The sequence below is a fragment of the Eupeodes corollae genome, chromosome 2 (genome assembly GCF_945859685.1).
Source record: "Eupeodes corollae chromosome 2, idEupCoro1.1, whole genome shotgun sequence".
Taxonomy (NCBI): Eukaryota; Metazoa; Arthropoda; class Insecta; order Diptera; family Syrphidae; genus Eupeodes; species Eupeodes corollae.
Window position 1 is genome coordinate 6,771,275 of NC_079148.1, and position 144,179 is coordinate 6,915,453.

Sequence of the window (144,179 nt, forward strand, 5' to 3'; positions counted from 1 at the left end):
GTGAAAACATTTTTTTCATTCTTTTAAATATTTTTTGTTTGTTAATCATAGAAAATTGTCGCCTCTTTTATATATAAGACAGTTTTTTTATGTACACTTTTTAATTTTCAAATAAAAACGACTCAAAGTGGCAGTATTTTCAAAGCAAAACAAAAATGGAATTTTAAAGCATTCTTGTAATTTGTTTTTCTCAGGCGCTTTTTATGTTTTACTATCGAAATAAATTTTGTAGGTATGATATTGGTTTACTTAAGCTTAAACATAACGAAAATTCTAGAAAAAAAATTGTTTTCAATTTTAAAAAATCACTTTTTGTAACTAATTAAAAAAAATCTTAATTTCTTGTTTGAAGATGTTTTTAAAAAAATGCTCAAACATGCTCGGGTTTTGGGTAGTCTTAAATGAATTTTGTACTTATTTAGAGTCATATTTTCAAAAAATTGGATCCGACCGCATCCGACCCCGCTTTCTGGAGGGCTTTTAAAAGTGTCCCTTAGAGCTATATAAGAACTCTTAAATAAAATAAGTTTTTTGATTGGAGAAGAAGGTAGGGGTACTTTTGCATTAAAAATAATTATAACTAACATAAAGACATCAAAAATTATGAAACACTAACATGCATAAATGAAAGAAGGAGGAGGGGGGGTATTATTCTCCTTTTTTTCAATTAAATCTTATTTGCTCTGGTTAGAGATTTTTTGTATATGCTATCATTATTTATATTAGACTAGATGGCAAAAAAAAGTATGGCTCTCATGCTAACGGTTATATTTTCTCTCTTTATTTAACAAAAAATAATCATGTGATGTTATATTTATTGATGCCATTTTTGTTTAGTTACTTTAACTAAGCGGTCGGTTTAGTGGACAGATAATTTTGAAGCCTTCTTCTAAGTTAAAATGGGTGTGTTTACCTACGAAGATTTTTTCAACATTTTAAAGGCTAACGGGCGTGACTTAAGTGACTATAAGTACTTAGTTCAGTGGCGAGGCGTCATATTGTTCAAGTCGTGCATGAACGACTAGCTTACAGGCGACATTATTTTAATTTCTATCTAATTAACCCACACCTCATAATCATACTGTTCCTTCATTCCTTATAGTTATATCTAGTGTATACGTGAAAGAAACTAAAAAAAGAAAGGGCAACAAGTCTGCGGCGCACGCTCACGTCTGGCATCTAGCTCTCGATTCATTCGACTGAGCCTAGAAAGCTCTCGCAGATCTGTTTGTTGTCGACGATACCAATACTTAGGCAATAGACACTCCCTTGCAACTCAAAAAGGAATCGGATTGAACTCACACTTCAACAATCATTCCTTTGCAGCGCAAAAGGAGTTCGCATTCCAAGATGCTTACGCTCTAACACGGCCATCCTGCACCTTTTCATCGCTCTCGATGAAACAAGAAGTTTTGTATTACTTTGATTTAAAAAAATAAGTTTATTTTTAATACAAAAGATTTTTTTTTTTTTTTTCAAAACAAAAAAAAAACTACAAATTCACTTTGACCAACTTAATAGCTAAAACAATAATGACAAACATAATAACTTAACGGCATCCCCCGTCTTTTAAGAAAAGTGTGCATTGGAACTGGATATGATTGGATCCGACATTTCTGTAATAGTTTAAAATTTTATACAGCGGAAACATTACAAGAAAAAAAGGAAAAGAAAACAAACTAAGATCGCGTTATTGTGCCAGTGAAAAAAAATCAAATCTGATTTTATACTAATAGCTGTATAGCAGGTACATTATCAGAGGCAATATCTTAAGCTTGAAAGTGATAGAACTAATTTTACTGTTTTAAAAAAAGGTACACAGTTCAGAGGCAATCTTAAGCTTAACTATGATTAACAAAACTTCTCTCTTAAAAAAAAAACAAAACAGGTACATAGCTCAGAGGCAATCTTAAGCTTGTCTATGACCGACATTTTTTTTTTTTTTTTTTTTTTTTTTTTATACTAGACAATTTTATAGCTCAGAGGCAATCTTAAGCTTAACTATGATAAACAAAACTTCGCTCTTTAAAAAAAACAAAACAGCTACATAGCTCAGAGGCAATCTTAAGCTTGTCTATGACCAACATTTTTCCTTTTTTTTTTTTCTTATACTAAACAGGTTCATAGCTCAGAGGCAATCTTAAGCTTAACTATGATAAACAAAACTTCGCTCTTTTAAAAAAACAAAACAGGTACATAGCTCAGAGGCAATCTTAAGCTTGTCTATGACCAACAGTTTTCCTTTTTTTTATACTAAACATGTTCATAGCTCAGAGGCAATCTTAAGCTTAACTATGATAAACAAAACTTCGCTCTTTTAAAAAAACAAAACAGGTACATAGCTCAGAGGCAATCTTAAGCTTGTCTATGACCAACATTTTTCCTTTTTTTTTTATACTAAACATGTTCATAGCTCAGAGGCAATCTTAAGCTTAACTATGATAAACAAAACTTCGCTCTTTTTAAAAAAACAAAACAGGTACATAGCGCAGAGGCAATCTTAAGCTTGTCTATGACCAAAATTATTCTCAACTCCAAAGAAGTTCATACCCGAAATCCTAAACCTGCGTCATACTACTGGCACAACAAAGCGAACTACATTAATTGATTAAACCTAGACAACATACCATTTCAATTATCATAGTTGCCCATGTGCAAAGGACGGATAATTTCTCTTGCAGCAACAAGAATAGTGTTGGAATTCGCTTTCTTTAACTTATAGCGGTCATTTGGCAGGACACCAACTACTTCATATGGACCGCGATAGTGAACATCGAGTTTAGATCTACGGATTTGGTTACTTCGATAAACTACCAATGTTCCAATAGACAAACGGGTCGGCCTGCATTTACTTTTATCGAATCTGATTTTCATTTGTTGCGCATTTTTCTGCAACCGCTCGTCGGCTAACTTTCGTATAGCTTGAACGTCATCATATTGAGGTTCTATACCAAGTTCCAATAACAGAGCTCCAACTTTTGGAGTTCGCTCATTAACTCCGGTTAATATTTTCAAAGGTGATAAGCCGGTTGTTTTGTTGACGTTTGTATTTAAGGCTAGTTGTATGCGATTGACGTATGTGGTCCATTCGAGATTAGTGTTCAGATTGGTTCGCATTAAATTAGCTACAGTATCTACGTACCTCTCAACTTGCCCATTAGCCCTACTAGCACCTGGAGCTATCAAGTGGTGTTCAATACCAAAGGAAACACAAAGTTTTGAAAACTTTTTAATTATCTCATTTAGTTTTCCCGCAGTTTCCGATGCAAGTTTTGGGTTACTAACGTTAACTTGGGTTTGCGTGACAAGACAGTGAATTGGTTCGCGTCGTCGTCTAAGAGTCGACCCATAGGCATCCACTGCAATTTCTAATGACGAGTCTTTGAGAATGTCCCTTCCGATAATCAAATCATTTTTCATAAATCTGTGGTCCATAATGTGGAAAGTTACGTCAACAGTTATTTCTTCGAATTCAACTCTCGTTTTTAGTTTCTCGGTGAGGTTTATCGAATTGTTTCCGATTCCTTGAACGACTAGAAAATGAGCCTCTCTCTTCGATGATACCCTGTCAGCAACATCTGACCGAATAAGCGAGCAGTCTGAACCAGAGTCCAACAAGCAGTGAAAAACTTTACCGTTCATCACTACCACGGTCGTTCCTTCAGACGACGTTATATTTTCGCACAGATTTACCTTTTTCCGCTCTGCACTCTGTTTTGCCCAACAGGTACTCTCGTCATGGCCTGATTTGCGGCAGAAAGAGCACTTTCTAACATTTGTTGTAGATGTTTCAATTGAAGCGGTTGCTGACAAAGCTTTTCTTGGACATCTAGCCTTTAAGTGTCCAACCTGGCCACACTCAAAACAGCGTCGATCAGAATCTAACCGAAGGCGTTCAGCTAAGGAACCTACGGGGGTAGGCTCATTAATTTTCCGTGAAAATTGACGAGAGGCTGGCGTATCAGGTTTTTGGTTGGGAGTTTCTCGAATAGAAGACAAATGGTCAATCAAATTTTGTACTGTTCTTGGCATTACAAATGTCAGGGAGTTTCGAAGACTAACTTCGGAAATATTTCCAACTACTATCCGAACAATCATGTGTTCAGGGACCTCGAAGGGTAGCCGGTTTATTTGAGAAACTTTCTCCATTACAAAATCCGTATATGTTGTAAATTCTTTGCTTTCCGTATTTGCAACAGTTCTAAGTTGTTGCACAACATCCGCACCACTTGAGAATATGTGAATTATGGAAGCCCTAAGATCTTCCCAGTTATAGTGCTGGTACCCAAATTCCCTATACCAAGTTTTTGCCCTCCCCAGTAAAGCATTTTCGACTCGGGGTATGATGTCATAGCTCTGCAGCTGATCACGAGCCACCCTAGCATCAACATCAGAACACCATTTTCTTACGTCGACGCGGGAATGGTCCGGATCAAAGCCAGGAAACCCAACGGTGCCAATTCGTTCACGCTGCTGCACAACCGAGCTCAAAATTTGTTGTATAGCATCTGTTGTAATGATGTGTGTATTTCCCGCCCCGTCCCCATTCACATCTTCCAAAGTCGCATCGACCTCCGTCAAGTCTTTGCTTCGCCTTGTTCCCGTTCGTTTCTCCTTTGGCATTTTAAACTTAGTATAAAAAGCACTTACCAATCTCCAAGACGTCAAAACAAATAATTACTCTATACCTATAAAAACAGAGCGCACGGCGACGGCGCACAGATGTTTTTCTGTTTTCTTTTAATTTTCTTTTTCGTTTTTGCTACCCTGCTCTCTTTTTTCTTTTTAGTTACATGGAATAGACACACGGTCAAAGGGGAAAAATACACGAGCACAGGCAACACAGCCAAGAATAGTATAAACTGACTGTTACACAGTTTCGGTTGTTTAACCGTTTTGTCTTCAGTTGTAGGGGTAAGCCACACTATAGGAGTAAAAACACACTAATACAAGCAACACAACCAAGAATAATAAACTGACTGTTACACAGTGACGCTTGTTTAACCGTTTTGTCTTCAGTTGTAGGGATAAGACACACTATCTATAGGGGTAAAAACACACGAATACGAGCAACGCAACACAACCAAGATTAATAGTCAACAGGGTGGGACACAACCACACAGTCCCATTTAGTCGTTTGGCTATTTTTTTTGGTTTTTATTTATTATTATTAGTTTGTTTTAACTATAACAATTTTTTTTTTTAATTAAGCAAATAATACGCGAGGGAGGGATCTATCCCACTTCTGATGAAAGAAACTAAAAAAAGAAAGGGCAACAAGTCTGCGGCGCACGCTCACGTCTGGCATCTAGCTCTCGATTCATTCGACTGAGCCTAGAAAGCTCTCGCAGATCTGTTTGTTGTCGACGATACCAATACTTAGGCAATAGACACTCCCTTGCAACTCAAAAAGGAATCGGATTGAACTCACACTTCAACAATCATTCCTTTGCAGCGCAAAAGGAGTTCGCATTCCAAGATGCTTACGCTCTAACATACGTACATATTTTCCATTTTCCAACTCGCGCGTTCCTTCTGTGAACTACCCAAATAAAAAAAACGAACTAGCTACCTGCTACTGTTTTGTTTTACTCAACCGATCTGTACAGTGTATCTACCCAAGTCGTTCATACGATTTGGCAACGAAAGGAGCCCATAGAAAGCATAAAAGAAAAGAAAAAAACAATTCGCTCGTTGTAGGGAGCATTTCGTGCAAATCTGTTTTGAACGAGTAGAGCTTTTTTTAATATATTGAATGATGGAAATAAGGAAAACGGATAGCTAGGGCGTAGGTAAGTAGTTTATTTATTTATTTGGGTACATATTCCAACATTTTATTTTTTCGAATATGAGAAATGAGACACGCGTCGTTCCTAGGGACGATTTCGTTCAGATCAGTTTTGAACGAGGAAAGCTTCTTTTTACTGTGGAATGAAGGAAATGAGGAAAACGGCTAGCTGGGGCATAGACGATCTGGTTTCAGTTTTCCCTGAGATATACAAATTATGTGAACTTGTGCTTACATTCCCTTTAACAACCTCGTCTGTTGAATGGTCGTCTTCAACCCTTAAAAGAATAAAAACCTATTCTGCAACAACTATGGGCCAAAATAGGTTATCAAATCTTTCAATGCTTGCAATTGAACAATAAACAGCTTAAAGTACTAACGTAAAATGTCTATTGTTATTTACCTTAAAAAAAAAACTTAACTTTCAAATATATTTAATCATCACATATGTACATTGTACCTATTTATTATTAACATAAAAATTAAACCACATTATTATGTACTTTTATATAAAAAAAGACTTGTTTGACTTCTTGGCATCGCAAATAAGAATTTTGAAACTGAACGACTACATTTTTTAGGCACGCGTCGCCGCTGACTTAGTTAAATATTGTTATCCAAACAACGACAATAAATTCAAGGGAAAAAAATTGGACTTGTTTGAATTTTTTCGAAAGTTTTGTGTGAAACTAAAGAACAGATTGGTTGAATGCAGCTACAATAAAGTGCGAATGTTAAAACGGTATAAAACGTGGCTTGAAACGGAATTCAACACACTTACTTTTTTAAAAGAACCACCCCCCTCAACCGCTAACAACTCAAGTGAACAATCCCCATCAACCGCGAATAACTCGAGAGAACTCTTTATAAACTTAAGTGAGCGACAAAAAAGGCGTAAAACCCAAACTATGCGTCAAAGTGCAGGAAGTACTACGCTTCTTTTTGCAGCAAAAATGAAGCTGAAAAGTGAAGGTAAGCTTGATGCTTCAAAAGTTATTGATTTCTTAATAAAATACCCTGAAAAATCAAAAGAAATATATAAATTTTACAACATTAGGTCTTAGCAAAGCACAGTATAGAGAGATAAAAAAAATAGTGGTGGACCATGGTGTTGATTTATTTCCGTCATATTTTCAGCTTCAAAACACTAAAAAAGATTACTTGCCTCCAAAGTCAAGCATTTTGATTGACGAAACAAGTGCTTTAATAGACCTTCAGGCTTTGTTGAACCGACAACAAAAAGTATCTTAAAATGTCTTGACAATTCAAATATAAAAAACAATGATCAATTGACCCGCTACTTAAATCACTTACTGCTTACGTTAGATATTCCAGTCAGAATTATGGATAGTTTTACGAGTCTTTGAAGAACCGATATTAAATGGAATGATTTATTTTTTAATAAAAAAGATTTGTTTTAGAAACTTAAACACTTTTATTTAACTTCAAATAATCCCTTACACAAAACACCATTTTAATTACAACTCGCATCGTCATCATCAATCTAAAATACCCAATTCGTCAAATCGTTTCATCGTATACTTCAAAGTGTCCTCCACTCTCTTCGATGAGAACATTATTTCGATTTTCTTCTTAGCAAAATCTTCATCCATAAAATTATCAATTGAATTATCACCCGATTGCTCCTTATCCATTGAAATAGTTGGAAAAACTCCAAAACTAGCAAAGAATCCATAACTTTCCCTTCGTCGAACTTCAGTTAAAATATTTTCAAAACTTGGTATTTCCTTAAAATCGTTAGCTTCCAATGTCTCACACAATGATCGATGATAGGTCTTGAGTAGTTCATCACGTTTTTCCTTAAGAACATCCAAACGAAGTGAAGTGTGAAGGAAATAATTCAAATCAATTCCAGGACTTCCGTAGAGACTCATTTGAAAATCAACATAAATCACATCCTCGACTTGTTTTCGATCGCCATTCTTGTATTTGAAGAGAAAATTATTTACCCAAAGATCACCATGGTTGAGGACCCGTATTTCTCCGGGAATCGGTTTCTGGGCTTTTATGAGATTGTCCTTTAAGTTCTTGGCATACTTTTTCACCTTTTCCGTAATCGATTCGTATCCCTTCCATTTGCTCATGTTTCGGATAAGACCGTCGATGTTGTTCCCAAAGAACGTTTGATAAACATCAGAAGCATTGACAGCTTCTTCGGCAAGCATGCCAAATCGGAAGGAGCTCATAGACGCAGGGTCCTATAGAAATCAAATTCATCATAAAGTGAGTTTATGTTTTTGTGTGTATACAAACCTTTTTCTGCATGACCATCGAAATTCCATGAAACTGTCCCAGTTTCTTCAGCACCATCTCACAATGACTCAGATCGAGGCCTTCCTCCCTGTCGGCCATAACATAACCCAAAGCCGATAGATCTTCAAAGACCAAAGTGTTAATTGGCTCACTCAAACTATGGTAAATTTTTGGTCCGAACTTAACATTATTTAGTAGAATCTCCATTCTTGGAAGCATATTATTGTAGAAGATCTTCTCCTTAAGAAACACTCTTAGATGCTCCAGGAATTGTGTATGATCCGTTAGGGGAATACTTTTGACAATCACCGAAATACTCTCCATTGGTTCCTTTCCTCGCTGGAATGTCAGCCGGACTCTGTAGATTTGACTGCAATAATTATCACCTCCACTGCTGCCCATTTCAAAGAAGACCTTCTTGATCGTAACATAAGTTTCCAGCAGACCATTCTCAAGAACTTCTTGGAAAAAATGTGTATTAAGTGATTCTGGGGCACTGACCAAGTTTGAAAATTCAACTGTCATGGTTATGGTTGTTATTCAATTAATCAAGTTCTTAAACTAAAAGTTCAAGTGCGTTGATTCAACTATAAATATGCAATTTTTTTCTCAAGTCCAACTGAAGCCTATGAAGCGAGAGACTGTGTATTTTATCAAGATCAAGAATAGACTAAACTACTTGGCTGATTTTAATTGAATGCACGCTATGTAATGTCAGGAAAAACAGCGAGTATACTAATGATAGTAATATAAAATGAAATTCCAAGTTGATCATTAACTTTCCACCTTGCTTTTTGAAACAAGCTTTTCATTGTTGGGTTTGAGAGTCAAAAGATGCGACTGATTTACTTTTGTGTGATGTGAATTTCTATATAGGCAGGTACAGAATAGAATGCATGGCATAACATTAGTCATATTAGGCTTCGGAACTAAACTACGATCGGAGCAGATCAACAACGTGTAAACTACAGGTAAAATAAGAAATAACAATTTTGTCCGGCTATTTGACATTATCCGGATATCCGAATATTGTAATATGAGTAAAATAGGAAATAACACATTTTCTGGTTTTATGAGATTATCCGGATATCCGAATATGTAATTATGAGTATTCGGATGCTAGTGAGAGTGAGAAACTTGACAAGAGAGCCACTATACCGATAGTTCATATGTCAACTGTCTCATTTACCTACCCGGATATCCATCTTTATTCGGATGGTTTTGATGTCTGACAGCTGGATAGATGTTATCCGGAGACATTGTGTTTAAGATTGATATAATGACAGTAAAAAAGTAATTAAAATTACACTTATCCGAACCCTATTTACACTAATTGTCATACAAAAACTATGCAAATGGGAACAACAATTATTTTGAGAAAGCAATAAGTGTGCGGAATGAACGATTAGATTTCATACAATTGAATTTTATATTTTTATTGCAATTGTAAATTATATTTTTGTAGGTGTGGACTAATTGTTAGTTTGGTGTGGTCGCTTTATTGAACTAATTTGATTTATGTTTTATTATTTTTACTGTGGCAAGTAATGTAGTGTAGATAATTTTAACGCATGTTGAACATACATATGAATAGTTACATAATTTTTGTTGATAACATTGAAAATATATTATCTATAAATGTAAACAATCTTTTATGAGAGCAGACAATTTAGTATACACTGAGAAAAACTACCTGTCAAAAGAGATTAACAGGATTAAAACAAAAAGTTAGTCAGCATGGCTTATTAACACACGCCATTCACAACTCCTTTTAATTTTGAAAGAAATAGAAAACGATAAAACTGTCAGATTGTCGAAAGCGTCAAAGGACCAATTAAATGATATGAACTTCATCAATAAACACCGTAAAATGAGCAGTGAAATGCTTTATAAAGTTCGAAAGGATTTTTTTTCCAAAGTAAATTTACACCATTTGGCAGGTTTTTTCTGACGTTAAGAGATTCATAATGGCTGCGTTTAATATCGTGTTGGATAGGGTATCTTGCATTGACATACTATTCATGGACCGCTAGTGGTGTGAATTTTCCATACACATTTTGAATAAAACTGGTTCCACTTTAAATTAGCTACACTAGCCCTTCCAGGCGCAGTGGCAAAAAAAGTTATGAAATATTTAGCGACATCTTTTTGTATTTAGTTGAGATAAGCTTTTTCGGATATAGAAAGTATTGACATCTTGTATATTTTGTTGAAGACAAACGATGCCATGTTTTTTTTTGTATGTAATTGAAAAATTTTGACAGTTCGTGTAAAATGAAGCAGAAGCAGGCTGTGAGCAGTGCTGTCGTTTTAAAAATTTCAAGAGTAGTATTTTTCTATCATTTTGGTTAGTATTTTCTAAAATTGAGGAGTAAAACAAAAACACAACAAACACATGCTTGCATAGTATGTCAATGGTATTTTGGATATGTGGATTTTTAGATATCTTGTTGAACGAGTTGGATAGCTGTATTGAGATATCTGTCAAAAAATAAAATCAACTTTCAGCTGTTCACAAAAAGCAGAGAAACATTTAAGCTTCGAAGTGAAAATTGTTGTAAGATAAAACATTTGATGGATAATTCAACTGATTCGTCGGACGATGATGAATTGATATGTAGTTGTTTAACAATTTAATAAATAAGATATAACCTTAATCTATAATCTATGTTAAATTTCCTCTTAGCACAATTGGAATTCTATACGATTAATAATTTACTTACGAAATCTCCGGTTTTAAACAATTTACGTTTAATTTAAACGAGGACTATTATGAATAGATCATAATAACCTTCTACAATTCGGAGGCAAATAGCTTCTTCATCGTCTATTATGAACAGAACATCCTCAAATACAGCTTCAACTAAGATTTGTATCTTTTTGCTTACCAACAAATACAAAAAGCTGAAATCAATTTTTAAGTTTCTTGAAATTCAACCATGTGTTGAATCAGCTGTTCTGTCAGATACCGAAATTTTTTGGATACCTTTGGATTCCTTTTTTGACATCTCAGCTGGTATTTTACACGTAAAACACGAACAAAAGGGTATCTGCATACAATATCTGTCTGGGATTGAACGCAGCCAATGAATTTTCAACAATGTTTTAGATTCCCAATTGTCAACGCAGTTGACATTTGACAGATAAATGAAACATTAGGGTCTTCCTTTTTTAGTAAAGTAAATTCAGACCAATACAAGCAGTTAATTTTTGAAACGTTCATTGTCATTAATTTCAAACTTTGAACCTTCATCAATTTTTATCTTAAGTTGCCCGAGTCGAATGCATATATACATATTGCTTGTTTTTAATTTGGCAAAGAAAAGGTTGATTTACTAATTTAAAGAAAAATAATATAAACAAATCAGTAAAATAAAAATAGCGAACAGTTGATATTATGAAAAAAGTATGTACACTTGACTCGAAAGTAAGGGGTCAGTTATACCTATCATCATTAAAACCAATCATTGTAATTTTTTTGACAGGTTGGCTATAGGATTCATTAAAAAATGGTGTCATTAGACGCTAATTTCCTGATTTGAATCCAGCATTTCTTCATTGAAATCAAGCATTTGAAGTTAGTGTTGATGAAAGGAAAACTGACAGATGGAATAAATAAATATGGAACGCTTTCAGTGAAACGATTCTATTCCGAATTGTGGAATTTAAAACTAGCTGTCAATTAAAAGAAAAGTTCTGGGTTGAATAAATTAATTTTTTAGTAGTTTAATACCAAACATTACAAATTTTATTCTCTTAATAGCTTTTAGATCTAGAAACGAAATGTTCAATGATTAAAACCAATGACAGCTGTAACTGACCCCTAAGGGAGATTTTTTTTAGACTAATGGCTAAATTATTTCTATTCTTGGTTTTCATCATTCAACCAATCGTTTGAATTTTTGACAGGTCATTTATTGCGACAGTTGCACAATTCAGTCAATGAAAAAAATATCTGATGGAATCTGAATCAATCAAAATATTTTCTCACAGAAATCTGTCATTGGAACTGTGTGAAATTAAAACACAATCAATGTCACATTTAAACATGAAAGTATCAGCTGTACATACATTTTTGTTACCATTTTTCTTTGTGGGATCTTCGACCGATCTGTATGTAATTTTCATTTCTACTCAAACGGAAATACAGTCCAACGTCCATTTTAAGGCATTTTTTTGGCAGCTAGCCAATCAGATACTAGAAACCTGCCTTGCCTACAAGTCCCTTATGTCGACTGAAGCTTCCGATGCAAAACTGTCAAACAAAAGACAGAACAACAATTTTCGAAACTTCAGCAAAAAAATGATGAATAAGTAGATTATGTTTAACATATTGAATAGGTTCAGATGAGCTTTTTTTAAAGTCTTTTTCCACTGTGTAGGCTTTTAAACTGCCTTTGCGTGTCAAAACTGAGAACAATGATCTCAGTTAGCTAAATTAGTACATAAAATTGTACCTACTTGTATGAATGACATAGATAATGACAGTTTCGACAGCTGGCAATTTGTTTTTAACTTATAATTTGCATGCTAGTTAAAAAAAAAATCTATTAATGTGTCCAACCTCTTTGATTATTTACGGTAGGTTTGATAGATACTTCATTATGAGAATTTAATTTATTCATGCATAATAAGTATTGTTTTTTAGTTGTTTTAAACTAGCACATCAAAGTTTGTTTTTTGTTGCTTGATGACATAATGAGGGAACAAAACAAGTAAACAGTTGGACAAACATGAAACTTGAAAAATTGAAGAATTTCACTTAAGGGTAAACTAATAAAATTAGCTTGTCAAGTTGACAGTTGAGAAACAGATCTTACCTAAAGTCAATACAAAGTTTGACATTTGGTACTCTCTATTTTTGAGCTGCTTAAATACGCCCAAAAAAATTGATTGATAAATTGATCTACAGCTTAAAAGAGTTGTGCGTAAATTTGACAGACGTGTGCAGACTGCCTTGATTGATACAATGGTGGCTTGAGTGAATAACATTTTCTTCGACTTTCCATTGCATTTAATGATAGCTACTTACAATATTAAATCTCACAGACTAAGCTTCAAGATTTTTAGCTGTCATATCAATTAGATATGGTATAAACACGGCCTTATGGATAATGACAATTATTAGCTTTTGTAATTATCCTAGCCTTTAAAGAGATTTCAAAAATAAATATCGTTCCTTTGTTTTATGTTTTCGAAGTATTTAATTTTTCAGGAAAAATAATGAATACAAAAAATAGTAAATCAAGGTAACTAAAAAGCTCCCATTTTATCAAGTTCCAACAATGAATACTTCAAACATTCAATGTATCTTTTACACTTAGAAATACCTTCGTTATTACAAACGGATACAACTAATTTTTCAAAACTAATTCCTTCCATATACATAATAGTTAATGGTCCGATTAGAGTGAAAAGTCCATAAGCTGATTTTCTTTTGAATTCTTTTTCAATCTCAGCATAAGTCGGTATGTCACTATAAGAAAGCTCTGTCAGAGTATCTCTTAACGAAGCATGATAAACTTCCAGTAAGTTCTTCCATCTTTCCAATACTTCCAATTGAACACTTGCGAATAGAAAATAATTCAAATCAAATCCCAGACTAGCATAAATACTCATTTGAAAATCTAAAAACATCAAATCCACCGGATTATTTCGTGGATCATATTTGAAGAGTAAATTGTTCACCCAGAAGTCACCGTGATTAAGAACTTTGATGTCTCCAGGGCTGTGCTGTTGACAAGCCAAAATACGTGATTCGAAATTTTTGTGGAATTCTTCTAGTTTTTTTGTGATGTCTTCAAAACCTTCCCAATCTAATGTCAACATTATAACATAGCCAAGATGTTTACGAAGCATTTTGTAGAAACTTGTTGATTTATTAATAACTTTTGGGTCAAGTAGACCTTTATTGTAATCGGCCATCATTGCGGGTCTCTAAAATTAAAAATTCCTTGATTAGGTATGAAAAACCATGTCATTTATTATGATAATACCTTTTTAGCAAAAACCATTGACACAGCATGGAATTGAGCCAGTTTCTTCAATGCAAACTTTGTATGGCGCTCATCAAGACCAGATTCCATGTTTCCCATTTGAAATCCAAAACGGTCCATGTCTTCAAGGACCAAAGCTTGTAACGGGCTGTTTGTAGCATAATAGCATCTATCTCAAAAAAATAGGAGTGACAGCTCTTATATGGTTAGAAAGTAAGTAAATATCTGTTACCTTGGGGCAAATTTAATATCATTTAACAGAATTTCGAAATGTGGTATTATGTCCATTAGAAGCCATTTTTCTTTATTAAAAACATGAATCGCATCGAGTAAATCTAAACCTTCTTGGATCGGTGTCACTTTAACCATCACAGAAATCACGTCAGGATCAAGTTGTTCATTTTTAGCATAAACTAAAAAGACACGATAAATTTGACTGCAACTTTGTTTTTCTCCATCACCACTTTCCCATGAGAATTTTATTCGCCTCACTTCAATGTGATGTTCGTGTAAACCATTTTGCAGAGCATTCGCAAAGAAAGCTTTGTCAAGTTCTTTTGGAGCACTAATTTCTTTCTTTTTGTCCATATTGCATCTACGCAATTGAAATGCCAAAGGTCAAATGACTCAGTTTCTTCTTATGTACGATCACTTCAGCACTTTACAATGAAATCAATATTCTAAAAACTCTTTTAAGGAAATGTTTCTAAAAATACCAAACCGCATTTAAAAAATGGTTTCGGTTTCCTTAAAACTGTATAATTTAAACAAAAGATAGAAAATAATGCATCAAAAATGATAACACTTTAGCACCTACTCGAACTGATAAATTTGTTTTTAAAAGCTCAAACGAAAACAATAAATCCAAAAAGCTAAATGGAAAGCTTATTTCATTTCGATTGAAGTGTTTAAGTACAATTGTAGCATTTTGCTCCTTTAGTAGGTAAAATGTGCTTTCAAGCTTTTCTTTTAGAATCAACCAAATTATAATTTTTTTTAAATACATTTCAAAAAATGAAGCATGATTAAACCAAAATTTACTTATTTAACTTAAACTACTATACTATACGCCATGTTCATATTTAATTACATTTTTCTTTTTTAAACATTATTTTAATATGCATCATTACAGTGACGTTTAAATTAGCTAAAGTTTCAATAGTCCATCTTTATGGTTTGACAGTTGGTAATATTAAACTGTTTTGACATTGGCTGCGTTCAATCTCAGACAGATATTGTATGCCGAAACCTTTTTGTTAGCGTTTTACTTGTAAAATAACAGCTGAGATGCCAAAAACCGAATCCAAAGGTATCCAAGAATTTCTGGGTTATGTAGGAATCTGACAGAACAACTGATTCAACACATGGTTGAATTTCAAGAAACTTGAAAATTGATTTCAGCTTTTTGTATTTGCTGGGAAACAACTACATCTGTTAGGATAGTTTCTGTTAAACGTAAATCGTTTAAAACCGCTGTTTTTACGTTGGATGAATCGCTTGGGCTTTAAGAACGGGAGCAATAAAGACAGTTTGGATGTTGATGCGACTAGCTTTTTAGCCGAATATTAAAGCTATGAAAATAAATAAAACGCGATAAATTTGCAAGTAATATAATTTATTTTTTATTAAATAAACGTGGAGATGGTGTGTCGAAAAATACTAATAATGGACTGTGTCCTGTGCCCACAAAGAATAGGCTTTTATACTTCTATCTATGCACCTGCATAACACTTGTTGTTGGTTGTTGTTGCTGCTTCAGCTTAGTTAAATTAAACTAAGTCATCGATGTCGGTCGCAACTACCGCTATTTGGGAGCGACAATCGAGGATGGACAATGTGGTGTATATGTCAAGGGCAGCCGATGCTGTTGATGCTCTGTGCTTATGTTATGATTTGTATTTTTCGGTCGCAACAACAGTTACTTGGGAGCGACGATGCTTGTATTTTCAGGATCGAGTTCGATTGGTACTGGACACAATTTGGATATCGCACGTTTATAGATACCTGTGGCTGTTTTGACGTTAGCCACACGTATGTTCCCATCGTCTCCTGTGTAGATTTCAACGATTCGTCCCATTGGCCATTTGAGAGGTGGTGTGTAATCTTCCTTTAAAAGAATTAGCTCGTTAATGTGAATGTTAGGTTGTGCAGAATTCCATTGTTTTCGAAGTTGAAGTTGTTGAAGGTAGTCATGTGACCATCGTCGCCAGAAGTTTTGTTTGATCCATTGAAGAAATTTGTATCGTTTCAGGTTGCTAATGTTGCAAGCTTCAATGCGAGGTTCTGCAATACTGGTAAGTGGTGACCCAACTAGAAAATGTCCTGGCGTGAGGGCTGTCAAGTCGTTAGGATTACTGGACATTGGAGTGAGAGGCCTGCTGCTCATAACTGCCTCAATTTGGCAGCAAACTGTTGTCATCTCTTCAAATGACAGCACCGCTTGACCAATAATTCGTCGAAGATGGTGCTTGGCGACCTTCACAGCTGCCTCCCAGAGGCCTCCAAAGTTGGGGGAGCGTGGTGAAATAAAACTCCATTCAATTCCATCTTGAAGACACTTTTGACGAATGATTTCGTTGTGCTGCTCAGACATGAACAATGTATGCAACTCTCTAAGTTCCCGATGTGCTCCTGTAAAATTAGTAGCATTGTCTGAATATATCTTCATGCACTTACCCCTGCGCCAAAATGAACGATGATGATGAAAGGTCAGATACTAATTCCAAATGGACGGCTTTAGTACTGAAGCACACGAAAATTGCCAAATAGGTTTTGTAGGGTACACGTCCTCGAATGCGATGTGAAACATAAAGTGGTCCACAGTAATCAAGTCCTGTTATGCTAAAAGGTCGAGAAGGTGTTACTCTTTCACACGGGAGGTTGCCCATTATTTGTTGCGCTAGAACAGGCTTATTGCGATAGCATATGTAACATCGGTGAACTACTCCTCGTACGGTGCTTTTTACATCCAAAATCCAAAATCTTTGTCTCAAGATATTATGCAATGTTTGAGGCCCAGCATGTTTGTGTTGATATATAGTGATGGTGACGAATGAGGGTGTAAATGAATGGATGCGATTTTGGCAGCAAAATTGGGTGCATTGCATCATATGGTAGTGTTGAGTTTGATATTCGTCCTCCAACTCGGACAAGTCCATTTTTGATGAATGGTGAAAGTTGTTGTATACTTGATTTAAGAGGCTTTCTTTTTTAAGATTATTGATTTCCTCGGCGAAAGTGTTGTGTTGAATCGTGCCGAGTAGGCACCTGAGAGTTTCGTCAAATTCTAATGCTGTTATGGGTCCACTGATTTTGGGCTTGGTTTTTTTGAAGACACGGTTGTTAATGTGCCTGCGAACATAACAAAATATACGAATTAATTTGGAAAAATTGTTATAATATTTGCAATTTAAAATTATGTCAAAGGTGCGATGTGCAACAAGAACTATATTTTGTTTCCGCTGTTCAGTAATCTCTTCTTCCTCGGGTTTGTTGTGAAGTTTGTTGGAAGTTTGTGGGAATACTCTTCAAGAAACCAGATCCGCAGGATTGTCCGAAGTTGGAATGTAATTCCATGTGAAGTGTGGAAAATTTTGAATTTTTGCGACTCGAATGCTCACGAAGGTGGTCCATCGAAATGGTTCAGATGCTAGCCAAGCCAGAACGATCGTTGAATCAGTCCAGCAGTTGGTCTGTATGTGCTGTCCAAGAATGCTTATGACTCTGTCCAGAAGTTCCACCAGCAGCAGTGCTGCACAAAGTTCGAGTCTGGGAATTGTTGTCTCTGCAATCGGTGCCACTCTTGATTTTGCACAAACCAAGTTCGACGATACAACTCCATCTTCGTCTATTGTTCTGAGGTACACGCAAGCTCCATAGGCCTTGGTACTAGCATCTGAAAAGCCATGAATTTGTGTGTTTATATTGCAAGTTGATACATACCGAGGAATTTTTATTTGATTTATGTCATTGAGGTGATTCCGATATTCCAACCATTGAGTGTGAAGATCTTCTGGGAGACTTTCATCCCAATGTAGTTTGAGCTTCCAAAGTGTTTGCATAAAGATCTTTGCTTTCACGATGAAGGGATTCATATGGCCAAGTGGATCATAGAACTGTGAAATTTGCGACAAAATACTACGCTTGTTAGATTTGTGACTTGGAGACTCGATGTAGCTGAAACGAAAAGTGTCTTCCTTTGGATCCCATCCCATTCCAAGAGCTTTGATGACTTCACTGTCTCCTAGAACAATGAATGATTCCTTGTCTTCTTCCGGAACGTTTGCTATGATGGTGGGATCATTAGATGCCTATTTGCGAAGGTGAAAGCCTGCACTCAAAAGCAAGTTGGTCGTCTCTTCTTTGATATGGATGACATCACTTCGATCATTGGCACCTGACATCAAATTGTCCACGTAGAAGTCACGCAATGTGATGGCCGAACCGATTGGAAACTGTTGTGCACCTTCTGCTGCCAGTAATCGAAGACATCTCACTGCTAAGTATGGGGCACAACTTGTACCATAGGTAACTGTTTTCAGCATATAGCTTTCGATTACCTTCGTTTTGTAGTTGCGCCACAAAATGCATTGTGTGTTAGTATCCTTGGGACTTACCAGAATTTGTCGATACATTTGTGTTATGTCTGCCATTAATACAAAACGATGGGTGCGAAAACGAACGAGGATGGTGAAGATGTCATCTTGAAGAGTTGGACCGACCTTCAGAATGTCATTCAATGATTGATGTTTTGCATGATGCGTCGAAGACAACGCGCAATTTGGTTGTTGAACTATCAGGCTTCAAGACACAATGATGAGGAATGTAGTTGACGTTATCTTGAATAGCCTTTGCTGCATCTAATTTGCACATGTGATCTAATCGTGCTTACTCGTCAATTAAGTGGCAATAATCTCTCTGTAATGGTAAAGAACGATATATTTTGTGTTCAATTGATACTAACCGCTTCTTTGCTATTTCATATGAACTCCCGAGCGATGTGCGATCCTCACGAAATGGTAATTGAACGATGAACTTGTTGGTCAATGGGCAGCGAGTGGTTGTTGATTTGAAGAATGTCTCACATTCCTCTTCTTCTATTGAGAGTTTCTTTGTTGATGTGTGATTGTTTTCGATGGTCCAAAGCTGACTTCTAAGCTTTGTATTTTTCGGTCGCAAGTACCGCTAGGTGGGAACGACCGATGTCGATGGTGCGAAGACAGTGCAAGTGCACTGGATGGCCTTGGCATTGGCCTAGTTGTGATGATTACTTCGGTGTTAGGGCAAGTGCGATTGACAACAACAGCTATTCTTGACAGGTTGATGATGAAGGCGTGCTAATAAATTGCAAAGGTTCTATAGTTGGTCATGGCCTACGTTTGGCATTGGCATTGACATTGAAATTGCTATTTGTTGCTAGAAGAAAACTAGAAAAATTATAGGGTGATGTTTTGGGTGTTTGGCAACAACCAAAGTTAATTTTTTGCGAACAGCAACAGATGTAATAAAATACGTCATGGGGGAGATTCCTCATTCGTTACTATATCTCTAATATATACAAAATTCCTGTCACAGTGTTAGTTTCCATACTCCTACGAAACGGTTTAACCAAATTCAATGAAATTTTGCATATACATATATTCTGTAGATCTGAGAATACGTTTTTATCTATTTTTATATTCCTAAGTGCTATGGTTTAATTGCATCAACATCGTACACGGTGCAACGATCTTACGCTATGACGCTATGTAGAATGAAGCATCGATTGCTATTGAGGATCTTTGCATTGTCATTGCCGATTTAACACTCAGAATGCAGAACAAAGAACCATTTATGACCACATCATGCTCGCAGTTTCGGCAGAAGAAGATGGATTCTTTTTTTGGATGCAAAAGTTGGAACTGGCAAAACATTCCTTGTTTCGCTAATTCATGCTAAAATACGATCAAATAATGGTTTCGCATTGGCTGTTGCATCTTCTGGGATTGCGGGAACTTTATTGGATGGAGGCAGAACATTCAGTACTTAAACTCCTACTAAATATTTAAAACAACTCAGACGTGGTGTGCAATATAAATAGCAGTCATCAATCAATTCAAAAGTGATGAATGCACTATGGCACACAAGCATTCGCTTGAGGCAGCACTCTTTTTAGGTGATTTCAGATAAATACTTCCCGTTATTCCGCGTCCAACGTACGCTGATAACATCAACGCGTGCTTAAAATCATCGCCACTGTGGCGTTATGTTGAAAAAGTACTACTGAATGTAAGTATGAGTGTTCAAGTGCTTCAAGATCCATCCGCTAAAACATTCTCAAAACAACTGTTTGAAATAGGAGACTTAAAAGTTACTACAGATTAAAACTGGATGCAACTATCTGTCGATTTCTGCAAGGTTATTGATTCACAAGATGCCCTTATTCACCACATATTTTCCGATGTACACAGACAATATACAAATCGTGAGTGGCTGGCAGAAAGAGCAATTTTATCAGCAAAAATGTAGATGTCAACGAATTAAATCCCAAGATACAACATTTGTTACTAGGAGACTTGGTGTCATACAAATATTGATACAGTTTGTGAAGCTGTAAATTATGCAACTGAGTTTTTGAACTTATAGGATTTACCAGGCATGCCACCGCATAATATACAACTGCTGGTTGGATCTCCGGTCATTTTGCTTCGTAATTTGAACTCACCACGGTTGTGCAACGGCACGTGAATAGTAATTAAAAATTAATGAAAAATGTTATCGAAGCCATAATTCTAAATGGCAAATTCCGAAGTGAAAATATATTATTACCGCGAATTCTTTTTACACCCACAGATGTGCCAATTCAATTCAAAAGCCTTCAATTTCCAATTAGATTGGCATTTGCAATGATTATCAAGTCCAAACGATGTCTGTCGGCGGCTTAAATTTGAGCCCTTCATGTTTTTCACATGGACAACTAAACGTGGAGTGGTATCAAGTGGGCAAACCATCCAGTTAGTTTGTATTAACGAAAAATGGGATCAACAAAAATATTGTTCACTCTGTTGCATTAAAGGATTGATATTATATGATATTTAGCGATATGTATACAATTTTAAAGAATTAATATTATTAATTAAAAAAAAATTGTTTGGTGATTTGTTATTTTAATATTTTGTCACCGTTTACAGTGTTCTATATCTCTCCCACTTATATACCACATCCTTACATACTTAAAATATATTATTTATTGCTAGGAAAAGATTCTTCAGAAATTTTGTATATGACAAAGCAACGTTTGTCGGGTCAGCTAGTTATTAAATAAATTGCAATCTGAAAATATAAACAACAATAATGAAGTGCCAATGTCAACCACTGATAGAAACGTCAAACTGCAAAATGCAAGAGGTGCAACCACAATGGAACCTAGAACCGCTGTACAAATTGTGAGTGGATGTTCACGCAGTACTTCATCTAACTGAGAAGAATCCGTCTTTCAGGCGAACTTTAATGTTTCAGCACTTAAAATCATGAGCTATAATGTCACCGGGCTTAAAAACAAAAGTTTATTTAGTGAGATTCTTAATTATATTAAGCAAATTTGATGTATTTATATAATTAGAAACCCATATTATTGATTTTGATGAAACTAGTTTTAAGAATATTTTTATGAGCTACGAAATTGAATTCATACCAGCTGTTAAAAGTAACATATTTGGTAGAGGAATAGGTGGTGAATTGTTCGGGTATACAAAGGGACTTAAAGAGGGTGCAATCAATTTTAAAAATATTGAGTAATTCCGATTTTTTTAAATCAAAATAGAAGAGAGTATTCTTTACGATTTTGACAAATTACGAGACCTTGTAAATGTGCTGGAACTAGCAAGTCTCATGTTAATTGGTGATTTTAACGGAAGAATAGGCATATCGCAAAATAATTTTAAAAGTGGAGTAGACAGAACCCATGCTCATTGCGAACGTAATCAAAGGACGAGGTGTGGATTCAAAAGGGCCAAAATTCTTGAGCTGGCAGATGGTGTGGACCGTCGAGTTCTAAATGGCTGTGAAGGTGATCGCAATGGTGAACTCACTTTTATCCGCGGAACCGCTGGTTCAGTGATCGATTATTGTTTTCTATCTGGAGATTGGTTCCTCTTTTTTGATGATTTTAGAGTAGGAGTAAAGACATTTTCGGATCACATGCCGCTAGAGGTATTCTTTAAAATGAAAACATCTCGGATGGAGACAATTGAACCTGCACTTGACAGCTATGGAGCTATTCCAAAGAAACCTGAACAGACGGCTCAAGAATGCAGCGCCACAAAAAACATCGGCAAAAAAGGAGGTATTGGCAAAGAAGCAAAAATGGTTTGACAGTGATTGCATGAGAGCTGGGAACCTATCATATGCGTACTTCAAATTATTCAGAACGACCAGTAACCTCAATTTTAGAATCCTTTATGCAGTGATGCTAAGAACTTAGCACACAGCCGAAGCTACACTCAATGTTTTTATAAGCCGATCGGATTTGGCTTAAAGCTGTATGTAGGTCTCATTCCTCCTTCACAACATTACCTATCACAACACAAAGCTGGAGAGGTTTTGAAAGAATGTGTCGGTAAAAATTGATTTTGAATTTGTAAATATTGAAAATGACAAAGAAAGTCAGAGTGTGCTAAGCCATCTCTACAATTTACAGTACGAATATAGTTGGAAGAATGCAACTTAATTAAATTAATAACGGTAAGGAAGTATGATACAAAAAACTTTACTACGGAGTTCAAGTGAAGTGAATGAATTAACCATCCTATATCATTACCAATTAATTCGAATGCTTTTCGCTCAATAGTGTTCAAGAGGCAGAGTCTAGGTCAGAACTTAATTAGCTTATACTACATTTCCGTTGAAGATGCACATCCAAAGAGCAGGGCTGTGAGTTTATAAACGAATATGAAAAACTGGGGGCAGGTAAGTGGATTAGAAGTTTTAGATACGAGATCATTAATAACGATACGAAAGAGTATCGGGGACCAAACAGTGCCCTGAGGCATATCAGCATTTATTTTGTGGCTTATAGATTTGAGCCCATGTAATTCTTTGTGTATTGAACGGTCCTTAAGGTCATTTCGAATACAACGAAGGAAGAATTCTTCAAAACCGAAGTCATGTATTTTCGATAAGGGTCTCATATGCCAAATTCTATCAAATATTTAACAAAAAATTGTGTTCCACTGCTCGGTAAGGTAAACCATGAAATCATCACTGGACCAATGAATGTGAAACCCGCTCTCCTGGTCATGAAGAAGTCTTCGGAATTCGAGATATTTCTTAAAATAATAATTAATCGGCGGCGTTTTCATGTCCGTGGCGTATCGGTCAATAAATAGAAGGAACACGAATTCAGCTTTTTTGGATATGGACTGGACTAAAGCTGTTTTAATTTTAGTCGGGCCTTGAACTGAAGAGTAGTTTTGCCAACGTTGAGTGTGAAATAGATGTATGCTATAAATTCATGTACAATATCAATTACAGGGAGAGTCATAACACTCTGACAGCATTAAATTGGTGTCTTACTATAGAGCTTAGTCAGTCAATGACGATAAGCGTAGGAACCTAGAAAAGAAAGAAATCCCTTTGTTTTTTACGAATGACCTTAAATGTTAATAATCAATGAACTATCATGTAGCAGATCAGATGAACAAACACAAATTAATTTCAGCTAGTGTCATTTTTATTTTATACCCAATTCAAATGAGATTCTCAAAACACTTCCGTAACTGCAATAATAAAAATGTGCATCAAGGCATCAAGTGAATAATCTTAATTGATTTATGAATATTCAACTCGTTTAAAAATTAACGCTGTTGCGGTCGGTCCGGCTGTTCAGAAGCACTTACAATCTATTTTGATTAAATGCAAATTACACAATTTCATAGTATATGATATACTTCAAATAGAACGATAAACCATTTCTCAAGACATTCAGCGATCTTCCTCTTGCTTCCTTATCTTAATTTCTTAACGCACTTATAAAATATATTTGCTTTTATTAATAAATAGATATACAACATGCAAAATGACTTGAAAGATTGAAAAACTAAACATCTAAAGCTCCCATCTTATCAAGCTCCAACAAAGAATACTGCAATCGTTCAATCAATTTGTTTGAGCTGAAAATTATCTCGGTCTTCTCATCCGATTCAGCTAAGCTCTCGAAACTATTTCCTTTGCTTAAATTCTTGTCCATTGTCATCACTGGCAATGGTCCGATTAGAGTAAAAATCGCATAGGCTGATTTTTTCTTGAATTCATTTTCAATATCGTCATAAGTCGGAATGTCACTGTAGGAAAGTTCTGTCAGAGTATCCCTCAACGAATCATGGTAGACTTCCAATAACTTCTTCCATTGTTTCAGCAATTCAAATTGAACACTTGCGAATATAAAATAATTCAAGTCAAATCCCAGACTACCATAAATGCTTAATTGGAAGTCTATGAACACTAAATCCACAGGATTTCTTTGTGGATCGTATTTGAAGAGTATATTATTCACCCAGAAGTCACCGTGATTTAGGACCTTGATGTCTCCATCGCTGTGCTTTTGACAGGCCATCAGTCGTGGTTCGAAATCATCGTAGAAGTCTTGTAGTTTCTTGGTGATTTCTTCATAACCCTTCCACTTCGAGACCATTTTTATCTCATAACCAAGGTGTTTATAGAGGATCTTATAAAAACTTGTTGATGGGTTGATTGCTTGTGGGTCGAGGAGGCCTCTATTATAATAGGTCATCAAAGAGGGTCTCTGAAGAAAAGTTCAAATACGATTGAAAATAGGAATTTATTGTAAAAATCAAAATTGTATACCTTTTTTGCAAAGACCATCGACACAGCATGAAATTGGCCAAGTCTCCTCAATGTTAACATAGTATGGTCTTCATCAAGACCAATCACCCTGTTCTCCATTTGAAAGCCCAATCTGTTCATATCTTCGAGGACATACGTTTTCAAAGGGCTATTTGAGACATAGTAGCATCTATGAAGACGGTATTATTGTCTACACCTTCGTAGGATTTTATAATTTTCGAAAACTTACCCTGGTCCAAATTGAACATCATTCAGCAGAATTTCAAACTGTGGTAAGATTTCCATGAGAAGCCATTTTTCCTTATTGAAAACATTCATTTCCTCCAAAAAATCTAATCCTTCATCCGAGGGCAAAACTTTGACAATCACAGAAGTTTCATCTTCAAAATTTTGTGGTCCTTTCTTCGTGTAAACTATTGAAACACGATAAATTTGACTACAATAGTTTTCACCATCACCACTTCCTGATGAGAATTTAATTTGCTTCACAACAACACTTTGTTCGCGTAATCCATTCTGAAGGGCAATCTCGAAGAAGGCCTTGTCTAGATGCTCAGGTGCACTGATACCGATACCATTATTTGCTGTTTGCATCTTTAAAACGAATGAAAACTAGAAGCTTGAAGCTTTTGATTTTAAATAAAATTTCCAGCATTGTTTAGTTTGGTATTATAGTTTTCTTTATCTTTTCGAAGCTTGTTGTAAATAGAAAAGCAAATAGAGTTACCATATGGTTGATATTTCTGAAAAATTGTTAAACATTTTTAAGGAACAAAACTTATAACTCTCTCCAATATCCCGAAATGTTGTTCATTCTAAAACTTAGAGTTAATATTTGGGACTGGGATGTAAACACTATAAAATTTGCACAATCGAGCAAACCCTCCTCCTTAAATAATGGGAAAATCAATTTTAATTAGATAATATGGTTCGGGTGTTAAAGTTAATCAATAAATGTCAATGTTTCGCTTATCAATAAGATAGCTGTAGGATACTGATATAAATTTGAATCAATTTTTTGTTGACTAGCATGAATAAGCTTTATTAAATATTGAGTCGGATATACAGCGTTATCGGTCAATGTTAGTTCCGACAAGTCACATGTTTTGAAATCGTTGTTTGTAGGTAGGTAGGTAGAAATGGCGATCTGAAGGCAACCTAGCCTAAGATCCAATTAGCGCTGTAGTGCGCCGTTTTGATACCAAAAACTCGTTTGACCTGTGACTGCAAGGGACAGATTTATAAAGAAGCTTCATAGCGATTATGTTAGAGCCATTTTGTCGCATTGAGAAAAAATATTAGGTCTCTAATCTTTGTCTCAGATAGCTCATGAAGTTCGTGAAAGAATGCTTTTCCAAAGTATTTCATTCTAGTGTTAGCCAAAGCAGGACATTTGCAGAGGAAATGGATTATCGTTTCACTTTATTTTTGGTCACTACAACTGCGGCAAAAGGTGTTGTAGGAGATACCCAACTTCTCCACATGAACTCCTATAGACCAATGTCCGGTACAAGCCGCAACAATCCTGGCTATGTCTTGCCTTGGCCTGCATAGAAGATCGTTTGTACGGGTTTTATTAAAGGTGGGCCATATCAAACTAGATATAATGCAGTTGGGTAAATTGCTCCACCTTCGGTTTGATTCAGTTTGGTAGATAGAAAAGATTTTACGCCAAGAGAAATGTTAACCATTTCCGCAAGTGAGCTATGAAGGGCCGATCCTTGCCTGGCTAGCTCGTCAACCCGTTAATTTCCCACGATACCACTATGGCCCGGAACCCAGATCAGGGTGACACCGAGTTTAATATTCAGGCTCGCAAGCTCATCGCGACATTGCTGGACCAATTTAGAGTTTATGGCTTTGACAGCTGCCTGACTGTTGGTGATCAAGAATGCAGTTTTAAGCACAAAAGATGTTAAGCTCATTGGTCTGAAATCCTTCGCGGATTTGTGACCTCGCCTACCCACTTTCAGGATAAAAACTACTTTGACATGTCTCCACAACATGGACACATGTTTGAGAAGGAGGCACCCTTTGAAAATTTGTTCCAGCCATGGAGGTGCCACATCATGCAACTTTTGAAGCATAACTAGCAGTATTCCATCCATGCCTGGGGATTTATATGGAGAAAAAGTGTTGATGGCCCACAAAATATTTTCTCTAGTTATAACGGAATTGACTTGCTCCACATGAGCTACGTTTAGCTCTGTGGTTTCAAGCTGTTCGGGGTTATCACTCTCGCAACCCGGATAGTGCGTCTTCATCAGTAGCTCAAGAGATTCGGCTGGAGAGGCTGTCCAGGTTCCATCAGGCTTTTCTAGAAATGAAGGATTACAATGTTCCTTCGATAAAACTTTGCTGAGCCTTGCGGAGTTCTTTATGTCTTCGATTGATTGACAGTATTCTCTCCAGCCTTGTCTTTTGGCTGATGACAGGGCTTGTTTGTAAATTTTAAGAGAGTCCTTATACGGTTGGTAAAACTTATGTTTTCGGCAGACATTGAAAATTGTCCTCGTCATTTTCCTAAGACTGGACAGTTTTTCATTCCACCAAGAAGGAAGGGTTTTACGGCTTTATTTAACTGGGCAAGAGACTCTAAAAGCTTTACTTATAGAAGTTTTAAAGGTTTTCACCTTTGATTCAAGGTCTCCTATCGATTCAGTGAGATTCGGTAAGTTGCTTAGTTTGGAATTCGCAATTTGACTGAATTTTGTCCAGTCAGTTCTTTTGGGATTTCTGTAAGGCGGAGAGTTTTTCGACTCGAAATTAATTTGAAAAAAAATCCACTTCTCCACTAATAAATTACGGTTGTTTATTAAAGTAACATCAAGCACATCCTCCCATCCATCATAATTTTCCGAGCTCGGAAAGACGAAAGTAGAAGTATTGCCTCTGTTACAAATGGTCATATTATTTTCAATAATAAAATCAAAAAGTGACTCACCTCGTTCGTTGATCTCAGAACTTCCCCAAAGGGTATGCCGAGAATTTGCGTCGCCTCCGATCAGAAGGTTTGCCTTTTTGATTTTAGCTTCGGTTATGATTTTGCACCTGATCCGCGGTCTTCCTCTACTGCGCTGTCCTGTGGGTGTGGATTTGAAGACTTTCCGGGTCGGAGCATTGGTTTCCATGCGCTCTACGTGACCCAGCCATCTAAGTCGTTGGACTTTTACCCTTCTGGCTAAGTCTACGTCGCTGTACAGCCCGTACAGCTCGTCGTTCCATCTTCTCCTCCAATCACCTTCGATGCATACGGGACCGTAGATCGTACGAAGAACTTTTCTCTCGAAGCGACCCAAGGTGCTTTCATCCGCTTTTGTAATAGTTCATGCTTCTGCACCATATAGCAGGACGGAGATGATAACGGTCTTATATAGCAACACTTTGGTCCCTCGAGAGAGGACTTTACTACTCAATTGCTTTCTTAGTCCAAAGAAACAGCAGCTAGTTATTCTGCGTTTGATCTCAGCGCTGGTGTTGTTTTTTGCGTTTACAGCGGAGCCTAGGTAGACGAAGTCCTTGACTACCTCAAAGTTACGTCTGTCGATGGTGACGTTTTGACAAAGACGTCGGTGTTGTATGTCCTTTCTTGCCGACAGCATGTACTTTATTTTGCACTCATTAACCGTTAAACCCATTTTTGCCGCCTCTGCCTCAATACTCACAAAAGCCCCATTGACATCACGCTGAGTTCTTCCGATTTTGTCAATGTCCTCAGCATATACCAGTAATTTTACAGACTTTTGAAAGATAGTGCCTCTAGTGTTGACGTGTGAGCTCTGCACTATTCTTTCAAGCACGATGTTAAAAAAATCACATGACAGGCCATCACCTTGTCTAAAACCTTTTTTGACATCGAAAGGTTCTGTTAAGTTGTTTCCAACCTTTATGGAGCAGCGTGAATTCTCCATGGTCATCCAGCACAAACTAACGAGTTTGGCAGGGATGCCAAAACTAGACATGGCTCTATACAGCTCGTCCCTGTATATGCTGTCATACGCGGCCTTGAAAGTTGGTGTTCTTGGGTTTTTTTCGATAACCTAGCTGATTTAAATTGTTTTCATAGTTTTTGGGAATTCAAAAATCCAATATGATAATTGGTAATCCGAAAAAAAAAACATTAAATTGAAAACTTAAAGTCGAACAAGGAGTTTCTTGCTTTCGAACAATGAAATCAAAAATTTTTTTTTATACAAAATGTTAGTACTTTAAACGTATTTTGGGTTCTTTTTAAATAAGGCACACCCCCTGAATAAGTGTTTTACCGCAGACAAACGATTAGTGCTTATCAAAACAATTATTAAAAGATGACAACATGCGTTACATTCGGTGTAGGAAACGCAAATTTATCTGTTTATTTGAGCCGCTTTCGATTGTTCCGATTTGCAACAATATGATATCATCACATCGTTCCCAATCCTATTTTTCAAGTGTCAAATAGAAACAATTTGTAGCTGTCAAAGCGAAAGATTGGTTTGCAAACAAGTAATTGGTCACATTCACAAAGCTAGTGGCTACGTAGTCAAAATTCAACTAGCTTTGTGAATGCAAAACTACACTACAAAGCTAGTCAATCTGGAACTGTCAAATTATTGACAAATACAAATATATAAAATAAGAAACATTGTTGATTTGATAACTTTAACTTATCTTTTGTATTTTTAAATTCAATAAAATCAAATTTAAGACACAATTTGAATGATTTATATTTGTATTTAAATACTGAACGATTTATTTCATTTTGAATTCGCGCGTCTTTACCGAGCAGCTGATTGTGAAACGTCAAAATCTTTCTCCACTTACTTTGTAGCCGAAATTTTTACACTACATCTGAGGGGAAATGTCAACTACTTTTGTATCTAGATTTAGCCAATCAGAATCGATTGACTACGTAGCCACTAGCTTTGTGAATGCGACCGTTGTAATTTTTTGGTTTAGAAGAAAAAACAATGAATTTAAAAGCAATTTGCTATCTTATTCAAAACACAAATTATACAATAAACCATAATATTTTTCGATGATTCTTCTCTTTACTTTATACCCTTTTTTAGAAAAGCTGAACATTTAATTCACAAAATCTTTTATTATTTATTTCATCAAGGTTTTCAAGCAAGTTAAGAGGATTTTCAATTTTACCTTCGTTGTTTATTTTGCAATTTAAAGTTATAAAAATACTTTTTTTTGTGGATTGACATATGTATTAACAATTTCTAACAATTACCATGCCTTAATGATTCTAACTTATTTCAAAAATTCGTAAAAATGACACTTAAACAGTTTTTTGACATAACAAAAATAGTCAACAATTTTTTCGAAAAAGAACAGACCATTGAAAATTACAAGTACCTACTGACATTTCCAGATTAAGGTGCTCCGCTGAATGAAGTTTCGTCTTCGATAAAAATTCCTGTAGAATCATCAAAAAGCTCTCGAAAATTTTCATCTTAATTGTGTCTTCAGTTGTTTAAATTAATTTCCCGGGGGTTCGGAAACTCAATAAATCATTATGTTGCTTCAATAAATTGCATATTTTAAAAAGAGTCATCTGTCTATTGCCCTTTAAAATTTCTTTGGACAACATTTAGTTTAAAACCACATTCATAAGTGTTTGTAAGCCATTCCAAATTCTTAACTCGTCAGTTTTAGTTAATACGCTTGCTGGGCCAAGTTTTATAACCATTGAATTATGTACTTTGTAGCTCTCATAAGGCATGGGATAAGGAATGTTTTGAGGTTGCATTTTTTGTATTTGTACTACTGAGCCATTTAACACTTAATCTTCCCCTGAGACCCTCACAGCGAGAGGCATCGAAACACCCCTCAGAACATTTTTTACGATTGTTTTTATGTCGAAAATGGTAATTTCTTAGGTTATCTCGAAGTTTTTTCTATAGAGATTACGTGTGCCAAATGTCATAAGAATCGGTTAATAGATCTTTGAGTTATCAGTCCCCTCAACATAGAGGAAATTATATTATCTGAAACACCCTCACTACTACTGCTACGACGATATAGAAGAGGCACAATATAGAACCTTCTAAGTTACGGAAGTAGGAAATCATTGGTAAGCCTTCTTAAAAAATAAATTGAATACAAAATAATCTCTTATCAGTTTTGTATGTACTATTTTAGAATTCCCTGCAATTTTTATAAACTTAAAGACTAACAAAATAGAAGCTGAATTGCATGAATTCATAATGTCTTTTGAATCATTCTCTTTAGAACTAACTGGAATCGCCACAAGAATACCCCTACAAACTGTCCTAATGATGTTCCAAGAGTCGTGAGCCGGCAACCTTCACGTAATGAAAATGTCAGATTTGGATTTTAGAATTTGCCTCGTAAAAGAATGACAACCAAAACGACTTAAGACTCCATCAACTTACGAGCCCTATTCCGGGAATGCTTTAATTAATTATAACCTAATCAATTTCATTGTGCGTTAGTTGAACAGAAGGCTCATGATGGCAAAATTACTTCAAAGTAAGTTTTACATAATGTAAAAACTTTGAAAGCACTAATTAATGTTTTTTTAGCACTTAAACAAAACGAAGCGGTATTGCAAAAAATTCTGCAACGAGGATCGATTTGACTTTGCCGTTCATTTGATCCGACAACATGCTAAAAATATCATCAACTGATAACCTACGTTCATCGTGGCAGCTAATTTTAAAACAAAGTTGTAATGCATTTCAAAATTTTATCTAACTTAGTAAAAATTTAGTTTTCAAAATTATATGCTATTATTTATTTAAACAAAAAACATTAAAAATTTGAAAAACAAAATTAAATATTTAAAAGAAAAATACTTCTTTTTGGTTTTCCTAGATTTTATCTACTCAAGTCAAATATTAAATTAGTGAATTATATTAGTATATTTTTCTTTATTGAGGCATTAAAAACATAATATTTGTAATCCTTATTCTTCTTATATTTTGGTTCATCACGTTCGTGTGTCTTCATTTCACTCTACCTAAAGTTTTGAAAACCTTCATAGTAATCCTTTTCCTTTTATGGTTTAAAATAGTTCGTTTAAGAGTTAATTTTTGCTGCTGATTAGGATTACTAATACGAAATTCGATTTTAGCTACAGTACTGTTTTTTAACATTATTTTTGTATATTTTTAATATACTACAGGAACTTGATGATTGAACCTAGGATTACAAATTCGTAATAAAAAAAAAAGGAACCAAATTTAAACGGAATATTGAGGAAAGATTTTGTAGGTTTGGAAAAACATCACACATTTTTTTTTTTTGAAAAAGTCATTTCATGAATTTAGGTAGCCTCGAAAAGCCTTATATGCATTATAAGGTTGGGTGCCGAATAGAATTTAAAAACATATTTGTATTAATTCTTATTTCAATCAAGAAGACTTTATGTTTAATGATTTAAATAATTCCTTACTACAAAAAAAGATTACAATATTATGGTTAAGGACTTTTAACTAATGTGAAATTTAATGTGGATATAACCTAAACAAATTGTTTTTATTCATATATCCTTGCCAACGAAAAGGAGACATTTTACATTTTGAAAGGATCGATTCCAAATCGATATGTATCCTTTATTGAGGCCACATAAGGCATTCGAACACTATGAACAAAAGAAAACAAGAAATTAACAAATCATAAGAAATTAGAAAATCATAATAGTAAACTTACTTCTTAGCACGACGTTAAGCTATTATGTATTTCTTTTTAGCTCAAAATAAGAAAAACCCAGTTTTAACATTATTTTTGTATTTTTTTTCAATATATTACAAGAACTTGGTGTTATAATCTTAAGACTACAAATTCGTAACAGGAAATAGTAAACAATTGTAAACGGAATATTGAAGAAAGGTATTGTAGATTTGGAACATCTTCACTACTTTATGAGTTTAGAGAGCTAAGAAAAGCCTTATATGTATATGAGTGCCTTCTATTTAAAAAAAAATATCTCAAGAAACTAAATTGATGAAGTAATTCCTGGAGTAGGGTTTGAAATGAATTGAATATGTTGACGGCATCGACAGCAATATATCATTGATGAATTGGAAGGCATTTAAGTTAAATTCGAAGACCTACAATTTAAATAAAATAGAGAGACAAAATTAAGATAGTTCCTATTTTATTATTTATAAAAATATTCTTACCAGCTACTTTCCTTAAGATTCACTTCATCATACTTTTGATTATAGTGAAACAGAGCAATTGGCCAATTCTCAGTGGATTGTATTTGTAATTAACTATTAAATCAACGATTGCCGACATCATGACGAAGGGCTTGTGTAGACTGCAATCCTTCGCCTGTCGGTCGCTGGCTTAAAAAAGTACTTTGCATTGCACAGATGGTGACACATTATGTGCGTGTGCTATAAAACTTTCTAAAAACTTGTTTGTATTTTTTTTTCTACAAGACCTGGGGCAGCCGAGTCCACTGAAACCCATCTCCTATTTGAAAAATGTTGTTGTTAAATGTATTTGCATTGGTGAGGTACTTAACCTTAGCCCAAAAAAAATATACTCACATATATCTGTAAAGTTTTAAAAGGAAAAAAGTGTTCAGTAACTGCAACAGGTGCCACTGCAATAAAGCAAAGACAGTGGCAGCAAATGTCATCCCCTCAAACTGGCTGTTAAGTCTTATACGTTTTCAACCCTTCAATTAAAACCTGCCCAATTTGATTCCAGGCAGAAGTAATGGCGATTAAAGAAGCACTATCCTGGCTCAAATAAAACGTTATATCTTGTAAGGATATACGAATCTTCTGAGACAGCCAAGCCGCTCTTAAATCCATCGCGTCTGTCTCCACAAACTCTCAAACAATTCACGATTGTCGATCATCTCTGAATGAGATGACGGAACTGTTTAACATTCACCTCATTTGGGTGCCGGGCCACAGAGACATTCCCGGAAATTGCAAAGCCGATGAGCTCGCGGAACACTTCTGCCTCATGTTAGACAAAAACATAGCATAAGAACACCACTTGCTACATGCAAATATCTTCTCAAGCAATATGCTCTAGAAACAACAAATGCTAGATGGTCACAGAGTACCACCTGCCTAGCAACCAAGCAAATATGACCAAATATTGACTTAAAACGGTCAAAAGGCTTGATATCACTTAGCAGACAAAATATAAGCTCTACAATTGGAGTAATAACGGGACACTGCCTCATAGGAAGACATGCTCTGAGGCTAGGTGTCTACACAAATGACTTCTGTAGAAGCTGCATGGAATTTTCTCGGTAATCCCTTCTTCGATAACACCAGTGAACTGGCAACGATTGACACAAAACGTCTCTCTAACTTTATTAAAAGTACGAAATGGTTTGTTTAAGTTCATTACTCTCCCATGAGTAACCTCATTAGCGGTATCACAATGGACCCTTGAAGTCTACGTGCGTCAATGACATCTGGACAGCCACTCCAACCTAACCTAACCTGATCCAATTTTAAAAGACAAAGCAAACAGCTTTACAAAAAATTTAAAAATCAGACTCCACTTTGTAAATATTTAGAAACTAATGAGGGTGTTTAGAAATTAACCTTAGAGGTAATCAATTTTTCTTCATTTGAAGAAATATTAAAATTCCATTTAAGTGAAATCAATTATCTCAAGCATTGTTTTATATTTAGTTTTTGGTTTAAAAAATAGCGGTTATTTGCAGGCCTCAGTGATATTAGACACATGTTTAAAAACTACTTAATCAAGCATGAGAGAGTACGATATTTTCCTCTTTACCACAAGTAACCAAATCTAAAATTTTATTTTACACTGGTTGTGTTTGGGTTCCTCATGCTTGGACCAACAGATTGTCGAAAATTCATAAATGCATTTCAATAAAACGTAGTCATATTCTTGCAATTCATGTTAGGCTCTAAAAGTATAAATTTTATGGACAAAATCAACTTAATCAAAAGATAACTCAATCTATCATAATCCTTACGCCCCTTTTAAAACGTACAATAAAATAAACGAATTATCATTCTCATTGTTTGGATATTTAAATCTTATTCAAATTTAATTAATCTGTTATAAAACTGCTCGAGACCTTGTTTAAGGTTTTTTATAATTTTATCTAAATTTCAGATTGAAATTTATATCGTTTATTTGTTTGAAGAATAAAATAAACAAACACTTAATAGAAACTGATCTCTCTACAGACAGAATACAAATTAATTTATACTATTTAAGAAGTCTTGACGTGTTTACAAATAAAGCTTATTTATTAACTTATGAATTGATTAAACTTTTGATTATCTCATCATCGTTGTCACCTGCTGTAAAACAAAAACTTGCTACATCATTTTGCATTGGACAGAAATAAACTATTTTGGGGTCGTAATTATTTTTCATATTTTGTATTTAAATGTATTTATTTTATATGTATAAGTAAATAATTCTATAAAAATTATAAATATCAACTAAATTCTAACAGTTTTTAATTATCTAACAAATGTTCATGTTCCAATAAATGATCATAGTACAATTTCTGCGAATCAAAATGCTCATTACAATGTGGACAATTCTGATCGATAGCATCGTGTTCGTTTGCTATGTGCTCGCTGAGATCGGCAACTGACACAAACGGGGCATCGCAATACTCGCAATTATTCAAGTCACAAACTATATCTTTGTGATCGCGTAGACGATGTAATTTGAGTCTACGTTTTGTGTCAAATCCAATGCCACAATCAGTGCACTCGTGTAATTCCAGAGTGCTCACATCATGGTTGCGCAAGTGACGAAGGAGGTTTCTCCTGGGAATACAATGAAAGTAGTTTAGTTTCTTTTGGATTACATTACAAAATAAATGAATCTTACTTTATCTTGAATGATTTGAAACACTTTCCACATTGAAACTGTTTCATTCGGACTCCAGCTCCGGCATGGTTAATTGGCTTTGGTTCGATATCTTCAACTGATTCTAAGACTTGGGTAGAAATGGGTTCTGTTGTGGATGTTGATGAATATTCCTGGCCTTCGGATTTCATTTGATGCAACGAAGACCCTTCTAACTTAACATTGGTGCCCTCAAAACATCTAGCCATTATCTCTGACTCTTGTTCTACTGTTTTGGTTTGATGTTTCTTCATGTGCGTTGCCAGGGCATACTTTGACGAAAGTACTCTTTCGCACACCGGACAAACGTGAGCCTCTCGTCCTTCTCCGTGGTACTTCTGAATGTGATGCTACAATCAAACAGTTTAAAACACCACTATCAACAACATTTCAAATCTTATGGGGCTTACCTTCAATCCATCCTTCTGTCTGAAATTTATCCCACACTCCTCACAGTTAAAAGGTTTTTCGCCTGTATGCCGACGCATGTGGAATATGAGGCTCTTGCTTTGCGTGAATCCTCTCTGACAAACGTGACAGACATGCGGCTTTTCGCCTGTGTGGATGAAAATATGTTGTTTTAGTGATCCATTTTGGGTAAATCCCTTGCCACAAGTTTGACACCTGAAGGGCTTCAAACCGGCATGTGAGATCATGTGCCGCATGAGATTGGTTTTTGTGCTGAAATCTTTGTTGCATTTAATGCAAATAATCGATTTGCCTTCGATTTTCGATGCCGCTGTTTCACCCCTTGACCGCTTCGAAGTGCGAGTTGTTTTTTTGTGCTTTGTCTTTTTTTGTTCTTGATGCGGATATAATTTAACTAATTCTTCTCCGCCATCGATTCCGGAATATTCATCGATGTGGTCGGCAATAATTTCTCCTTCTCCATCACCTTCTCCAAGATGATCTGTTGGATAATCTTAATTTCAAAAATAAATTTGTCAAAAAATTGTAAACACTGGACTTAAAAGAAATAATTATTAAAACGTTCATTGAAACTGTTCGTTCAAGTTGTAAGCTTTATTTTTACGCTAAAAAAATTAAAAGTGTTGCGAACAATTCTGAAAACTGTAGCAGACCTACAAATTGTGTCTATATAAATTATTTAAAGCTTTAAGTTTCTAGATCTAGACTTGTCAATCTCTAAGAGACCCGATGTCCGTTATCACTTCTACTTTGACGACCCTAAGCGTCGAATACTCCATATCTGAGTTGATTAATCTGATGCTAAATAGCAAGATCATCAACTCTAAGATGGGGGATTTTTGTACTAAAATGTCTGTCTGTAGAGGCACTCCGCAAGGTGGTGTTCTGTCCCCTCTCCTGTGAAACATAGTGGTTAACGAACTACTAATATCCCTTGAGAGTGGTTGCGTATGTTGATGACGTTGCTATCGGCGTCACAGGAGAACATCCTAATACACTGAGAGACCTCCTCCAAAACGCACTCAATATGCTCACTAGATGGACTGATCACTGCGGACTTAGTATTAATCCTCAAAAAACAAAACTATCAATTTTGGAAAAAAACTTCCAGGTATCCATTCCATCCAGAGATGAATGAGTATACAAAAAACTCCTGAATGATAAAAGCATTCATTTTTATTCAGATGGATCCAGGACAAATGAGGGAGTTGGTAGTGGTGTGTACTCAGAAAAGCTTAATCTAAGCATCTCATTCCGCCTCCCTTATCATTGTAGCGTCTTCCAAGCGGAAATTTTAACGGTCAAAGAGGTTCTCTCCATCTTCTCTGACAGCCAGGCTGCTATTAAATCTCTTGACGGTGTCTCAATCTCAACCAAATCTCAAACGGCTCTCGATTGTCGATCGTCTCTTATGGAGATGGCGCAGCAATTTAACATTCACCTCTGTTGGGTGCCGGGCCACAGAGACATCACAGGAAACTGTAGAGCCGATAAACTCGAAAGGGAGAAGATAGGTATACCGATAGCTGCAGCTTTTGCGATAGCAATATCTAGGTGGCATAATTTACCAACATGAGCAGCCACAAAAATTAATATGGCCTTAACTGGACCTAAAGCGCTTTAAAGAATTGTTATCTCAAAGCAGACTACATATTAGCTCACTAATAGGTGTCCTTACGGGACACTGTCTTATAGGCAGGCACGCAAAACGATTTGGTGTAGCCTCAAATGACTTGTGCGGGAGCTGTATAGACGAGGAAGAAGAGGAAACAATCTCTCACTTCTCTGCACTTGCCCTGCTCTTTCACTAAGACGCAAACTTCATCTGGGAGACTACTTTTTTAATAACCCCAGTAAACTAGCTAAAAAGGATATAAAATATCTTCTTCGCTTTATAAAAAGCTCAAAATGGTTCGACTAGTAAGAAGTAATTCTCTAGATTCGTGTGGTATCACAATGGGCCTCCTTTGGCCTAAGTGCATAGATTCTGAATCTGCAGAAACTTTTAAACTAACCTAACCTAACAACGTAAGCTTCAGTTGCGCTATCTCCTTACCTTTTCCTGCTACCTCTGGCATACCCCAAGGTTGCCATTTAGGTCCCCTCCTATCTATCCTAACCATTTATTTATGAAAATGATTACAAAATATTCCCATACTTTACTTAACACTGACGACACCAAATGTTTTAAGACCATTACATTCGTGCCTATTGACTAGGCCTCGAAGATTCACACTTTGATGTAAAAAGAATTTTTGTTGATCTAAATATATGTATATTGTTAGATATGTGGTTTTGAAGAAGGGCAAAGAATTTGACTTCGTTATAAAGATTAGATTTTTCAATTATGTATCAAAAATGAGTTCGGGAAATTGTATGCCATGGCTTGCTCAAATAAATTCCAGCTGACTCAAAATTTGTGTTACTTTTGTCAGCAATAACGAGCTCTTCCAAGGCGTCAATTGTCAAGCGACTTCACATCACCCCACAAAAAAAAGTAAAGTGGTGTTAAATCGCACGATTTAAGATGCCACTCCACAGGCCCACGATGCGAGATAATGCGCTCACATTTAATGCTAAATTTAAAAACGTTGTTCAGAAGAACTTTTATGTATTATAAAATGGCAAACCAAATTTAGCATAAATCAATTGAAAGATGTCAAAAGACCAACTCTGAAAATCACCTATTTCATCTGTTTATATTCTTGACATTGGGCACTCATGTGATCGAAAGCTGCATTTTCTGGTTCATGTAAACGATGCAATCAAATAAACTTTCAACTCTTATGTAACTCTACATCACTTTTTCACATCATCACCTATTTTTAAATACTCTTCCTAACTATGGCCCCGTATCAACCATATATATTTCAAAAATTGAGAGTGTTCAAAGACGTTTCCTTCGATTTGCCCATCGAAGGCTACCGTGGCATTATGCCCTGACCATTGCTCGTTATAAAGACTACCTTAAATTAATTAATTTTAAGATTGCATTAATTAGTAATTGCATTTTTTCAACTACAATTACAAGTGATTGAAATGATTTTTTTTTTCAATTACAATTACAAGTAATTGAAAAATTAAAATTAATTGAACAATTACAAGTAATTAAAACGTAATTAAAAATATAATGGAAAAAAGGTAAATTACTAATTACTTGCGATTGGAATAAATTTGAAATTAATTACGAAAAGTAATTATCATTTCTCGATTCTACTATTTAGCTCGAACTTAGGCGAATAAAAATCAAATCGATCACTTCCAGAAATGGAGGAAGTCACTGTGCGATGTTCGTAACGAAAGAAAGGCTGATGCAGGTAGTGACCATCGCATGCTACTGGGTTTGCTTCGCTTACGAACAGCTGCTGTACAGCGTCGCTCATAGTTTATAGCAAGGAGACCAAGATTCAACACAAGCGTTCTGAATGACCGTAATGTACATCGTAATTTCGTCACCAAACTCGGCGACAAAGCATCGAACATACAAAATGCTGGCTTATCGGTAGATATTTTGTGGGGCCAAATTAACAACGCTTACATGGAAGCTGTAACTGAAACTATAGCCAGACAGACAAGGGCTAGAGATTCCCGGATATCTCAAGACACCTGGGACAAAATCACATATCGAAAAACACTTAAAATTAGAATCAATTCAGAAAGTGATGCTCAGTGGAAATTGATACTACGAAACGAGTATAAAGCATCTCATAAAACAGTGCAGCTGTGTGTGAGACGTGACAAGAGGGCAAGGTTGGCCAAACTTGCGGAAAATGCGGAACATGCTGCAGGAAGAGGGGACGCAAGGGAGCTGCATAAAATCACTAAGGACATTGTCGGACAGCGTAGTAGCACTAACACTAACCATCCCGTGTTAGATTTGAACGGCAACCTTTTAGTGATGATAGAAAATCAGCTACAAAGATGGGAGGAGCACTTTTGTGGGCTGCTAAATGATGACCACAATGAAGAATTAAATCCACAATTGAAAAACAAAACAGCTGGACTTGATGGTATTCCCGCACAATTCCTAAAAGCAGACCCTGAGGCAGCTGCCCGTATTTTGTTTTGCTTAAACTCGTGCAGGCTGTCTGGGAGAGTAAAACTTACCCAAGGGACTGGAAGGATGGAGTTGTTGTTAAGTTACCAAAGAAAGGAAACTATTATTGTCGAGAGGATTAAGTCCAGGATCGAGTCTACACTCAATAGGCACCAAGCGGGATTTCGCAGTGGCCCTTTAGTGCGTCGACCACATCAACAATGTGAATGCATCTACAAGCTTTCGTTAACCGTTGTTTGCGCTCTATTCAGAAGATCCGGTGGCCGCAAACCATTTCTAACGTTGAGCTGTGGAATAGGACCGGACAGACAAAATTGGTATTACCATCACCAACGAGATAAGCTTTAAGTGTCTAATTAAAAAACCTATTACTCAGCTATTTTTGTGACATCATTTTGATCTGATGCAAAGTTTTCTAAAAAGATTCTTGCTTGCTTGAAGTACCTTTCTACTTTATAACAGATTTGTAGTAGATTTCAAGTAGGTAAAAGTCTACGTCCAACATAAAATGTAGTAAATATAACTAACTTAATTAAGGACTTATCCGCCGATATAATCAATGAAGCAAACTCTAAAAAAATAAGTATTTTATACCTTCTTATTCAATGCGTTTAACCCAGGAACGACAATTTCGCTCTTCAATTATCTCAACTTACTCAGCTAATTATCTACTTACCTTCTTCATCAACTTGTTGATGGTCGTAGATTTCACCGTCTTCATTCTCGTACAATTGCAGCTCCTCATAAGTGTTCTCATCTAAATATAGATTCGTATCGCATTGATCATCTTGAATTATCTCGTGAAATTCTTCCATTTCGATTTCCGATCCAAGAGCTTCTTGCTTTCCAATCGTAATACTATCCTGATGTGGCTCCTCTACCATAAGCTCAATTTCCTCATGTTCCATTTCGGTGACTTCAATTTTAAGATTTCTCTTTTGAATTATCGACTCCTCGACTACAATAGATGGTTCTGGTGCTGCCGGTTGTGGTGGTGGTGGTGGCAGCGGTGGTGGTGTTTGATGTTGCACAGGTAACGATTGGGGAATAATTTCTTCAGGTTCCTCAAGCAAAGCTGGATTCATTCCATCGAATTCTTCCATTACCACGTAGTCCTCGTCATTGTCGTCTTTTGGTAAGGTCTTCGTCACTTCCCGGAAGTCAAAGCTTATTTTGCTAATGAACTTTCGCAATTGCTTCTCCGATATATTGGCCGTACGACAAAAGTCGTAGGCGACTTTAAGACGATCAGTGCATTTGTCACACAAAATGGCTGGCATACCATCCGCTTTGACCTGCAACACAAAAATCTCGGATGTTTGAAAACTTCTTTCACTTTTTTTTAAACTAAATTACAATTTTAACGAACTACAATTTATTTCAATAAATAAAAATATAAAATTCTATGCTTTTGTTTTGAAAAGGCTAAAAAATCTATTATAATAGAATGAGACCTTTAGACCTACTTTAAGTTTGGTGGTGTAAACAAATTTCTCGAGGAGTGCGGAGTCTTTTAAAAGTGAAATACCGTTTTCGGATTCCATACACACCCGGCACACACATATGTCGACTTTAAAATTCATTTTCTTTTTAAATAAAAAGTAAAATTTTCTTCCCAAATTGAAAACTAAATGTTTCTTTTTTTTACAAGCAAGCCAAAAAAACCTGGATGACATTATTAAATAATGAGAAATGTCAAATTAATTGAATGTGTACTATTGTGAATTGGTGAGGGTTTGTGTATGAGATAAAAATAATTTTTGAATTTTAAAGTTGACAAGCAAAGAGCTAATCTTGAGTTTAACGGTTGAATATTAAGAAAGACTCTTAAGGCTAGGCGCGCACATGCAACTTTTAGTTTCGAAACTGTTTGGTTTCTAATCTGAGCACTATAGACTTATACGAGAGTCCGCGCACATGCAGAAAACAACGTGACTGCGCGCACATGCAACTAAATAGTTTCTTTGGTATGCATGTATTAGTGCATTTCAGTCGAATGATTCTTTAAAGTGTGACGAGGCTAGTAGGATACTTCCATACGCGCAGAATAATATATCCTTCTCGTACGTTTGTTTTCATAATTTAATTTGCTACTTTTTAAACGTCAAATGTATTTATGCACTGAAAGGAGGTGGTTATTATTATTTGTAATTCAAAACAAAAAAACATTTTTTAATTTTTTTTATTTTCAGATTATTATGTACTTCAATCAAGTGCGCCATCGTTTAAAAAATGGAATAAAGCACAATTATTTCAAATGAAGTTTCGCGTCTCACAAATGTGAATGTCAAGAGTAAAACAACGCTGTAGCCATCGAATGCTATCAACCAGACTGCAAATGGAAATGTATACAATAAAGAGTAACATAAACAACACTGAAACGGAAAAGCACCCACAGGAGCATCAGTATCAGAAAGAGGAGGAATCTATGATGATCCTGATCGGAGCAAATCTTCATTCGAAAAGGTTCCTCTACACACAGCCTTCCTAGTATATCTTGGCTTTTACCTTGGGCTTTTATATTGGGCTACATAAATCAATTAATGTGTGCCCCAAAAGTAGCTAAAGAAAATAATCGAGAGGTAAGATGACGATTTGAATCGATTTGAAAATCACGAACTGACAGACTGAGTCTGAAATTCCATTTTTTTTCCAAGGCTATGTTACGCTATACGATGCCTTCGATGGCTTCTATTTAGGGTATGTCTATCGGAAATGGAATTTCCCAATTTGCAGATCACATTACCAAGGATTACGGTTGGACATTTGAGTTCAATTGTGAAGTATGTTGGAGTGTTCGATTGTCCGAAGATATTGCATTGAAAAAGAAATTCAAACCTTATTTGTATTTGTATGAGACGCATAGTGTGGTAGCGATGGGACCAAATGGTCGCGGTATTGTCGACTATTATGGCGCCGATCAGAAATATGTTGATATTCTAATGGGAAAATTTAAAAAGAGCTTTGGCAGTGCTGGTTGTTTTATTGCTGGAACAAAGGTAAAGATTTATTAATAGGTGTCAATCGTATCCAAAACAAATTCATTGTTTTTAAATATTTTTTTTTCTTGGTGGTCTCTTAAATATTTGGTTTTATAATTAACAAATATAATTCTTTTCTCTTATAAAATATATTAGTTACCCCAAGGGTTTCCTGCCACTCCAATTGTGGAAGGACGTACATATACGCTTAAGAGCTGTTTGATTATGCCTTACAAGTGATTGATGAAATAAGTGATTCAGTAATGAGTTGGCCTAAAGTATTCATGTAAAGTAAGAAATTCTAATCCGATTATTTATTAAGTTAAAAGGAATAAATAAATAATAATAAATAAATGAATAAGGTTATTTTATAATTCGTTTAATAAGAATTTCATTTATTTGATGTATCTTTCCATATATATATAAGTATAAAGTTAGTTACTTATGATCTATTATATTTCTATCAATTAAAATAAATAAGTAAAGCAAAATTGAAAGATGTTTTATTTTCATCGCAGTAGAAAAAAGCGGAGGTCTAGATTAATTTTTTGAAATTGCCCTTTAACAAAGCGTTGTGACTTAAACGGGTGAACCCAATATTGCATTTTGATTGCAGGTTTATCCTTCTTCTTAATTCAAACTCACATATCAGTGCCATTTCGTAAAAATTCATGCCTAGAAAATTTTATTGACTTTCAAAAAACAAAAAATATATTTTATATAATTTTGTAATTTTTTTCTACTCTTTTCTTTCATAAGCAAAAGAGTAGGACAAATTTGAAACTATTTTGTTTCGTGTATATGAGATAGAAATAGTAAATAAATGTTTTCTGTGTATTGGTTTATTTCGTTGATTACATCGCTTATGTGCGCGATGTTTGGGCAACTGAAGATCAAACTATTTGGTTTCGAAAAAGTTGCATGTGCGCGCCTAGCCTAATACAAATTTTCGTTGTTGTTGAGGAAATGTGGAGACAATTTTGAATTTGATTTTTTGTATTTTGTGCTAGATCCAAATATTCTTCGTTGTTTAAAAAACTCGCTATTCACTTTATCAGTTTCTTCATTTAGAAAGAAATAAGGACTGAAAGTATGTGCCCAGCGTGTAATTCGTACTAAACTTCGACTTTATTCATGATAAATGGCCGAACCTCAAGAAATAGAACTGTCAACACAATTTGAGATTCTCAACTGTCAAACAATAGACAACAACGATATACACATCTTATACAGCTAAAAAAAAAACACTAAACAATAAATATTACAAAGCCTTTTTTTGTAAATGTAAAACCAAAATTCAAAAAAAAAAAATAATTTTGACACACGATTTGCTAATTATTACATATTCTGCATTTTCAATTATTTGATTTCATTAATAAGCTATTTCAAAGCTTTCTTGGACCCTTCCAAGACCCCTATTGATATTTAAGTCTCATTTTGTAACTTGTCTGAATTTGATTAAAAGAGATGCAGAAGTGAGGCAGATATTTTTATTCATATTTTAATGAAACGATAAAACTTCAAAATGATGGGATTTTCTATGGGGAATTTCAGATTTTCGTTAAAAAATTGTTTTTTTTTTCGTGGCGCATGGAAAATGATTGGAATTGTTTTATTTGTTGTCATTGTATTGGTATAACTTTGTGCACGTGGATAAGTTAAGTTTGACAGCATGTTTGGAAAATGTGAACGCTAATGGTTTTAATCTATTCGCATGAGCAGCTGTCAAATTTGTACAGTTCAAAGTTGATGCAAATAAACAATTATCATAGTAAATTAAAAGAAAAAAAAATAAATTGGGAAAAAATACCAATATTTAGACTAGAACTAATTTTAACTTAAAAAATAGATAGTCATAAAAGAAATTATGTGCGTAGATCTTGACCTACAACAGATGGCACTCACCGGTGATAAATTTGTGATACTTTTGACATCAAATCTGAAAAAGAGTACTACGATTTTTTTCTAAGACTTGACTTTCTTATGTTGATATTTAGCGCTTAGACATCAAAAACATATATATACAAAAAAGTTTAGACAAAGAATCATTCGTCACCTCATTAGAAAAACATAGTCACACACATTTGTTTCAATACAGGGTTATCAATTTTGTGGTTTCAAAAGTTAACATAAATAAAATACATATAAAATATTTTTTACATCATACGTTGAAGAATTGACATTATGTGGTGAAGCACTACAGACCACTACGCGAATTGTGGCAATTTTTAAGGTAATTTTTGACCACTTTTTGATACATATTGGACAGTATCTCAGCCATAACTTGATAGATGTTGGCTTTTAAGTGCTCAAAAGTAAAAAATCACGGCCTTTCGCGTAGCCCTACAAAAAAAGTGCAGTGCAGTCAAATCGCATGATCTCATGCATGTCCAGTTGATATCGTCACGACGACGAGAAATTAGGCATCCAGGAAATTTCTCTTACTATAAAGTCACATTTGCTCGAGTTGTGTGACATATGGCACCGTCTTGTTGATACCACATATTCTCCAGGTCGGTTTCTTCAATAGCATGCAAAACAAAGACCATAATTGGCGGTAATTGAAATGTAATGGCTTCTCTTCAATTACTGCTCAGAACCCCAAATACAACAATTTTGTTTATTTATTTATTTATTTTTAAAGTATCAATTTATTTATCAATTAAAATTGTTATTAATTTGTGGAAAGACCAAATAGCAGCAAAGGCTTTCGGCTCTATATTTGTTTATTAAAAACAATGTGCCGTAAGACAGTTCTAATTCCTGAAAACGAAATTATGTCAAATAAAATAAAAAATACGGGTCAAATTTTTAAAACATATTTGAGAGAATGCGCTTTTAATCTGAAATTGAAAATTATCATATTAACATCAAGAACAGGTCACAATAGTAAAACCAAAGTCACTTTTTCGAATTTCAGCAGACGACAGCACTGAAATTCTCAAATGTCAAAATGCAATATTTTTGCGAAATGCGATGTTGTTTTTTGTTTGCACGAATGTTGACGAATTGAAAATTGCTTGCACATCATTTTCATTCATTATTTTCTTTTCATGCGAAACCGAAACAGGAAAAAATCATTTTCCAGAGGCCAGAGAAAATCTATGTACTACATTTTCCCTGTTGATCAGTTTTTTACTGTTTGAAAAGCAAGGCAACCAAGAGAAAAATGGATTTAGATATCGATGAACAAAAAGTTTTCAGTGTTAGAAAACTGAGAAAAACTTTGAATGTTTCAAAAACAAAAAGGTCGCGAAGAAAATCAATTAGACGCCCGCGAAATACAACAAGAAAATGGAAAGTGGCAGAGGAACTTGTGATTTTGGATTATTTTCGAAATGTTATCCGACAGAATCAAGAAATTGAGGTGTGCGTGAGATGCATTTCGCAAATTTGACGTCGTTTGTTTTGAATTGAAGTTAATTTTTGTTTGTTGCCTTTAAAGAAACCAACAGCGGATGTGTTCTATGCGAAACTCATTGAAGATCTGAAGCTTGAAGACGCCTCACCAACGCAGACTAAAAATAAAGTCCGTCATTTGAGGGATTCCTATATCAGAGCTGTGAAGTGGATGCAACAAACTGGACAAGATACAAGTAGCAGTTGGGTTCGTCGTAGGTGTTTTGAATGTTGTTGTTGGGTTTTGAAATGAGTTTTCACTTTGGTTTTTGTTTTGCAGAGTGTGTTCTTGAGATTTGTACGCATTATGATATCTTGTCGGAAATCTATGGCGATAAACTGGATATTGACTCATCAAAAGTACAACCAAAGCACTATTTTGAGACCAGTAGAGATGCCGTAGGTGAGCCCAGAGATGAAGATTCCGGTCGGGAATTTGTGAGCTATGAACCTGATAGCGAGAATGAGAACGAGAATTCAAACCAACTAATGAAGCAAGATATCGACGATGATGATGAGCCGCTACAACAGAGCCCTTCCAACAAGAATGAGGTGCTTAAAACTTCCGTTTAAATGTGTATTTGTACTTATTTATTTTGTTTTAGGGCATAGGTGATGAATCTCTTCATTGTTTCAAACAATTCCTCTCATCTACGTCAGAAGCTATCAATCGAGCATTCCCATCACCTGCACCCAGCTTAGCATCGTCAGAGCCACACCGACCAAAGAAAGTTTCTCCAAAGAACGAAGCACATTCGGCATTTGAAGAGAAATGGAAAATCGAAGAATTGAAACTGCAACAGGAAAGATTACAGTTGGAAAAATTGAAACAAGAATGGCAAAGAGACATTAAGGAAAAAGAATTAGAAGTAAGACGAAAAGAAATCGAAACCAATGAAAGACTAAGGATTTTAGAAATCGAAAAGGAGGAACGAATGGAGAAATTTAAGATAGAACAAGAATGTAAGCTACAGCTGGAACTGGCTAGCATTAAAAATTCAGATTCAAAGAGTAGTAGTTCATAAGCTAAGTGTAATTTTTGTGGATATGTACTTTATAGCCGAATTAGATTTACTTAGGTCATATTATTTAATAACGTTCCAATAAGATATAATTTACAAGCAAACTAGAATCTTTTTTTTTATGAAACCTGTCCAGAAAAATAACATACATAATTCTATTGGAATTTTTTTACCGACGAAGTCTTGAAGTTTCAATAATTTTTCACTGTTTATTACAAGTTTAAATTTTACATAATAAAATGAGAACCAAGGTCTCCGAGAAAACTATTTCTAGTGATGACGACATTCCAAGGGATATTTTTGAAATTATTCACATTCACAATATTTGAGGATGCGAAATTTTATCATAAAGATAGCCCGCTTGAACCTGACTATCAAATTGACTTTTTAGTTAGAGATAATCTTAGGTTCGATGGAGAATTCGAATATTCCTTAGAATAGAATATTTTACTCAATACTGTCCAAGAGGCTTAAGTAAGTTGCAGGAGCACTAGCCCAGGTATGGGATTTATACTCAAGCTTTGGACGTATATATGTAAGTCTTGTAGATAACAGCCAGATCAGAAGGTAGAAACATTTCTTGCATCGCCTTAGAAAACCCAAACATCTTGCGGAATTTTTGGCGATATTGCGTATGTGATCGTTCCACAAAAGGTAAGAATATCGCGATGTTCAATCTCCTCGATGCAAGTGCCATCTATGGATAGTGGCAAGGGGGGTATATCTCGCTTTAACGATACAAGACAGCATTGCGTTTTTGAAGCATTAAATTCCACGCGGTTTCTTAATCCCCTTTGAACAATGCTGTTAAGGTCGGAATTTAATGAGCTTATCATATTTTGTCGTTGCTGTTCCACATCCGAAGAAGAGGGGTGTGAATCTAAAATCGAATATGAAAAGCTAAGACTACTATCGTCAGCGAAACAATGCATTGGATTTGATGTTGCAGACAGGAGATCATTAATAAAAATGAGAAAGAGTGTTGGAGATAGAACAGAGCCCGGGGCACACCAGCATTTATTTTGTGGTTTTCAGACTTGAATCCATCCAATACAACTTATATTGAACGATTCGAAAGGTAATTACTAATCCAATGAAGAATGGATTCATGAAAACCGAAAACACGCATTTTCGATAACGGTGTCTGATGCCAAACCCTATCAAATGCTTTGAAATATCAAGTGCAATAATCTTACTTTCTCCAAAACGATGTAAAGATTTGCTCTACAGTTCGGTGAGATGAACCATGAGATCACCAGTGGACCTTTTGCTACGAAAGCCGTATTGTCGGTCATTAAGAAACTTTCGATCTTCGAGATATTTCTTAGGCTGATAATTAATCAGCGTTTCAATGGCCTTGGAAAGAAGGGATATAAGTGCAATTGGTCGGTAATTAGAGAGTGAGGAAGATTCGCCATTTTTGGGGATAGGCTGGACAAATGCAGTTCACCATCCTCTCGGAACGAGACCTGAAAAATAGGACAGATGAAAAAGCTTACGGAGCGGTTTTGCCAACGTTGAAGAACACCTCGTCAGAACAATAGCGGGGATACCATCCGGACGAGCGGATTTATGAGTGTTTAGATCTCTAAGGTCTCTTGCCACAATACGAGCGCGAAAAAAGATTGGTCCCATAGAATCACTAACTAGCTCAAGTACAGGCGGAGTCATAACACTCACTGGCAGCGTAGAATGTGCGCTGAACTGCCTAGCAAAGAGATTAGCATTCTCTAAAGAGCTAACAAATGGAGTGTTTTTGACAACGAGCGTAGGAACCGATGAAGAGGAAGAACTCCTCATGTTTTTTACAAATGACCAAAAATTTGTACTACCTTTGGGACATTGCAGTATTTTTTGCAGTAATTTTTGGTCATGTAAAATTTTGGTCCGTCGAATATAGGCGTTGCAGACCTTCCTGGGCCCTTATTATGAAATACGAAACGAACGGCAGAAAAAACGAAACCCAGAAAAACGAAACTCATGGCGAAGAGCGATTATGAGAAACGAAAATGGAATCAAGAAAATGTTGCCAGCCAAAAATGAAAAATGGTATTTTTTTTTAAACGCAACTAACTTCACACCTATTTACAAATGTCAAATTGTGAATGTTGGAAAAGTTTTAAGTTTAAATTTGATTTGATTTCGGTTCGGTAAAATGTTTTTTCATTGCGATTACTTTCTTGAAAGCGAAGATGAATCTGAATCCGAAGGAGAAATGCGTGTAACAAGGGCACTCTTAAGAGATTCATCCGACCCAATGAGCCTTTCAAGTTCCACGTAAGTAAATGAAAATCCTTTTGTTCATGCTGTATTTAAGTAAATTCCTAAAATATTTTCAAGGTTCAAGCAACTTTTTCGTCTGAACAAGGAAGCGTTTAAATATGTATTGGATGAGATTGATCCACACCTTCCAAGTTTTAATTCTACATATATACCAAATGTATTGAAATTAGCTGCAACACTTCGGTTTCTGGCAGAGGGTGGATATCAAAGAGGAACCGGCCAGGATTTCCTTGTTAGTATGGCACAACCAACTTTATCGGTCACTCTAGCAAAAATATTGCCAATAATGGAAAATATTCTGTGCCCAAAATTTATATCATTTGCAATGACGGAAGACGAAAAAACTGCAAGTAAACAACATTTTTATGAGAAATATAGTTTTCCTGGCATTATCGGGTGTGTAGATGGTACGCACATTAAAATTATAAGACCAGTATTAAATGAGCACCTTTACTTTAATAGAAAAGGTGACCATAGTATAAATGCAATGATCGTAAGTACCACCCACTTTAATTGATACATTTTTCCAAAAGCATTCTCTTCTATTATAATTTTTCTTAATTGTCAAAGGTCTGTGACTACAAAATGAGAATACGAGCAATTGATGCGCGGTATGGAGGAGCCTCCCATGACTCATTTGTGTTTAGTTTAAGCGCCTATCGCAGACACCTTGTTCAAAAATGGAATGATGGTGATAGGAGAAGTTGGTTATTGGGTACGTACATACATAAATGCTTAATTCATTCAAACCGTTTGATGTGTTTTAATTTTTGTAGGTGATTCTGGGTACACATTGGAACCGTGGATGATGACACCCTACAGGAGTGCACAAGAAGGTGGCCAAGAAGAACATTTTAACACGATCCATTCCAAATGTAGGAATATTGTTGAAAGGACGATAGGCGTTTTGAAATCGAGGTTCAGAAGCATTCTCGGAGCAAGGCAACTCCATTATTCACCCGAAAAAGCTATCCAAATTACAAATGTTTGTGCTGCTTTGCACAATATTTGCAAAAAGTTTGCTGTACCAGACTTCCCGGTCATGGAAAACAATGAGGAAGGAGAGGAGAGTGAACTTGTAGCTAGTGATTTGAATCAATTTTCGAACATAGCAACAGAAATACGAAACCAAATTAAAGACGTTTTGTAAACAAAATAAAACTATTTAATTCAGTCATTGTATGCAAGTAGGTACATAGGTGTATCTGTGATCACAAAATTGATAAATATTAATGTAAGAAAATAAATTAAGAAAGTAAATAAACATAAAATAAACTCTTCTTAAAAAAAAAAATAAAAACTTCACAAAACTAAAACAAATTAACTTAATAAATAAACTTAATAACCTTACATGCAAGTTAAGTTATTCACTACTACTTGAGTGTTCATCATTTTTTGAAATGGGGTTGTAGTATTTCGTATTCATTTCCATTTTATCTTGCCTTAGTTTCAATTTGCGAGACTTAATTGAAATAAGTTCTAATCGAGCGTTATGTTTCTTTATGTTGTTTAATTTGAACTCTTCCAGTTTTTCTTTTTTAAGATCATACAGTTTCCTTCTTCTCCTGTCTGCTTCTTTATTCCATGCATTTAATGTAGTCAGCTCTTTTAAAATGCCCTTTTGCGTTTCAAGCTTTTCGTTTAGCATATTGACAGCTTTATCTTGCAAGTCAACGTGCTGTTCCAACAAATTGTTCCTGTTCCGTTTTGTTGCTTTTTTATTTCTAGACGGCGGGTTACCTTCTGAATTGTTTGGTTGTGGTTCCTCATTCTCAATGTTTTCAAGTTGTGGTTGAGGGTCTTCGATTAAAGTTATGAGGTAATCCTGATCATCAGCATCTTCCATCAATATATTAACAGTGGTGCTGCTACCGGCCGTCACTTCAATGTTTGGGCTATTTCCATTCGGATCACCAAATTGCTTTCCTAGTTGGTTTCCTGAAACGGACTCATTTAGGTCAAGGATCGAAATAATAGTTTTTTCGTTATCAGACAATTTTTTCTGCTTGTTAGGCCCGCCCCCTGTACCGCTGAGATGGACCAAATTGTCTCGCATTTTTCTCTTCAGATTATATCTATAATCTTTCCACACGTTTTTCCAACCCTCTGTTGTTTTTTCTGGAGGGCCACACGCGTTTAATTTAGCAGCTAAGTTATTCCAAAGATTTTTGGCTTTCGATTTAGCTTGGCTCGTCGGCAAATAATTTTTAGCAATATTTGGATTACTTTCCATGAAAGCTACCATCAAATCCATTTGTTTAGCATTCGTTGTAGGCCTAAATATTAGAAATATCTTATTTTTATGTTTTTCACCATTATATTTATTATTTAACTTACATTTTTTCTCCCTCATCAAAATGAAAACAAACCAAAAAGAAAAACAAACCAAAACACAATAATGTTTGACACTTGACTAACCCGCCAAAACAAAAGCTGAACGAGTGATTGAAGGCACTCGTAAATAAAAATACGAGTATGGTTTTTTTACGATTCTCGTTTCTCGTAATCGCAATTTTACAAATACGCGCTTCTGCAATCGTTTTTCGTAATCGGAATTTCACAAATACTCCGTATTAAAAACGATTATCGTTTTTCATAATAACCCTCCTGGCTTGTTTGAACTTTTTCCGGCTTTCCTCAGTACGGTTGGCTTTTAGCAACGGAAACTTACTTCTTTGGCCCTAATGACCTCTTTACAGCTCACATCAAACCATGCGTTTTCCTTGGGTCTGATACTTTTAACCCTGTTCGGTATAAAAGTTCTCATTCCCAGGAGAATAAAACTTGTGATCATATCAGCGCTGGCGTCAACGTCACTATCAAGGAAGCATAGTGAACTAAAGACCTTTAAGTGTTATGCATCTTGTTTCTAAGGAGAAGCAGTAGAGAATTTCTTGAAAGCATTTTCAAAATTCTAAAAAAAAACAACTTTCGACTTTTTGTTGTAGATTTTTATATTTATTTTATAATGATTGTTTTTTGTTTTATTACAATTCATAATATTAATAATAATAATAATAAAATTGCAGCGTATGCTTATTTATGTTCTCTTGTTTGTTGTCAATCAAATTGTGTGATTATATTATTTTTGTTTTTTTTTTTTTAATATTTGGGACGCTACAAACATTTCTAATGTACTAAAAATATATTTATATAAAGATTATAATAATTTTCCATGTTCAAAATAAAAACGACGATACAAAACGATGGACCTTTTTTTTCTTAAAATGGCTTCAATTTTGAATTGAGAGAAATATTTAAAAAAAAAAACGAAGGAATTCTTTTTTGACTTGCGCAAAGATTTTCTCTTCTGGAAAACAAAAAGAAAAGTAACGAAACGAAATGAAAGACTCTACGAAGTTGGTTTGTATCCTAGAAAAATACAAGCTAAGACAATGAGTTCAAACTTAAAGTAGCCATCTTCCAAGTTACCTCAAGTTCGATGGTTCAATTGGTAATTTAATATATTTCTTGATTTTTGTGTAGTCCTAATCATCATCGCTTAAGAACTCATCCAGATTCACATCGGTCGTATCGATATTTTCGTCCAGAGTCATCCCGTCTATCTCCAAATCCAGATCATCATCCGCACTGTGATCTTCTGAGTCGAGGGAGGAAGCTTTTGTTGCTGCCGGTGGAACAGGAGCGGCGTTGGCGCTAGCGCTGGCGCTCGCTTCGGCGGCAATGAAATCATCATTCTTTTTGTGGTCAGCAACATCGACTACGGGTTTGTTGCCATCGAAAATTCCCTTCTCCTCAGCAGCCCTCATCTCCTCCAATGGATTGCGATTGATGTTCAATGGGACCTGAGATGCGATCCGAGCTGGCAGAACCTGCTGTTGCTCCTTCTGCAGGAACTCCTCCACCCGCAAGGCATCGCTCAGGCCGGGGAAAAGATTCTCATACTGACTTGGATCGGCCAGCGACTGGCCAGCCTTTTCATTGAATTTGGCCAACTCTTCGCGCCACAATGCCACGATTTCTGGCATTTTGCTTGGAATGTATGTGCGAGCGAAGAACGCCGCCTCGGGCAGGCGATTTGTTTCGACGAGAATGTTCAAGCAGCCTGTAACATCGCCACGCAGGAAGGTCGAAAGGAATGCAATGTTGTGTTTGCCCTGTGCTGAGCCGGCCTCTCCCAAGTCCTTCAGCATTTCAGAATCGCCGGAGCTGGTGGCAAGCAAAAGCAGACCGCTGAAGTCGTTCGCCTTCTGCATGCACTCCTTGACCAGAGCCATGTTGTTCTTTCGCGAGGCCACATCGGCCAAGGCAGACCACTTCTGGGGATTCTCGGATTCACGGGCCAATTTGAGAGCCACCTCGAGTTCGCCGATCTGCAGAGCCAAATCAAACCTGTGATCGGGATCTGTGGACACTTGCAGAGCTTGCGACTTGAAGCCTTGCTTCTCCAGGAAGTGCGCCACACGTGTGCGGTGTTCCTTCGGAATCGTTGGCAAGACCACGTCAGCTCGCTCGAAATCTCGTCTCATCACAGCCGTTTGGTATTCCAGCACGCTCAGCTGAAGTGAGAAACTGATGACATTCAACTCCTTGTCGCCCAGATAGAGTCTGTTGTCCTTGGGCACGTAGCCGAGCAGATACATGGTCCTGTCTAGATGCGAGATGGTCACGATTTCCCCTCCGACATAGTAATTGATGCGGTTGACCGAATTTGTGTATATGAAACAGTCTCCCACCCAGAGACCAGTCCTCACCTGCTCGTTCACCTCACCCAAAACATCGAATGCCGTTTCGATGCCATCGTCCTCGAGACCTTGTTTGGTCTCTATTGCAGTGGCTATGGCTCCTGTGTCAACACTGAGTATGAAGTACGAGTCATCTGTAGCCAAACAAACTAGCGTTCCAGCTTCGTTCCAAAACACATTCCTGGGCTGGACCTCAATGCGTCTCACCAGCTGCAAGGTTTCCCAATCGTAGAAGGCCAGACCGGACGATGTCTTAACTCCGAACAAGTACCCAGCGTAGATGTTTTCGGCGCCATATTCTGGGGTGAAGCTCTTGCGCTCCTTGAAGTTCCTGAAGAGCCTCACAGTTCCATTGTTCTCCCGAATGGCATATTCATTGCTCTCAATAGCCCACACGAATTCTTGCGCCGAGCCAAAGGCCTTGTTACGCAGGGCCATGGATGTGTAAATGATGTACTCGCCATCCCCACACACCACAACGAAGCGTCCATTGGGATTGTGGGTGATTGTTTGGGGGTAGATTTCACAGGCGCCCATGTCCTTCACTCCCACCGGCAGCCTCTCTCCGTCCTTGACCTCTGTCTCGTCAGAAAGGGCCTTCAGATTGACTTGCTGCATCTCCGAGTGCTTGGCCCAGATGATCTTGCCTCCAATCACGTCCATCGACATGGCTGGCTCCTCACGACCGACTTTGATAATGATGGAACCCTCATCGTAGCCCAGGGCCACGTTGTTTGTTCCTCGCATGCAGGCAATCGTCCAAACACGCTCAAATCCATAGTTCAGACATGTCTCGAGGCGATAGGTTCCCGAATGCCAGATCCTCACAGTCCCGTCCTCGGATCCTGTCAACACAATTGGTAGTTCTGGGTGGAAGCAGACGGCGGAGATGTTCTGAGCGTGGCCTTCCAGTGTCTGGACGCAGGTCTTGTTCTGATAGTCCCAGATTTTTACCATGCGATCATCCGCACCGGATATCAAGTAAGGCTTGTCACCCCCATGGTAGTAATCGACGCAATTCACACCCTTCTCGTGGCCCTCCAATGTGAAGTTGGCAAAGTTCGAACCTAATTGCCAAACTTTCACTGTGCGATCCAACGATGCCGACGCAAATGTGTTGTTGTCTTTTGGGTTGAACACAATTTGCATCACGTAGTGCGTGTGGCCTTCAAAGACCCGTTGGCAGGCCCACAGCTTCTCCCAATTCCAGAGTTTTATCAACATATCATCTGCAAATTAGACGAAATTGTATTCGAATTCTCGACAAAACTAACTCAATTCCACTACTTACCACTGCTGGTCAAAACCAGAGGCTGAGTTGGGTGCACAGCTATGCACCGAATATAGTCTGAGTGCGCCTCGAACGAATGCACCTTCTCCAGAGTGTTATAGTTGAATATTCTGATTTGCATATCATCGGATCCGGTGATGAGCCAATTTTTGCGAGCTACAAACCGTCCCGAACGCACCGGGACATCGCAAACCTCGAAGTCTTTCACCAATTGTTGGTTTTCATAATTCATGATGTGTACGTGGCCATTGTATAGGGCGCACAACATCCACGGCTCGGCCGGATGAATATCGACGCATTTCACACGATCCGAGCGAGATGTTAGGCGTCTTTTGATGTCCAATTTAAGCGGCATGATGTTATTTAAGGTTTAGTTGTGTTTAGTGATCGAATTTCTTATTAAATTGTGCTTTTTTTATTTATAAATTCTTTACACCTTTCAACCGCGATAACAAAATAAATTCATCAAGAAGAATTAGAAAAAGTTCAAAGATGTCTGACTTCACTTTTCTTGCTTTTGCAGCAGCAGAAACGTCAAATGACGATTATTTTGACAATTGAATTTCTGATAGGTTGGAAGTTTTGGTACAAAATGAGAATTGTAGTAGATTTAGTAGACGGTTGCGTTCAGAGTAATTTGAATTTATTTTTAAAATAAGGGGCCTGTTATGGTTATCGTTGAGATCAATCTGGAAAATGATTTTGAATTGATATTTTGATGTGATTTATTTTGATTATTATGATTATCATATTATTTTGTCAAACAAATAAAACATACCATTTTACTAATTTGTTTTTCAAATTTATACAATTCCAATGAAAAATTTCAGCCAGGGGTTTTGTATTTCAATGACAGACATTTTCAATGATCAAACAAATTTCAATGATAGGATTCAATAATTTAATTCAATGTTAGCTATAACTGTCATCTAAATGAAAGTCATATCAAAATGTTAGATTTCAAAATAAAACCCATCGAAAAAGTTAATTCATATATATACAAACCCTTGTCCACCATGTAGTAATTATAGGCTAATTGAAGATTTTCTCGGGACGAATAGTTAGTGTGTAGTACTGCCTGTTCCCACAATTCTCCACGTGTAATTCGGTATAAAAATTGATATCAAAATGAAGGTAAAGAGCTATAAAAATTTGTTTATTGACCCTAAAACTTTTCTTGAAATTTTGAAAAATTTATTTTGTCAATGGTGAACAAAGTTGTAAATCAAAACTAATTTTTAATTTTATGAGTTGGAACAAAATCGATTCACAGCAGGTGCCCAATTTTCTTTAAAAGAGTTATGATGATTAAAGAATTCAATAAATGAATTGGAGATGGATACAGAGTGAATGCTGACGTTTATATTGTGGTGAAATTATCATTAATTGACATTTGATTCTCTCCGCGTTCTAATCATCGGATTCTGTAATCATTATCGTTGTAAATTCAAAATAATGTATAAACCTTAACGAATCAAACAATTGTGTTTGTTCGAATTTGAATAGCAAAGTGCTAATCATTCAAAAACTTCTGTTTTAATCTTGTTGAGAACAACAAATAATAAAACAAGATAAAAATGCTGTTGGAATAAGGTCTTAAATAAATATTCTGGCACGCTTTATGTCTTTAACTTTTCAACTACGAGCTACATAGTCCAATCTATCAGCTCAATTTTTACTAATTTGTCCTATAAATTTCGCCGTATGGCGTCAATGGTTGCAGAATATTGGCTTTCAATGGTCCAACAGTTGCTGGTTTTTTGGGCTAAGCCAATGACTCAACAATAACATACAAGAAATAATCGAAAGCCTTAAGTCACACAAACCAGATTGCCAAATAACATGACTACTTGTGTAAATAAAGTTGTCAGTAAATTGATGGTTAAGCGCGAGGTATAATAAGTTAGCACTCGACATTCGTTGTTACGACAGCTCATTCGTTATTTCGAAAGGGTCATGGGTCCTCGCCATGACTCACCATTTAGTAAACCACTCCAAGCAGTCAATTTTGATCAATTATTCGTTAATTATTTGGCGATTATCTTGTCTTCAAGTTCACATCCGGACATTTTTCTTATTGATAAAGCCATTTAACCAAAAACGAGCTTTATCAATAAGCACCATAAAATTAACCAAGTGCTTTATTAACTTCGAGAACAGATTACAATGTTTTGTTTCAAAGTAAATTTATACAATTTGGAAGATTTTTTCCTGCTTTAAACGATTCATGATCAATTGTCAAACCTTACTGAACAGAAATGTCATTCATTCTAAAACTGTCAAACCATAGAAACCCTTCATATTACTAAAAAACACCCTTTATCTTATTGTATTGACTACTCATGCATGTATACATTCGTTTTTAGGATACTAATCAAATTAAACTAATTTTTAACGAAAAATTGCAAATGGAAAAGTTCCTAATGCTTGACTGTTTTGAGAAGATTCACTTTGACATCATAGCACTTTATCTCTTCAGCATTTAAAAGTTAAAAAGATATGTAAAAGTAACAAAGCAGATTTGAATTAAAAAAAATATAATGGTCGAAATAAAATGATAAAACGTCAAATCTAGTCACTTCAAAAGAAATTCAATGTGAACATCGTCCATAACGGTATTTTTCTGTCAATATGACAAATTGCCGTAATTAGGTCTGTTCCCAAACTTGACCAAACTGACAATTGTCCACAAATGTTGTATAAATACCTTTCCACACTACACACATTTTGTACTTTTTTTTGCAGAAGGGACAAGGGAGCCCTAACCAGAGAGTAAAATAATTTTCCCTCCTAACAAATTTTGAACAACGAATTTCTATCGCAAAAATTGTTGGAATGTCAAATTGTGGTACGTAAATTGGTTGTCATTTTCGCCGTCCGTTCGGTTTGACTCGCATTTCCTACTTTCTTTGCAGTTGTCCTTTTTCTGAGAGAATTTAATCCTCACTCTTCAAAAGTTTACAGACCAAAAATTTCTGCCCACAAGTCTTGGGAACAAACCTATGGTATGGGATATTTTGTATGCAGTCGATAAATTTATTAAATTTTTACGAAATTGATGTGGAAAGTTAAAAGAAAGTAATTTTTGAATTTTCCGCAAAGGAAAACAAATTATTAAATCAAAACATAAATACGCTCAAATTATACTTTTCTGTAAAGTGGACATTTGTATCGTTACTTGTATGAATACCTCAGTGTTTACAAAGCTCTAAACACTTTCGAAGATAAAATCGCTTGGGAGCCCTTTATACGACAACGAATTAAAAAAGCCTTCGCAGCCAAAGATCTCGCCGTTTAAACAAATCATTAAAAACTAATCAAATTAAAATTGTTATCTTTTTTTTTATTCTAACATGATTTGTTTTAAATTAAATAATACATATACATAATTCGTCATTTCTTATTTAAAAGGCATAAACAATTTTACAATATACTATTAACTTTTGTTCAGCACTACAAGTATTTTTAAATAAATCTTGAAAATAGAAAATAGTTCTAAGATTATTGTAAAAAAAAATGTTGATATTCTTTTAGTTTTGATTTGATTTCATAATAATAATAGTTTTGGTTTCAAAATATGTAAAACAAAAATAGTAAATGGAAAAAGTAAAAGTAAAAAAGGAAAACGGAATTATAAATCAAACTTAGGAAATGTATAATTTTTGAAAATTCGAAGGGAACACCGAACAACAGTTGTATTGGCAACCCCTTGCCATTGATAATCAAGAACGTGCCGACATTCCACCGCCACTACTACCATTCCCGCCCATGCGTCGCTTTTTCTTTTTCTTGGCAGTGAGACTCTCTTGACCACTATCGGTATTTGAACAACTATCGCTATCCTCATTGCTGGACGACGAAGATGACGATGAAGAACTAGAATTACTTGAGCTGTCCGATGCAAAACCTGTACTCTGGTCGATATTTATATTTTCAGCCATTTTTGCTAAATCAGGTTCTACTTCCTAAAAAAATTTAATTACATAAAATTACATCAAATCTTGTGTTTGTTTTTGTCAAAAAGACTTACTCGAAGAATACGAAGCCATTTGCGAGACAACTTTGGTCGCCCACGAACTGTTTTATGCCAAACAATGGGGAAATTCGTCTTGCTGCAGAAATTCTGTGTAACAGCAACTGTGTCGTCGAGATTTAGGACAACATGCCACCAGCCTCCAGGCACAAAAACGGTCTCTCCTGGCCCCTGTAATATTTCTATCTAAAATAGAAAATTTCTTGCCATTAAGTACCACCAAACTTTATAAAACAATTTCAAATAAAATTCTTACTGGAGCATATTCTTTTGGCCAATCGGGTCTTTTTGTCTTTGGATAAATTACACTGAACCAGGTTATTGCCTCATCGCGCTGCTTCCCACCTACAGATCCCTGGACTTTAAGTAATTCTTTTGGTGTGTGTGTTGGGAAAAGGCACCACCTCTTGTGGCCGAAGACAAGTGCATTCCAGGCACTTGTCCCAAGTGGATCTATGTGAATTCCCGTTCCTGAACGAGCTGGTCCCATAACAAACCACCGATACGGTGGACGACGATCTTCTCCGGAATACTTGAAAAGATCATCTTGAAAATACTTTGGAATAGTATAGTCGTCTAGGAGCTTTTTTCGACGATGGTGCTAAAAGATAAAGAGATAAAATGAGTTGTGTTCCATCAAATAATAGGAGTAGTTTCTAAAGTGTGCTTAAAAACTACTTAAAAACAGATAAAAATTTAAATATGAAGAATTGTTAGGGGTTCAGGACATAATTCTTCTGAGGGATAAAGAATTGGTAAAAAAATTGAATATATCTTGAACAGAATTGGCTTAAAATTCTTCGAATTGGATTGAGTGTTAGTTAGTTAGTTATTGAAAACTTTATTTAACACAAAATAATTTTTCCTACTCTCATCTCCCCGTGGAGAACATCGGGAGCCTAGTACCACAACTGGAGATCGGGTTCCAGCCATAGTGGAAAATTGTTGTGGGCAGCAAACGAGAGAGGGGGAGAGGTGTTTTCACTAAGTCACCTCTCCTCAACGGTGGCGTCTACAGTTCCAGTAAGGTTGAACTACTTAATGAACACCTTATAGGGCTTCTACGACTGATTTGAAGCCCAGGCCTAAAAGGAGCGGTTTATCCGGCTCCCCGTCCTTGGAGTTATACTAAGGAACTGGTCTTCCAGGTTGTTGGTTGTGCCGTCGGGGTGACCTCCTGATTACGTAAAAAAATACATTAGTTGCGAAGCACCAACAAGCCTCGGATACGGACGGATTCACTTTTGACAACCCACGCAAACGAAATAAGGACAACGAACTTCGGATATGTACGTGGAATGTTAGATGCCTTAACAGACCACTTGCAGCCGAACAATTAGCGGAAGCCCTAAACTGCTGCAAGGCAGATATTACAGCCATCCAAGAAGTGCGATGGGATGCACCGGGCAAACGCAAACTAAAAGACTGCGATGTATACTACGGCGACTGCTACCGAGAACAAAGACAGCGTCTATTTGGGTGTGGATTTGTTGTTGGAACTAGACTCAGGCAAAAAGTCTTGAGTTTAAACTGTGTGAGCGAGCGCATCACGACAATCCGCATCAAGGCTAAATTCGCCAACATAAGCCTCATGCCCCAACAGAGGAGAAAGATGAAGACACCAAAGACATATTCTTCGAGCTCTTGGACAAGACATGAGCAGTGACCTGATTATGACAATAAAATTGTCTTGAGAGATTTTAATGCCAAGCTAGGACGAGAAGACATCTTTGGTGGCATAATCGGGAGATGCAGCCTGAACGAAACCACCTCCGGCAACGGATTCAGGCTGATCGATTTTACTGCGGGCCGAGTCGTTCTGGTAGCTAGTACGCAGTTCACACATCTCAATATCCACAAGGGCACATGGAAATCTCCTGATCTATCAACTTGCAACCAGATTGACCACATTGCGATCGATGCATGACACTTCTCCAGTATCCAGGATATCCGAACATTTCGAGAGGCCAACATTGACTCGGACCACTACCTCGTTGTAGCCAAGGTACGGCTAAAGATATGCAGATCCAAGCCAAAACAAGGAAGTACTGTGAGAAGATTCGACGTTAGACGGCTACAATCGCAAGAGACTGCCATGTCCATTTCCGATGGAGCCTCTAATAACCTCTTAAGGAGTCCTATGCTTTCTGCATTAAGCATTAAAAACCAGTTGCAACATTGCCTTGCAGCCATCAGAGATGCCGCCTCTGAGGTGCTAGGTTTCACACGGCCACCACAGCGAAACCCCTGGTTTGACGACGAATGCCGGCAAGCGCACGCAGCGAAACAAGAGGCATACAAAACGGCGCTGCACAAAAGGACTAGAGGAGAGAGGAACACCGGCTTCTTAGATGGAAAAAAAGAGAGCATGAGAAGCGTGCGATCGAGGAGATAGAGGGATGTCACAACAGGAATGAGGTTCGTAAATTTTACGAAAAGGTAAAAAAAAACCTCCCAAGGGTACAAGCCACGAACCGAAGCCTGTAAAGACGATCAGGGGAACATCGTAGTAGAACCGTAGTCGATGCTGAGAATATGGAAAGATCACTTCTCCAAATTATATAACGGCGATGACGAACCGAATTCCGCTGTAAGGGAGATAGAACCACTCAACCTCGGTGACGCAGATCAACAATTCCGCCTACCCGACCTTGACGAAGTGAAGATAGCTATATCTAAACTTAAGTCAAACAAAGCTGCTGGAGCTGACGGCATCGCTGCCGAACTATTCAAAGCAGCAGGCGATGACTTGGTACGGAGCATGCACCAACTCATCTGCAAAATATGGTTGAAAGAAAGCATGCCCGATGAGTGGAATCTCTGCATAGTATCTCTGCATACATAAGAAAGGAGATCCTCTAAATTGCGCCCACTACAGAAGCATCAATCTCCTTAACATTGCATATAAGATCCTTTCTGCCGAATTATGTGAATGTCTGAAGCCGTTCGTCAACAACCCGATAGGTCCTATCAGTGTGGCTTCAGACCAGTAAAGTCCACTATCAACCAAATTTTCAGACTACGGCAGATCTAGGAAAAAACCCAGGAGCTTCAAATCGATACCCACCATCTCTTTATCGATTTTAAAGCCGCGTACGACAGCATCCATATGGAAGAGCTTTACAGAGCAATGTCTAGTTTTGGCATCCCTGTCAAACTTATCCGTTTGTGCAGAATGACGATGGAGAATGCACGCTGCTCTATCAAGGTCGGAAAAGATCTTACCGATTCATTTGATGTCAAAAAAGGTTTTAGACAAGGCGATGCAATGTCATGCGACTTCTTCAACATCGTTCTGGAAAGAATTGTGCAAAACTGAACCGTCAACACTAGAGGCACAATCTTCCAAAGGTACATCCAATTACTCGGATACGCAGAGGATATTGACATAATTGGAAGATCAAAGCGTGATGTCAGTGGAGCGTTTTTGAGCATTGCGACGGAAGCGAAGAAGATAGGTTTAGTGGTCAATGAGGGCAAGACCAAGTATATGCTGTCATCAAAAAAGGACACTGAACGACGACGTCTTGGACAAAACGTCACCATGGACAGCTATAACTTTGAGGTAGTTAAGGACTTTATCTACCTAGGCACCGCTATTAACACAGACAACGACACCAGCGCTTCTTCTTTGGACTTAGAAGGCAATTGAGAATTAAAGTCTTCTCTCGAGCATCTAAAATCACCATCTATAAGACACTCATCATCACGGTTCACATTTAGGGAGCCGAGAAAGATGTGAGCGTCTTAGGATGCTCCGAGAGAAAAATTCTTCGGGTGCTTTTTCGTTCCGTACGCATAGATGGAGAATGGAGGAGAAGAATAACGACGAACTGTACAGCAACACTGACCTAGTTAGCAGAATAAAAGTCCAACGGCTTAGATAGCTAGGTCATGTAGAGCAAATGGACATCAACGCTCAAGCCCAGTAGAGAAAGACCGGGACTAAGGTGGCGCACCCAGTTAGGTGAAGACCTCAACCAACTCGGCGTGCGAAACTGGAGACAGCTAGCTAGGGACCGAGCTAGCTAGACTCATGTCTCCGGACTGTAGCGCCACCTTAAGTAAGTAAGTAAATAGCTCACTCAGTTGAGATTATGGGAAAAAATGCTGACGAATTTGTCCACTTAGTCATAACTTTATTATGTCATAATTGAATTACAGAGATTTAGTCTTTATAAAAAAATCGGGAAATTGACTTTAAGGTTTCTAATATAAATTGGAGTCATACCCAGCTCCGTGTAGATTTCATGTGTTGCAGGGGAATTCGGTAAACGAAATAAGCGTTTCAAGAAAGAACATATTCTTTGATTTGAAATACTTATAAGTGAAAACGAAGGGTTAGAATGTCTGGAGATTGGGAGCCGAAAATAATCGGTTAACTTTCTCTACTTTGTCCATCAACCTTCATTCCTTTATTTATTCCGATCCTCTTTGCAATCTGTAACCCAATTTGTAGCGCGATTCCAGTTTTCTTACCACTACTGAGAAACCCACTTTGCACCCGTTACTTCTTGTTTTTAAAAGGGCGTTTCTCTAAGGTTAACGATAAGATGTGAGAACAAAAACTTTATTGTCTAGACTTTTTGTTTCCTGTGACGTACAATTTAGTGCGTATGACTGTCAAGCCTAGGTTGAATCCCTGTCTTAAAATCTAAACGTTTTTACACCACATTTTCCATCAATAATTATCCCATGGCACATTGAAAGTTGTGATCCATTAAGCATTGAACGCGAACAAATGTATTCAATTTACCTATTTATGCCTTTCTGTGAGATATCCAACTGAAAACGCATAGCGTCTCCAATAAATAAATAAGATCTCAAATATAAAAATTATATTAACAAGAACGAAGAAGATAACTTACCTCTCCGAAGCTGCTATCGAATATATAAAGTGGACTGTCATCCAATGTTGTCTTCATATATTCCACATAATATTTCATTTTCATCTTGACACTGTAACCTTCATTGTCTTCGCCGCATTTGAACTTTTGATTTCGATACTTCTTGACCAATCTATTCATGGTCCATTTCTCTTGGGCCTTCCATCCATCTTGGACGCCCGTAATTACAACGGGTAGGTACGGTTTCTCATAGCGTTCAATGAACTCCTGACAATCAACACAATTAGCATCAATTCGATCTACATTATCCGTGAATTGGGTAAATCGTTCGAAACTATCTGCATATCGAAGAGCAGTCCAAGATTCTTTGTCGTTTAGTTCTGAGAATACACCGAAAAAATAATACATCAGCATTTAGTTTTGTCTATATAATATTGTTTCTAGGTTAACCCCACGGACAGCGGAGCACCCATCACCACCCATCGCAAAATCGGTTGCAATAAATTTTTGTTTGACAAGAGCAGCGACAACGACAGCGACACACTTACCTGGTCGAGCTTTTCTTTTAACTTCTCGCAGTCTTTTTCGCGAACGGCGTGGCAATTTAAATTCCTCAGACATTGTACTTAATTCGAATAATAATTTAGCTAATATAAATTGAATAATTTAATACTTAAAAATTAGTTTTCCTTTGGAGAAAGAAAAAAGAATTTCGTGCCAAAGAAAATCTGGTTGCACGGTCAAGATGAAAATGAAAAATGTCTTTTGACGGTTTAGGTTTTGTTGAATCTGAATGCATTTGAGTATGAGTGCGTGCAGTTCAACAAATGAGCAATGGCGGTGATTTGAGAGCATTGCCAGAAGGTGTTTTTAAAATTAATTTAGGTTGAACGCATTCGAAGTTATAGTTATTTTTTGAACTTCACGAGGATAATTCATCGCACAACATTTTTTAGGGTAGTAATTCTCAAAAATAGAGTTGTTCAAGATTGTATGGTCATCATTGATATAAATAAACTGGTTATCGATACTAACTCTCTTACGAAACTCCCCTTAAATGTAATTCCATTTGCTAAGCTATGTTTGAACTTTTGAAGGTTTGACGGAAAAAATGTAATTAATTTTCAACGCCATCTGTTGCGTGTTTGCTTAAAAGCCTTTTTTCTTTTTCCGCTGAACCTACAAAAGGGCTAGTAGCGTTAAGAAATAGATTTCCATGTCATTAACCTGTACTTTGCTGATAGCAGTCCATATTCAGTAGAACGCTTTTGTGTGATTAAAAAATGTCATTATCCAGAAGAGAAATAAAATCCCGTCAGAAGAAAAGTGATATAAATCAAATTTTTGGTTTAGTTTAAAATCACATTAAGCCCATATAAACTACATACATTTTTAACAGACACAAAATCTTGTTTTTAGAATAGGCCAGGTTATATTTATAAGATTTCTGAGAATTTTTTTTAGGCATGTTAAAAGAGCAAAATAATGAAATATAATTACAATTTACTGTTCATTTACATCTAGCAAAACAAATAAGCTTTGCATTTCTATCCATCCTTTTTGAATTGTTCAGTGGAGAATTCTTGAGAAATCGAATCATAAAAATTCTGTTCTCAGAAATCTCACAACTGAAAGTTCTCATTTTTGTATGAGAAATTTTATTTATATATTTGAGATAGCGGAAATCTCTTAGATGTTCGAAATATAAACTGACCAAATTAGTAACTTAAAATATGCCAAAACTTTCCTTTATAGTAGCACGAATTTTTAAAGAAGTTTTTATTATTTAACACAAATGCACAAATAAATAATATTGAAGAAAAAGAATTTTATATTTTAATTATTTTGTATGTTTACTTTTTCACAGAAAAATACACGAAGAAATGGTTCATTTTGAAATTTACTTCCACGTTTTTTTTGTTGTTTCAACAACAATTTTATTGAAATTTGTTCATTATTTCAAATTTTATTTTAAAGAAATTTAAGGTAAAAAAGTTTCAACTTAATTTACGTATGTTCTGAGGAGGCGATGAATCTGCATTTCATTTCTGTAAAATAACGCCTGGCCCCACTATGGAACTAAGTTGTCAGCAACTTAAAGTTTCTCCAATTTATACACACCATTTAACAACTAAGTTGGAATTGTTATCTTTGATAATACATTGATATTTTAAATGCAACAAAGAACCAGGCATGTGACACATACTAATAATATGTACTTCAAACCTTAAAAATGATTATTTTTTGCCATACACAGAATTGTCATTTAAAGAACATTGAAATTTATTTTATTAAGAATTCAAGTTTATTGCTTAACAATTAACCTAAAATTAACAACAATGTTTTTTTAATGAGATCAAATAAGCACTTAAGCTAATTTTAAATTATTCGCTTTTGAGATATTTGAGTCAAAAATCAATTTTTACTAATTTTAAGTATTTTTGTAATTTTATATCTTTGTACAAAAAAACTATCAATTGAATTTGTCTAAAAATATTACCAGATATCAACAATAGTATTTCCAAATGCATACAATTATTTATTTATTTCGCCAACAAAATGTTGTTCTGACAGAAATTTATTTTCCTGAACAGCTGATTCTTTTATGTCAATCAATGAATCGAATCGTTATACTGATTTGTGTCCCATTTTTTACAATTAAAATGACAGATTTCTTAAACCGACGACGTCTTGAAGTTTGTGTATTTATTAGTGAAATATAGACACAAAGTGTGTACGAAGTAAATCAAGAGAAACAATACCACACCGAAAACAGTAAGGAAGAGGTGTTAAGGCATCCGTATTTGAAGAAATTAAATAAAGAACACATATTAACAGGTGAAAAATCAATTTTGACATATTCATTTGGCATGTCGAAAAGAAATTAAAATTTTCAATTTTATATATAATTTTATATAATATAAGATCTTACAGTATGTGTATGTCACCAGGTCTTTTTTTACTTGTTACTAAGTATTTGCTTAGAAGTAGTTGAAAAATACATTTTTTTGGATTATTTGTCATTTTATTAATTTATTTATTATTCAATAAATGATGTATTCTTAATAAATATAATTTAAATTTAAATAAAATGTTTTTAATGAAATTAAATTTACGAAACATTAATTATTAGCAAAATATTCTAATTTATCTGTCAAAGAGTTGTATTATCAACTGTGAAATTATTCATCGACAACATTAACATGTCCCGAAAACAGGACTATTCTTTTTTAGCACCCAAATAGTCGAATTTTGAAATTCGAGCTTCCATATTGTTAAGTCAGCAGTCGTTTATACAAGTGCCTGCTATAATTATCGAAATAATTGGGATTATTGGAACAATAAGTTTTGACAAGACAGTACTAATTATTGACACCATAATCACAAGTAAAATAACCAAAATGTTGATTTTCTTATTGTTTTCTTTGTTTTTATTTTAGAAACCAATATCAAATAACAACAATTGTAAGTTGTAAGAACTTAAAATTCGATTTAGTTAAACGTAATTCTTCTTTAACAATTCTCTAAATTGTTTGCCATAATTTTCTGAATTATCACAGTTGTTATACAAATGAATGCATTTATTAGATGCAATGACAACTTAAAATAAAGAATAGAAATAATTCAGAAAAAGTAAATTCGTAAACGTAAAAGATACCAAGAACTCCCAAATATCGAATTATGAGGAACTCAAAGAAATAAGAGATTTTTTTTTGGAAAACTAGATGGAAACAAAAAACAAGAGAAACAGAGAATAGCTACGACATGGCGTAGGTGGCAACGTCAAGTTGCTTTTGCTGTTCATTGAGGTTTTTTCTGTGCTGAACTGTTCTACTTTCCTGTTCATTGACGAATCTAGAACAGTTTAGAACAGGATTTTCTGTTCTTGCTTTTGAGTCAGATTAGGTTAGAACAGACTCGTGAGAAATGTCAAAATCGAAGTTGTCATTTTTTTGTTTACGTTTTGATTTGGCTGTGCTTTGTGTTTTTTTTTCTCGTGATTTAAAAAAATTAAAGCAAAGTTATTTTGCCAATTTCTTTAATTTGTTTAATTAAATAATTGTAAAATAAATTGAAAAAAATGCATAAAATTGAATTGACATCCGGGGAAGGAAAGACTGTGGTTGTGCAGTGTTCACCAAATACGCGGTTGAATATCGAAAGAGGTTAAAATGAAACAAAATATTTCTACTGTATTAAAATAAATAAAATCTTATAATAATAAAATGTTAATATAATAATTTTTAATAATATTTTTCACAGTAACAACACAATGAACACAAAACAAATGAACAAAAAAAATAAGCGAGAAACGAAAAATTCACACAATTTGCAATTTGTTTTTTTTTTTTGACAACTGGCGTTTAACTGACTGTTCTAACTTGACGTTTCTCACGAAACTGTGATGTCCTGTGCTGTTCTGATCTAGACAAAACCTCGGTGAACACAACTTTAATCGCTTCACCATAAATTAAAATTATCAAAGAAATTAAAAAGACAAAGTTGAAAGTGTGTTTCCGTTTTAGCGAGAGCAATAACACTAGTAGCGCTGGATTTAATTATTTTAGTGCATTTTAGTTAAAAACTTAACTTATATAGCAACATCAATTACAGTACTAGAAAAGTTTTAACTATTGTAAGAAAACATGGACTTATTTAAAAATTTAATGACGAGTGACCAAAACATGCATTATAGGCAATATCAAAAGAGGTTTGATTTTCGTTAAGTTCTGATGAGCATCTAAAATATTTGAAAATCATTAGTGTGTTTTTATTTTACCTATCAAGATGATAGGTAACTTGACTCGTCATTTTTAGTGTCTGAAACTTAGGATTTTGACGACCTATAAATAAATAAATTGGGTGGCGCAACAGTCCGTTGAGAACTAGGGCCTAGTGACTAACAACTCTCAACCATTCCTGTGTGGGAGTAATGTTGTCAGGAATGGAGGGGACCTACAGTTTATATGCCGAATCCGAACAGCTAATTTGAGAAAGCACTTTTTCATGACAAGAGTTTCTCTTGGAGAATTTGTCAATTCCTCCCCAGAGGCAGTACCCGTGAAAAGACTTTAGATGGCGTAGGAAGAGATCGAACCCAAGACCTCTGGCATGACAGTCCAACGCACTAACCATCATCCCTCGGGTACTACTTTGACAACCTATGCAACCCATAAAATACTCCTACATTAGCTTAAATTTATGTATACCGGCCCTACGGATATCTAAATCAGCTGAAAAAATTGTAAAGTTGTGTGCTATATAATTAGGCTGTTATAAAGGGTGTTTTTTTGTAGGTACATAATTTTGAAATAGAAAAGTTGATTTTTTAAATTGACATGAAAGTTAATTTATTTTAAAGATAATTTTCTGGCGTTATAATTTAAATATGATTGTCGATGACTTTTTCTAACTTGTGTGGATGTATATGGGCAACAACGTTTCGGTACTTACGTATCAAGGGTAAGTTCATTAATGTAAAAATGCAGCTATAATGCAAGATTTGCGTTCATAAATGTAAATACACTCCATTATTGAAGTCGTTAACTCTGTTAAAAAAAAAAAACAGTCTGACAGATGAAATGCGATCAAACCTGCAGTCATTGTATTTCTGTTGCCGCTTTACAGGAAAATGTCAGAACAAGATGAGTAGGTAAAATAATTGAATATTTATTAAATTTTTGTCTAAAACTAGAATGATTTGTTATTAATAAGTTGAAATATAATATTTAAACTTCATAGAAATGAATAAATTAATGAATTTGTTCCATTCAAAACATTTAAAATAAGTCCTAATAAAACAGTTTTATTAGACACTTTGAAAGAATTTTGTTAAGGCACTAAAGAAAACAAGACCCGCGTAACTAAAAAAAAAAAATTAGTTATTTCTGTCATACTTTTTTATAGGCTAATTTGATGACTTTTATGAACTGGTTTTTGATATTGTATATCTGCCTCATTGTTGTTTTTCTGTTCGTAAATGCATTGCCCGAATTTTGTCGGCATGGTTTCTGCAACTAGTTGCGTTTTTGAACTTAGCCATATACTTGAGGAATACCATCATTCCACATACGGAGTTGTTTTTCTTATTGATGATAAATGTAACCAAAAATGAGTTTAATCGCCAAAACATCATTCGCTTATGGTCAACGGCAATCTTTTTAGTCTATTATATTATTATATACATAAATGACTTGACAGCTGACGAAATGGAGTTTCGTTAAAACAGTGTTCTCAACCTAAAATTCAATACCTCTCAAAAAACCTTCATACATAATTTATAAAAATTACATTTGAAAAACGGCGTCTTCCGTTGTAAATTTCTATTAGTTAAGTTTTGTTAAGTTAAAATGGTTATTCCTAGTTGCGTTAAACCAGTTGTATTGGATTATTCTGGGAAGAAAAGTGAAGATTTTTTATGTTCATTTAATCGGTGTTCTTCATTTTGACGTCTGACGTAAATGTTCAAAACTACTTACATAAGCCATTCTACTTTTTGCGCAGAAAATTAAAAATATGTAAGTCTACTAAAATAAGTTTTTTCTTGAATTTATGTGTATAAAGTAATCATTTTTTAAAATCTTGTAGTAACTAGTTTTGTTTACTTTTATGTTAAAATGCATCTTTCTTAAATAAATCAAGTACAAGATTTATGATTTTAAACCGGCTTTCTCCATAATGATTACATTCTCAGCACTTTATTCTTAGAATTATGTACCTAATTAATTGTCAAGGCTGTTTAACATTACTACATACACTACATGTTTGAAGCTTTATCATTTTCTTAACAATAATTAACCTTTTTACATCTGTAACACACATCTTTCATCTTCTTATGGCGTATTCTCTTTATCAGCAAAGCCAGTCTGGGTTTTCACGACAAATTGATTTTGAATAATTATAAATCGGAATAAAGCTGATCGGGTTTCCCGCATAGGTATTTCTTTTTAACTTTACTGATGTGCGGCATCTGCAACTTTTATAGGAACATTTCTATTTCTATTGAAAGAAACAAGGTTTGCTAACACAGGGCCGGTTCAAAGAATTAGCAAAACAAAAGGAACTGATAATTAAGGGCCAGTTTCTTCAGATGGGTTTAAATTTTTAACTTCTTCGTAAGCCATAATCAAACAACCTTAATAATTACAAAACATTTGTTTGCTATTTTTTAGCTTGATTAATCAATCATGAATTTTCCAGTGTTTGTTCTATTTTCCAGTCCAACTGTCATTTCTGTTGTCAAAGCTTGATTAAAAATATTGACCTCTATTTTGGTTGTCCCTTGATTCAAAATCAACTTGAGTTTAAAAACTTTAAATATTAATACAAGAAAGAAATAAAGTGTTGGAATGAAATTTGTATTATTATAAACTGGTACATAGTTTCATGGTTATTATTTTTAAAACATAATTTCTCTTTTGTCACTACTTTTTCCAATAAATCCAGTCGTATTGGATATTGCATTCTAATTTTTCAAGAATGGTTGGTTAACAATATAAACCAATGACTTGACAAAGCCCCATCAAAAGTAATCGAGAGTCTTAAAACAAAACTGTCACCTAATTGATTTTGCAATTAATTAATGGATAAACACTCCGTATGTCAGGTTCCAACCAGCACCCATATTAATCAGGAATTAGTAAAATTTATTAAAAGATTAACTAACATTTATACTTTACTCATTGATATATGTAATTAACACAATAATTAATAAATTTTATAACAATACACTATTATTTACACATTGATACAAATCATTATTATATTTATTACACATGCAATTCAAACTTAGTCGTCTTTCTCACAGCCACAGTGGGAATAATTAAATCACTTTTCCCATAAGTTAGAAGTTGTAATTATATTACATTCAATTTATAAATTTACACAAGAGGCAAAATGTTTATAAGAGGCCAGTTATAGATATAATTTATTTCTGAAAGGTCGATTATAGCAATTATTGAAAATTTGTATGATTGAAATCCAGAAATCTGTCAATAATCTGTCATTGGAATTGTGTCAAACTAAAAAATAGATCAGTGAAACATTTTATTTAGTTATTGACATAAAAGAATAAGCTGTTAATGAAATTAATGTACGTCTAAAAAATATTAAAATAAATTTATAGCAAAAACTAACTGTGGAATAAAACTTTTTTTTCAATCAAAATTTATAGGAGCCTTAAATGTGTCATGCATATGTCTAAACCTGCACTGATCTTCCGTGTTTGCAGCGTCGTAATAAGTTATTTATTATTATATGTACATATACATTTTCTTTACAAATCAATTTTTCAATTTATAAATCTGTAATACGATGCTTAATCGCCTTTTTCAAAAGTTTTCCTATAAAAGCCATGAAAGTTCTTGAGTAGCTTACAAAAATTCTTAAACTCTCTAAAAGATAAGACACGTCGTCGGGTGAATTTTCTTCACAATTACATACACTTACTCTCCACAGTTAATTTAGTATTGACTTGTTTTCTGTCTAAAAATATCTACAATGAACAACAACAAATGGATTATTGCATTGTTTGTCGTCTTGCTGTCGATTAGCAGTATTAAGGCAAAACCTGTGGTTGCAGAAGCGATAGCAGCGACGAGTCTTGTGGTATCAGCAGCAGGAGCTGGAATTAGTGCAGCTAGTTGTAAGGGAGATTGTTGGCTAAATGATTGGCGAGCTCGTGACCAAAAATGTGGCAATGGACCAAAATACTCATATGATGGACCTGTTCATGGAAAATGTTATTGTTGCCGTTAAGATCCTATAATTTATGTAAAACGTGTGCGCTATAATTTGTTGTTACCAGTTTATGAAAATTTAAAATCGATAAATTTAAAAATTAGAAATGTTTTTGTTTAATGGTGAAATTAGTTAAATAATTGTTTATAGAATGTCTAAGCGAAATAAGCTGAGCAAAGTTTATAAAATAGTTACATTCAAAATTTTGAAAAAAGTACAAAGTGATAAATAAAAACATAAACTAAAAAAATATGCTATATTTTTATTTAAGATTTTCAAGAGCATCAAATATATTTTCATCAGTTTTGTTTGAAAACAAGTTTAACATAAAGTATTTTACAAGAAGTGCTCTATGTACTTTCATATTAAAACATAAAACCTTATTTGAATATCAAAAACACTTGCATGTTAAACTAAGGGCAACAAATTTTGAATTGTTGACGTTTCTTGTTGAACCGAATATTTCAAATCAATACCTCTAAAAAACACCCGTTATATGTAGAAAAATTAAATTTGTAAAACGGCGTCTGCAGTTAATGGGCAATGTTCTTTTCTGCACTGGTTTACAATGATTTCATTGAGCTGCACTGAACTGAAATATATGTCAAAATTAATGTCAAAAAAATTTCGGGATTATGTGGCATAAACTTAACGCTTCAAAAGGAATCGAATATTTCTTTGCCTAGTCCTATGTGCTGTTCTAACTGCCACTGTTTGTCACTTTATGCAAATTCTGCTTGTACTAGACAAATGTGCGCCAGTTACCTCACTCTCCGTCTCCATCCTTCTGATTCTTAAGTAGTTTCTTTCTGCGCGATTATGGTTAAGTCTACTTTAAGTTGTTCTGAACACAGACCCTACTGCTTCAGATACCACACTTCTCAACCACGCCGCTGTAAACTTGTACATAAAGGATACGAAAGGATACTTTCTACAACTGCTTTAAATACCTTATGTTTACTACTGTGAGCTGTGTTGGCTTTCATGAAGCATTTTTTTTCCATAACATATTAATTGCTGTTGTGGCCTTTTGAAGTTTCTCGATAAAATGTTTCTTCAAACTCATGTTCGTTAACACATTCCATATCTTCTCCGTTGAAATTCTACTTTTCATTTGATGCCATTCGTGCACCCCCTTTGTTAAGTATCATCAACTTAAGGGCCTTGCACATGAGAGCAAACAACGAACGAACGAATGGACGAACAAACGTAATTTTACACATTTCAAACAAAAATACATTTAAATTATAAGAAACCAATTGACACTAATGTAGGGATAATAAAATTTGCATTTTGTTCTCTAAAACAAGAACATTTTGTAAAAACAATTTGGTAGTAACGAATTGTGTGGCTGCTACGAGCTGTCAAACTCTATTCGCATTCCACATACCATCCACAATGCAAAGAATACATTTTTCGCACGAAACTTAACCTCAAAATTATAATACTCTTGTTTTGTTTCTTGTGTGAAAGGTCATGGCTGAGGAAAATATGGAGACAAAATTGACAGTTCATCGCTGTCTGCGAATAAAAATAAAACTCATGCTCATGTGAAAGAAAAGTCAAAATATGAGAACATCCACAGTTCGCAGTTTGAAGCTCATGTGCAAGATGCTTTAGGTTGATTTTTAAGTTCCAACAGCAGTTATTTTATACCCTATTCGTCATAAATTGTAATGTTTTTGGATAATTCGCAACAACACAGAAAAAAAAAGTTGTCATATTAACAATCGTCGATAGTCAACCTGAAATTTGGTCAAATTGTCGTATTGACTACCAAAATAGTCAATATGACAACCTTATTTTTAAAAATTGACTACTGGATAGTCAATAGAACAATTTTCGATTGTCAATTTTGGGTAGTCAATATGACATGACAACTGCGGTAGTCAATAGAACAACTTCGGTAGTCAATACGACAATTTGGTTGTCATATTGACTATCGAGAATTGTTATATTGACTACCGCAGTTGTCCTATTGACTACCGCAGTCAATATGACTACCGTGGTTGTCATATTGACTACCAAAATTGACTATCGAGAATTGTTATATTGACTACCGCAGTTGTCATATTGACTACCGCAATTGTCCTATTGACTACCGCAGTTGTCATATTGACTACCGTGGTTGTCATATTGACTACCGCAGTTTTCATATTGACTACCTACCATAGTTGTCATATTGACTACCGTGTTAGTCAATACGACAACCGTAGTTTCAATTCTTTCAACCAAAGTTGTCATATTGACTACCGCAGTTGTCATATTTACTACCAAATTGTACAAAAATTTGACAACCGAAATTGTTCTATTGACTATCGCGGTTATCGGCTGAAAATTGACTACCAAATTGTCATTGACTACCAAAATAGTCAATAGGATAACTTTTTTCGTTCTGTGAATGATTTTATTATCAGAGATCTTCTGAGAAGGACGAGTCCGAACTTGAGAGACATGTCCAGACAATAAAGCTAGCAGAATAAAGCACCTCGGTTGATTGAGTCGAATGCTGCTTTGAAGTGAATATCGAATACATACAATTTTCTTCTCTACTTAACAACCATATATATGGTGTGTCTATGCTTCTGAGAATGTAAATGTTATCGATTGTAGAGTAATCTGTTTTAAAGCCTTAACAAGCGCCTTTTAACAGGTTCTGAACTGCAATTTGTTGTGAGTCGCTTCCGGAACAGAGTTGTAAATGTCAAATTAAGCAAAGAAATTCCACGAAAGTTTGTTACACCCTTTTGTATATATCGATAAAATTACGGCGAAAATATCCCCCTTAAATACTCCATTAAAAAAGCGTTACCAGGCGTTCTTTTAGCAAGACTGATCCGTCTTTATAGAACTGAACAGAAATACCATTAGCCCACTCGCACCCGACGCTTTTACATCTTTAAGAGATCCTAGAGTTGATCCAACTTCTTGTATCTTGTAATTTCTGTATCTAGGATTTCGGTTTTGAATCCAGGTATCACATAGCAATAGCAATAATTTTTTGAAATGAGTGGATAGAATGTTTGCGCATAGTTTCTTCTTTTCAATTCAATTCCCACTCAAGTTTCCAAAAATCTGTAGCAGTTTGCAGGTTGAAAGTTTTTATGCCTACAGTTCTTCATAGTTTTTCTTGTTGGTTATACATAGCTCCTTATATTGAGAGTTGAAATAGTTTTTGCAGAACAATCCTTGGGAATTCCAAAAATTTGTCAATCCTGAAAAGGATTTCTTAGGAGTTTTTTGACATTCTTCTTCAAAACCAAGGCACCTTTCTCAAATTGCTAATTTTTCCACTGCACTGCTGTTGTAAGATGACTTCAGATTTGCTCTAACATAGGGAAGTCTACATTTTGGTGTGATTAAAGTTTTAAATCAAGTAGTTGTCTCTATGCCAGAATTCTTGAGATATTCCAAATGAGTCTAACACTAACAATAGAATCTAAACTATTTTACATATGAAGAAATATTGTAAAACCTTAAACTCTTCATTTGCTGGAGCAAAAAACAATGGCACTTTGCTTAAAACTTTAAACAAGTTCTCTACCCGACAGTCCTTCAATTCTTCGAGCTGTATTAAACCCAAAATAAGCCTAAAAGGCAGACTGATCAACAAAATACGTGCTTAAGAACTCCAAGTAGCTAAAACTAGGTGGATTCCAAGTCATATTGGCATAAAGAACTATTCACATGGGAGCGACCAACAACCGGTGAATGAACGAACATTCGTCCATTTTGACATTTTGTTCACATGACATTTTTTATTCGTCGCCAATGACGCTTTGTTTTGATAATTCATTTGTTTCGATACTAAGAACAATTTTAAGGTTATTTGCTCACGAAAAATTAATTCATTCCAGTGTGGATGTTATGTGGAACGCGAATAGAGTTTGACAGTTTGTAACACCAGATTGCAATTCATGACGACAAGTTGATTTTTTAAATTTCACTTATTTTAACAATTAAAACGGAAATTTAGGATTTAAATGTATTAAATGTTTCAAATCCCATTTGTTTTTTTTTAATTCCCTGTTCGTTAATCGCCCTCATGTGAATAGTCCTTAACAGGCAACGAACACGCCGACAAAGCCACGAGATCTAGCAATACATTACCTGTTGTCACCTTTGACACATTCTCAAAGAGAGGCCTTCAAAGATGCATCGACCAAATCATCAACAAGAACAAAATCTTAAATGAAGTTGCTACCAAAACCACTACTCCACAATGACGTCCAATCTACAAACGATCAATATCCAGAGCAAGAGTGACACATTTCATCTGTCTTTGGTAAGGTCACAATACCATAACCTACCAGCACACCAACTTTTCCTGTCTGTAACAACTCAATAAATATATCACGCCTACTTGGCCTCTCTTTTCATGCTCAATCTCTCAAAAAATCAATTGACTTATAACAATTACATTTTTTATTTTGAAATACAATTAATTAATTAAAGATCCATAACTAGTAGCATTTAATTTGTAATTAAATGTTAATAATAATAATAATATAAAATCTAGTATTTACTAGTTTCGTTTATTTGTATGTGCAAAATATTGAAATGCATCTTTCTTAAATAAATCAAGTAGAAGATTTATGTTTTTAAACCGGCTTCCTCAACAATGATTACTTTGTGCGCACTTAATTCTTAGAATTATATACCTAATTAATTGTCAAGGCTGGTTAACTTTACTACATACATTACAAGAGATAGAATTACATTTTTCAAGCTTATTCATATTGCTAAGAAAAGGCCGGTACAAAGAATAAGCAAAGCAAGAGGAACTGAAAATTAAGGGGCAGTTTGTTCACAAGGGTTTAAATCTGTTATTTGATTTTTTAATTCATAACCAAACATCCTTTTTTTATGAATTTTCCAATGTTTATTTTCCAATCCATCTGTCATTTCGGTTGTCAAGACTTATGTTTCTGTTTTAATTCTGTCACTTTACGTGAAACATAGCTTGAGCTTATTTTTTTTATAAATTTGCATCCAATTTGTCACTTCTTTTTAAAATAAATTTAGTTGTTAGTTGACGGTATAATCAAATGACTTAAGGCCCAATTAAAGGTAATCGAGAAAAAATATTGTCATCAAATTGATTTTGCAACTAAACGATACTTAAACACGCCGCCGTATGACAGGTTTCACCGTCTTATTGGAAATGTCATCGAAAAAATTAGTCAGCATGGTAAAATAGCGCTTACCATTAAAAAGAACGGCAGCACTCTCTTGATCTTAAAGAAATAAAAGCCAATGATGCTGCACCAAGCAATCAATTTTAATGGATGTACTTAATAGTTCTTTGTTTGTCACACCGTTAAATGGAAGAAGTGCTCTATGAACTTAATAAGTAGATTTGTTTTTCAATTAAATTTCCACGATTTGAAAGCGTTATTCTGCATTAAAATAAGTTATGATGAACTGTCCAAACAAAAATAGCAACACAGTTTGACATTCTCAATTGTCAAATTATAGACAACAGGCTTCGAAAATTCTCAAAATACCCAAAAGTTTAAAAAGTTTGAATCCGATTTTTGTTTACAATTTTAATCAAACTTCATCACAATTCTGCAAATAAATGTTTTTTTTTTTAGGTGGCGCAACAGTCCCCTAGTGACTTACAACTGTCAAACATTCCTGTGTGCGAGTAATGTTGTCAGGGATGGAGGGGACCTACAGTTTATATGCCGAATCCGAACGGCTAATTTCAGAAAGCACTTTTTTGACAATTATCTGTTATTTGAATTGTGTCAAATTAAAAAACAGATCATTGAAACGATGTATTTAAGTTTTTGACATAAAAGAATAAGCTGTTTATAGGAAATGAATGTAACAATGGTTGTGCAATTAAACATTTTTTATCAATCAAAATTTTCCGTGCCATTTCCATTAGTTTGTACTTTCTTATCAAAAGCTAACAAAGTAAAATATCCATTGAAATATTTTTTTGGGATTGATTTCAATGGAAGCTATAACCGACATGTCAAAAAAATTGAATGATTGCGTTCCATTATGAAACCAATGATAACTATAACCGGCACCTTACATCTTTATGACACTTGAGTAAGGTGTTCTATAATTCAAGAAAATAGCAAACAAGTAGGTACATTTCTTACAGAAGCCTATTATAGGAGCCTTAATTGTGTTATATGTCTAAGCCTGCACTGAGGTTCCTTGTTTGCAGCGTCGTAATAAGTTATTTATTGCTATACATTTTATATACAAATCAATTTTCCCGCTAATAAATGTATAATACAATGCTAATCGCCTTTTCCACAAGTTTTCCTATAAAAGCCATGAAAGTTCTTGAGTAGCTTACAAAAATTCTTAAACTCTCTTAAAGATCAGACGCGTCGGGTGAAATCTCTTCACAATTACATACACTTACTCTCCACACGTAATTTAGTATTTGTTTTCTGTCTAAAAAAGATCTACAATGAACAACAACAAATGGATTATTGCATTGTTTGTCGTCATGCTGTCGATTGGAAATATTATGGCAAAACCATTTGTTGCAGAAACCATAGCAGCGACTAGTCTTGCGGTATCAGCAGCAACGGCTGGCATCAATGCATCAAGATGTAAGGATGATTGTTGGCTAAATGATTGGGAAGCTCGTGACCGAAAATGTGGCAATGGACCAAAATACTCCTATGATGGACCTGTTCATGGAAAATGTTTTTGTTGCCGTTAAGATCCTATAATTTATGAAAAACGTGTTTGCTTTAATTTGTTGTTACGCGTTTATGAAAATTTAAAATCCATAAATTTAAAATTTGAAAATGTTTTTTAATGGTGAAATTAGTTAAATAATTGTTTATAGCAAAGTTTATAAAATAGTTACATTTAAAATTTTGAAAAAGTACAAAGTGACAAATAAAAACATAAATTAAAAAATGTATTATATATTTTTAATTAAGCGGTAGATTTTGAGTAGCATTAAATATATTTTTATAAGTTTGGTTTGAAAACAAATTTTTGAACAGTCAGCATTTTACAAGAAGTGCTCTATGTAGTTTCATATTAAAACATAAAACCTAGGGCAACAAATTTTGAAATGTTGACATTTGTTGTTGAATGGAATATTTGAATTCTGACGTATGACGTACATTTTCAAAATTACTTAAGCCACTCTAGTTTTCGCTCAGAAAATTTAAAATAAGTATAATGTGTCGTATGCAATGGAAGATCAAATTTCGAAAATAAGTTTTTTCTTAAATTTATGTGTATGAAGTAGTAATTTTTGTAAAATGTTGTAGTAACTAGTTTTGTTTTTTTTTTATGTTAAAATGCATCTTTCTTAAATAAATCAAGCTTTCTCAATAATGATTACATTCTCAGCACTTAATTCTTAGAATTCAAAATCAAATGGGGTGGCGCAACAGTCCGTTGTGAACCAGGGCCTAGTGACTTACAACTCTCAACCATTCCTGTGTGCGAGTACTGTTGTCAGGAATGGAAGGGACCTACAATTTAAGGCCGAATCCGAACGGCTATTTTGAGAAAGCACTTTTTCATGACAAGAATTACTCTTGAAGGATTTGTCAATTCCTCGCAAGAGGCAGTACCCGCGAAAATTATTTTTTTAAATTAAGGGATTGAACCCAAGACCCCTTGCAGTCCAACGCACTAACCATCATGCCACGGGTACTGTTAAAAATTCTTAGAATTATGTGCTTAATTAATTGTCAAGCCTGTTTAATATAACTACATACACTACAGTAGAAAAAATCACATTTTCAAGCTTACTCATATTCTAAACACTCCAAACAATAATTAACCTTCTTACATCTGTAACACACTGCTTTCATCTTCTTATGGCGTATTGTCTTTATCAGCAAAACCAGTCTGGGTTTTCATGACGCATTGGTTTTGAATAATTATTAATCAGAATAAAGCTGATCGGGTTTCCGCATAAGTATTTCTTTTTAACTTCACTGATATGCGGCATCTGCAACTTTTATAGGTACATGTGTAGTGTTTATTGATAGAAACCAGGTTTGCTAATGCAGGGCCGGTTCAAAGAATTAGCAAAACAAGAGGAACTGATAATTAAGGGCCAGTTTCTTCATAGGGGTTCAAATTTGTAACTTCTTCATAAATCATAATCAAACAACCTTGATAATCACAAAACGTTTGTTTGCCATTTTTTAGCTTGAATCATGAATTTTCCAGTGTTTATTCTATTTTCCAGTCCAACTGTCATTTCTGTTGTTAAAGCTTGATTAAAAATAGCTAACTCTTTTTTGGATGTACCTGTCGTCAAAATCAACTTGAGTTTAAGAACTTTAAATATTAATACAAGAAAGAAATATAGTGTTGTAATGAAATTTGTATTATTATAAACTGGTGCATAGTTTCATGGTTATTATTTTTAAAACATAATTTCTCTTTTGTCACTACTTTTTCCAATAAATCCAATCGTATTGAATATTGCCTTCTAATGTTTTAAGAATGTCTGGTTGACGGTATAAACCAATGACTTGACAAAGCCTAATCAAAAGTAATCGAGAGTCTGGAGACAAAGCTGTCACCAAATTGATTTGCAATTAATTTGTGGTTAAACACTTCTTATGACAGGTTTCACCGTCAGTCACCATGACAGTAAAATGGACGAAATGCTCTATGAACTTAACAAATAGATTCCTTTTTTCAAGCTAATTTCCACGATTTGCAAAAACAAATTATGAGAAACTGTCCAACCTTAAAAAAAAACTTCAAAACAGTTTGACATTCTCAACTGTCAAACTAAAGACAACAACCTTCGGAAGTCCAATTCATTCATTCATGTAACATTTACACTAAGTTCACATTTGTTCTCCACACATAGCACCCATATTAACCAGGAATTTGTAACTTTGATTAAAAGAAAAACTAACATTTATACTTAACTCATTGATATGTAATTGACACAATAATTAATAAATTTTAAAACAATACACAACTATTTACACATTCATACAAATCATTATTGTAATTATTACACAATACACATGCAATTCAAACTAAGTCGTCTTTCCCACAGTTACAGTGGAAATCATTAAATCACTTTTCTCATAAGTGAGAAGTTATAATAATTACATTCAATTAATGAATTTACACCAGAGACAAAATGTTTATAGCTATAATTTATTTCTGAAAGGTTGGTTATAGCAATCATTAACAATTTCTATGATTGAAATCCAGAAATCTGAAAATAATCTGTCATTGGAACTGTGTCAAATTAAGAAAAAGATCAGTGGAACGATTTTGTTAAGATTATTACAGACTACATATGTGTACTTATGTCTAAAAAATATAAAAATACATTTATAGCAAAAAAATAGCTATAACCGACATGTCAACTTATTCCAATGATCGATTTTCACAATAAAAATTAATGACAACTATAATTGGCACTTTAGAATTTGTCATTTTATTCGACTATGTTGTTCTATAAAACACTAAAATAACAAACAGGTACATTTTTACAGAGGCCTGTTATTGTCTTATTTGTCAAAACCTACACTGGCTAGCCCGGTCATAATGAAATATATATTATTATATATTTATTATACAAATAAATTTTACCGTTTATAAATCTATAACACGATGCTAAATCGCTTTTTTTACAAATTCTCCTATAAAAGTTATGACAGTTCTTGAACTGCTTACAAACATTCTTAAACTCTTTAAAAGATCAGACGCGCCCTGTGCATTCTCTTCACAATTTCACTTATTCTTCACACTAAATGAACAACAACAAATGGATTATTGCATTATTTGTCATCATGCTGTCGATTAGCAGTATTATGGCAAAACCTTTTATTGTAGAAGCCATAGCAGCGGCTGGTGTTGCAGAAGCCATAGCAGCGGCTGGTGTTGCTGTAGGAGCAGCAGGAGTTGGCATTAATGCAGCTAGTTGTAAGGATAATTGTTGGCTAAATAATTGGCAAGCTCGTGACCAAAAATGTGGCAATGGACCAAAATATTCTTATGATGGACCTGTTCATGGAAAATGTTATTGCTGCAATTGAGATCCTATAATTTATGTAAAACGTGTGCGCTTTAATTTATTGTTACTAGTTTATGAAAATTTAAAATCGTTAATTTTAAACTTAAAAATGTTTTTTAATGGTGATGTTAGTTAAATAATTGTTTATAGAAAGTCTAAGCAAAACAAGCTGAGCTGTTTATAAAATAGTTACATTCAAAATTTTGAAAAAGTACAAAGTGATAAATAAAAACATAAACTATAAAAATGAATTATATTTTTAATGAACCGGCAGATGTTGAGTAGCATTAAATATATTTTTAATAAGTTTGGTTTGAAATCGAATTTTTGAACGGTGAGCAATAAGTGCTCTATATATGTATTTATTTACACATTCATACAAATCATTATTATAATTATTAATTGAGAAATCATAATTACATTTAATTAATGAATTTACACCAGAGGCGAGTTTTAACTATAATTTATTTCTAACCCCCAATTTCACAGTAGAAGTTTAAACTTCGGTTTTGGTTTAAACTTCAGTTCAACAATTTATTCGGTTTCACACTTTCGTTTAAACCTTGAACTGAGTTCATTCTGTAGTTTAAGTTAAACGCCAGTATTCTGCCGTTTAACCTCAGTTCAACGTTTAGGCACTACAACAGTTGTCAGAATAGCTGCCATTTTCATATTCAGATAAGAACAAGAAATTGTGTTGAACGCTCGTATGGAGTATGGAAAAGAAGGTTTCCTATATTATCAACAGGATTTTTTTCATTTTAACAAATAAAATTTATTGAAAAAAAAGGAAAAACAAAACACTGAACTTCATTATAAAAAAATAAATAAATAAATTTTCCCCGATTGTCAACAAAACACAAAATATCTGTTGCTGTTTCACGTGTTCCTCGCTTCAGAGCGAGAAAGAAAAAACGATGAACAGCTACGTATTGCTTACATTACGTCACATGACTTACAATGCTACCAAATTCTTTTCATACAATTTAATTAAACTACGTTCAATTGAACTGAAGTTCAGAGCACACTGTGAAACTAGAGGAGTTGAACTTCAAATTTAAACGTAAGTTCAGGTTCACCTGATCTTAAGTTTAAACTTTCACTGTGAAATTGGGCATAAAAGGTCAGTTATAGCAACCATTCAAAATTTCTATGATTGAAATCCTAAAATCTGACTATAATCCGTGGTTGAAATTGTGTCAAATCAAAAAATAGATCAGTGGAACAATTTTGTTAAGTTTTTGACATAAAAGAATAAGCTGTTTAGGAAATGAACGTATGTATGTATGTACAGATGTCTATAAAAATATTTAAATTACATTAATAGCAAGAATTGGCTATAACCGACCTGTCAACTACTTCCAATGATTGATTTTCATAATAAAAATTGATGACAGCTCTAACTGCCACTTTAGAATTTGTCATATTATTCGAACAGGTCAATTTTTACAAAGGCCTGTTTTTGTCTTACTTGTCAAAGCCTACACTGACTAGCCGGATGAGCAGGGTCATTTTAAAGTATTTGTTATCATAAATTTATTATACAAATAAATTTTACCGTTTATAAATCTATAACACGATGCTTCATCGTATTTTTCATAAGTTCTCCTATAAAAGCCATAACAGTTCTTGAGCTGCTTACAAAAATTCTTAAACTCTTTAAAAGATCAAACCCGTCGTGTGAATACTCTTCACAATTTCACTTATTCTTCACACGTACATAATTTAGTTTTGACTTGTTTTCTGTTTAAAGAAGATCTACAATGAACAACAACAAATGGATTATTGCATTGTTTGTGGTTATGCTGTCGATTAGCAGTATTATGGCAAAACCTTTTGTTGCAGAAGCCATAGCAGCGGCTGGTGTTGCTGTAGGAGCAGCAGGAGTTGGCATTAATGCAGCTAGTTGTAAGGATAATTGTTGGCTAAATAATTGGCAAGCTCGTGACCAAAAATGTGGCAATGGACCAAAATATTCTTATGATGGACCTGTTCATGGAAAATGTTATTGCTGCAATTGAGATCCTATAATTTATGTAAAACGTGTGCGCTTAAATTTATTGTTACCAGTTTATGAAAATATAAAATCGATAATTTTAAATTTTAAAATGTGTTTTAGTGGTGAAATTAGTTAAATAATTGTGTATTGAATATCTAAACAAACCAAGCGGAGCAAAGTTTATAAATATTACATTTAAATTTTTTGAAGAAAGTACAAAGTTATAAATAAAGACAGAAACTAGACACAAGTTGTTGTATTTGTATTTCTCTGTCAGATTTTGAAGAGAAAAAAATAAAATTTCATCAGTTTTGTTTAAAAACAAGTTTTTGAACTGTTAGCAGTGCTCTATGTAGTTTCATGAACAAAATAAAACCTAATTTGAACATCAAAAACAATTGCCTCTTAAACTGAGGGCAACGACTTTTAAAATGTTGACGTTTGTTGTTGAATGGCATATAGATTGTTTTTTGTTTTTAAATGAATAAATAGAAAATAGAAAAATGGAGTATTATAGGAAATTCTAGAAATTCAGAAGACAAGATTATAGCACAAATAATGTCTCACGCCGTTGGAAAAGATTGACTTATAAATTGTGATTATAGTAAATAGGAATATTTGCATCTTTATTATAGCATCTTCGTCTGCATCAATATTGGATCAGTTTTGCAACTGTAGCAAAAGCTTTTTTTCATCCCCTTTTCTTGCTGCAAGCAATACACATACATAGAGATGAGTAGCTTATTTTAAAAAGCTTTAAAACACACTCATCCGGATGCGTACATATGTACGTTTACGTATATTCCTATAATTGTGCACGTGAATAGATCGCTTACAAATTTATTATACACATGAATTTTACCTTTTATAAATCTATAATACGATGCTTAATCGCCCTTTTCACAAGTTATCCTATAAAAGCCATACAAATTCTTGGGCTGCTTACAAAAATTCTTAAATTTTTTTAAAGATCAGACGCGTCGGATGAATTACCTTCACAGTTTCACTTACTCTACTCACGTAATTTAGCATTAACCTGTTCCCTGTCTAAAAAAAGATCTACAATGAACAACAACAAATGGATTTTTGCATTGTTTGTCGTCATGTTGTCGATTAGCAGTATTATGGCAAAACCTTTGATTGCGGAAGCCATAGCAGCAGCTGGTGTTGCGGTAGGAGCAGCAGGAGTTGGCATCAATGCAGCTAGATGTAATAGCGATTGTTGGCTAAATGATTGGCGAGCTCGCGATCGAAAATGTGGCAATGGACCAAAATACTCTTATGATGGACCTGTCCATGGGAGATGTTATTGCTGCAATTAGGATCCTGTAATTTATGTAAAACGTATGCGCTTCAATTTGTTGTTACCAGTTTATGAGAATATAAAAACTATAATGTTAAACTTAAGCAATGTTTATTTACGTTTTGTTACACCTTTTTCAAGAATACCATTTAACTTTTATTGTAATTGTGCGATTAATGCAACTATTTGCAATATTTTTCTTATATTTTTCCAAACTTTAATTCGTTTTTACTATAAAAAGAATTATAAGAACTATTATTTTAAGACAAACCAATTTTTGGTGGTCCGAAAATATTTTTCGATTTTCTTACTAGTTTTAAGCTTTTATTAGATTTTTCGATTTATTTCATAACAAATTCGTAAAGGTTTGCGACAGCACTGTACAGTCAAAAAGTTTAGTATTTTATAGGAAATAAAAAAGTGTTACCACTGTCGGTTTTCGACACATTTACATATATCGACCTTCTTCTACTTTTCGGCAACATACTGATGCAGGTGCATAAATCCACTTTTTAAAAACCAAACAGAGCATTTATTCCTTCGAGAAGTCGCTTTTTGGACTTCTTGCATTTGGAGAGAATTAGTAGAGATATGTCCTCAATATTTTTAAAAATGTGCGATGTCCCAAAAGGAAAAGAAACTGTTTACATTTTATAAAAGTATGATCCCTTAACATTTTAAAAGATTGGTGTTAAATTAATTTTAGAAATAACCCACTTTCAAAAGGCCCCTAACTAAGTGTTAGAAAATGCAATGACGTGAGAACATTTTTCATGACCCCTCGATCCCACTTTGGATTTGTCATTGCATTGCATTGACCTCCAATATCTCTGAAAGTTTTGTTAAAGGGACAGTTATAGCTGTCAGTAAAATGTGTGTGTTTACATTTTTCAACATGTTAGACCTTTGTTTTCAGGAAAAGTTTATACAATAAGTGGATTTCTCATGTAAGGTATTTTTTTGTTCCAAAAAGAAACAATGCATTTGATGCTGAATTTACTTCGTAAATATATTTTATTGATGAAATTTTGTTTTTAAGAAACAGCTGATAGCCAACAACATTCAATTCCGTTGATTGTTTGAACTCCATCAAGTGCACCAATCAGCGCGTGTGACTTTCTTACTCGTTCCACTTAATTTACCTGTTCTGTTGTATCAATAACAAAACAGCCAATCATAAAAATAATAATAAAAAAGGAATAAATAATATACCTATACATATAGAATACACCACGTGTGGCTTACATACTTCTCAACCCAAATAATTGCTCATCGCCATTTTTTTCTTATTCACCATCTTTTGTAATTACTTTAGTACTATGGAAATCTGTCGTTTCAATTTTTCTCATTGTGACATTGACATTAAAAATGTTAAGATGGTGGCTTTTATTGACACCTGTGGAAAATGATTCCATTTTCTCTGGTTCGGTTTCAACAAAAAGAATACTCAAACGCGTTTGTGTTTTATTGTAATAGTTGTAAAAATATTTTCCTATCAGATACTTGTTTCGCTTTAAAATGCAATAATGGCGACTGGAGAGACAGACCGGGAAAAAAATGTGACAGATTACACATTCTGTCATATTATCAAAATGCATAGTATAAGTGGTATGAAAAATACTTTGGTGATACTTTTATATACTTTTGATTTCGAAGACGACGAAATCATGATTTTTTCGATGTCTTAGCTCTGTTTCCTTCACGTGAAGCTATAATTACCTCCTAAAAAAATATCTCGAAAAGTTTGAGATAGCCGATAGAAAAAAACTTAAAAATTTGCTGGCTTTCTTTCCATGGTTCAAAGCTTCTGAAAACTATATTATTGACAAATATTGAACTTATTAAAATGAAGCCTTGGTGAAACAGAACGCGAACTGATGGGCCGGAAAACAATTTTTCCCATCGTGTTCCCTGTCTTCTATCAAATTATAGCTTGTTGTTCAAACAGAACGTGTTAAAAGCCAGCGATCACAAAAGGAACGCGACGGTCAAATTGAAGTGGAGATTTTTACAAAGAACACGAAGGTCAAAGTTTAATACAGACAGAAAAAAATCAAGGATTGGAGAAAAACGGCTCCATCTTAAGTGAGATATACTAAGAGGATGACACGTTAATCGCTTGCAAACCAATACTCCGGTCCAAAGGAAAATGACGTTTCGACGGCTTTTGAAATTAAATACAATTCTGATTGACAGTTTGCTATAACAAAAGAAAATTAAAACATAAAAATGTGCAATACAAAAATTATTAAAAAAAAAGAAATTTACTTTACACTTATTTCATCTTATACAAAATATTATTTTAAGCATTTGGTAAAATTTCTAAGAAATTCGGTTGATAGTATTTTATATTTTTGTACTTCAAGTGAAAAAAAATAGAAAAATGGAGTATTATAGGAAATTCTAGAAATTCAGAAGACAAGATTATAGCACAAATAATGTCTCACGCCGTTGGAAAAGATTGACTTATAAATTGTGATTATAGTAAATAGGAATATTTGCATCTTTATTATAGCATCTTCGTCTGCATCAATATTGGATCAGTTTTGCAACTGTAGCAAAAGCTTTTTTTCATCCCCTTTTCTTGCTGCAAGCAATACACATACATAGAGATGAGTAGCTTATTTTAAAAAGCTTTAAAACACACTCATCCGGATGCGTACATATGTACGTTTACGTATATTCCTATAATTGTGCACGTGAATAGATCGCTTACAAATTTATTATACACATGAATTTTACCTTTTATAAATCTATAATACGATGCTTAATCGCCCTTTTCACAAGTTATCCTATAAAAGCCATACAAATTCTTGGGCTGCTTACAAAAATTCTTAAATTTTTTTAAAGATCAGACGCGTCGGATGAATTACCTTCACAGTTTCACTTACTCTACTCACGTAATTTAGCATTAACCTGTTCCCTGTCTAAAAAAAGATCTACAATGAACAACAACAAATGGATTTTTGCATTGTTTGTCGTCATGTTGTCGATTAGCAGTATTATGGCAAAACCTTTGATTGCGGAAGCCATAGCAGCAGCTGGTGTTGCGGTAGGAGCAGCAGGAGTTGGCATCAATGCAGCTAGATGTAATAGCGATTGTTGGCTAAATGATTGGCGAGCTCGCGATCGAAAATGTGGCAATGGACCAAAATACTCTTATGATGGACCTGTCCATGGGAGATGTTATTGCTGCAATTAGGATCCTGTAATTTATGTAAAACGTATGCGCTTCAATTTGTTGTTACCAGTTTATGAGAATATAAAAACTATAATGTTAAACTTAAGCAATGTTTATTTACGTTTTGTTACACCTTTTTCAAGAATACCATTTAACTTTTATTGTAATTGTGCGATTAATGCAACTATTTGCAATATTTTTCTTATATTTTTCCAAACTTTAATTCGTTTTTACTATAAAAAGAATTATAAGAACTATTATTTTAAGACAAACCAATTTTTGGTGGTCCGAAAATATTTTTCGATTTTCTTACTAGTTTTAAGCTTTTATTAGATTTTTCGATTTATTTCATAACAAATTCGTAAAGGTTTGCGACAGCACTGTACAGTCAAAAAGTTTAGTATTTTATAGGAAATAAAAAAGTGTTACCACTGTCGGTTTTCGACACATTTACATATATCGGCCTTCTTCTACTTTTCGGCAACATACTGATGCAGGTGCATAAATCCACTTTTTAAAAACCAAACAGAGCATTTATTCCTTCGAGAAGTCGCTTTTTGGACTTCTTGCATTTGGAGAGAATTAGTAGAGATATGTCCTCAATATTTTTAAAAATGTGCGATGTCCCAAAAGGAAAAGAAACTGTTTACATTTTATAAAAGTATGATCCCTTAACATTTTAAAAGATTGGTGTTAAATTAATTTTAGAAATAACCCACTTTCAAAAGGCCCCTAACTAAGTGTTAGAAAATGCAATGACGTGAGAACATTTTTCATGACCCCTCGATCCCACTTTGGATTTGTCATTGCATTGCATTGACCTCCAATATCTCTGAAAGTTTTGTTAAAGGGACAGTTATAGCTGTCAGTAAAATGTGTGTGTTTATATTTTTCAACATGTTAGACCTTTGTTTTCAGGAAAAGTTTATACAATAAGTGGATTTCTCATGTAAGGTATTTTTTTGTTCCAAAAAGAAACAATGCATTTGATGCTGAATTTACTTCGTAAATATATTTTATTGATGAAATTTTGTTTTTAAGAAACAGCTGATAGCCAACAACATTCAATTCCGTTGATTGTTTGAACTCCATCAAGTGCACCAATCAGCGCGTGTGACTTTCTTACTCGTTCCACTTAATTTACCTGTTCTGTTGTATCAATAACAAAACAGCCAATCATAAAAATAATAATAAAAAAGGAATAAATAATATACCTATACATATAGAATACACCACGTGTGGCTTACATACTTCTCAACCCAAATAATTGCTCATCGCCATTTTTTTCTTATTCACCATCTTTTGTAATTACTTTAGTACTATGGAAATCTGTCGTTTCAATTTTTCTCATTGTGACATTGACATTAAAAATGTTAAGATGGTGGCTTTTATTGACACCTGTGGAAAATGATTCCATTTTCTCTGGTTCGGTTTCAACAAAAAGAATACTCAAACGCGTTTGTGTTTTATTGTAATAGTTGTAAAAATATTTTCCTATCAGATACTTGTTTCGCTTTAAAATGCAATAATGGCGACTGGAGAGACAGACCGGGAAAAAAATGTGACAGATTACACATTCTGTCATATTATCAAAATGCATAGTATAAGTGGTATGAAAAATACTTTGGTGATACTTTTATATACTTTTGATTTCGAAGACGACGAAATCATGATTTTTTCGATGTCTTAGCTCTGTTTCCTTCACGTGAAGCTATAATTACCTCCTAAAAAAATATCTCGAAAAGTTTGAGATAGCCGATAGAAAAAAACTTAAAAATTTGCTGGCTTTCTTTCCATGGTTCAAAGCTTCTGAAAACTATATTATTGACAAATATTGAACTTATTAAAATGAAGCCTTGGTCAAACAGAACGCGAACTGATGGGCCGGAAAACAATTTTTCCCATCGCGTTCCCTGTCTTCTATCAAATTATAGCTTGTTGTTCAAACAGAACGTGTTAAAAGCCAGCGATCACAAATGGAACGCGACGGTCAAATTGAAGTGGAGATTTTTACAAAGAACACGAAGGTCAAAGTTTAATACAGACAGAAAAAAATCAAGGATTGGAGAAAAACGGCTCCATCTTAAGTGAGATATACTAAGAGGATGACACGTTAATCGCTTGCAAACCAATACTCCGGTCCAAAGGAAAATGACGTTTCGACGGCTTTTGAAATTAAATACAATTCTGATTGACAGTTTGCTATAACAAAAGAAAATTAAAACATAAAAATGTGCAATACAAAAATTATTAAAAAAAAAGAAATTTACTTTACACTTATTTCATCTTATACAAAATATTATTTTAAGCATTTGGTAAAATTTCTAAGAAATTCGGTTGATAGTATTTTATATTTTTGTACTTCAAGTGAAAAAAATGACCTTCCAATATAGGAACCTTTATTGAAAGTTAGATTAGAAAATTAAATAATAATAGTCTCCCTGACAACTAAGCCAAAACTACTTGTGTCAAAATGTCAACTGACCATGTTTTTTCATTCAAATGAAATCTAAACTTCATTACTTTATATAATGCTGCATAATTTTATTTGAACATTAGTAATAAGGGGGTCTTTGCGATATTGGAAAAGAAATAAGTACATACATTTTTTATAGAATACAAAATACAATTTATGATGGACTTCTAACCTGTATAAAGAGAGTTTTTTGTAGAAATTAATTAATTGAAGGTTAAAGATAGTGAAGTGACGTTCCAAGTTTGAAATCAATGACAATTGGTCTAATTTTCCATTTAAAAGAATGCAATTGACTTCAAAAGGAGTTTCTTATGTTGTCGCTTTGATCATCTGAAATTTTAAATTGTGAAAGTTTCATTAAACTGATTTTCAAACATGCTGAAAGAATATCAAAATATTTTAGTATTTGTTAATTTGACAAGCATTTTGACAATACGATTGCAAGATCGTCAAACCTGAAGCAAGTTTCATGCTAAAGGAAGATTTTAAGCAATACACTTTGTAAGAAAAATAGAATTTAAATTTTTTGTATAGACAAGACGACATTTAAAGGGCATTTTTGAGATTATTTACTTCTTCTGCAGACTAGAAAAATACCAATTAAAGAAATTTTGTTAATCCTTTGAAATTTCATTGCTTTTCCGTGCAGGCCCTCATTGGTCAAAATTCAAATGGAAACTGATATTTGACAGCAAGTTTGCCTAATGTGAACGATAATGGTTTCAAGCCGTCAAATATTCACATTTAAAAAATTAAGACGTCATATTGAAATTAATTTTTAAATATAAAGGTTTTGAAAGCAAAAATTACTTAATAGAAGCAACTTTTAGCTGTTGAAGCTTAACCAATAAACTTAAATTATGAGAAACTTTAAATTTCTGGAAGAAACAACTTTAAATTTTCCTTTGGCAGACAAGACCTGAATGCGACCATTTTGTTCGCCGAATATGACGAAAATCAACCCATCTCTATTCAGAACTGAGCGCAAATCCAAAATATCATAAATTAAATGTCAACACCCAACTGTCAAAACTGAAGCCATTTTGTTATTTACATTTTTTTGTTTTTAGAACTTTTAAAATCTACAAACTTAAAAATCTATAAGAAAAACTTTAAAATCATGATTAAAAACAATTTAAATCCATTCCAATAAGATTCCAGATCAATATCCGACAAAACCATGTCTGTCAAATTGGACGATTCCGTTTGCCGGGTGTGTTTAAGTTCCTCCGGGAGCATAACAATTTTTGATGATTGTGGCAAAGATGATCAATTTCGTTATTGTACATCACTTGAGGTAACAAAATTAATCCAAATAATGGCACTAGTTTCATTGATAAATACAAATAATCTTTTTATAGGCCTCCAAAGAAGATGGTCTCCCCTCAAAACTCTGCAAGAAGTGCAACGATCACCTGAAAGTCGCCTACGACTTTCGTTTCCAAGCCATTTATGCCGAAAAATATTTTAGAAAGACCATTTTTCTGCCATCGTTTAAGAAAGAAGACGAAACTTCTCATAGCAATGTCGGCGAGGACGATAGGAATACAAACAATCATTGTATTGATGAACTGGACGAGAATATGGCCGAGATTGATATGTTGCTCGCCATCCACACGGAACGCGTTGAAGATGCCAATGACGAGGAAAATAATGACAACGACGACCATGGCTGCAATGGCGGGGACAACAACAATGAGATGATGGACACCAGCGAGTTCTTTGATCACGAAAGTGTAGACATAGATGAGAAACAAGTTGAAATCATTGGGATGGAAACATTCGAAAAGGAAAAACGCGAACAAAAAGAGCAGAAGGTTAAGTTGGAAATCGCCAATGTTCCACCTCCTTTGGTGTCCGTTCCTGAGCGTAACACAAGGTACGAGATGACATCAGCGGTTGGGCTATCAAGTATACCTTTGGAGTCGCCTCATAACAGCAACCAGAGCAGCAGTCTGCCTCAAACTCATGTTGACATCGATGAAATTCAGCAATTCCCAGATTCAGATAGTTTCGGTGAGTCTATTCAAAATATAACCTTGGAAAACACCAATGACAGATCTGAGCATCTTGAAATCCATCCTGTCTTGAAGAACGATCCATCTGGATATGAGTTTAGTGTTCCCACAACCATGACAGTCGGCTACGATTCGTTTTCGACGTCATCCCAGATTCAGTTTCAACAAATGCCTCCTCTCCAGATAGATTACGAGCAACAGCCATTACAAGAACCTGTCCAAACGAACTCGGAGAGTTATGATTTCCCATCCTATCAAGAATCATTTTCAACTTATGGCACACAAACTACCGAAATAGTTCCTCATCCACAGCAACCACAAGAAAACATTCAACAGTTCCAGCAGCAGCAGCAAAAACAAATCCCAGAAAAATTACCCAATAACAACAATTTCAAGTCTGAGCATTCAACGGAAAGGACAATTCTGGCGAAGGCAAAAAAAGCAAAAAATACAACGTCAAGTTGCAAGGAACGCATAGAATGTAATATTTGCGGAAGTGTCTTCACTCATTTAAATTCCCTGAAAACCCATCTGCTAAAGCACTCGGGGGAGAAACCCTTCAAGTGTGAATTCTGCGATAAGGCTTTTGCCCGCAAAACTGTCCTCAATATTCACCGGCGTCTGCACACCGGGGAGAAGCCCTACAAGTGTTCTCTGTGCCCAAGTGCCTTTGTTACCAAGGAAGCTTTGGCGGTAAGTTCAAAAACTTCTATTAAAACACTTTAATCAAAAAATATACCATTCTAGAGACATTTACAAAAGGACCACGTAGAAGAAGTTGGTGCGAATTTCAGGCGTGATAAAGTCTCATACATTTGTTCCATATGCAACAAGTCTCGTTGCTCCAAATACTCCCTCGCCTCTCACATGAAGACGCACTTGAATGAGACAAAGGTGCGGCGAAAGATAGTTCGCAAGAGAAAGGAAAAAAAGCGTGACGAAGTCACATCCCCTGCTGACTTGCCTCTGAAATACTCCTGCAAAATCTGCCACAAAGGCTTCACCAACAAATGGGAACTCTGCACCCATGCCGAGTCGCACAACATGCATAAGACATTCGAATGTGATGTTTGCCAGAGGACGTTCGATAAGAAATTCCATCTGCTCTATCATCTGCAAACCCACGAAGGTGGTGAGGAATTGGTGAAGGCTAAGGTCAAACCGAGTGTCGAACAAATGAGTGTCCCCGATAAACCGAAAGAGGAGGAGGCAGATGATCAAATTCAAAAACCGAATCAAAAACTTCGAGTGTTAAAGCGACGACGGAGAAAAAAGGCGACAAAACTTGACTACGAGGAAGAAGAGCAGGACGAGGACGATGAGATGAATCATGATGAAAGTGAGGATGATGATCAGGGGAGAAAAAAGTCAAGCAAAACTAAATCTACCCGATCGCAACGTGAAAATCTGAAGGTATTGCGAACGAGCAGTAAAATTGAGTGTCTCATTTGCCAGGCTGTCTTCACACATCCGACATCCCTGAAAATTCACATGCTCGTCCATTCGGGCGAACGCCCCTACAAATGTGACCACTGTGATAAATCATTTACCAGGAAGACCGTCCTCAATATCCATCGACGTTTGCACACCGGCGAGAAGCCCTACAAGTGTCCGCTCTGTGATAGTGCTCACGTCACAAAAGATGCTTTGATGGTAAGTTTACATCCATTGTTTTATCTGTTTGTAACTTCTGTCATCGTTTTGTGTTTATCTTTTTTTTGTAGCGCCACATGTCGAAGGATCACGATGAGGATCGTGAAGCTGATCGGATTAAATTCACCTGCGGTGTCTGCCACAAACCCATGGGCACCAAATACTCCCTGCAAACGCACATGAAGCTCCACGAACAACGCCAGACGGAGAATACAGCTGAGCTGAATTTCTCTTGCAACATGTGCACCGAGTCGTTCGATACGAAGGCCGATTATGCGAAGCATATGCAGGTCCACGACTCGCACAGAAACTTCCAATGTGACATTTGTCAGGTGACGTTCGAGAAGAAATTCAAACTTCTCTTTCACTTGCAAACCCACAAGATCGAGGATCTGCCGTGTAAGAAATGTGGAGAGACTTTTACCATAAGGTGAGTTAGAATTTTGTAGATTCTTTGAAGATGGCTTTCATGGTGGTATTTTTGTGTTTTTAGAGAAAACCTCATACAACATGTGAAAACAGAACACATCGATCCTCAGAACATGGACTTCCAATGCCCCACCTGCAACATGGGTCAATATGATACTCGGGATCTAAAGTTACACATGTTAAATTGCCACGACGTGGTGATGGGTGAATTGAATTCGTGCGATATGTGCGGAGAGAGTCATTCCACCGCCGCGGAGTACTACAAACATATGCACGACAAACATGATTCAATCAGCAAGACGTGCAATGAGTGCAAGAAGTACTTTGACTCACGAAAAGCATTCGATAAGCACATTCTTACGCATTATATGTAAGAGCTCTGGCAGAGCTTCTGATCTGATAACTGAAAGCCTCATTCATTAACAAAAAAGCATAGAATTTTGTATATATACTTATTTTCATAAATAAATAGAATCACATATTATTTTGTTAGTAAGTATCTATTTTGCGAGTCTCACACTGAATCAATTTTAACAAATAAGATGACAACAAAAAGACAACAAAAATATGAAGTACAAAATACTGGGAAAATAATATATTAAAAGAAATGGTTTGTGTATTTGAACGATCTAATCGAATGCACAAAGCAGTTCTTTTCATTAGTTTACCGGTATTTTGGAATGAGTTCTTAGGATGAGCAAAGCCACAGAGGACAGACCTTGCGGAATGTTTTGTTGAGTGGGCGGTGTCCAAACATTCCATCTCAGCGAACAAAAACTCATCACAAGAAAATGTAACACCTGCAAGAAAAACTGAAACTATACTCTGTTTAACAACAGAGAAAATAGGACGTTTGCCTGTCACTCTGATTGGATTGGATTGTATAAGTGTGTCGCTTTTTAAAGCTCTGACAGGTTTTTGTTTTCAAAAGCTTCGAAAACTTTAAGCGACATAACAAAATCCACTAAATAAGCTCTTTGCTTCTAATTGAGAGTGAAAATTTAAACCATTAGCAGCGGAAAACAACGGTAAGGTTGGGTGTACAACTTTTTGGGAAGAATTGCAATATAATATCTTTAAGGAAGGAATATCAGTGGATCGCTCATTGTTTTAGCATTTTTCCCTACGCAGTGTAGTGAGGGTACATCAGGCTCCATTGCTTTGGAAAAAGCTCGCCCATGAGGCCTCTACGGACTATTTTTGTTGAACAGAGTTTAACTACAGGAAGCTTGAGGTATACAATTAATTGGATGGAAAGAGTTTCCGCACCGGTCCCCTAGTAATTTTAAAAGGCCTTAATTTACTTTCGTTTGTTTAAAAAGGTAGATAACTTTTTTAAACTTTTTCCCCTTTCCTCCTCTCCTCAAGTCTCTAAAACTTGTATAAGCTTTGGTAATGGTTTTTGAATGCCAGGCAAAACAGTGTAGATCTTATGGAAAAATCCTATTTTTCTATAAACATACAGTCCCTGGCCATATTATTAGACGCAATGCAGAATTTTTATAATTTTAAATTTTAATTTTATATATTTTTAACGTTCAAAGTTACAGAAACTTAGTTTTGCTTATTAGACTTTTGTTCGTGGTTCTATTTTCTTTATGTTTTATTTTAATATGTTGCATTATAAATGCATAATGTCAAAGTATTGGCAACAGAGCTTAAACAAGTACAGAATTCTTGCAGTTGAATTTTTTTATTCTGCCGGTTCGTGTGACTTTAAAAGCTTTGTGTGCTTATTAACGGTATTCAATTGCATTGTTTTTTTTTACTGTTATTGAAAAACATTTTTGGCAAAACAAAAATAATAAATAGTTAAATTTAAACCATGGGTAAGAGAGGAGACCTGTCCCCAAGTAAAAGAGCTGAAGTGAAATGTTTGGTCAACCTAAACATTTTTTATAAGTGGGCGTGTCTGAGGCTAGCGTGAGACGGATTAAGAAAAAAATTAAATGTGATGAAGATTAAAGCTTAAAAAGAAAGAACAAATGCGGAAGAAAGCCAATTTTCACATTAAGGTCTGAAAGATATGTTAGGAAATTTGCGTGGAAAACAGGTTTGCAACCACAAAGATGGTACAAACTAAATTGGAAGAAGCTAATATTAAAGCTTCGGAGCGCACCGTACGGAATTGTTTGGTGTCGCAGATCAGAGAATGGTTACCGAATGGAGAATAATACATTTTTATGCAAGATGGAGCTCCATGCCACACAGCCGGTCCATAAAAACTTATTTGAGGGAAGAAAACTTCCCTCTTTTGGACTGGTCGGGAAACAGCCCTAATATGAACCCAATAGAAAACATGTGGGAACTGATGAAAAGGGAACTGGCTAAAGATGCGGTCACAACAAGAACTAAGCTTATTGAAAGAATTGAGGCTCTTATTAAAGCAAAAGGAGGTTCAACAAAATATTGAAAACAATTACAAAAACTACAAAAAAAATGAAAATATTAATAAAAGAAAAATCTACAAATCTGTTGTTTTATTTAAAAAAAAAAAGTAGGAAATAGTTTATATTCTACATACAAAATAATTTAAATGCATTACAATACAGTAGAATCTCGAAAAGATGAACAGATATGAAACAGGCCCCGTTCATCTTTTCGAATTGTTCATCTTTCCAAGCATTGAGAGTTATTTTAAGAAAAATATATAGCTTTACATAAAAACATTGCATCTAAGAAAATAACAATTCATTTTATCTTTAAAAAAACAAAAATAATAAAGTTGTTCATAGGAGTTAAACAAAACGGACTTATGTAGACTGTCGCCCGGAAGAAAGAAGTCTCGGTTTTGCTTTCTCTCGTAAATTTCTTAAGCTTAAAAGTGTCGATACATCGGCCTCACATTGCTCTGCAAAACTTCAGGCTGGTGTTGATAGCTGAAATGGCCTCTGCTGGTTTAATTGCTTATATAACCTCGACTACACTATCTTCTGAGGAAAGTTCTTCTTCATCAGAAGGCTGAACTACATCTTCATTCCATTCTCTTATATCGTTAGAGGAACATGGAACCTTTAAATAAATTTAAATGTTGACAGTTGTTTCAATAAATAAAAAATTATTGACTTACGTCAGGAAAAACTTCTTGTAGCATACTCAGTGCTGTGGTTGAAACCTGGTTTATTTCCTCCAGTTGCATTCTTTGTTGTAGTACAGCAAGACGGACATCTTCGTCCTCGTCACTAGAAACAGCTTCATATGCAAACAGTTCATGCCAACACTTTTCAATAACTTCCGGTGTAAGTTTGTCCCAAGCTCCTTGAAGGCATGTCAGAGCGTCACGTAAATTAAATTTTTTCAACATCTTTTCAACATCTCGCCCTTTAGAGATAACATCTGACAAAAGGCTTGTTCGGTAGTGCAACTTTGTGAGCCTTATTACATTTTGATCCATTGGTTGAATAAGTGGTGTTGCATTTGGAGGCATGAACATTGTCCGAATGCAGCCATCATCGCTTTGAAGTTCATTTTCAGGTCGATGACTTGGGGCATTATCAAGAATAAGCAATGCCTTTTTTGAAAGGTTATTATTCTTCATAAACTCCCGTACCTTTAAAAGAGATCTAAGATCGCAAACTTAGTTTTTAAATCGTAACTAGTACCTGTGGAACAAATTCTGAATGAAACCAGTTTTTAAAAATTTCTTTTGTCATCCATGCAGTCTTTGAGTTGGTGTATGTCATTGGAGGCCTAAAATTCTTGAAGCACCTGGGATTTTTTGCCTTTCTAATGGTCAGAAGTTTTAACTTGTGCTAACCAGTGCTGTTCGTGCATACCAAAAATGTGAAGCGATCTTTTGCAATTTTTCGTCCGGGAGCTCATCTTTCACCAGAGTGGACAAATGTTTTGCTTGGGATCATTCTCCAAAAAAGGCCACTTTCATCGGCATTATACAATTGTTGTCGGCTGATACCGAAGTCGGCCATAGTCTTCTTTAATTTCTGTTTAAAGGGCAGGACAGCGTCTTTATTAGAGCTCAGTTTTTCTCCACTGATTGCTAGAAGCCGAACTCCAAATCTAGCTTTGAAATTATTAATCCATCCATCACTTGCGTTAAATGAATCTGCTTGAAAATAGCGTGCAATTTTTTGGCCTTGGTTTTTATCATTATCCCTCCTACGGGAACATGTCGGTCTCGTAGCTTCAGGAACCATCTATATAAAGCCGATTCCATTTTCGGCATTTCTGATTTATGCAATGTTTTGCGTTTTTCCGCTCCAGAAATTGATGTTTTACACACTCTCGAAGTGATTGCCTTACCTTTTTTTTTATTCCAACAATCGTGGATATTGCGATTCCATATTTTGTTGCAATGCTTCGATAAGATATTCCATTTTTTATGTCATCTAACACAGCACACTTTTGTTTGAGGTTTAAAAACTTACCTCTACCTTTCACGGGAGGCATCTTTCCTCTTCAAAATTCACTTTTAACTGAAGAATTTACACAAACTGTGAAAATTCCACGCCCAAAAGAACCGTTCCCAAAATTTAATACCAGTTACTAAACAATGTGACGACGAAATAAAGGGTGAGAAGTAGAAAAAAATCGTATAATCTTTTGGAACACTGCAATGGTGAGGAAAAAAACGTTCATCTTTCCGAACTGTTCATGTTATAGAACCGTTCATGTTTTCGAGATTCTACTGTATTCGAAAACCTGATTAAAATAGCTTAAAATTGAGATTTTGCATAAAATATGAAGTGGCAGGGACTGTAATTTGATGATGTCTTGTACTTTTCTAAAAGCTTACTTTGCCTAAAAAATCCGGCTGTGATGCTGATTTTTGGGTTGAACAATTAATTTTGATTGAAATACTCAGTCCAAAAAGTCAGGTTTCTGTATAATTTCTCCAAGTCATTGATTAATAAAAATTATTACTCGGAAGTATCTTATAATATAAAAATGTACACTGTAAAACATATTTAATGGCAAAATCAAGCCAACATTTGGATAATACGGCTGTTTAAGAGGTACAAACAAAGTTAAACCTTCCCAGCATCAATCAATAAACATCAACGCCATATTCAAATGTTGACAGTTGTTTCAATAAATAAAAAATTATTGACTTACGTCAGGAAAAACTTCTTGTAGCATACTCAGTGCTGTGGTTGAAACCTGGTTTATTTCCTCCAGTTGCATTCTTTGTTGTAGTACAGCAAGACGGACATCTTCGTCCTCGTCACTAGAAACAGCTTCATATGCAAACAGTTCATGCCAACACTTTTCAATAACTTCCGGTGTAAGTTTGTCCCAAGCTCCTTGAAGGCATGTCAGAGCGTCACGTAAATTAAATTTTTTCAACATCTTTTCAACATCTCGCCCTTTAGAGATAACATCTGACAAAAGGCTTGTTCGGTAGTGCAACTTTGTGAGCCTTATTACATTTTGATCCATTGGTTGAATAAGTGGTGTTGCATTTGGAGGCATGAACATTGTCCGAATGCAGCCATCATCGCTTTGAAGTTCATTTTCAGGTCGATGACTTGGGGCATTATCAAGAATAAGCAATGCCTTTTTTGAAAGGTTATTATTCTTCATAAACTCCCGTACCTTTAAAAGAGATCTAAGATCGCAAACTTAGTTTTTAAATCGTAACTAGTACCTGTGGAACAAATTCTGAATGAAACCAGTTTTTAAAAATTTCTTTTGTCATCCATGCAGTCTTTGAGTTGGTGTATGTCATTGGAGGCCTAAAATTCTTGAAGCACCTGGGATTTTTTGCCTTTCTAATGGTCAGAAGTTTTAACTTGTGCTAACCAGTGCTGTTCGTGCATACCAAAAATGTGAAGCGATCTTTTGCAATTTTTCGTCCGGGAGCTCATCTTTCACCAGAGTGGACAAATGTTTTGCTTGGGATCATTCTCCAAAAAAGGCCACTTTCATCGGCATTATACAATTGTTGTCGGCTGATACCGAAGTCGGCCATAGTCTTCTTTAATTTCTGTTTAAAGGGCAGGACAGCGTCTTTATTAGAGCTCAGTTTTTCTCCACTGATTGCTAGAAGCCGAACTCCAAATCTAGCTTTGAAATTATTAATCCATCCATCACTTGCGTTAAATGAATCTGCTTGAAAATAGCGTGCAATTTTTTGGCCTTGGTTTTTATCATTATCCCTCCTACGGGAACATGTCGGTCTCGTAGCTTCAGGAACCATCTATATAAAGCCGATTCCATTTTCGGCATTTCTGATTTATGCAATGTTTTGCGTTTTTCCGCTCCAGAAATTGATGTTTTACACACTCTCGAAGTGATTGCCTTACCTTTTTTTTTATTCCAACAATCGTGGATATTGCGATTCCATATTTTGTTGCAATGCTTCGATAAGATATTCCATTTTTTATGTCATCTAACACAGCACACTTTTGTTTGAGGTTTAAAAACTTACCTCTACCTTTCACGGGAGGCATCTTTCCTCTTCAAAATTCACTTTTAACTGAAGAATTTACACAAACTGTGAAAATTCCACGCCCAAAAGAACCGTTCCCAAAATTTAATACCAGTTACTAAACAATGTGACGACGAAATAAAGGGTGAGAAGTAGAAAAAAATCGTATAATCTTTTGGAACACTGCAATGGTGAGGAAAAAAACGTTCATCTTTCCGAACTGTTCATGTTATAGAACCGTTCATGTTTTCGAGATTCTACTGTATTCGAAAACCTGATTAAAATAGCTTAAAATTGAGATTTTGCATAAAATATGAAGTGGCAGGGACTGTAATTTGATGATGTCTTGTACTTTTCTAAAAGCTTACTTTGCCTAAAAAATCCGGCTGTGATGCTGATTTTTGGGTTGAACAATTAATTTTGATTGAAATACTCAGTCCAAAAAGTCAGGTTTCTGTATAATTTCTCCAAGTCATTGATTAATAAAAATTATTACTCGGAAGTATCTTATAATATAAAAATGTACACTGTAAAACATATTTAATGGCAAAATCAAGCCAACATTTGGATAATACGGCTGTTTAAGAGGTACAAACAAAGTTAAACCTTCCCAGCATCAATCAATAAACATCAACGCCATATTCAACATTTTATTGTTCCTTTAAATCGATTTATGAAGCTTCTGCTACATTGCCTATAAAGAACCGAAGAGCAGAATTTTGAATTTAAAAACGAATTTGAAGAGCTGAAGGTTTTATTATCATTGGGACACTACAGAATTTGATCTGTGCTTTTTTTAAACTTTAAACCATTCAATAAAACTTGCATTGAACGATCTAAAAGGTAATTTATAATCCAACGAAGCACGGATGCATCAGTACCAGAAGGACGCATTTTCTATAACCGAACCTAATGCCACCCTTTACTAAATGCTTTGAAATATCAAGCATAATAATTTTACATTCTCCAAAACAATACCACATAACACAATTGAAAATAGTATTTAAGAATAGGTATAATTAAGGAAGTCTACATAGCATTTCAAAACTTGACCTTTCTATTTGTCTTTAATAAAGAAAACAAGAATTAAATTTGCCTTGAATGCGAAATAATTTATGTGTTATGCAAAAGATAATTGGAAATAATGCCAAAGTCTCTAATTACAATATCGCCGGTTAAAATTTCTTAACCAAAGTCTATTATTGTAAATCGCTCTAAGAGTTGAACGAAATATTCTGCATTTGGAGATTTTTAAATTGAGATTTTTATATTATAATATATTTGAAAATCATCTGCGAATACTAATCACATCCAATAAGTCTAAAAAGTAAGGGCCTCAGATGATTATTTTTTGGAAGACCTATGGTAGAATCTATACAAAAAATGAGACTGATCAATTCCAAATTTTAAAATATGATAAAGATAAGATAGTTTCCATGCTTAAAGAAAATCACCCGTGATATGTAATTTATTGAAGATGAATTTTAAATATTTTGAAAAAAGCATATTGGAAAGTAAAAGCGTAGGACTCGAATCCACACCTTCTATTTTGTTTAAACCATTTAAGACTTCTTGAACCTGTGCAGGAAAAGCAACCAAGGTCAACTTATGGGGTTTTCCATGGAAAACATCATACGGCTCTCTAAACATTTTATGTTATATTAAATATTTCTTTCTAAATTTTCTACACCCTTTATTATACCAATCTAATTTTGGGAAAGATTACGTTGAACGAATTCTGACCACCGTTACTATTTCTTATGATTTCGAGTGTTGAGTTTGTCACAGATTCAATAAATATTGCTCGGTAAATAAACACCAATAAAACTTAATTGTTCAATTAGGGGTCTTCAGGCCTTTCAATTACGTCGTGGATACTTTATGAAGTGAAGTCCCAAATGACGATGTTTGTAGTTGGTTTGAAAAATTGACTTTAAAGAAAGAAAATCGTCCATTATTTTAATTTATAATGAGGTGGGGAGGAAGAAAGAGGAAAAGGAAAAACGAAGAAGAAGAGGTGTCGGGAGCCATTGGTATAGGTGCAGGGTACCATTTGCATGGAAGTAAGACACCCTCTAATGACTTTGGGAGTTATCTCATAACGAGGTTGGGGGGTCGTAAGGCAAATGGGAGGGGTATGGGTAGGATAGGGTCGGTCGAAGAAGGTAACTCTGGGATGGGAACTAGGATAGGGATTGGGTAGAGGAAGGAATGTCCGTTACGGTAGCTGCGGCATGCTTGCGGTGCACAGCTGAGCTCGTCGAATGTTGGGGTGGGGGTCTTGCTACCGTAACCGGGACTCACCTCTTTACAAAAACATAGATCATGCCGGATGAATATTTTAGAATTTATTGTACACTACCACCACTTCGTTCACTTTTCTCGGCGGCCGCTGATAACGTCACGGCCTGGCCTTTACCCACCCTTCCTGGAATCCACTTGACTTGGTTTTCGGAATCCCCAAAAGCGGACCCAGGAAAGTTCACTGCCGTGGAACTACATTCCCGCCAAACCTAAAATTTGTCACACCAGACCGCACCCCCTAAAAATATCTTTCAATTCCATTTTTAAATTGAAAGAAAAAACACTTGATTCATGGCATCGTAAATACAAAGAATCTTAACTATTTTATTAACTGAAATTGAAACTGCAATAATATGTACCACAAAGACCAAAGAAGTAAAGAACAAAACACTTAGGGAAATTTCTTCGCCGGTTCCACAGCGTCCCGTATCTGAAGCGTTTCCTATTAGTTTCTTTATTATTATCCCTAATCGGACCCTTATTCCCTACCTACAAAGAGCTTGTTGCGGGTGGACAAAAAAAGGGTGGATGCAAAATATTGCGTCACGAGGGACGTAAGAGAAACCCCTCTTCGCACTGGCGACGTCGGCGACTTCTTCCGTAATCGGAATAAACCAAAAAAAGAAACCCAAAATCGCTGAAATTTCCTATCACAATGAAACTTAGAAATTACAAAAAAAAACACTAACGCAAATTTCCATAAATTTGAAAAAAAAAATGACGAGTAAGTTTGTATATATGTATAGGCCAATCAGTGGAGTCCTGCGCGATGTCAGCCTCAGGGTCCAGATCGGATCCTGTGGCTCTTGAGAACTCTTTTTATGGTTGTTAGTTTATTTTATTTCTTTTCTTTTTAACTTCTTTTTTTCTGACTGCGCGGCTGGGTGTTCCACGGAAAAAGTAAAAAAAATGTGTGTTACTTGAGAGCCAGGGTACTTCACAGGCCTTTTTTCCGGATAGGGAACTCCTCCAATCTTCTGCCGGGTATGTCCCGCGGCCGAAATAGCTGACTTCGCTCTTCCACCTTTTTTTGTATAAAAACAAACACTTAACACTTATCTGCTTTTAATATCAAGCAAACTCACCCGCGCAGTTTAAACTTCACTAACCAAATTCTCAATAATATTTAACAATTAAATTTGAATATAACTTCCATTTCTTATTTTAATTACTTTCTGCGAACACGACTTCTTCTTTTTTGAAATTGCTTTATGTAGTTTTCACTCGGCCGTCTTTACTTTACTCGGCGATGCCTCCCACACAAAAACAAAGTATCAAATGAAGGACGAGGAATGGAATATCTGGTTTATAAATAGTTTTTCTAACCACATTTTTCTCTTTCAGTAGCAGCCACAACAAATTGGAGAGTTTTGGAAATCGCTAATGGTCCCGTTGTATGCCGTTGTTATTACAAACCATTCCAACTCATCAAATTTTAAGTTCCAAGTGTTTTAAAATAAGTGAGTTGTATAAATTTAAACATGCTTTGGATCACATACTTTTTCAATAAAGATTTTAATTCGATAGTTTTTGAAGTACATAAATATTTTCAAACGATAAATTATTTGTATAGCCACACAATATTCCATCAATGGCTGATCGAAGTCTAATTGCAGGAATACACTTAACAATAATAAATTGAAATTGAATAAGTAAAAACATAAACAAGTTTGTTGGTTTAAAACTTTTTCCAGGTGGCCACATTAATAATATTACTTTCTCAGAAGCAAAACAAAATGAGTCCAAGTGTCTCAATAGAACATAATTATGATAGGGGTTTGTGAATATCATACTTTTTTTTAATAATATAACTTCTGGTATTGTTGTATTCGTGATAGCCCCCGATTAGTTTAGATTAAAGTGTATCTAATCAAAAAATGGACAGCGTCGTTCGATTCAGTTGGAGAATACACTCAACATACTGTGGACTGTTGAATTCATCCGTAAAACAAGACCAATACAAGAATCATTATGAAAATTACAACTTTTTAGTTTTGTTTACAGGATGTTAAAATTTTATTTTAGGCTTTTTCAATTAAGCTTCATTTGACTTATGCTATTTTCATATAATTAAATTTAACAAACAAATCATATTTATAACGAACTGGTGATCTTCCTGTTTCGCATTTGTTCCATCCATTTGTTGAATTGATCTTCAGGTGTAGCCGGATGTGGTAGGTAGTAGTGCTTTGGTGGTTCACCTTCTTCCAATCGAACAAAGTAATGGCAGTGCTTGTATTCCACTCTACCAGCACGTCCACGAGCATGACGTCTCATGCCTACATAATAACGTCCTTTACCACAAAATGATTCGGCTAGAATTCAAAAACTGACTTATGGTTTCCCCAGAATATTTTTCTTATAAAAATAAGACTTACATATCCATAAATTGCTCCTGTACTCAACATTATGTCTTTTAATTGCCATATCTTGTGCCTCTAGAATAGTCTGCTTAACATAACGTCCACCTTTCTTGAGAACAAAATTAAGTTGCTTCACTGCTTCGTCCACTGATAGACCACGAACCAACGATGCAATGTACCACATTTTATCGGGACTGTATTTAATGTTTGTTGTCATGTGACAAACATACTAAAAAAGTTTATGTTTATTTTGTAAGTATTTTGTGTTTTTTAGAAATGAAAATTAATTGAGATTATTACCGCTTTTCTTGGTTCCTCATCAGGTTCTTGTGGTGGATGGACAACCTTGTTGTTTTGCAGGAACTTCTGTGGCCCGGTGTTGAATTTATTCCATCGCTTGTTCAGAGAGTCGCTCGTATGAAACGAGCAGGCAGGTATAAGGACTTTTGTTGTGCTTTGTAATTGCTTACTTGCACAAAGGAGCGAGAATTGTTTAATTAATGAATTCATTATTTTATATTTTTCGGGAAAGTTTCATAACCTTCCACTCACTGAAAAATAAAAATACATAAACCTCCACGATAATTTGATAGATCACAGATAAATGACAACTAGTATGGCAGGGTTGCCATCAAATAATATAATTAAAAAATCCGATTTAAGTCATTTTTCATTATAAATATTATATTTCTTAGAACTTTCTCAGTCAGATTGCCAAATCGAATCACAGAAATTGTATTCTCAAATTTCTGACTGAAAAAGTGAGAAATCTGTATGAGAAATTTTGTTTGTATTCCAGAGAATACAGAAATAACAGAGAACTTAGAAATACAAACTTCTTTTCAAATATACTAATTTTTGATTGGCTTAAAGACTACTTTGAATCTGTTTAGGTCTATTCAAGTTTCCGGATTAAAATTTTCGTTGACAGAAATCTGTCAAAAGTAATAATATAACATTTAAAGCACGTAATTCAGAAGAGGAACGAACCAAATTTTTCGTAGAGCTAATTTGACAGCTGTGATTGGACTTTGTTGACCCATTTGGGAGTGTCATGAATTTCCCAATTGTTGAATATTCAATAATTCCAACGAAGCACAGGCGAGTCATTTATTGTTCAGGTTTGACAGTTGAGAATATCAAACAGAGTTTACATTTGTGTTCAGTATGCTTTTGGCACTTTATCATAAACGTTTAACTTTAGAACAACGCTTCTAAATTATGTAGATTTGTAGAAAAAAATAAGTTTGTTCGAAAAGTTCAAAGAGTACTTTGGCCAAATAATTGTGTTTAGTGATTAATTTTATTTCTGGTTGAATGGATTCGTCAATATGCAAAATTGTCATTAAAGAATCACTATTCTATCAATTCAAATTGAAAGTTTGGTACACTCTACGTACTGATGGCATCACTCCTTATCTCTTCTTCTAAATGAGAGAAAAAGCTGCCGTTACGGTAAATGGTAACAGTTGAATATTGACATTATTTGGTTTCAACAAGACTGTGAAACTTGTCATTTACTTGTACATTTAACTATCAACTCATTCTGTTTGGTGACAACTTTATTCCCAGAAGTGATTCTGTTAACAGCAGCCCATACTTCGTAAACCGTAACCGTAGATTTGTCACAATCAGTTGTTGCTATGTTGAAATTTTAAAATGATTCCTACAAAATGTCTACATAAATACTTTACTTTTCTTGTGTTTTTTCAAATGTCGTAAGTTTTGTCGGTCACAAGAATGTTGTCTTTTTAACTACAAAGGTGCTTGAACAAATTTTTCATACGGTTGTGTAAGCGTCTCGTAGCTCAATATATTTTTTGGAAAGTGACCAACATATGTATTGTGACAGCTTGAACCATGGCATGATGGTTATTGCGTTTGACTGTCATGCGAGAGGTCTTCGGTTCGATCGATGCTTGTGCCACCTAAAGTTTTATTCACGGGTACTACCACTTCGAGGAATTGACAAATTCTCCAAGAGTAATTCTTGTCATGAAAAAGGTCTTCCTCAAATAAGCCGTTTGGATTTGGCATATAAACTGTAGGTTCACTCAATCCCTGCAATTACTCGCACACAGGAATGGTTGAGAGTTGTATGTAGGTCACTAGGCGCTGGTTCCCTGCGGACTGTTGGGCCACCTAATTAATTTTGTATTTGTGGCTATAAATGTGACTGTCAACTTATATAGATAAAATTCGAATATTTTGATTGTCATTTATAAACAATCATTATAGCCGATTCCATCCCAGATTATAATAATACAAAATTAATTCAAATAATATTTCTGCCCTGTATTATTATATTCTCAAGCTTTTAAAAAAATACTCAGCAAAACATTAGAAATCCAATATGTTTTGACATACTATTTCAAAGCTTAATTATATTTCCGCTGAATTGTACAGAAGTTGGCTCCAAATCTCATTGACCTAATATGTATGGACTGCTAATAGCCAACTTCGCTGTGGTGTCACCTTTTCCTTACCGTTATGAGCTATTCGTGAACGCTATTCAGCGAAAGTATTTGAACTTGTTTTTGTATTTTTTGTCAAACTTTATAACAATAGTTGTCCTTAGTTTCTTTGAAAGAAAAAGCTTTTTGAAGCAAAGAAAGAACAGATGACGTATGAAATCAATTATAATTTCCGCCAAACCTACAAGGGGGCAAGCATGTGTAAGGAGGTGGAATCATTTTAAAGCGGAGGAATTATTTGATTCTTTATTTAGCTTTCGCTATTAATTTACAAAATTCTTAATTGTTCTTTGATTTAAAGTAAGACAGTTTTCAAATATTTAGCATTATTTGAATAGGTGTTAACATAATGCACATTAAAATACACCTCATACCTCTATTTTGCAATTTCTGTAATCGTGTAGTCATTTGATTTATTCCTAAAAAAATTATTGTTGAACAGTATTCGAAGTGAGGTTTAATCATTACATTTAAGATTTTTATTGCACAGCTTAGTGATAATCTACTTCTTACTCTTTGAAAAAATCCTATTTTTTTCCGATTTTATTACATATGTAGTTTATTTGCTTCTCAAAACTCAATTCTCTATCTATGATAACTCGTAAGTATTTAACTTCATCAACTTTTTCAATATTATTTTTATTTATTACAATGTTTTTCTGCTGAATCACCATTAGATATAATTGCTTTAGTTTTCGCTACATTTAGTTTTAATTTATTCACTTTAAAATACAATTCTAGGTTTTTTAAATCCGTATTTAGACGATTGATGCACTCTTCCATTCACATATATTGATGTATCATCTGCAAACAGTCTAGTTTCGTCGAACTCACGTTTCGTTTGACAATCGTAAGGAAAAGAACGTAATGTAACGTAATGTGACTCCAAACGGAAGTTCTAGTTCAATTATCTGAACATTTGCTTTGTCTGACAGCTCAACAGCTGTAAAAAAATGTCAACAAACAAAATATTTGCTCTTTGGAGGGATGAGATAATAGAAATGTCATCCAAAGCAACCTCGAAGCATGGCCAAAGTAACGCATACGAAGCCGGAGCTGAAGCGTGTTTGTGATTCAGCTATTATGATCGTCTCCGTATCCATATCTAGTGCCGACTTTTTTAACCACACAAATTCAGTATTTCTCAGATATATGAATCCTAAACAGGTTTTTCCTCTTCCGTAAAATTTTGAATTTATTTATTTTACGATCTAAAACTTGGATTTGGATTACAAGAGGGATTCTTATTGGTAAAAAGTAATTCTTAAACTTATTTGAATTCAATCTTTGGCAACCCTAATTGTAAGAAAAACGATCAGCTGATTTTCTATGTTTTTTAAGTATCTTTAAAATCCACCCAGGTGTCAGTTGTGTCGCAAAGAAGTCCCCAACGGTCTCCCTTAAAAGCCGATGAGTTTTCTTTGACAGGATTCATCGCATATCGCTCAAAAATCGCACTCCACTGTCCACTCGTACAAAACGACGAACGAATCTAATACAAGATACAACAGAACAGCAGCAGCGGTGAAAAATCGAATTTTCCTCCTCCGCACAAAATAAAGAAAAAAAAAATCAACAAGAAAATTTCAGACAAAAGTGCTCCCCGTTCGCAATTCAAATAAAGTTTAATTATTTGTTTTTTAAAAAAAGTTGTATAACAACGACGACGGTTATTGTGTTGTTTTGTTTTAATCGTTTCCTTTTGTATTTATTTCAATTTCAACTTGAACTTAGTAAATTCGCATGTACATACATACTGGCGGCGGTGTGCTGCACAGGCTGCTTGCAAAAAAGATAGAACAAAATTCGTACTTGATATGGTGCTGAGCTGATCTGATGCTTATGGTGATTTGTTAATGAGTTTAAAAATAAAGTACATAAATCACTCGATAAACAACTGCGAGTGTCGAACAACCTAAATATTGAAATCAAAGGATTTGCTTATATATCAAAGAGTTTCAAAGCGTGAGAGGACAGAATACGTTCATAGCACATTGGGCACTTAACTTCTACAAAATTATTAACAACATGACGACCACGACGACAAATGATGAAATCCAAAGCAGAAAAGCTGAAGAGAATCCCATAAAGAAAGATCCCAACCTCCCAGAAAAGGTGATTGTTTTTGAAAATTGAAATTTTTCTTACTTTGTCCTCCTCCTCATCCTATATAAAGTTAAAGGTGTTACAACTACGCAAAAACATCCTTTACATCGTGAGGAGATATATTTTGTTTATTATTTTATTGATTTTTTTGTAATAATTTCCTGTTAGTTTTTGTATAATAATAAATCATAAGTTTAAAAGAAATATAGGTACTTTATGATTTCAATTGTTTTTCGGTTAGGTAAGCTTTTTGTGCTCCTTCCTAAATCGGTATAAAATTCGTCTCCGTGCTCATTCCTCTTCTCAAGAGTTGTGTAATTCTTGGAAATATTTTTCACAGGATGTAAACGTCAAATGAGAAAACATGGCAACGGCGCGGGGCGGTGCGGCGCACCATGGTCTTAAATGCCGAAAGTCACACCAATCGAATGATTCTAATAAATTATTTTGTTCAAGTACATTACCTCTAGCTACCTACTGAATTGAGTATTTTTAATTTGTATTGTAGATCATCATAAATAAATAATTTTAATTTAAGACAGTCCCAAAGGTATAGTCGGTTACAGTAACACTAATAGGCATTCGTACAGAGCAATTTTTGAAATCACTTTATAAATTTAATTTTAGTCTTCAATTATTTATTAATCAAAAATATTCAATATTCAATTTACTCAAATACTCCAATATATTGCATAGTTACACAGTTGTGAACAGAAAGTTCACTAAAAATTCATATTATTTTTATAAAAATTATAATTGTTAACTGGTAATTAAATTGAATTTTTGTCAAGGTTTTTGATGAACTCAATTCGAATCTGATTCAAAACCAATTTATTAATATACATATGGCGTTTTCAAGTTTTCTAAATTCAATGGAGTAATTTTTGTGAACAAAATTTGTGATAATTTCTGAATCACTATCTTTAATATTCCGTTTTTTTACAAAATCTTCATTAGGTATTTGTCGCCACTTTTTTTTATTTAAAAACGGGCTAAGTTTTAATTTTTTTTTTTTTTAAGTAATGAAAAACTATTTATTTTCATAAATGCAGTGAATCATTTATAGTTAGCCCCCTAAATGCTAGAAGGCGGCCAATCGAGTCTTACCACCATATGTTGACCTCTATATTTGTCTTCCTTTTGACCAAAATAAACAGTTATGGTAAACAGTTAAGAACAAAATATTTAACTGCGCATAATTTTTTGTTGTAATTTTTTCTAAAAACAGTTATTTTTGTCTGCAAGAATTATAAGACTTTTAAAAAAACTGAAATTTTGACAAATGCAACTTTGCGTTTCTTTTGATGATATGTGCAAGAAACAAATTACCTGAAATGACTTCGAGTTAACCAGGGGAGTCATTTCGTAATTTCCGAAACGATAATCGCCAAAACGATTATCATTAAGGATATCGTCAATGGTCGTATTTACAAAGCTAGTGGCAAAAGTAGTTGAAATTTCCCCTCCGAACAAAATTCGGCTACAAAGTTAGTGGAGAATGCTTTTGACGTTTCACAATCAGCAGCTCGGTAAAGACACACGAATTCAAAATGAAATAAATCGTTCAGTATTTAGATAAAAATAAAAATCATTCAAATTGTGTCTTAAATTTGATTTTATTGAATTTAAAAATACTAAAGATATGTTAAAGTTATCAAATCAAAAATGTTATTTTATATATTTGAATTTGTCAACAATATGACAGTTCCAGATTGACTAGCTTTGTAGTGTAGTTTTGCATTCACAAAGCTAGTTAAATTTTGACTACGTAGCCACTAGCTTTGTGAATGCGACCAATAATTTGCTTCACGTTACTTTATCACTATCGTCTCGTTCAATCGTTTTCAGTATAAATTCGTTGAGTATATTCCAAATGTCAAAATGAACTCAACGAATGATAAGCTTGTTGAATAACTTGAAAATGTTCTTAAACTTGGTTTTTCTCTATGGGAAATTTTGAAAATTTGCAAAAAATGTATTGTTAATAAACATGACAACTATTTTGTGATGTTTGTTGTTATTGACATTTTTTTGTGTTTTCATTTGTTGCAGCCGAAGATAAAAATAAAATCTCAAATTTTTGTTCAATGTCTGATATTTTTGTAAATCAGCTGCAGTAATAAACCCAATTTGGTCCAAGGGAAGGAAGTGAAGACTTCATTTTATCCACAGGGAACATAACTTGGATTCAAAAATATTTGTTATTTCCAAAACTAAAATCGATACTAAAATCGTTTTCTGTCGATGATACCAATGTTCCTCCGCCCAAAGTTTCAATAGTTACAGCAAATTTTTATATTGAAGGTGTATACATTATGTATGTAGAACGACAACCGTCTGGCAAATTTATTGTTTATAATATCATTATAAAGCCCTGTTCTGCAATTCCAAAACTACAATTGTTTTATTTATTTAACAACAATTAAGAGATATTACTTATGTTTTGTATATAAAAAATGATTACATATGGGTTAGAATAGATAGAAGATCCGATTAATCTCTTAATTTTCTTCGTAACCGAATGAGTTTTTGAGTTCAATTTGCTTAGTTATCAATGGAAATTAATAGCAGACGATACCTACTACTATCGTCGAAACGCTATCGTCTAACAATTATCGTTTTACGGAATGACCCCCCCGTAGTCAAGTACATGATAAATCTGTAAAGTGCCAATACACGGATATAAAAAAAATATGGTTTAAATTTATTTATTCATTTATTTATATGAAAATTGAGGTATAAAATGTTTTAACGTTTTTGAAAAAAATTAAATATTTATTTTTGTTTGCAAAATATTAAGCTATTCTTTTCTATTGGGAATTATTTTATTTTTGTATGTTATTTTATATTGCCAAAGTTTTTACTTCGTGTTAAAAATAAAGAAAATTAACAATGGGAGAAGTAATAAGGGCCTTGAAAGTAAGGCAAGTTTTTAGTATGTGATTGGTCAGCTGCCAAAAAATTGGGCAGGTTCAGACGACATAAGGGACTTAAAAGTTGCAAGTTTCTAGTATCTGATTGGCCAGCTTTCAAAAAATTACCTTCCAATTAGGGCAACTTTAATAGAAAGTTGACTGGAAAGTAAACCAAGAAAAATCTCCCTAACTATCAAGTCAAGTCTACTTCTATCAAAATGACAGTTGATAATGTTTTTTGATTCAACTAAAAGCTGAACTTTACTTAAATTTTTTTTTTTATGCACAACTTTTTTTAATGCTTTCTGTAAAAGGATTCCTTGTCAATTTGAAAAAGAAACAAGTAATACTTCTTTGCAATACAAAATGCAAATCGTAATGGACTTGTAGCTTGCCTAAGGAGTGTTTTCTAGACAGTAATCTTTCAGGTAGCTTTTGTACTATGAACTTAAAATAGAGATTTGTGAAGTATAGTTCTTAATTTGAAATTCATGGCACTTGAAAAACTAACTAATTGCCGTGGTTAAAATGTATGTTCATAGAATGAAGTTGACTCCAAATGAAGTCCCTTGTGTTGCCTGAACCTCCCCATTAATTGATTAATTCACACAACATATAGGACTTGCAAGTAAGGCAAGTATATATGATTAGCCAGCTGTCAAAAAATTGTGTTCCAATTAAGGCAATTTTATTGGAAATTTGACTAGAAAGTTCGTCAAGAAAAATCTCCCTAACTTTTAAATCAAGTTCACTTATGTCAAAATGACAGATAATCATGATTTTTCAATTAGCAGACATTTATTTATGTGATTTATTTATTTTCTGCATATTTCCATTTAATGTTTTATGTTAAAGGTTTCCTTGTCAAATTGGAAAAGGAATAAGTAATATTTATTTAAAATACGAATTATAAGTAGCTTGCCTGAAAAGTTTTTTGTAGACAGTTGTTTTAGTAGTAGTTTTCTTACTATTAATTGAAAATATGGCACTTGAACAAGAAACTACTTGACTTTATCAAAATTTACGTTCAAAGAATGGATTAGACTCAGCGCCCGATTTAGCTTTTTTGGGCCCTAGGTTTGAAGAGTAAATGGTGCCCTCTCTGCATATATTCTCTTACGAGTATATTGTATGGCTTACTTTATACAAAATTAAACATCACTTAGGAGAATAAGTTACAACGGATTCCATAAAACTAAAATAAATTGTATTTATATTGGTAGTTACAAGAATAACACCAAACGCTGGGCACAGGCTAAAACGTTGACTTTTTCATTGCTTGTGCAAGGAAAATCAAATCGTTCAGAAATTTGTTTATATATTTAACCTCTGGAATCCATTTGTATTTTTAACTTATCGATAATAATATAAAAAGCCTTTATTCGAAACTTATCCTTCGGGCTTAAACCCTTTAGCCATTTGTTTGCGAATTGGTTTTCGTGTAATCGTGTAGCTGCCATCAGGTAGAAGTTCCTTAGAGCTCATTCCAATAGTGTCGAAATTATCACGCATTTTCTTCAGTTGATCGGAGAATGATCTATACAAATTCGCGCATGTCAGTAGTGTGACGTAGAAACAAAATTGTAAAGCGATTGTACTACAGAAATAAAAACAACTGCGATAGGACAGCAATCCACAGCTCAGAAACCAACAAACCAACAAGATTTAAAGAGTGTGATGCACAAGTTACATCGATTGCATATGGTTTTATCAGAAGAATTTTCTGGACATATTTGGAGCATTGTCGAATGTTTTGCTCTTTCAAAATTGATATGTTATGTTCACTCAGATACTTTAATGCTTGATTAGCAATACCAGTTAGAGAATGCATCTCCAAAAACGTTAAGAAGCGTTTAATGCCATCTTTAACACATGAGACAAATCTGTATGTTCTACTACAGACAAGCTAAAAAACCCAAAAACATTAATTTCTCTAATGATTTCCTCGCGAACTCTGAGCCATTATTTCAATCAATTCAACAAGAAAGGATCAAAATTTGATTGCCTATTAAATACGCATTTTTCCAATCAGAAAAACCTTCACGATTCATAAAAGTTATTCCTGGCCTACTGTAATCAGGACCAACGCTCCTTTGAGATGGAATTCCAAATCGATTCACGTTGGTAGTTCTCGCTATTTGCTTTTTTACCAATAAAATAAGACGATTGGCAAACTCTAATTTTACCTTCTGCTTATTTTATACATACTGTCCGATCCAGATTGAACGTCATCTACATTTCCATGAGTACCTTAATTTGAAGATAACCTATAAAGATTCAGTTGCTTCTACCTACTCTTGTAGCCCCTTTTTCGTGATGCCCCAGGCCAGGGTCTGGTTGGCCTAAGGGTAAATCCTGGACTGAGTAGACTGTAAATGAAGTCCTTATGTTGTCTGAGCTTACCCAATATTTTCGATTTGTCGGCCATTTTTTATACAATATTGATAACATTTATTATTCTTAAGAGACAAAAATCTCAAAAAAAGATAATGAACAATCTAACATTATTTAAAAAAGTTGCTTCTTCTTCAATTTTACTCTCACTATTTTATTCTAAATCAAATTTACGTGTTATACTTCCAGCAAAAACTTGAACACAAAACAATTTTCTTAACTCGCATAACGCCAATTGTATTTTAAAATCTTTGATTTCTGTAGTTGTTTCCGGTTCAAAAACTTTCTGCCAATTAAAAATCTTTGTTGTTTGGGAAGAAAATCATCCACAATACCCAATTAGTAAACGATCGTCCAAATATTTGAAAATACAAAAAATTGGGTACCAATATTGAAAGATCTTTCAATCGTGTAGACTTAGCGACTAGTTATGAGTTTCCAATTCACTCCAAATGTATAGCAATGTGATGTTTGTTAAGCTGCAATCAATTTTTGCTTCTTCATGACAGAGTCCAGAAATGAGCTTTCACTTTAAAATTTTGCAATTAAGAATAAAAACCCCAAAGAAAACTCTAGTCATTTAAATTGTCACCAAATGATCATAAGAGCACTTAAATGATTTTTGGAATCTGAATTGTTTAGATAGGCTCAAAAAGTGCAAACGGAATAAAAAAGGCACTCTTAAAATATATTATAGAAAAATAAGGGTGAGTGTATCCCTTATTATCTTAGGTATCTTCCTTTACTCCGAATTGTTGTGAATTTTCTGTGCAATTTTGTTCCAAAAAAAGAGGCTGGAGGCGACCCACACTGATAATTTCCTATCCCGCCTGTCGATTTGTCTTGCTTAAAAGTTTGTCTATATGTACTCGTATCAATTTTTACCAAATTTGCGTACTATTTTTTGTTGATTTTATTTTTTATGAAAAAACGGACTGTTGGATTTTTATATAAAAATTACTGAATATTGAAAACAATATTTTCTGTGAAATAAAATAAGTTTGAAGCCAATATTTTTAATTTTTGAAAAGCTATTTGTAAAAAAAACTGTCAATTCGATTTTTCTCAAAATTTGTAATAATGTTGAAAACAATATTTCTTATAAAAAACAATTATTTAGAAGCTATTATCTCAAAGTTTTTAAGATATTTGAGTAGAAAATCACTTTTTACTAACTTTTGTTAATTTTTTTTTTGGTTTTTAATTTTTTGTAAAAAAACTGTCAATTCGATTTTTTTTCAAACTTGAACTGAATGTTGACAACAAAATTTTTTTGAAAGATAAAAGTAAATTAAAGCCAATATCTCAAAGTTTTGAAAAGATGTTTGAGTCGAAAATCAATTTTTACTAACTTTTATTAATTTGGTTTTTAGGTTTTTATTTTTTGTAAACAAACTGTCAATTCGATTTTTCTCAAAATTTTATCAGATGTCAAAAACATTATTATTCGTTCCACAAAATTGTTTTAGAGATGAAATCATATTTCAGTCGTAAAATTTTGGAGGTGACAAATTTTTTTGTCAGTTTTATTTATTTATAAATAAAACCGTTATATTGATTTTTTTCAAAAAATATACCTGTTTGGTATCACGTTACAATATATTATATAAAATTTAATTCAAGTCTAGCGTTTTTGGTTCGTAAGATATTTAGGGTTAACCAAAATTTTCACCTTTTTTCAAACTGCTATGGTAAAAAAACCACCCACGCAATTTTCTTGAGAGCCTTTTCTGCATCATTCTGCCTTATTATCTAAATAACAAAATTTGTTTGAAGTTGAAATCTCTTCTGGTTTTTGTGCTATAGAGGACGAAAAAAACGTACGTACGAACGTACGTTCACACGCACGCACAGACATCTTTCTCAAAATCTTTTATTTCGACTCTAGGGACCTTGAAACGTCGATAAATGTCAAAATTTTCAATTTGACAAATCGGGACCCATTACAATAACTTCCTATGGGAAGTTAAAAATATCTAAGCGACAGAACTTGGGAGTGCATAAAATTATTAAAATGTCTGCCCTTCATAGTATTATTGAGTACTCCACCAATACGTTTGAATATTTTCCATATAAATTGCACGTAAATATTTATGATTAAAAGTCTTTATCACAGTGGTCACTTATGGTGTCATATCGCCTAGTATAGGATTTTTCTTATTATTGAACGCTCTACAAAAACCTTTTATTCATTACTACCACCAATGCCAAAGATAGTACGAGCCACTAAACATAATTTATTCATAAAATTATTGTTTTCCGGTATTGTCAAGGCTTGCAGAAAAATGTTAAGAACATTTTTATAGGTTATTCAATACAAAAAACATGTCTTCAGCACAAAACGACTTGATTGATATTTTTCAAGAAATTAGTCGTTAAATTTTCGACAGAATTTAGTTTCCAAAAAAAAAAAATGTCGAAGAATATGTTAGAAAGTTTCGTAAATTTCAACGATTAATATCTCGAAACATATCATTTTAAGCTGATATGTACGTATTCAACAATACCACTCTAAACTTTTACCATAATATGTATTATCTATTTCAAGCCGTAGTATTAAACCTCTAGATTTCGTACCATACCCTCATGAAATCATTCCTATTTAAGCTTTTGACCAAAAAAAACGACAAAATATATATAAAACAATTTGTGAAGACGTGTGGTGCAGGAAAACAGGATGTTGGTAGAAACTAATAAAAGTCCTTAACCATTTGCTTAAATATTTTTTTATTAAAAATTCATTGAACTTATACACATACATATATAATAATAACAAATTGTAGTATGTTTATATTATATTATTTGTTTGTGATTTTATTTTGAATTTTTCTTATTTCATGTATTTTCATGTGGTGGGTGGCGACTGGCGATGTGCGGCAATATTACTCGTACATAGCATTTCGTTGTACATTTCCTAGCCAGCTTCCATGATATCTGTGTTGTTACCGCAATGCTTCCGCTCTTCACATTATTGTGTTGTTTTGTCTCTGCGTATGTCTTCCAAGCTGATGAGGTCCATGAAACACATTGCCGAGTAAGTATAACATTCATTTATGTAGATATTTATAATTATTATCTTTTTATTTTTGTTTTGTTTATGATATTGAATTAGATATTCTAGGTACATTTGTGAATGGCGCGCTATTTTGGGGGTCGGTTATTGTTTACATTATTTTCAATGCAGAGGGTTGATGTTTTTTTTTTTTTTGTGTTTGTATTGAAATTCCCCCCGTTTCATTGCTAAACAAAAGTATTTTATGGACATAGGAAAAATGCAATTCGAAAGCAAAAAGAAAAAAACAAAACCCGATATGATTAATCGAGATGGTGCATAGTCGACACACGGGGAAAACCAATTGCCACAATTCAATTGATGCTAACTAGTTTGTATAATACTTAGCTTGTTGTTAAGTTTAGTATTGAACTACGACACAGTTTAGCTAATTGTATTGTTTGTTGGTTTTTTGTTTTGCATAATATAAGTTGTTTTGTATCTATTTACAAATAAGACAGATTACAATGCGTTTTTTGCTGTCAAACAAAATTTAATTATTTGAGATTAAAATTGCTAATCAATTGTAATACATTCGTAACTGTAGTTTAAGAAAAAAAAATATTATTCAAAAGTAGGCATGGATTTATATAATACTTGTTTTAATAACATTTGTAATTCGTAGGGTAAAGTAATTATTGAATCAGCGCTTGCATTGCTTTAAATTATTAGGCTTAAGCAAAAAGTATTCGCTTCCCAAACTACATTCATCTAGATCCTAAATTAATATTTTTTTTTGTATACGCCTTACGACCAATTTCTTCGCAACGATGTAAAATCGAATAAAAACTCGATCTAATGACTCTCGGTTTAACTTTGAAACTTAATTTTAAAAAGATATTAAGAGCTGTTTTCTTCACTCTTATTCAAAAATTATTAAATAGGGTGATAATACAGTTTTTGAAATTGGTGCGTAAAAGATCAATTGAGGCATGGTGTAGTTTTGTGTTATTTAGTTAAAACAAAAGTTTTGACAAAAAGTTGTTCCCATGGTGTCAGCATTCCACAATCCACACCAAACTGACACTTCCTGTGGATGCTTCTCAACATTAACATGAGTGTTTTCCGAATCCCAGATATTTATTAAAGTAGTGATCGAGATGAAACAACGCATCATTATATTTCAGAAAATCAATTTGATGCTAGCATTTAAATTTCTGAATAAAACAAAACGAACTTAATGAAAAGCATTATTTATAGTTATGATAGACTTTGAAGTCTTAAATAAGTAATGTCACCGTCGTGCCACTTACAAAGTGCAATAGTCGAAAGCATTTTGTTTTGCCTTCCTTTAACAATTCTTTATAATTTCAGTGTTGACTTTCAGCTTATCATAGAATATTCTTTCAAAATGTTTTTTCTGAAGAAATATAAAATTCAAATTTAAGAAAAAAAAAGTTTTGAGAACTTTTAATAATGTTTATCGTTTTTAAATTCAATAAAATTAAATATAAGATACACTAAGAGTGATTTATATTTATATTTAAATATTGAACGATTAACTGAATGAGAAACGTCAAAATCAGTGTCAACAATGGCTGCGTTCAATCTCAGACAGATAGGGTATCCGGATATCTTTTTGTTAGTATTTGACGTGTAAAATAACAGCTGATCAAAATCAGCTGAGATGTCAAAAAAAGAACCCAAAGGTATCCAAGGATTTCTGGGATATGTCGGTATGTGACAGAACAGCTGATTCAACACATGGTTGAATTTAAAGAAACTTGAATATTGATTTCAGCTTTTTGTATTTGCTGGTAAACAAAAAGATACAAAATGTTAGTTAAAGTTGTATTTGAAAGGAAACGTAAGTTTATCTTTCAGATGATTCAAAACGCCAAAGAAGAACCACTCTATTTTTATTCAAGGTTGGGAACATAAATCGAGTCTAATAAATCGAAATTTTTCCAAACTGTTAAACGTAAATCGTTTAATATCGGAGATTGAGCTAAGAGGAAATTTAACATAGATTACAGATTTAGGTTATCTCTTATTTATTAAATTGTTACGCACCTATCAATTCATCATCGTCCGATGAAAAAGTTGAATTATCCATTAAATGTTTTATCTTACAACAATTTTCACTTTGAAGCTTAATGGCTGAATCAGCGAGTTCAGCCATAGGAATTCAATGCATGCTATCACAATGTAGCTTCGACCTCACGTTTTGTTTGACAATCGTAAGGAAAAGAATGTAATGTAACGTAATGTGACTCCAAACGGAAGCTCTAGTTCAATTTTCTGAACATTTGCTTTGTCTGACAGCTCATCAGCAGGAAAAAAATATCAACAAACAAAATATTTGCTCTTTGGAGGGATGAAATAATAGAAATGTCATTCAAAGCAACCTCGAAGCGGGCCTAACGTAACGGAGACGAAGCCGAAGCTGAAGCGTGTATGTGTTTCAGCCATAAATGTTTCTCTGCTTTTTGTGAACAGCTATCCAACTCGTTTAACAAGGTATTTAAAAATCCACCTATCCACCTATAGATACCCTATTAGATTAGAGATTAAACGCAGCCAATAAAACCAAATAGAAGGTATAATATGATTGATTTACATATATTTGTATTTAAATAGTGAAAGCTGATTGTAAAACGTCAAAACCAGTGTGCACTAACTTTTTAGCGGAATTTTTTAAACTACGTCGGAGGAGAAATTTTTACTACTTTTTAGTTACATTTAGCCAATCAGAATCCCTTGACTATGTAGTTCTTCATCTAAATATGCCAAATCACATATTTTTGCATTCCGTGGGGAAAACCAAAGTGATTTATTTTGTATTTAAAATCAATTTTTAAAGGAAATCTGACTCGAACTCGGCATACAAATACAAAATTTTATCACCCAAGGAAGTTTTCATAAAACGTTGTAAGACTATTTCTATGTTAAGAGACTTGAGAAGGAGATGCTAAGCCGCGCCGTTAAAGAAAATCTTTCAACTGGAAGACGAAGTAAAGTATTCCTGCAAATAATTCTAGACAACAAAGTTGAAGTGATTGAATGACATGCACAGCGCACATTCGCCAGAATTATGGGCAGGTTCATACAACATAGGGGACTTCATTTGCAGTCAACTTCATTCTATAAACGTACATTTTGAACAAGCCAATTAGTTAGTTTTTCAAGTGTCATGAATTTCAAATTAAGAACTATACTTCACAAATCTCTATTTTAAGTTCATAGTACAAAAGCTACTTGAAAGATTAAGGAACTCTTTTTTTCAGAAAGCATTAATTGAACTTGTGCGCAAAATAAATAAATCATGGAGTAATTAAGTTCAGCTTTCTTACTTAAGGTAGCGTTACAGTCCTGTGTGAACTAGTTCAGCTTTCAGTTTAATAAAAAAACATAATCAACTGTCATTTTGACATAAGTAGATTTGACTTGATAGTTAAGGAGATTTTGACTTACTTTAAAGTCAACTTTCCAATAAAGTTGCCTCAATTGACTTACTTTCAAGTCCCTTATGTCGCCTGAGCCTGCTCAATGTTTGGACAAATAAGATAACATTTTTGTATCATATCTAAGTCTTCGTCGCAGTGGACTAACAACAACATTGGCCACTCCGTAATTCTAAGGTACTTAGAATCAATTCCAAAGCACACAGACTACACCATCCCCCAACTACAATTCGATAGGAATTTCCAGATTTCTATACCTACCAGATCTTTTTGGGAGGATAGGACATTCTTAGAGGATGAGTCAATCCACTTTTACACAGATGGCTCAAAGACCAAGGAAGGGGTTGGTGGTGGTGTGTACTCTGAACGACTGAAATTAAGTCGGAACTTTTGGCGATTAAGGAAGTCTTGTCTTGGCTCAAAGAAAACGTGATTTCAACATCTGATATCCGTATTTTCTCCGACAGCCAGGCCGCTATCAAATCTCTGGACTCAGTCTCTACAAACTCTATAACAGTCCATAACTGTCGATCATCTCTAATGGAGATGGCGCAACAGTTTAATATTCACCTTTGCTGGGTGCCGGGCCATAGAGACATTCCAGGTAACTGTAAGGCAGATGAACTCGCCAGGAACGGTACAGTACAACCCATCCTACCACGTCTGGCAAGTACTGGCATACCAATCGCTACTTGTAAACTGCTACTAATGCAAGACGCTGTGAGGAGGGCAGGCACCAGGTGGACCAACATCACCACTTGTCAAGCCACAAAAAACATCTGGCCAACACTGGATTTAAAACGTTCAAGGTGCTTGCTCTCTCTAAGCAGATCGCATATAAGCTCGATAATAGGTGTCATAACCGGACACTGTCTAATAGGAAAGCACGCCATGAGACTAGGCGTATTCTCAAATGACTTTTGCAGAAGCTGTATGGACGAGGAAGAGGAAGAAACGGTTCTTCATCTTCTCTGCACATGCCCTGCTCTAGCTCGAAAACGCAAGAATTACCTAGGAGAATTCTTCTTTAACGATCTAAACGATCTAAATCATATCGGGATAATCAGCCTCTCACGTTTCGTAAGAGACTCTAACTGGTTCCATTGAGCTTAGGAGGAAGCCTCAAGATTCATGTGGTATCACAATGGGCCATTAAACTGGCCTAAGTGTGTCCGTTCCATCTTGGACAGCCACTATAACCTAACCTAATCTAACCTAAGTCTAGAACTTTTTCTAAAAATAGACCTTAAGTAATCTCGTTTCCTGCAGTACATAAACCGATATTTAAGGATTAACTTAAATTTCGATTTACCTTGAGATAAGATTCAGCTTTCTCTGAAAAAAATCTTAATTTTTGAAACTATGAATTATAATTTTAAGTAAGTTATTTTTGATTGTTCCCAAGCTTTTTATTTACCTGAGAATTATATTAAAAAACAATTTTATTTCTAGGTTTATAACATAATACCATCGATAAGTGCAATTACCGGAGTTAGCCCTCAACGCTACTTTTGGAGAATAAGTATCGCCTTACACATAGGACCCAGACTGCCTATAGCAGTTGTCTACCGAAACTACTATCGTAGCCTTATAAGCAAATTAAATTCTCCAGAATCCATAAAAAAGGCTGAAGTCTTGGCACGTTTGGTATTCTGGTTAAATGCAATTGAAATAACATCACTTGGAGGAGTTACTTATATTTCAAATCGAGAAAATTATCGTAAGTTGACATTATTAAAATATATTTGGAATTTCCAATAAATTATGTATCTATTTTTCTGTTTATAGCTCTTCATGAAAAAATCTTTATAATCTTCATGACATGTTCCTTGTGTCATATGTTGGCTACAATCAAATTATATAGCATTCTTCATGACGAAGAATCCATAACCGATTCTCAAAGGGTCTCACTCAAATGGAAGAAGATACTTTTTGCAATTTCTATTCTAAGTACGATTGGTCTGTTGGTATTCTTTGCCAAACATCGATTTTATTGTCATGATTTAGGTGAGTTAAATTTTTGATTGATTTTGCAATTGAATTGATATTAATTTCATCTTGAAACAGCATTCAGTGTTTTTGCATTTTGCGAGTACGTCATTGCAGTGGCCAATATGTGTTTTCATTTTACCATCATTTGGGACTTTCCATCACAGTACATGTTTATTGCGCAAGGACCTCTAACGCTTATCGAAGATCATATATGCAAACCTGCACCCTCGCCGCTGCCACCGTCAAAAAGTGATAACGAAACGGAAACAAAAAAGAATGATTAAGCTGTGAGAAACCGAACGGATTTTACTTTTTTTTAAAAAGTGTTTTCCGTAAACATTTTATTTTTTTTTGTCGTCGTTCGTTGTAAAAGCTCAACTATATTGTGTTAACTTCTATGACACAATACCTTACCCCCCAAAAAAAAAGGGAAACAACACTCAAAGAAAAAAAAAAAAACAAAACATAAAACAAGCCGTTTAGGGTGCCTCAAGAAAACTTAAACAAAAAGAAAAACAAAACTTTTTTTTTGTCTTAGAAATAGTAACGAAATAATTACGCCGATGTTGAAGATGTCTTTAGAAACAGGATATGGTATGTACTTTAGATTTGATTAAAAGGTATTTATTTATTAATTTATTTATACAATTATTATACAAAAACAAAATAATGATGGAGATAAGGAAACACAATTTTAATATTCCTCTGAAGAAAGAACTATGGCTGAGTGTATTGAAATAAGTTTGTTAGGGTTTTTGTGTTTTATTAAAAACATATTTATATTAATAGAGGTTCATAAGTAGGTAATTTATTAGACAAAAAACACTTCTATTAATTTACATAAATATATAAAACATTTATAATGGAAAATTTAGCACATGTATTCAGCTCGTTCAGTTGTTTGAGCAAAAATCGATTTTCAAAAAAATCTAATCAAACTGCGCACAAATTTTGTATACTCGAGAGTTAGTTGAAGGCACTAGTAAAAAAAAGCTCGTCTCAATTTCTTTGTTTTAAACATTCTTTTGGAGATTCTTCTTTGTTTTTCCAAGAAGATTATTAACTATTAATTTAACTAACTGAGAATGAAGTTGCTACTTAAAAAAAAAAAACATCTTCTGGTCTACCTGAAGGATTCAATGATTTTACTTTTGAAAATCATGAATTTAGAAATGTTTTTTTTTTTAGCACAACAGGTAGACTTTTGCCGCTTTATCTGAATATCTGTCAAAAAACAACAAATTTTTGAACTTTTGAAACTTAATTCAGTGGGCAGGAGGTCAATTCTCGATCTGTTAAGTTTAGAGGTGATACATTTTTAAACTCTTTAACCTTAATTCCGCTTCTCGATGAGTTAAAAACTAAAAACGAATTTCACAAATATTTCATATCGCAAATTTCTAACAGAAATCAATGAATTTTTATTATATATTTAATGTCCTCAATAACTTAACAAATTCGATCTTTAAGGTCTTGAATCTATTGTGGATCATTGACATAAAACTTATATCTCATGTTTAGTTAAAAAAAAGATAAAGTAAAAAATCCCAAGATCTCAATTTCCTGTTTTCTTGTTAAAGACTAGACGAAAAAGACTCAAAAACATGAAATGCAATTGTTTTTGACTCAAGACTTTTTTACCTTATGCCAAAGAATTGAAACAGGTGAAAGCAATGATAATTTTTTCCAAACAAATTTATATTCTGATTTAGAAACTGACAGGATTCATAGTTGTGTACACACTTTGAAAATAGCTTATGACGAGTTCATGAAAAAATAAAATGAAAAAAATCTCTGAAAACCGAAATAATCATCAAGTTAGTCAAAATTCTAAAATTCAGACTTAAAAACTGACAGGATTTATAGTTTAGTACTTTTTAGTACACATTTTGAAAACATTTTCTGCATATAAAATAAACAAATCTCTGTGAAAAAAGAAATAACCATCAAGTTAGTTAGCGTTCTGAAATTCATCAATCTTCATCGATCGATTTCAGTTTTTTCGAACTTAAAAAGAAGCGAGCTTACGTGTGCTACATTTCGATTTTTGGGATTTTGAATTAAGTTGGTATGATTTGAATTCGAATACGCAAAAAGTAAATAAACCTTAAGTTTTGTATGCACTTTTTTTGTTTATAATTAACGGGTACCCAAGGGGTCTTTAATACCCTTAACATGTTTAAAGTTTAAACACGGTGCGAGCTTTAGGAAAATAGGGAAGAATTAAGGATGAGACACCATTGTTGCACTTTAGTCTTAATTGGCACTTGATTTGCAAGAAGTTGTAGCTTCCACTTTGTATTTAAGGAAAGTACAAAGTATTAAAAACGATTTTTCAACAAATTAAGGCTCGTTTCACACTACAGAGTTTTGACCGTACTGCAAAAACCGGACGGCGACATTTTGTTAGAGGCGCGAGGAAGAGGATATACGCTTTCATATTATACTGTCACGACAAAATGCCGGCGCCGCGCCGCCCGCCGTGTAGCACCCCTCTACTGCCACTACAGTATACGAATACGATTTTATTCCTACTGCAGAGTTCCATCAGCCACTTCAAGACACGATTACTACTATACTAAGCACAGGAACCCTACATATATCGTGTTTAACCGTTTACCGTACGGTTAAAACCGTATAATGTGTAATTGGCCATTTATTCGGTTTATGCCGTCCGGTTTTTTGCCGTACGTTCAAAACCGTGTAGTGTAAAACGAGCCTAAATGTCTTCTCTGTACTAAAAAAACGTTACTATAATTAAATACCGGAGTCCTTCCCACCGATGATGCTTAGAGACTGCTTATAGCAAAAAAATGCAACTAGTTTTATTTCACTTGAAGTTATTTCGACAAGTATTCGAAGTTACTAAATCGATCGAATAATAGAACCTTGAAAACAATTTTACTCGATTCTCAATGTAGATTACGATTTCATTTCACACGATTTTAGGAACCCAGGTGAATATATTTATTGACATTTAATTATTTCACAGATCGAGAATTGACCCCTTCAGATCATAACTATTACTTAAGAATTCAGTTCGCTCATAACTTATTTTTATTTTAAATTCAAAAGATGAAAGGGCATTTTGGTCTACCCACGAGTGATATATATGACTTTAAAAAGCTTGATCTATAAGATAATTTTTTTCATTGGTACCAAAGGTTCCAATTAGTGTGCCATTAAAATGTCTAGTACCCACAATAATTGTGATATACAATTTTGTATATCTCTGCTTTCTTCAACATTTTTGGAGGTTATAGCATTCCACACCATTCTGACAGAGAGCCCAATGACTTTTGCTATCTCACTTATGGATCAACCGCTGTTATGCAGAGCTAAAATGGCTTCTCGGTGGTCTTCAGTGTAGTGCTTTGCCCTTCCCATTTCTATGTGACATTTTTATAAAAGAAATGAGCCTTATATTTCAAAACTTTTCTCAGATTAACACCAAAAATTTGACTTTTTCAAGCTAGTAATAATTTTTTTTGGATTTTTATTCAAATGTTGCTATTTTTTCGGCCAGCAAATTTTGTAGTTGCTATCTACTGAGTGCATAATATAACAAATAACTCTTGTTTACTCACAAGATCAAACGTTGAATAGATTGGCAATAAAATAACCGTTACAATAACACAGCTATTTGTTCACATGTTCGCATAAAAGTAAGGAGCTTTGCTATTATTTTGGCCATGGCTGTACAAAATAATTTCAATTAAAGTGATATTACAGTGGTCGGCATAACTATTTTGACAGAGTGAATATATTGTTATTTTGATATTTAAAAGATTTGATGGCAAAACTGAAATAGGACTTGGATCTTAGGCAAAAAATGGATAATTTGATGGCACAGTTATTTTATTATAATTGGATAAGTGAATAAAAATTAAAATCTCTTTTTTGTATGGCATAATTATTTTGACAGTTTTATTTTAACTTAAAAAAAAAAACACAATATGTAAAACTTAAAACTAAATTATTGATAAATTAGTAGAAAATGTAGCCTCCTTTAGCATCTATGACTTTTTGAAGTCGTCTTTAAACTGATTTCACAAGTTTCTGGAGCATTTCTTGAGGTATTTCATCCCAAAGAGTTTTCACCTCAAAAATAGTCTCATCCCTCCTGCAACTCAATGGTGAATTCCTCTTCCTTTTTATATAAGCCCATACATTTTCTATGACATTTAAGTCAGGGCTCTGGGGTGGCCAGTTGAGGGTTTCCAATTCAATGTCATTCAGAAACTTGGTAATCACTTTGTTTTTGTGGCAAGGGGCATTATCTTGTTGAAAAATGAAAAAGTCTGCAGCCAGATGGAAATTCGTTCTCATTTAACACATCTAAATATTTGCTTTGGTTCATGGAGCCATCGATTGGAACTAGGTCCCTATGACCGCTTTTAGAAATGCATCCCCAAAACATTACTGATCCACCACCATGGGACATGGTCTGCAAGACTGGATCAAACGTTGTATGCAATGCATTCCGCATTTGAAAAGATTTCTTTTTAGGTGATCCATGAAACTAAAAGAACTTTCATCAGCCTATAAAACTTTGTTCCAGATGCTAAGAGGCTAATTTACATATTCCCTTGGGAATTTCAATCTTTTTAATTTGTTTTTAGGAGTTATAAATGATATCTTTCTTACGGTATACGTGCCTATATTATAATTTTTGAGACGTCTGCAAATTGTTTTTTCACTAACGGAACTTTTTTGGAGGGATTTCATTTCAAGCTGCAAGCTTTTAAGGGTTAATGTAGGATTTTTGGTGAATTCTCTCAAAATGTGCCTGTTTTCTTTTAGAGTAGTTTTTCGTTTTCTACCCTTTGTTTGTTCTTTTATGTTTGTTTATTTGGTAGTGTACGGTTTGTTTTAATAAATTCAGTTCTCTGCATATTTGTTTAATAAACACGCCGGAATTAAATCTTGCGACAATAGATGCTCTAACCTCAATACTTAGTTTTGCCGTTTTAGCCATTTTTGAACTTTTTGATATATTCTTTAAATTTGTAAACAAAATTATTTTAACTTACCAAGCATACAGAAGAACATCTGTTAAAATAGTTTTGTCACTCAAAAAATAGCACTTTGAAAGCAAAAAGAGCAGCTTGCAGCAGAACACCTTCAAAATGACTGAGTTTGACCATCACGTGATCTATTATAACATACTTATTAACTTCTTATCGATTTGCTCTCTTAAAACTTTAACCGTTATAAATTATTATCACAAGAGCGAGAGATGTACATCTGTCAAAATAGTTATGCCGACCACTGTACTTCGTCTGGCTTTGATTTCTCCGTCAAAATAAAGTCTAATGAAATGACAACAAATTTTCCATGGAAACATTTTCGCGGAAGCGTTAAATCACTTTGTCCAGGTTTATTTGTTGGTCGCTAATTTAAGCCAACTCTCATTGTTTAGGATACACAAAATACTAGTATCTAATCACTTTTATTGGTCTCATTTCTGGGCGCTGGGTAGACCAGGTCCCATATATTTGTGCCTATTCTCCTTTTAATTAGAAGTTTTATACAAAGAAATTGTGTGCAGTTATTAAGTTAAAAGTTTCTTCTCTCATGAATATATTTTCTCTGAGCAATTTAAGCTACAGTTTTACATGTGTTCTAAATAGTCTACATTTTTTAACATCCCCTATTTCGATCTATACCTCATATTAAGCTTAGAAAAATCTTTTAAAAATAAGCTTTCCTATAAATTTTTAGAAAATCATTGTTCTATGTTGTTGCTGAAACTATTGATTTTTGCTATTTTCTACAATTTAAAAAATAAAATAAAGTTTCTAATAAAAAAAAAGAATACCACCACTGAAAAAACAACAACCTCTAATAATATCTTAGTCAAAGAAGCTGAATCAATCTATTTATTTATCATAAAAAAATTATGTACCCTTTACACACAAAAAGCTAAAACAAACCAAAAGAATAACAAAAAAAGAACAATGTATTTTATTGTATAATACACAATATATTTTCTACATTTTCTACACTTGATTTATTAATTTATTAAAATAAAAACAAAAAACGAGAAAACTTACAATTGTACATAAATATATACCTACTTATAAAACAAAAAATCAAATAATGCCTACATTAAAAATTTACTTTTAAAATAAAAGAAGAAAATATTACGAAAGTTACTAACTATGAGTATTTCCCATAAAATTTTATGGAAGTCAAAAAAACAAGAAAACAAAATCAAAAAAATATGTATGACAAAAAGTTTTCGAAAACAAAAATGATTATTTATACAAATTTAATGTTTCTAAAAGTCTTTCATCTTGTAAAAATGATATAAACATAGAAACATAGTCTAGTCAATCAGATATTATGATTATAATATTAGTAATGATAATATTGTATTATTTTATTTTATAGAACAAATATTTATTTTTTTATAATTTATTTATTTTTATGGAGAACTTAAAGTTCTTATATTTTTTTTGTTGTATAAACTTTACTCAAAAAGGTGATGATTTGGGTTATTCGCATTTGACTTAAATTAAAAAAATGTAATATTTATTGTTCTTGGTTTTTTTTAACTTAAATATTGGTGATCAAAGTAAAAGTCACAATACGACACGGTTGATATCAATGGTCAAAAAACAATTTTTGTGTTTCATGTGATTTTGTGTTTGTTTCTATTTCAAATTGATATTTAAAACAGGAACAATTTGTATCTTATAGCTTTTGTTTTTGAGTTACAGCTTTTTTTTGTTGAATTTGGATATAATGTAGCTTCGTCAAAAGAATTTGTAGTGAATACGTTTTTCTAAAATACTGAAATACAGAAATGTTTAAATTTTTAATGAATACTCTAAAATTTGATTGTGTAATCAGTGAAAGCAATACTTACTTACTTACTTGCTTAGGTCCTCAGACCTGTTAAGTCCGCTTCTCGGTCGTCCAGCTCTTCTTCCTTCTTGTGTGAGCGGATTCCACTGCATTGCCTGCAATGCAGTCGTTAACTTTTCGAAGTTACGCCTTCGTATTATAGAGTCTATAGGTTCCTGGCCTGTCCTTCTCTGTCTTGTAACGGCTGAAGTAACCTTCCAAGTGCTGCACCCATAAAGAAGCACAGATTCGACATTTGTGCGAAACAGTCGTAGCTTTGTTATTAAGCTGATATGGTTATTCCTGCAAATTTTCGACAACATACCGAACGCAGCTTTTGCTTTGCCGATGCGGCAGATGGAGTCTTGTTCGGTTCCGCCTTCGATGGAGACGATACTCGATAGTTATTGAAAGCTCTCCACTTTTTTCACCAGGGAAAGCCATGAGTTTTTCAAGTGTATACAAGAAATGTTTCTGAGATTATAATTCAATGCGAAAATAGATGAAGTATTGTTTTTACTTACTTAAGGTGGTGCTTCAGAGTTTTGGGATGGACCTTGGCCTCAACAAACATGTGCCTGCAGCCAGCTTTGTCCCTAGCTAACTGTCTCAAGTTTCGCAAGCTACGTTGGTTGAGGTCCTCTCCCAACTGTGTTTGCCACTGAAGTCGCAGTCTTTCTCTACTGTCCCTCGGGATTTGATTCGAAGACCTTTCGGGCTGGAGCTTTGATATCCATTCCCTCTATATGATCCTGGGATGATGAGTGCCTTATATAGGATGCATTTAGTTGCTTAAGAGAAGTCTTTACTACTCAACTGTTGCCTAAGTTCAGCATTGGTGTCATTGTCTAAATTTAAAGTGGTGGCTACGCAGACAAAGTCCTAATTAAAAGATCGTAACGTAACGTAATGTGACTCTAACAGAAGCTCTAGTTCATGGCTGAATTACAAACACGCTTCAGCTTCGGCTAATGCTGCGTTACGGTGGCCTGCTTCGAGGTTGCTTTGAAGGACATTTCTATTATTTCATCCCTCCAAAGAGAAAATATTTTGTTTGTTGAGATTTTTTTTAAAGCTGTTGAGCTGTCACACAATGAATAGCTTGGTAGTGCAATTTTGCATTCACAAAGTTAGTTGAATTTTGACTACGTAGTCTCTACCTTTTTGAATGCTCCAATACAGCTGCACAATCTGCCCGAACGCTTACGACAGTCTGCCGTTTATGAACGGTAGGTATTGCAGTTCGACTTGGTTAGTTCGATCGAAAATCTGACTTTATGAATGCAGATAACGCAGTTCTTAGTTAGGCTGACGTTTATGAATACACCCATTGAATGCAGATAACGCAGTTCTTAGTTAGCCTGACGTTTATGAATACACCCATTCTCCGTTTGATTTCAGCGTTATTGTCATTGTTTAAATTTATGGAGGCACTTAGGTAGGCAAAGACCTTAACTAATTCTAAGATAAAGTTGACTATTGTGACGTATTGCTTTCCTGGTCTGAAGCCACACTGATAATAATTTTAAAAATTAAAATTGACAACAAAAAAATTAAAGTTGAATAATTTCAGGATGTTGAGTATCTGCCTCAGACGCTCACATAATACGATAGAAACAGTCTTATAGGCGAATATTTAGGAAACTGATACTTCTGTAGTTGGCGTAGTTTAGATGGTTTTCTTTTTTGAAAATCAGGCAAAACTATGCTAAGATTCGTTAGGGATGCCATCAGCCCCAGCATCTCTCTTGAATGAAGTCAGTGGTCGGGAGAAGTGAGGAATTGTTGTTCTGCGGCGCCTAGGTTCCATCGTGCTATCTCCCCTACAGCGGAATTCGTAATAGCCGTTATATAGTTTAGAAAAAAGGGGTCTTTTCATATTCTCAGCATAGACTGCAGTTTTCGTATTCATCGTGCTTCCATCATTTTATATTATACTCGTGATTGTTAGTGCCTCTTACGAGCAAGTCACAAAATTATCCAAGAGTAATTCTTGTCATCAAAAGTGCTAAGCCGTTTGGAATCGGCTTAAAACTGTAGGTCCCCTCCATCCCTGACAACATTACTCGCACACTAGAAAGGTTGAGAGTTGTAAGTCACTAGGCTCTAGTTCGTAATGAACTCTTACGCAACCTAATTTATTTATTTATAATGATGAATAATAACTTCCGAACTTTTAAGAGCTAGGGTATGACATTAAACTTTTTGGGTATGTTCATCAGCGTAAATTAAACTCTATATCGAGGGAAGTGAGACTACTGCTTGACGAGAAATTATAATTGATACGTTTAAGCCCATTTTCGAATGTACTATTAAGTAAAGATTCGTTCTTAAGCCGCACTACGCGAATGGGTAATTTTATACTACGATCTGTATTGATGTCATTGCAATATTCAAAATCAATATTTCTTAGAAAAATCAATTATTTTTAGCTTGGAAAAGAAAATGCTATTATTGTCGATTCATAAGTATTGAAAATTATGTTGGTAATTTTTATCGCAAAGTTAAAAACAGGGCTACCGGAATTGCATTTTTCAACATCATATTGATAGTTGGCCGAGAGATTATGAAAATTGAATGGGGTCTTATGTGGTATAAATCCTCTCTTTAGGTTTCTTTAAAACAGAAAATGTACCTAATTTTTCTAGACCTGTTGCATACATCTTATATTAATTCCCTTTACAATTAGAGAACATAACTAGAAGCCTTCAAACTTTCAAGCTTTGAAGCAAAAAGATTTGTAAAGCACTTTACATGTATACCGATCGTTTAGTTTTATCTACATCATCCAAACTGTAACTAGAAAAAGGCTGCTAGCTGTCTTCACATGTTCCTATAAAAAGAATTTTTAAATACAAATTAATTAGAAATACAAATAAACTTTCCCATAATTGTTGCCAAACGGCAAATTCTTTATATATTTTCATTTAATCACAAACAAATTTTCTACAATAAAAACGGTTTCTAATCTTAACTCAACTAAGATATATTTTTTTTCGTTTTTTCAAAAATAAGGTATGTCATATTTCAAAAAATGTAACACACCAAAACTTCAATTTTAATATAAAACAGAAAATCTTTTTAGCATTAAACTTTTATTTTAATTTGACACAAACATAAATAAACTGAAATAAGAACAAATCTCACCTAATTAAAATATACTAAATTTAATTTTTAAGAAAACAAAATACCAAAAAAGACTGAACAAAACTATTGCCTTGAATTATGACATACCTCTTTTTTTTCAAAGCCTAAAGATTGTTAGCACAAACGCATTGTTCGTATTTTTATTTTGTTATAAATTTATATATAAAACTTTTCATACCCAAAGCATTGTCCCTTTTGAGATTACTTTTTGTAGATTTAAACATTTTAAAAAATAAACTATTTAATTAAGTATTTATTGTATTTATTTATAATTTTAAAGTATGTAAACTAATTGAAAAAAAAAACACACACAAATTGTTAAGAGTTAGGATTACATATCTTTGACAAAAGAAAAATTAAAAATTCGTACAAACATTTTAAATAAAATTAAAAAAATTCTTTTTATCTCACACTCCTAAAAAAAAAACACTAAATTTGTTGATTCTAAATCAAAAAACAAAACAAAACATATTGTATGCCTAACTAACTAACTAAAAAGAACAAACCTTGGATTGCACGCCTAGAATCTCAATGAGTTAACATAAGTTACTTATTTTGTAGAAGCCAAAGAAAATTACCAACAATAAGAAAACATAATGTCAATGAACAAAAACCTAGAATATAAAAAACATTAATTAATTAAACTAAAACAAAAACTATACAATAGACAGTGATACAAAAATAACGACTTACAAACATCTCAAATTGATTAATTAATTCAGTTGAATAGAAAAAGAAAATATTAAAAAACAATTAAAAACAATGAAAAACTCAAAATATTATATGAGAAATTTCTCATCATCTCAAACAAATCAATAGTAAAATAAAACAAAAATGTATAAAGGAATAAAAATTGTATTCATACAAATTTCGTTTGTTCGTTTTCGTCGATCATTCAAAATTAATTATACTAGTGAAAAATAAAATTTAAAAAAAATGTATCAATCATAAACGGTGTTTTTATTTTTTTATTGAACAACAAATTAAAAAAATTATTTCATTTTTGTAGCCTACTTGGAGAAATTACAATCTAGATTCTACCCGAAAAAAATCCGTTTTTTCAATTCGCCTATTGTGAGTTTCGGGCAAAAAACAATTCATGATGATTTGATTTTTATTGTAGCTAAAAATATTACATTATATCTTTATCTTAAATATATATTGCACAATTTACAGAGATTGGTATATTATCTACCTTACTACTGCCAAGTTTAAATGAGTTTTTAACAAAAAATTCAAAAATAAAGAATTGGTTGAAGGAAAAGCTACTTAAAAACCTTCATTTAAGAGCATACAAAAGAGTATAAATCTATACATACATTAATAAATATAAAAGAGAGGAAAGGGGTGGAGTGCAGACAAAGGCTAAAATTGCGAAATTTCAATTATAACTTTAACAAACCTGTATCAGTATGCAAATTAAAGATAAATAACAAATAAAGTGTCAATGAGCACAATTCGATACCATTGAGAAATGTTTACATATATAATAATAAATAAATAAACAAGAAAATAAATAAATAAATGAATAAATAAATACTTACATAACTAAATAAATAATTAAATCAATGATAAATAACACATGAACACAAAAATAATAAATAGATAATAAATAAGTGAGTAAATAATTAAACTATAAAAAGAATCAAATAAAATAAATACAAAATTAATAATTATATTAAAAAATAAGTAAGTAAGTTCACAAATAAATACAAAATTAATAAATAAATAACAAATAAAGACATTAATTAACAAAAATAAATAAATTAATAAATTAACAACAGTAAAGAAAATATAAATAGATAACAAAAATCAGTATTTTGAATATTATAACTATGAAGCTAAATTTGAAATTAAAGCATTGTCAGATATTTCGCAAGAAACTTTATATCGTTCTTTTAATTTTATAATTCTATCAGAAATATATTCAACATTAGCTAACATGTGTAATTCGTTGGTTAAAAAATGCCAAGGAAGGTTTAACATCATTTTTAACAACTTGTTTTGAGAAGTTTGCAACCTTCGGATATGGCTTTTTGCACAGCTACCCCAAGCAGGGGATCCGTATAGAATAATTGCTTGAAAAATAACTTTGAATATAATTAGTTTATTTTCATGACTTAACTTTGATTTACGATTAATAAAAGGATAGAGAATTTTAATGGTTACATTTACTTATTTTATGATTTCTTGGACATGAATTCCAAAATTTAGTTTACTGTCCAAGTGGACACCAAGGTATTTAATATTTGATTTTCAGTTTGCTTCTACGCCGTTGATTAAGAGGGAGTTACTTGGCAAAAAACAGGCTTTTCTTTTTCGAGTAAAAAATATAGCTTTATTGCAATTTTGCAAAACAGGGAAATCAGCAGTAAAAACTGTATAGAGTATTGGGCCAAGAACGGATCCTAGAGGCACTCCTGCAGTACATTCAAAGATTTCCGAAAGATTTTTGTTGACAGAAGCAACTAAACTTCTTGATGACAGAAAGGACTTCACAATTTTTATTATACACATGGGAAAGTTGAACATTACAAGCTTGTGTAAGAGTCCGTTATGCCAAACAGAATCAAATGCTTTCTCAACGTCAAGCAAGACCATACCGGTACTTTTTCCACTTATAAAGTTGGTTTTAATGGTTCTGGTTATTCGATCAATTTGGTGGACTGTACTATGGTACGGTCGAAATCCAAATTGTTCAGGAGGCAGAATATTATTATTGTTTATGTGTGTCATTAGTTTGTTTTTAATTATTTTTTCAAAACACTTACTTACAGAACTTAGTAAACTTATGGGACGATAACTTACAGGATTGCTTGCGTTTTTTCCAGGTTTCAAAATTGGAATAATTTTAGCGTTTTTCCAATCTATTGGAAAGTAGCTTATCTTAATACAGGAATTGAACAAATTTAAAAGAAATTTTATACCTGACCTTGGAAGATTTTTTAAAAAAAAGATTTTTTATGCTGTCAAAGCCAGCTGACTTTCGCGTTTTCAATCCAAGGATTACATCAAAAACTTCCGTAATTGTAATATACTCCTCCTGGTCATTTAAGATACTGGAGTTGATCGAATGCAATGATTGCAGAACTAAAGATTCTACATTGCTATTTGTTGTGGAGTTATTGGTTAGAGTATTGCAGTCGGTAAAAATTTTGCCTAATGCGTTTGCCTTTTCAGAACCAGACAATGCTACTTGCCCATTATCTAGTTTTAATGCAGGTATATTCAAGTTAGGCTTCTTAATAACCTTAACAATATTCCAGAAAGGTTTGCCACCTTTCTCTAGCCCTCTTAATTTTTGGTTCCATTCCTTGTTTCTGAATCTCGAAATACCTTCTTTGATCAAATTTGTAAGAATTTTTGTTTCAGTTAAGTAACAATAATCTCTCGTCCGTATCCATCTTCTTCTAAAGCTGTTTCTCACTTTAATGAGTTCAACTAAGTTAGGAGGAAGGACCGTCTTGCTATTTAACCTTATTTGTTTTAATGGAACAGATTGTTCAACACTTTCTATAACACTTTTAGTAAACAAGGAAACATTTTGATCAATTTCTGAAGTGGATATATCGGAATGAAGATAAGGAACATTTCTTAGTTTTTAACTCAATTGGGTTTTAAACATGTTCCAGTTGGCGTTTTTGAAGTCTAAAACTGCGTTACTTCTGTTAGAAGGCAGTAAATACGTACTTATGCATATTGGAAGATGATCGGAACTTAATTTACATAGCACTTCAGTTTGATTAAACAGTCCCGGGCTATTTGTTAAAAAAAGGTCTAAGGTAGAAGGGCTTGCGCGGTTGTTAGGTGGGTAATAAGTTGGATGGGGAGGAAATAATATATCGAAAGTATGAGTAGAATGTATATTTTCAAGGATGTTACCCCAGGTATTAGCTCTTAGACATCCCCAATTTCTGTGTTTGCAATTAAAATCGCCTCCGACCAGAAAATGACCGTTAATATTTACTAGCTTTCGTAAATCATTGTTTAAGTTGAACTTTTTCTGAGGAGATGCGGGCCACCCGGAAAGTATGCAACGAAAATTTTTAATGAAGAGCCATTAGAAAATGGAACTTCAATACCAATACTTTGTATTATTTTAGTATTCAATATAGGAAGTAATTTATGTTGTATGGTTCGTCTCACTACGACGGCAACACATCCACCCCTTCTCTCATCTCTATCCAAACGATAACACAAGTATTCACTATTTGATAACCTATCATTAAAAGATTTGCCTTATTGGGAGCACTTGATTCGGGCGGAATGAAATGTCATTTGCTGCTAAAATTTCCACTTATTTTTTAGAGTTGAACAGAAGAACAATAAATTTTACAATGTAAGTTATTTATATTAAATGTAGTTGCAAAAAAAAAAACAAACAAAACTGTAAAATTGTATTGTATTGTTTGTATCTATATGTAAGGACCAAATTAAAAAATGCAAATCAAAGCGATATGCTGCTAAACAAGATGCAGGAAAATCCTGAATTCGCAAGAGGTTTTTTCAATGAAAGTAAAGAAAGTGAGTTCCATGGGAACAAGATTCCCATTTCCCTAATTGTGAGTTTCGGACGAAAAAATTCCCCATGTTCGAAAAAAATCCCCTTATTGTAAGCATTTTTTCCGTGTGAAAGGTTACGTTCTCAATAGCTAAAATATTCATTAATTTTTTTGTCGCGAACGAGAAAAGAACAAAGAGGATAATGTAAGTTGTTTGTTGATTTTTATTTTTTGTGACCAAAAATATAAGTGAATTTTTCCAATATTTCAGGAGCTAAACCTTAAATAAAGCCCAAAGCGAAATGCTTTTAAATAAAATGCAACAAAACTCTGAAATTGCCAAAGGCTTTGTTAAACAAAGTAGCGAAAAGGTTTTGGAGTTTTGGAAGCACCACACATTAGAGCTTAACAGCGCTTGCCCGCCCGTTAAAAATGAATGCGAGTAGAAAATAGTAAGTTTGTTTTGTAGTTCTAATTCATTTTTTATTTAAAATTATGTTTTGTAACTAGGTTTGGAAGGAGTCTGAAGAAATGGTTTTGAATGAAGAATATTGTCCAACTGCGGCTGGTTCATCTTCCGATCCATTCAATTATGACCTTGAAGTCACTCCCCAAAACGAGAATGACCAACCAACTCATCCGACTCCTCAAATCAATAAAAAAGAAATGCTTTCCAAATGAGCACGAGCGAAGTCCTCGCAGAGGAGCTGGAAATAAAAAAAAATGTGTTCCGAGCTCAGTGCAGGGATTTCCGTTATTCGAGAGCATAACAAAGAAGTTCAAAGTAGCTTAAAAAAGTCATACCGCTCACTGGACCGCATTACTGAACTAAAAAAGGAAAGCCTTTCAGAACCAAAGCGTCACAATTTGGAGATGGAAAAATTTCGCAAGTCTGACCCGCTGCTAAAATAGACAAAAATTCCAAAATGTTAGAGCTCAAAGAGTGCAAGCTTCGAGTTATGAAAAGACAAATTTGAAGACCTCAGCTGTGAATATTAGTTTTAAAAACCTGTGCATTTTTATTTATTTTTATTTTCTTTTTCGACATGAAGTGTATTTTTAATTTTTTTTGATTTTAAGCTATTTTTAATTAAAAAAAATATTTAAGACATTTTTGTTTATTTGTCTGTTTTATCTGATTAACAATTAATGCAAAACTAGAGACTACTAGCTATACTAATTGCAATGCGCTGTCCTGCAGTTAGATAAGTAGAACCTACTTCGGTACTTTGTGTATTTTCAACTTCTTCACAAGGAATCGCCCAACTCCAAGGGATTGGAATGATCCTTAAAGATCTTCGAACAGCTCGTTCTTCTCGTTTTCCTTCTTCATCAAATACAATTCGAATTCCAATGCTAAACATAATTATTTCACTTTCTTTTTTATCAAATTACAACTTAAATTTATTTTGTTTCGCACTTGTCTTCAAAAACAAAATAAACATGCAATAAGATCTGTTCATTTTAAAAACATCAGTGCACATATGTTTTAAAACGGAGCGGGAAATTTTGTTTACGTGGTCGTTAAGTTACTTTTTTTTGCATATAAGTCGATGAGGGTGTTTTTGCACTTAGTGGGCACAGTTTTAGAAAGTAATTGGAGCGCCACACTAATTTCTTCAATTTTTTTCATTAATAAGAAGAAATTATTTAGATTTCAGTCTCTGTTTCCATCATAGAAAAGGGAAATTTATTTAGGTCCCAGTTTTTTGAACATGTCTATTTTTCGAAATGTCATTTCCGATTCGATGTGAAATTTTATTCGAGTGAAATTCCCAATAGCTTTTGAAAGTCCGTGGGAACGAACATTTTCCCCGTGAATAGTTTTCCGTGTGAAAATCACAATAATACTGAATGCTGAAGACTAAAAAAAAAAACATTTTAATTAGGCTTGGACCGACCAAAAACGCTACGTGAGGATAAAAGCTGATACAAACAAAATAACGGAAAGAGGAACAGGATGTGGAACTAATAGGACACTAAAATTCTCTTCTGACGAAGAAGCCATCTTCCAGTTTGTTTGTTTCTTCAAAATCGTTTGGGTTAAATCTACCCAAAAAGAGATGTTTCGAAAATATAGAAAATGAAAATCAAATTGAAGAATTTTTGGATGAATTTGAAAATGATGAACATAACCGACAGAGTGCTGATGTTATAACATATTCACTTTCTGAATCCACTTTCTGATTCTGATCTACCTGCAACTATTCTTGCTTCAACCAGTCAAACCACCAAGAAAAAAAAGTTATTGCAAAATGAGTACCCAAGAAGTTGTTATGGAGGAACTTCAAACGCATAAAGATCCTTGTGACAAAGTGGGTGAAGCAATATACATCATGGAAAGATCATAACAACAATATACAAAATTGTATGAAAATAGGGTTGTTCGTTTCCTAGACACGAATACTCACATACCAAAAGACGAAAAGACGTTGCCATAGGAAGTTATTGCAATTGGTCCAATTTGTCGAATTGAATATTTGAGTGGGTGTATTCTTAACCGCAGCAATTAAAAAAAAATGGTTAACCCAAAATAACTCACGAACCAATTACGCTACTTAAATTAAATTTTGTATTATCGTGATAAAAAAGACGTATTTTTTTTGGAAAAAATCCGGTTTACAGTTTTTTTTAAATCAAAAAACTGAAAAAATAAATGTTACCTCGAATATTTAACGAACAAAAATGGTTATATCTCTGAAATAATTGTATGCAACGAAGAATAACGTTTTTGACATCTGTTAAAATTTTAGGAAAATTCGAATTTATAGGTTTTTTTTTATTTTATTTTATTTTCGACAGATATTTTTTTCAAAAATTGTTGTCTTTAAACTAAATTCTTTTGTAAATATTGTTTCCGACGTTCCGTAATTTTGTATAAGAATTCAACAGTCAGTTTTTTCATACGAAATTTAAATCTAAAAAATAGTATCTACTTTTATGCCACTAAAATTGGTTTTCGGCTGGAAAATTTCGTTAACAAAACACATTTTGAAATCAAACTATTACATCATATTCAAAATATTGTTGATAATTTTTAAATTTCTTAGAATAATTCAACTGACAACTTTTTTAACAAAACATGAAAGGCTTCAAACCATTTAAATAAATAAATTGTGAAATTAATGCATTCAGCGTGTGCATTTAATGATCATGCATTTGTTATGGGGTACATTCATTTTTGTACTGTTTTCAAATGAAAAGTACTTTAGGCTTTCATTTTATTTTTGAGAATAGAGTGGAGTTTTTTTCAATGCAATAAGAAATGACCATGCGAAAAAGTAAGAAAATTATGACCAAATTTGGTCGTAAACCACCAAACTGGCAACCGTGGTTGTACGCAGTTTTACAGGAAACAGCGGACCTACATAATTTTCATTGCGTTTTTATGTTCAACAAGAAATATAGGTTCAGATTTCATTCTCTGTTTAAATCAGTTTGCTGAACACGACAATTATTCGAAGTGTCAGTTCTGATTCGAAGTGAAATTCTATTCGGGCGAAACTCGCAATAGCTTTTTAATGCTGACAGTCCTACTATGGCTATCAACTATCAATTATTTGATAACTTCTATCAATTTATTGATAATTTGGTATTATGAGTATCAAATGATTATTTTTCACCAATTGTGAATACTAATCAATACACGATTGTGAATAGGTTTCGTTTGGTGTTTGACGTTTGTCATTTGTGTTGAGTTCTTGTGTTTT

General features: G+C 34.1%; 12 protein-coding genes and 3 long non-coding RNA genes across 16 annotated transcripts; 7 read left to right on the top strand and 8 right to left on the bottom strand.

Annotated features, from left to right (window-relative positions):
* Positions 1-13,242: 13,242 nt before the first annotated feature.
* Positions 13,243-14,667, bottom strand: LOC129944178 (uncharacterized). Its single transcript, XM_056053413.1, has 3 exons — positions 14,291-14,667; positions 14,059-14,227; positions 13,243-13,999 (listed from the first exon to the last, which is right to left on the bottom strand). The coding sequence occupies exons 1-3, from the start codon at positions 14,644-14,646 to the stop codon at positions 13,316-13,318; spliced, it is 1,209 nt and encodes a 402-aa protein (XP_055909388.1). The 5' UTR covers positions 14,647-14,667; the 3' UTR covers positions 13,243-13,315.
* Positions 14,668-30,824: 16,157 nt separating this feature from the next.
* LOC129944179 (uncharacterized) lies at positions 30,825-31,570 on the top strand. The gene is made up of 3 exons (XR_008781402.1): positions 30,825-30,964; positions 31,123-31,383; positions 31,437-31,570. It is a non-coding gene; the product is annotated as an uncharacterized LOC129944179 (long non-coding RNA).
* A 3,666-nt stretch (positions 31,571-35,236) lies between these two features.
* LOC129947072 (zinc finger protein 892-like) lies at positions 35,237-41,918 on the bottom strand. The gene is made up of 5 exons (XM_056057506.1): positions 41,686-41,918; positions 40,896-41,514; positions 36,144-36,655; positions 35,716-36,083; positions 35,237-35,651 (listed from the first exon to the last, which is right to left on the bottom strand). The coding sequence occupies exons 1-5, from the start codon at positions 41,893-41,895 to the stop codon at positions 35,333-35,335; spliced, it is 2,028 nt and encodes a 675-aa protein (XP_055913481.1). The 5' UTR covers positions 41,896-41,918; the 3' UTR covers positions 35,237-35,332.
* A 124-nt stretch (positions 41,919-42,042) lies between these two features.
* On the top strand, positions 42,043-43,522 carry LOC129947073 (uncharacterized). Its single transcript, XR_008781681.1, has 4 exons — positions 42,043-42,350; positions 42,412-42,801; positions 42,877-43,218; positions 43,357-43,522. It is a non-coding gene; the product is annotated as an uncharacterized LOC129947073 (long non-coding RNA).
* Positions 43,523-46,178: 2,656 nt separating this feature from the next.
* LOC129946063 (DNA ligase 1-like) lies at positions 46,179-47,731 on the top strand. The gene is made up of 4 exons (XM_056056090.1): positions 46,179-46,567; positions 46,646-46,814; positions 46,880-47,151; positions 47,205-47,731. Exons 1-4 carry the CDS (start codon positions 46,370-46,372, stop codon positions 47,622-47,624), a joined length of 1,059 nt encoding a protein of 352 aa, XP_055912065.1. The 5' UTR covers positions 46,179-46,369; the 3' UTR covers positions 47,625-47,731.
* A 1,807-nt stretch (positions 47,732-49,538) lies between these two features.
* Positions 49,539-51,054, top strand: LOC129944293 (putative nuclease HARBI1). Its single transcript, XM_056053640.1, has 4 exons — positions 49,539-49,898; positions 49,962-50,397; positions 50,475-50,619; positions 50,681-51,054. The coding sequence occupies exons 1-4, from the start codon at positions 49,777-49,779 to the stop codon at positions 51,052-51,054; spliced, it is 1,077 nt and encodes a 358-aa protein (XP_055909615.1). The 5' UTR covers positions 49,539-49,776.
* A 194-nt stretch (positions 51,055-51,248) lies between these two features.
* LOC129944294 (uncharacterized) lies at positions 51,249-53,032 on the bottom strand. Its single transcript, XM_056053641.1, has 2 exons — positions 52,242-53,032; positions 51,249-52,180 (listed from the first exon to the last, which is right to left on the bottom strand). Coding segments are annotated over exons 1-2 (915 nt in total). The 5' UTR covers positions 52,244-53,032; the 3' UTR covers positions 51,249-51,267.
* A 136-nt stretch (positions 53,033-53,168) lies between these two features.
* Positions 53,169-56,436, bottom strand: LOC129944292 (coatomer subunit beta'). Of its 2 annotated transcripts, XR_008781411.1 has the most exons (3): positions 55,902-56,436; positions 53,337-55,839; positions 53,169-53,276 (listed from the first exon to the last, which is right to left on the bottom strand). XR_008781411.1 is itself a non-coding variant. In XM_056053639.1 (2 exons), the coding sequence occupies exons 1-2, from the start codon at positions 56,254-56,256 to the stop codon at positions 53,393-53,395; spliced, it is 2,802 nt and encodes a 933-aa protein (XP_055909614.1). In that variant the 5' UTR covers positions 56,257-56,436; the 3' UTR covers positions 53,169-53,392. The 2 variants fall into 2 exon arrangements, 1 of the variants encoding a protein (XP_055909614.1); XM_056053639.1 differs by having other exon boundaries at positions 53,169-55,839.
* Positions 56,437-59,223: 2,787 nt separating this feature from the next.
* Positions 59,224-65,552, bottom strand: LOC129947281 (bifunctional arginine demethylase and lysyl-hydroxylase PSR). Its single transcript, XM_056057791.1, has 5 exons — positions 65,330-65,552; positions 64,803-65,161; positions 60,191-60,535; positions 59,932-60,120; positions 59,224-59,866 (listed from the first exon to the last, which is right to left on the bottom strand). Exons 1-5 carry the CDS (start codon positions 65,400-65,402, stop codon positions 59,624-59,626), a joined length of 1,209 nt encoding a protein of 402 aa, XP_055913766.1. The 5' UTR covers positions 65,403-65,552; the 3' UTR covers positions 59,224-59,623.
* A 7,078-nt stretch (positions 65,553-72,630) lies between these two features.
* On the top strand, positions 72,631-73,772 carry LOC129945676 (uncharacterized). Its single transcript, XR_008781507.1, has 2 exons — positions 72,631-72,873; positions 72,955-73,772. It is a non-coding gene; the product is annotated as an uncharacterized LOC129945676 (long non-coding RNA).
* A 19,747-nt stretch (positions 73,773-93,519) lies between these two features.
* LOC129947644 (zinc finger protein 271-like) lies at positions 93,520-97,060 on the top strand. Its single transcript, XM_056058278.1, has 5 exons — positions 93,520-93,773; positions 93,838-95,187; positions 95,242-96,147; positions 96,219-96,577; positions 96,641-97,060. The coding sequence occupies exons 1-5, from the start codon at positions 93,657-93,659 to the stop codon at positions 96,948-96,950; spliced, it is 3,042 nt and encodes a 1,013-aa protein (XP_055914253.1). The 5' UTR covers positions 93,520-93,656; the 3' UTR covers positions 96,951-97,060.
* Positions 97,061-99,566: 2,506 nt separating this feature from the next.
* Positions 99,567-100,289, bottom strand: LOC129948250 (jerky protein homolog-like). Its single transcript, XM_056059175.1, has one exon. The coding sequence runs from the start codon at positions 100,112-100,114 to the stop codon at positions 99,635-99,637; it is 480 nt and encodes a 159-aa protein (XP_055915150.1). The 5' UTR covers positions 100,115-100,289; the 3' UTR covers positions 99,567-99,634.
* A 1,337-nt stretch (positions 100,290-101,626) lies between these two features.
* LOC129948322 (jerky protein homolog-like) lies at positions 101,627-102,292 on the bottom strand. Its single transcript, XM_056059274.1, has one exon. It carries the CDS (start codon positions 102,115-102,117, stop codon positions 101,638-101,640), a length of 480 nt encoding a protein of 159 aa, XP_055915249.1. The 5' UTR covers positions 102,118-102,292; the 3' UTR covers positions 101,627-101,637.
* A 4,961-nt stretch (positions 102,293-107,253) lies between these two features.
* On the bottom strand, positions 107,254-108,215 carry LOC129946032 (39S ribosomal protein L22, mitochondrial). The gene is made up of 3 exons (XM_056056048.1): positions 107,932-108,215; positions 107,647-107,860; positions 107,254-107,583 (listed from the first exon to the last, which is right to left on the bottom strand). The coding sequence occupies exons 1-3, from the start codon at positions 108,139-108,141 to the stop codon at positions 107,363-107,365; spliced, it is 645 nt and encodes a 214-aa protein (XP_055912023.1). The 5' UTR covers positions 108,142-108,215; the 3' UTR covers positions 107,254-107,362.
* A 3,303-nt stretch (positions 108,216-111,518) lies between these two features.
* LOC129948609 (post-GPI attachment to proteins factor 2-like) lies at positions 111,519-136,580 on the top strand. The gene is made up of 5 exons (XM_056059758.1): positions 111,519-112,220; positions 120,417-120,554; positions 125,429-125,696; positions 125,765-125,983; positions 126,044-136,580. Exons 1-5 carry the CDS (start codon positions 112,134-112,136, stop codon positions 126,250-126,252), a joined length of 921 nt encoding a protein of 306 aa, XP_055915733.1. The 5' UTR covers positions 111,519-112,133; the 3' UTR covers positions 126,253-136,580.
* The last annotated feature ends 7,599 nt before the right edge of the window (positions 136,581-144,179 follow it).

Excerpts from the sequence above, each read along its gene's own strand:
- LOC129946032 (XM_056056048.1), bottom strand. The coding sequence starts at position 108,141 with ATGAATTCATTAATTAAACAATTCTCGCTCCTTTGTGCAAGTAAGCAA. Across the intron at positions 107,861-107,931 it reads ATGAGGAACCAAGAAAAGCG|TATGTTTGTCACATGACAAC; the intron begins GTAATAATCTCA and ends AAACTTTTTTAG. Across the intron at positions 107,584-107,646 it reads CAGGAGCAATTTATGGATAT|CCGAATCATTTTGTGGTAAA; the intron begins GTAAGTCTTATT and ends TTTGAATTCTAG.
- LOC129947644 (XM_056058278.1), top strand. The coding sequence starts at position 93,657 with ATGTCTGTCAAATTGGACGATTCCGTTTGCCGGGTGTGTTTAAGTTCC. Across the intron at positions 96,148-96,218 it reads TCACAAAAGATGCTTTGATG|CGCCACATGTCGAAGGATCA; the intron begins GTAAGTTTACAT and ends TTTTTTTTGTAG. Across the intron at positions 96,578-96,640 it reads GGAGAGACTTTTACCATAAG|AGAAAACCTCATACAACATG; the intron begins GTGAGTTAGAAT and ends TTGTGTTTTTAG.
- LOC129944293 (XM_056053640.1), top strand. The coding sequence starts at position 49,777 with ATGTTTTTTCATTGCGATTACTTTCTTGAAAGCGAAGATGAATCTGAA. Across the intron at positions 49,899-49,961 it reads ATGAGCCTTTCAAGTTCCAC|GTTCAAGCAACTTTTTCGTC; the intron begins GTAAGTAAATGA and ends AATATTTTCAAG. Across the intron at positions 50,398-50,474 it reads ATAGTATAAATGCAATGATC|GTCTGTGACTACAAAATGAG; the intron begins GTAAGTACCACC and ends TAATTGTCAAAG.
- LOC129946063 (XM_056056090.1), top strand. The coding sequence starts at position 46,370 with ATGGATTTAGATATCGATGAACAAAAAGTTTTCAGTGTTAGAAAACTG. Across the intron at positions 46,568-46,645 it reads GACAGAATCAAGAAATTGAG|AAACCAACAGCGGATGTGTT; the intron begins GTGTGCGTGAGA and ends TTGCCTTTAAAG. Across the intron at positions 47,152-47,204 it reads GCCCTTCCAACAAGAATGAG|GGCATAGGTGATGAATCTCT; the intron begins GTGCTTAAAACT and ends ATTTTGTTTTAG.
- LOC129947072 (XM_056057506.1), bottom strand. The coding sequence starts at position 41,895 with ATGTCATCCAGGTTTTTTTGGCTTGCTTGTAAAAAAAAGAAACATTTA. Across the intron at positions 36,084-36,143 it reads GACAGAAGGATGGATTGAAG|CATCACATTCAGAAGTACCA; the intron begins GTAAGCCCCATA and ends GTTTGATTGTAG. Across the intron at positions 35,652-35,715 it reads TTCAAATCATTCAAGATAAA|GAGAAACCTCCTTCGTCACT; the intron begins GTAAGATTCATT and ends TTGTATTCCCAG.
- LOC129944178 (XM_056053413.1), bottom strand. The coding sequence starts at position 14,646 with ATGGACAAAAAGAAAGAAATTAGTGCTCCAAAAGAACTTGACAAAGCT. Across the intron at positions 14,228-14,290 it reads GATATTAAATTTGCCCCAAG|ATGCTATTATGCTACAAACA; the intron begins GTAACAGATATT and ends TTTTTGAGATAG. Across the intron at positions 14,000-14,058 it reads CAATGGTTTTTGCTAAAAAG|AGACCCGCAATGATGGCCGA; the intron begins GTATTATCATAA and ends TTTTAATTTTAG.
- LOC129947281 (XM_056057791.1), bottom strand. The coding sequence starts at position 65,402 with ATGTCTGAGGAATTTAAATTGCCACGCCGTTCGCGAAAAAGACTGCGA. Across the intron at positions 60,536-64,802 it reads TCGATAGCAGCTTCGGAGAG|CACCATCGTCGAAAAAAGCT; the intron begins GTAAGTTATCTT and ends TTTATCTTTTAG. Across the intron at positions 60,121-60,190 it reads GGCCAAAAGAATATGCTCCA|ATAGAAATATTACAGGGGCC; the intron begins GTAAGAATTTTA and ends TTTCTATTTTAG.
- LOC129948322 (XM_056059274.1), bottom strand. The coding sequence starts at position 102,117 with ATGAAGAATAATAACCTTTCAAAAAAGGCATTGCTTATTCTTGATAAT.
- LOC129948250 (XM_056059175.1), bottom strand. The coding sequence starts at position 100,114 with ATGAAGAATAATAACCTTTCAAAAAAGGCATTGCTTATTCTTGATAAT.
- LOC129944292 (XM_056053639.1), bottom strand. The coding sequence starts at position 56,256 with ATGCCGCTTAAATTGGACATCAAAAGACGCCTAACATCTCGCTCGGAT. Across the intron at positions 55,840-55,901 it reads TCTGGTTTTGACCAGCAGTG|ATGATATGTTGATAAAACTC; the intron begins GTAAGTAGTGGA and ends TCTAATTTGCAG.
- LOC129948609 (XM_056059758.1), top strand. The coding sequence starts at position 112,134 with ATGACGACCACGACGACAAATGATGAAATCCAAAGCAGAAAAGCTGAA. Across the intron at positions 112,221-120,416 it reads ATCCCAACCTCCCAGAAAAG|CATTTCGTTGTACATTTCCT; the intron begins GTGATTGTTTTT and ends ACTCGTACATAG. Across the intron at positions 120,555-125,428 it reads TCCATGAAACACATTGCCGA|GTTTATAACATAATACCATC; the intron begins GTAAGTATAACA and ends TTTTATTTCTAG.